At 36.1% G+C, this 144,179-nt stretch overlaps 1 long non-coding RNA gene across 1 annotated transcript; it reads left to right on the top strand.

The window, feature by feature from the left end:
- The first annotated feature begins 32,549 nt into the window (after positions 1 to 32,549).
- Positions 32,550 to 91,471, top strand: LOC110365473 (uncharacterized). The gene is made up of 6 exons (XR_010473177.1): positions 32,550 to 33,055; positions 46,410 to 46,515; positions 86,705 to 86,760; positions 87,492 to 87,576; positions 88,535 to 88,692; positions 89,590 to 91,471. It is a non-coding gene; the product is annotated as an uncharacterized LOC110365473 (long non-coding RNA).
- The last annotated feature ends 52,708 nt before the right edge of the window (positions 91,472 to 144,179 follow it).

Below are 144,179 nucleotides of genomic sequence, written 5' to 3'. Positions count from 1 at the left end.
ATCCGTTAAGCCAGTTTTGTAGATAAAGAGAGCTTTAACTCTCCAGAACTTCAGAGTAATAGTTATCACAAATATACCTAACTAGGAACAGCATCGGGAAAATAAACATGAAAAAAAAAAAATAGAATTATGTGTTGAAATTATGTTTCTGGAGTTTCTGAGCAGAAAATACCCTTTAATGAAACAAGAAAACTGAACACCTGATTGGAAGTAACTTGAAAACACTGTGGAATGTGGTAGATTAACTTGTTTGAAAATTCTGCACTCGGGTGTGAAGGATTTAGAAATAGTGCTGCAGGGGCAATAGAGCACTTTCAGTGCCTAAAATAGGAGTTCAACCTTTGTGAGTTAACTGTTAGAAATTAAAATCTTTAGGAATAGTGAGGTATGAAAGTATTAAAAATGCCAAAATGTCATCCTTTAATAAAGTAAAAGTTGCACTTGTATTTCAGTCTCCTTTGTAGAAAAAGAGTTTATATTACACTGTAAATGCGAATGATTAAAATTAAGTATTTAAAGATGACCACAATCATATGGAAGTAAGCTGAACGTCAATGAGAATTGCTTCTGATTTTTTCCTTGTTTCTTAGGAACAGGCCTGTATTGTCTTCTTCATGTCTAGTTTGATTAGGTATGGTTCCATCCAAATTGATATTTGTTTGACCTGTGTCTATGTAATCTAAGTAATAATAACTAGCAGAAAATATGTGATGCTTTTTAATATCAGTCTTCTATTAAAAATTAAATTTCCATAATAAGAAAGTTGGTGATAAAAGGGCATAAGAGATGTTTGAGCTAAAAGATTATTTAAGATTAAAAACCTCAAAATGCCTGCATCTACAAGCCTTTGATATGGGCAAATACAGAAATTTATTGAAGGATTTTTGTTTCAAGAAGCCAAACAAAATTTACAGGGGAAAAAAGTTAGAAGTAAGACTGTGTGCATGTAGAAGTTGCCTGATGAATAAATATGCTTGCTAAATCAAAGTGTGTATTTAAAATATTCATTAAAATTAAAAGCTTCTGGAGAGGAATCCTGAATCACAAAAGCAAAAGAAGGGAAGAAGGAAAACAACTCCACAAAACCAAAAGACAATGGGGAGTTTCAAGGAAAATGTATAAAACTAAAACATTGCCTTGCCGGTATTGACTTTTTTCCTCTTGAAGTGTTTCAGCTTAATCTTTTTCCTCAGAGTAAATGATGCAACAGTAGAGTGTTTTTTAGGTGTGTATGATGAAACTTCTCTGATCATTGACATCATAATCTGGACAAACAAATGGATGCTTTCTTCTAGCATGTCAGGAAACTTTTAATGGAAAAGAGCTATAATTACATTTTCTATTTCTGGGCTTCATTACTATTTATGAAGCAAAGCAAAGTACACTTACTGGGGTAGAAGGATAAAAAGTAAGTCTTAAACAGTTACAATTAAGCAATAACTATGGAAATAAAACAAAACATTTTCAGTATGTACAATGGCTTTATATTAACTTTGATTTTAACTTACGTGCTAGTTCAAAACATGTACGTTTCCTTGTACATATATTTTTGGTAGTGTTCACAAAGTATGTTTTCACACTTTTGAAATATATGTGTTATCTGATATTTATTGTGAAAACAGTTCTAATTCTCAGGAACAACGTCACACAGCTATCTGGCCAGGAATTTCAGTTTTCTAGGTCAGCTGTTAAACTCATCGGAATCCTAGGGAGTCTTTAAACTCAGGGTTCTCCCAAGACTAATGATAGTGATAGCTCTATGCTCAAAAACTTATAACAGAGCCTTTTTGGTAAGGCAGTCTATGAAAGCAATGCCTGCATTCTAGCAGAATGACTGTACCAGCAGGATTTTGTTAGAATATGTGAAGGTAAGCTTTTAACAATTCTTTTTTTGAAAGTATTTTACATGTTTTAACTTTTTAATAAATTGATTGAATTTAATGGAACAACTCATGTCCATGTTTTTAGTACTGAATTAAGTATAATAAATTTGTGTCACTTTGAAAATTATCCTTCAGTTGTGTACCAAATCATGTGCAAGAAAGTATAGTGCTGAGTTTATATGAAGCCAAGTCAGTAGTGTAAGAAAAAAAATATAACACCAACATGAAGTATTTTTGGCAAGAAAATGTCTTGCTTAAGAGCTCAAAACCCAAATAAACCTAAAGAGATGCAAGATAGGGCATGGATGTATGTGCACATCTCTTTTTTTCTCCGTATATTGAAGGATATAGTTAAGGCTTGATCTGGTACACAAACAAATCCAAGCACTGAACCTCAAATATAAACTACATTTCAGGGAAGCTTTAGAGGGTGATCTTTTAATGAAAGTTTTTGCAATGTACAAGTAGGTAAACACAGTTTAGAAGTCCTTCAAACTAATTCGAATAACTTAGTTTCTTTAGGAAAAGCAGATTTTCTTGCAGAGAAAATAATACTTTTGATTGCAAAAAAGTCTTCAAGAGGTTGCATATTTCACCAAAAAATTTAACAGAATTTTGGCTTTGTTAAAAGTCTCTCTCTGGTCTGTTACTTCAACTTCAGTTTTCATTTGCACCTCTAACCTTTGCAAGCCAAGAATATTTTCCAGTTCTTTGCTGCCCAGCTTTGAACACAGCCTATATAATTGTATGATGTTTTAAGATGTTTTAAAAATACAGGGTTGACAATAAGAATGATATTCCTTTGGATTAAGTAAGTTCTGATCTTCCAACCACAATTATTCTATGATTCTATACAAAGAGAATTTTCTAACTGCACTGTTACATACATATGATGGAGTAATGCTTCTTTTATGATTTCTTCTGCTTTGTAAGAGAAAACTCTTGTATGGGACTAATTTCTCAAAAATGTTATCATTCTTCATAAAGGTGTGCTGTTGGTATTACACTAATTAAAACAATAAAATTATAGTTCAATATCTTAATTCCTTTATCTTGTGCTATTGCTGAGCCTGTCAACAAGGGCACTAGCTAGCGTCACTTCTTTTGGTTTATTATATGGTTACAGTCCTTCTGGTACATGGTGCGATGCCACACGAATAACAAAAAAATTATACAGGAAAATAATAACGACACACTTTGAAGGTTTTTTAAGCCTCTCTGGGGATATTCACCTTGTAAATTAGAAACTTTTTCTTCATGCACCCTACAGCTCTTGAGAATATCGAAACGATTTCCTATACTGAAATACTGGTCTCTTGAAATTAAAATGATTATTTAAGTCATATATTACCATGTATTTGAATATTTTTAGCAGCTAGAATTCTTCTCCAGATAATTTTTACTCTACTTGGAACAATTATTCTGCTGCATACTGGCTTTTATTTTTTTTTTCCTTCTAGTGGTCCAATAGTTTTCATTAGAATTTTTATTTTTGTCCAAATATAATTGCCAAAGGGAAAATTACCTGAGAGTAAAGTTTCTGACATCATCAAATGTAGCTGAATCTTAAACTTAGATGAACAATGATTTTATAAGTCCACACCTTAAATTTTTCAACACCTTTTGGACCTGAAATGGAAAATAATATTCAGTGGTAGCTTAGTAGTTGCTGAGTAAAATTGGTTGATTATACTACGATTCATTTATGACAAGAATGTCACCTACAGGAAAGCAATATAGTTGATCTTGTTGGCTAGTTGTCTCTCCTTTGTCAGAAAGATTTTCTTAGAGATATAGTGTTAATCCAAGCTGGGAGATCATTAGACTATAAAATTCCTGTGAAAGATAGGGCACCTCAACACCTTTCCAGTTCTGTTCCTGAGGTGCAATTCAGCACACCAGTTTGCTGGAACACTGGTTTTGATTATTTGGGCAGTTTTGTGTTTGGGTTTTTATTGTTGTTGGGTTTTGTTTGTGTCTTTAATAACAATATTTATTCTATTCAAACAGTAAGCTGAATTTTGGTTGGAGGCATGTTGTCCAGAAATGCCTTACTTTGAAGGTTTTAAGAGAAAAATAAAATCTACATTTGTTGAATATCTTAAATATTTTCTTAATCAAATTGCCTTTGTTCTTCATCTGTGTTTTTTTCTTCTATTGGTAGTCCCTTTCATATATAACAAAATTGGTGTGTCTAAGTACCTTTTAACATGAAGCAGTAATCTTTCTGCTTTATCACCTTTTGCAAAAGCATCTTAGGATGTGATCTGTAGATCATTTTGTTTGTGTTTGCATATGCTTTAAGGCATCTCTCTGTTGCAGACTGACTGCAATTGGTTTTTACTCTCCTTGGAAAAGATGAGACTGTCTCTACAAGCAAAAGGAGATCATTTTCTGTTTCAACCCATCTTTGCTGTTTCTTTTTGTGTTGCAAGAAGTATGAAGGCTTTCTAGTAGAATGTATGTGTGTTATCTAGAGCTGCACCTGAGTGTATAAATACCATAATTTCAGAGATGACAAAGTAATTCCAGCAGTGTTCTCTCTGTGCAGAGGTTATTCCTTCACATCTATTGCTTCCTCAAATAAAAGCAGGCTGTAAAACACAATCGATGCGGAAAGTGCTCATACAGTCCTACCTCAGGCAGTCATCATCTTGGTCATCTTGTAGATCCCTGAAATGCATGGAGATGGATAACATCTCACATAAACGGAAGCAGCCATGTTATGTCTTCTTGGGCTTTGTATTTCTTGCATTAAAAACGTGATCTTCAGCAGTAATACCGTATTAAGTTCCACAGAAATTAAGCTGTTTTCTGTACTATAAAGAACCATGTTGAAATTATCTGAAATGGAGGGGTTGGACCCAAAGCGTATGGAGAAAAAGACAGAACAGCCACAAAGCTGGTACAGGTTGCCTAATCTATTGCATTGGGCAGTGCAGGGAAAGAATATAGAGAAACTCTGCATGTCCCCCAGTAAATCTGTTGCTACCTTTAGACTGATATGGATTCCAGAGGTAATTAAATATCTGGAGGCAGGGTTGATCTTGTTCTTCTACTTTTTTTTAACATCTCCCACAATAAAAGCCTGACAATTGCTTTTAAGCACCTATGTGTTTAGATGATACTAATGTACTGTGACAGAATTTCAATGCCCAACATTAATTTACTTCCGTGGTTATAAACAAAGCCCCAAATAAAGATTTCTTTTACAAATACTGTAATTGCTTTTTTTTTAATGAGTGTTTTAAATACTTAGTAGATATGACTTTTGTTTTGTTTTATTTTTTTGCTCTTCAAACTAGCTAGAAACAATAGAAAAGAGAAAGAGCAAGGCAAAGACAGAAAAGTGTAGGAAACACCTGAGATGAAAAGAGAATGTTGCTTTGAAACAGACATTTATATGTTGTGAGGAACTACTGATCTATCTGTCTAGTTTCCATTGACTGAACGATGAGGGAATAATGTTTGTTTGTTTGTTTGTTTTTAATTAAAGACAGAAAATAATAATAATAAAAAAGTTTTTATGAATTAGATGCAAAAGTTCTATGTTAATTCTTGTAGACTTAAATCTCCCTGAGTTTGTCTCCAGGTATTTTACTCCCAAAAAACAAGAATCAGATTCTTACCTTTTCCTAGCTTTTAGTGTTTTGTTTTTGTTCTTTTGTTTGTTTCATTGTTTTGCTTATATGTTTATATATGAGTTAAACAATGGCTTTTTTGAGGGTTGCTGGAGTTTGAGTAGGTTTTTTTGAAAGAACACCGCCTTCCACATAAACTTCTGTTCAGGTACTCAGAAAACATCAGTTCATGTCATGGCCTTGAGTTTTCCTGTGTCACCTTGAACATATCACATATGCTACTGTATGCCATAGTGTCTTTTGAAATATTTTAAGTACTAACCTGTCTTGCGAGAAGTATTTCATGTTAGATGTATGAAGGCTGTGTGATTTGCATAATATGCTGAGAAAGTTCACAAAGAGCAAGATGAAAGGTGGGTAGAGAAGGACTAGAATAATGCTTCCAACAAGAAAGAATGACTCAGGATTTGACCAGAACACCACTGTAACTTTAGGAGTGAACCAAGATCTTTGCTGGCTGCTAAACACAAAAAATTTAGTCCTTGCAGATCATATTTTAGAAAAACAGAAACTCCTATTCCAATCACTTTAGAAGTTTGGATGCTGCAGTATGTGCTCTGTTAGACTACTGTACTTTTCTGCTTCATCTGAGAGCTCTGCTTCCTCTCCAAGTACTGTAAGGCAACTGGTGTCATGTGGGGGCTTAGAAAACTTGAGCTGTGTCAAGCTTTTTGCTAGTCTGCCTTCATAGCTCTGGACTAATAATGTAACCCTCCTGAGATTTTCTTTTTCCTGCAAGGGTGATGGTGATTAACTAGGGAAGTCAGGGTCCAAAAGGTAAGGCTTTTAAACTTCTGTCTCTGCACAAACATTGCATGTGATCCTGGACAGATAACTTGTTCTTGATTTACAGTAACGTTGACAATTTCCCACTATTTATCTTCATAAGCTGTTGCAATTATATAGCAAAGTTTGGACCTTTCTTGCTGTATGTTTTATTGTTGTTTCAGAGCTTTTTTTCAATATGAATGTTTCTGTGTGCACTGTATTTCCAGAGCTGTCACTCAATAGAAATAGACTATACATAAAAAGAAGGCAAATTAAATATAGAAGAATTTGAGTTCCAGAACAACGGAACCTCAAGGTATAATGTGAAAAAAATATATATGTTAGGACATGAAAAAAACTTAATAGTTCAAAAAATGCTTGAACACAAACATAAAATGGACTTTATCTACAGTATTTAGATCACACACATTGTCAGAGTAAATGACGAGTATACTTTTCAAAAGTTGTCATAGCGTATTTAAAATCAATATTGTTATTAACACAGTAAGTGTTTGATTTTTTTTTTCAGTATTTTTTCCTGGAGGTCTCTTTGAACATTCAGACAAACATTACTTTTTTAATTTTAACGTATTGTTGACTACAGAGCTACACTGGGCTTCTAGAATAAAAGTGACATAAGTTATAGTCTATTTGGAATATATATGAAGTATTCATTATGATGAAAGTTTCATTAAAATAATCTTTATCATGTCTCAGAAAATATATTTTTGACAGCCTTCACTGTACTTTCTCGGAAAATGCTAGTAAAGCAAAGAATCATTAAAGCTAATGAAAAATAAACTTTAAATCATTATATTTGATTGTTGATTTATTTACACAAGCACCAATAGGAGCTACTTTTCATATTCTTCTTGTATACTAAAAGGGAAAATATTTGATTATTTAAAAAGTCAGATGACCGTTTTTTTTTTTTTTAATATAAAAATGATAAAGAATATTATATTTTCTATTTAGAATAATATTTTGCCTTCTTTGTAAGAAGGCAAAAGTTTTCCTGTCCCTGGAATTATTCTGGAAATTTTTGCTCTCCACCGCACTTAAACCTACTGATTGCTGTTATTTTTTTTTAAAAAGGTTTTATAATATTTCAGAAATATTCTGTTCAAATCTGATAACTGGATTAAATTTTGAGTTTAAATTCTAAATCAAACCTAACTTTTTAATTTTCAAACCTGTAATTATGATGGTAAACTTTTTACCAAATAGCTTAACATTTTCATTTTTATGGAAAAAATGTGAAAAGAAAGACATTCTTCTGAAGTGACAAATTTGTGAAAAACTCCCTTTGAGAGTTGAGAGAAGGTGCCATGTTTGTTTTAAAGGAAATCAGTGTCAGCAGAATAGTTTAATCTTCATTCCTATATTAGGCATGTATAGTCTTAACGAAATATTCCTTTTACTGCAACATCTGTGACTTGTATGCCTAGCCACTCCACTGGCTAGCATATCTATCAACTAACATTTTAGTCTCATACCCAAAGTATTACAGTTGCAACTTCAAGGAGTGTTTGAAATGACAAATTTAATTAATGGCTAATCCCAAATAAAGAGTATATTTCTACACATTAATGATACTGCCTCTTCTTTGAAATTTTGAGCAAGGAAACAAAGACCCCTAAAAAATGTGGTACAGTCATTGGATCACAAAATGGTTTTGAAATTGTTTAGGTGGGTGCTGCGAGGACACACTGTTGACCACAGCAGTCATTATGAGCCCCCTAAGCCTAATTCTTCTACAGGACACAGTAAAAAGCTGAGGCCGGGGCAATTGGGTAGCAGGAGTTATTTTTTTTAGGCTGAAACAGCTGATCCCCACTTGATCCAACATTAAAAAAGTAGGCACCCACCTACACTGTGAACTGATGAGAAGAAGTGTTTATTCTACTTCACTTAAAGAATTAGAGTAGGAAAACAGTAATCAGGAACATAATGTGTATTTTAGCATCTTGTGAATGTTAAAAAAGGTGTTTCACTCTTAGAGGAGTATTTCTGTCTAGAGTATAGTGGAACAAAGTTCTTGATGATGAACTAATGTCTTATAAATGTTGTACTTCATATAAGCTTCCAGAAATATTAACCTATTCTGTTAATTAATGCTCTATTCTGGTCCTATTTTTCTGTCTTAATATGAGTCATACTGTTTGTCAACTTCATTCTTTTTACGTGTAAACTTATTTTAAAATTGGATAGACAGGGATAGCCTGTGAAAAATACTGTGAAAAGGTTTCACCATTTGAACTGTCACTTTGATGGTTTGCATTTTTAACTGTTGTAAAAGGTAGCAAAACAATACACATTTTAGGATACCATTGTCTGGCAAATGTAGAGCATACTGTTAAAGCTATTAGCATAGCTGATACCTAACAAAAAACAAACAAAGAACAACAAAACACACACACACACAAACCCAAACCAACCAAAACACACACACATACACGCAAAAAAAAGCTCAAAAAAAAAAGAAAAAAAGTCCGAAGTAAATACAAAGTCAGATGTCATGAAAGGCATTGCTGTGGTTTAACCTGAGCTAGCAATACAGCCACAGTAGCTGCTTGACTCACTCACTCCTCTCCCAACTCCAAGTAGGGAAGATAATCAAAAAGTAAGGGAGAAACTGGGATTGAGATAAACACAGATTAATAAAATAGCAAAATACTAATATACTACTAGTAAATATGCATATATATATATACATATATATATATATATATAATAGAAAGAGAATATGAAATTAAAGATACTCAATGCAGTTCCTCATAAACTCCATCCACACCAAGCAGCCATTCCCAGGAAGCAGCACCCTGGTCCCAATAGCTGATTTGGAAGAGAGAAAAAAGTCAGAAAGGCTCAGAGACCTCTGCAAAATGGCAGGATGGCAAAAGGCTGAACTAACAAAAGTCCCAAACAGAACTTCCCTGGACAGGTCTCCGAGGGTGAAAAGAAGAGCCAGGGAGAGAGGAAGCAGAAGATCCCAACTCTCCTTAAATATGAAGCATGATGATAGTGGCATGGAATACTCTTACTGATCAATCTTGATGTCAGTGAAGCTCTGCTCCATCTATGTCTCCCTTCCTTGATGCTTCACACTTGTGGGCAGAGTACTCTGGATGTCCTTGGCTCCCATACTACAGTAATTAAAACCATGAACTCTGTCCCATGGTGTTATCTTCTTATTCTCAAACTAAGTCCAAATAATGACCATGCTAACTATGAAAAAGAAAGATTTCGAACTGCATTAAGAAAATTATCTCATTTTCAGTTAAACCACCACAGGTGTGTTAGTATATAAACTATATGGATAACATTTGGAGTGGTGCCTTTTATCTTAATTATATAGTTTCACATACACTTTAATGCTGTTATTGCTAGAGCTTTATTTGCCTCATAATTTAGGTTTAATAATTTGACTCATATACCTATTCCATAAGTAGAAGAGCTTTATTTTCACAAAAGACAGATTACAAGCAAAAAGCACTTTGAGCTGTCCTTTGTTGATACTTCTCTGCTTAGGATATTTTAAAGAGAGCCCCATTTGAGCCAGCTGGCAATAGCAGTGCTGGATGAAGAATTACATCAGTAATACTGTTCAAAGAGAACTTAGACACCATTAGAAATTTAATACTGTCAGAGTCTCAGTAATAATATGTGAGGAACACCATGAAATATCTGCAGTAAATGGGAAAATGGAACAGTTAAATGCCTCACAAATTGAGAAAGTATATGCTATATTTCATTAGGCCTGGAAAGGACTAACTACTTTAGCTAAAATATTTTTGGGATACTGGTGTATTGAGAAATATTTTTCCTAAAAACTTTTGGGTTTGAAATTACTTTCAATTTTTTGAAAATTACCTGAAAAGCTATGAGAACCTTGGGAACAGCTGAACATCAGCTGAAACTAATCAAACAAGTTGCACTTTATAAAAAAGACAAACCCCTAAGCCTAAATCGAGCTTCTTAATAAAATTTTTCCATCAAAATTATTTTTATTTGAACAAGGATCATAGAAAATGTGATTTTTTATAAGACAAGGTAAGATTTTACCACTTTTTGATTTTTCCACTTACAAAACCAAAACTAAGTATTTGATCTGTGTTGAGTTCTATATACCATTTGTAGGTAGTAGACTGACAAAATATTGTGTTCTGAGCCACTTTAACATGACTGATTCTGAAGATAGTCTGCAGATTCTTTTATCTGTTATGTCCCACATACTACATTAAATTCAGTCTTTGACTAGACCGCCTTCTCTAGCATGGTCTCATCTTAGATTCAACTGTTGAATGTATTTTAACAACAACATGAGAATGGGAAATAGTTGATGTTGAAATTTTCTGAAATTTGGAATTTATTTTTTTCCTTTCCTCTAAAGCGTTACATCTAATATCCTTCTTGACAACAAAATTTAGGGTACACACCTTATTAATTGTAAATTAGTCAAAATTTACTGCTGCTGTCTATAAAGGAAGTAATGTCTGCCTTCTGATTTTTTTTTCAAGACATTCTTTGCAAGTATTCATTGTACATTCGAAAGTACTATAGCTGAATTTAACAATGAGTAGTGACTTGCACATCTCAAGATTTTTGGAGCATATGATCAAAAATGCTGTTTTTCTAGTTGTGAAGTACTGAATATGTTTCACTGCCAAGATAATCTCCTAATGTGATCAGGATAGAAGGATCCATACATCTGACTGAAACTTCCTTTAAATTTTGGTGGCTGACCTAAAGTTATGCTTTATAATCAATATTTTCTACTGAGTGGGTAGTTTTGAAAACCCCAGAGCAGACAGGCAAAAATTATTCTTTCATCACTGCCATCTGACAGCTGTGTTTCGCACCTGATGTGAACAAATCAATTAGCACCAACCTTGTTTCCTTGTTTTCAAAAAGACTGCTGGAACACCAGGATCTTGTCATTCTCTTTGGAGAAGATGCTATCGAGGCTTCTAGGACTTCATTTCTCTACACAAATGATTTTTTTTCTTTTTTCTTTCTTTCTTTCTTTTTTTTTTTTTTTTTTTTTTCCCCTCAGGACTCAAATATAGCTTATTTTCAAAACCTCAGTATACTGGAAAACAGTGCAACTCTCTTTCCTCCCAATCCTCAACCTTTTGATAGACACCTAAACCCTTTATGAGCTTTAGAAAACACAAATAAGTGGGTCATTTGTTTTTCCTCTCTTCCTGAAACGTTGCTTTTTAGACAGATCCTATTAAATCATTCCATAACTTTTAATATCAACTGGATTTAATTTTTTTTTCTTTCATGTATGCCTACTTTTCTCTCTAGAGCCTTCAAACCCTTTTTGTAGTAACGTGAGAAAGGAAGCTGTAGTGTTTCCAAATTATGCTTCTACCACATGCTTGAGAATCTCATTATGTGAGTGAAATTCAAGTTCCTGATCTCTTTATGCTTGCTCTTAATAGTTTCTAAATAAAATGAGATTAAAATTAAAAATTTTGTATTCTTAATATGGAACAGTATTAGTAGTTTAAAAGTTCATGGTCCATATAATTTAACATAGGAAAACATTTTGTTCCATGCATATAACATATCAATTTATTCTTTCTGTTTCTGGAAAGTAAACACTTCTTAAACGACTCCCTCACACACTCTCATTATCTCATCTGAATAGACAAGAAATAAATCTCCATTGTAAATGCTATAAAGATACTGTAATTGGGGAAATAGAATGACATATAGAAAGAAACATTCTGATAGTCTTCATAAAGCACACACTAGCAGTAGTAGTATTTCAGGAGGCAGAATAAATTCAAGGAAATGTGTATTTTCAGCATCATTTCAAATGAACAGTGATGCTGAGTGTTGAAGAAGTGAACAATCCCCTTATTTTAGGATTAGGAAAGACTATATTTTTATACTTCTACTTCTACCCACATTTAAAAAAAATATTTATGGGAAGAAATCTTTATTAGTCTTTAGTTTTCTATTTAACACAAGAGATTTCCCTGTAGAATATTCCCTGTAGAATACTCCCTGGAGAAATACCTGGATGCTCTGTAAGTATTTGATGAAGGGAGTCATTTGGCATAGAGGTCATATGTAGAAATAAAGAAAAAAAATGCCATATCTTTCCCAGATATGTGCAGAAATAATATCTTCCTATTATTAGGAAAAAAAGACAGGTACTATTACCAGTTCTGACTAACACAATTTATTTTTTAAGGTTATCCACTCCATTAGATGTTGGTGACTATCCCTCTAATTAAATATATGGATTGTTTTATAGTACCTAGGAAATACAGCCAAACTATATCAATAAGATATTTCCAATTCAAGTCCCCAGTCCATTATACACCTGTACAGACATCATTTTGTATTCATATCTGACATTTCAGAGACTACATATTTGTAAAGATAAGCATAGGAGGAAAAGTTTGTTGAATCAAGGCCTAATTTCAGATAAGAAATTTGCCACATATGTGGTTTATATTTGTATCACAAAAATTGGCAGGTAGTTCATTTTAGTAATAGCAACAAATCATCAAGTGGTAGATAAAAGTCTGGTAAACTGTAGGAAAAAAATATGTTTCCCAGCAATCTATTATAAGTGGTGGTTTTAGACAGTTAATTGGGCTTGACTTCTTTGTAATGTAAGTGTCCCTTAGTATTAGCTTCCATTAAAGGCAATACTAAATAAATATTCATTGCAGCGTCTACTCATTGAGGTAGGGTCACTTGGACAGAGTTTTGTATTAAAAATACATTTAATTTACTTGTAGTTGCTCACCCAGTAGGTGTGATAATTGATACTTTGACCAGTAACCTTTGTCAAGATTTATGGGGAGAGGTCCTGAAAAATCTGTCGGTCAAAATGTCAATTAGCTTGCCTAATGGATTATACCTGTGAGTGCTGCAGCCCTATCTTTAAGTAAATGGATGGCCTATCTCAACAAGAGGCCACTTCCATGAATAGTTTATTGAATGTACTAATTGAAGTAAATTACCAAATTATACTGTATATATAAAGCAATGTATTTGAGGTTCCCAGAAAGCAGTCAATGGGGTATAATAGTGGATTATATATAGTAAAATGTATTTGTTCATGTTCTTAACCAAAGGAAAGAAAAAAAAAAGCTATTATAAAAACAGATGCCGAGATGATTATATGCTTCCCAGAAACTGAGACTAGGGATTTGCCTATAGTGTTGATGCTGTAACAAGGTGAAGAGCCCCAAGTCAATGATTAACAAGCTAACTCAGGTACTAGAAGATGTTTTGATATAAAATGGCCATGAAATGGATTTGGTGTTTCCTATCTTAGATGGCGGTCCAAACATATGCTTAAAGCGATGGGGAAAAAGTCACCCAGCCCTTGGGCTTTAAAACACAAAGAGAACAACTATTCCAGAGAGCATATCCTGGCAAGCTGATGTTTAAAAGGTAATTTTTCAGTTTCAAATGTGTCGCTAATTTGCTCTTGCAGCTGTAGCAAAAGGGTCACATCATAATTATTCTATTCACAGAAGCACAGTATGCTATTGTTTTCTTTGGAGGTTATTTTCATCTTTAAATCTCTCAGTGGAGCTTAGACAAACTAAGAATGGACAGGAGTAAAACAGAAAGGCTGGCATACAGTTCTGCTGAGCAAGATAATAATTATCAGTTAGCTTATTTCTCCTTCCTTTTCTTAGTAGAGAAGGGGGTAAAGATACAGTAATGAAAACTACTGGACCTAGTGGTACTGTGGTATTGCAGGGGTATTCCTGACATGTCTGAAACAGAGGTAAATAGTTCTTCCTGTAATTTTCTAATTAGTAAGGATTGTTCTAGAAATATAAAACCTCACTCCAAATCTTACCAGTTTGTATAAAAGAGCTGTACTGAAAGGTACATTATAGCCCCATTGTAAATGACAGCAAGATCATCACATAGCAGGAGGTAAGAGGGGCAAGAACACATGCCAGATTCAAAGAGGAAGGGTAAGACCGCAGAAGATCAGTTTAAGGGGTTATTCTGCTGCAGCTTAAGCTGATCAACAGGAGGGATGCAAGACACCAGCGTGCTGAACCAGCTGGCAAGCTCAGTCTCAGATCAGTTATGAAATTGGTAAGATTGAATGAATTTGTCACCGAAGCATTTTGTCAAAGGTTCTCACTTGAAGGATTGGGCAAGGTAATCTGAGACAGAAGACAAATTTCTGCTTTGTTAAGCTTGGTAAGGACATTGGAAAACAGGATTTCTGGAAAGATAGAATAATCTCTAGCCAAAATAGGCCAACTTAGGTTTTAAGCTCCTTAAATCCTAAAAACTTAGGTTTTCTCTGCCAAGATGTGAGAGAAAAGCATTTTTCTTCTTTGTGAGAAAAGTATTTGAAGGAACCTAGCATGCTTATAAATTATTTTGAAGTTGTTTTTAACTGAAAATAATATTTCCTGATTATTACATCAAAATCACTACATGTTATGTTTATTGTATTTTAAACAGCATTGACATGAGACAATTCTTCCTGAAAGGAGGAGCAATGTAGCTAAAGCTTAATCAGATAAAGAAATTTGTTGTGGTGAGTTGACCATGGCTGGACACCAGGTGCCCATCAAAGCCACTCTGTCACTCCCCTTCTTAGCAGGACAGGGGAGACAAAGTATAATGAAAGGCTCACATGTCAAGATAAGGGCAGAGAGAGATCATTCACCAATTACTCTCATGGGCAAATCAGACTTGACTTGGGGAAAATTAATCTAATTCATTACCAATCGAATCAGAGTAGGATAGTCAGAAACAAAAACTAAATCTTCAAACACCTTCCCCACATTCCTCTTTTCTTCCTGGGCTCAACTGTACTTCCAAATTCTCTCCCTCCTCACGCACAGCAGTGCATGAGGGTGGGGAGTGGGGGTTTCTGTCAGTTCATCACACGTGGTCTCTGCTGCTCCTTCCTCATGACAGAGTGGACTTCTCACACTCTCCCCCTGCTGCAGTGAGGGGTCCTTGCCACAGGAGACAGTCATCCTTGAAATTATCCAACATGAGTCCTTCCCACGGGCTGCAGTTCTTCACAACCTGTTCTGGCGTGTGTCTCTTCTACAGGGTGCAGTTCTTCAGGAACAGACTGCTCCAGAGTGGGGCCCTGCAACATCACAAGATCTGCCATCAAACCTTTTCCAGCATGGCCTCCTCTTTCCATGGCTTCACAGGTCCTGCCAGGAGCCTGCTCCAGTGCTGGCTTCCCATGGAGTCACAATCTCCCTTGGGCACACCCACCTGCTTCAGTGTGGTGTCCTCCAAGGGCTTGCAGGTGGATATCTGCTCCACTCTGGACCTCCATGGGCTGCAAGGACACAGCCAGCCTCATCAACATCTTCACCATGGGTTGCAGGGGGAATCTCTGCTCTGGCTTATGGGCTCAGTCTTGGCCAGTGATGGGTCCACCTTGGAGCCAGTTGGCATTATCCCTGACAGACACAGGGAAAGCTTCTAGCACCTTCTCACAGAAAGCCGCCCCTGTAGTGGGTAAAACCTTGCCGTGCAAACCAAGTAAATTTGTTCATGGAGACTGGCCTGGAGAATGATATCCAAGTCCTTGTGTAAGTTTGAAGAATACTTCCAGCACCTGTAGTTTTGCATTCAGGGAGATAAAAAAGAATACAGAATTATAACCAGTCTTGGAACCATGGCGAAGAGTGAAAACAGGGAGATCAGTTCATTAATATGTCTGTACTCATCTTTCTGAGTGACTTTATTTAAAATACTTCTTCAAACTTTGACTTTGAGCAGTATAATGTGGTTTTGAAAACAGGAGCTGCAAGACAAAAAAATGACTGTTCCAATTAGTAGATATTGGTAGCTGTGCTGGATGATTTACAGCTGTTAATAGTTCTGTTGGCTACCGACCACTATAATAGACATTACAATTTATAGTAATTTCACATGTCAGGACTTGTGACTGCTCTATAAGTAATTTGTATTTCTGAGAAAATCAATGGTCATTTAATTTGTCATCATATAATAAATTGTTTTTCAGCCATATTTACCAAGAACACTCCTCAGATGATATTTCAAAAGCTAAAACACATGCCGTAATGAGTACTTGCTTATAATAATTTAGTTTCTTTCCTGTTTCTGGTGTCAGATTAACTTTCTTATCTTTGCAAATGGAAAAGAATGTTTTGGAAAAAATTCTGCATATACAGATGGACGAAGGGTGTTCAAAATCTTGTATTGACTTCTGGAAAATAAAAATTATGAATTGATGCAATTTCTGTGATTCTTATAGTAGTTACTTTAAAAAATGCAAAGCTGAACGTATCTGATGCATAGTCTACACATAAGATTTATTACTTCATTCATATTGAATTTAAGTTCAATGTACTATAACCAAAACACCTAATTAAAGCATCAGATATGTAGGCTTTTTCTTTTCTCATTTTGCTTCTTTTTATATTTTTAAAGAAAAAAGTGCATGTGGTCACACTGTGTCTTCCCCACTCTCCTACTTCTCCTCCTAGTAGGTTTTTGATCAGTTTCTTTCAGACACATCTGAGAGCTAGGAATCTCAGAGACAACTTAATTAGTCTATGTTTTATGATAACAGGTAGCCAGGCAGAGAAAGGAAAGCCTTTAGGTGTTCTTTCTGAAACTTTGACAAGTGGAAGTCTCTCATTACAGTCAGAGAACACGGATGAGTAAGTGCATTTATAAATGCAGCAATAAGGAGAAAAGCATCAATCAGAGCTTGAGTTAGAATCAAGAATCACAAATCTATACAAAGCTGATTTCCATCACATGTGGATGAAACATGGGCTTGCCATGTAAAAGGCAGGAAAATGAATTAAAACTAACAGCATGAATTTAGAGTGAGCAAAGGGATAATTGCTGTGAATACAAGTGTCAAAGTATATACAAAACATTCTCAAATATTTTACCCGGAGTCAAAATATGAAAAAACAGACAAAGTCACAGCAAATAAGTACTGTCATTCTATAATGTTACTACTTCAAGCAGTTCAAAACAACTGAAGTGTCTGTACTACCCAGTGTGCTAAGAAAAACTGGAGAGCCAGAGTTGTAAACAGTCCGTGTCTAAGCCCAAAGAGATAAAATCACTGACGTTGCATTCCTTTTCTTTCAAGCATCTTTCACAGTTGCCCAGAAGAACTGGCATAATATCAACAGATATTATAACTATTTGATACAGAAAGGTGCCTCTTTCTGCCTGAGGAGAAATATGTGCTTCAACATCTGTATAGCATTTGATTTATTGTTTTAAATACATTTAGAAACATGAGTTCTATATTAATATTTTCATCTGTTTGGCCTTTACTACCTCTCTAGTATTACATTTTACACAATGTCTTGTAAAGTGAAATAATTTATAGAATTTAGAGGTATGTATAACAAAGGTATCAGCAAAATGTTTTTAATGATAAAAATATGCCAGTCACCACTTTTCCACTGAAATCATAGTTTCATTAATCTAATTCTTATTAAAAACAGCCTTTCAGGATGGGTGGTAGTAATTCTGCAAGACTATATGGTAACAAGTCATCCCCTTAATATAAATCAGAGACATATGCGCATCTATTTATATTTTTATTCCTATATAGATAATTCTTATATACATTGTCTTTATAAATGGAAGTGTTTGGGGAGTAAAAGTAGAAATCTTAGCTGAGTGCTTACTTACATTTATTATTTATAAACACAAGGAACAGATCCAAAGAAAAAAATCAATGAATATCAACTTTGAAACAGAAAGTAAACCTGATTAAGAATTAGGAGTTGCCTAAGAACATAATCAAAGAGTATGTGAAACAAGTGGAAGTAAGAGCATGAATTGTTATAGATAAAAACAGTAACTCAAAAGATTATTTTCACTATTATCAAAGCAAAGAATGAATAAAAGGAAGAAATTAGAACTCTGGAGGATGAGATGGGAGATGGCATGGTAGAGGATGGTGAAATTACTGAAGTATTAAATTAATATTTACTTAATGTAGTGACAAAGGCTAAGACGAATGGATCAATAGCTGGCAATAGCTTCATGCTTAGTTCTATGCATTCAGTGCATGGCTTCTTTTCTCTTCCCATCTCAGTATAGTGTGCTAGTTTTGCTGGGATTGAGTTAATAATCTTCATAGTAGTTGGAATATTTTAGTTTTAATAGCTAGCATAGCATTTTGGTTTGGATTTAGCATCAGCATAATGTGATAACACACTGAACTTCCAATGCGAAAGAGTTAATCTTCCTTGGGACAGCGTTCATTTTTTCTTTCCAGTAGCTAGGCTGTGTTTTGGAGTGGGTATGAAAAGGAAGTGAGAACTTACTGATGTGTTTGTTGCCAAGGAGACCAAGGACTTTTTCAACTTTCCAGATGCAGGTAGAAGCTGGGAGGGATTAACAGGACAGCACCTAGAGTGACATCTAGGCTGGCCAATGAGATATTCCCTGCTATTAGCATCATGATCCATTTACAGCTAGAGCCAGATTTTCTGACTTCACCTTTTCCTTTGCTTCTTCCTTTTTTTAATTCTGGGATCAGTTGATTGAGACTATGTACTCTCTCTTTCAGGACCAGCTGTTCAGTATGATCATGTTCAAGTACAAACTGCTGTTCAGGTCTCTGCTCTTACAGGATTGGCTGTAGAAGACCAGCATTCATGATTGCTGCTCTGGGACAGGCTGAGTATTGGTCACTGGGTGGAGAGCAATTGCATTTTGCATCACTTATTCTATATTTTTAAATTATTGTTGTATTATAATTAATTTATTTTCCTTTGTTGTCCTATTAAACTGTTCTTATCTCAGCTATGAGTTTCTCCCTTCCCTTCTAATTGTCTCCCCGATTCCTCTTGGGGGGTGGAGAATGAATGAGTGGCTGTGTGGTCCTAGTTGCTGGCTGGGGTTAAACCATGACATAGACTTGTAAGTAAGTTAAAATAGAATCTTCTTAATTATTTTTTGAACTTCAGACACACAGAATAGATATAGGCACTTTCTATGACTGTGATGTTTATTAAATTTGTATCATGTCTATTTAATGCACATAGTTCTTTAACATCCATGAGAAAAATACTTTAAACATCAGTGCTGTTATTAACTTTAGCACACCATAAAGGAAAGTAGATACAAAGCATTGCAGTGACAAATATCTCCTTGCTCTCATTTACTTTTTTATATTGTGTAAACAAACAATTTTCTCGATATATAAAAATGTTGAAGCCAGAGGGTAGACTCTCCACTTTTTTCAGCTGCCTTTGATAGGACTACTGCAAATATAAGCCAGAGAAAGTAATTCAAATAACTGAAATGACTTCTTAAAAAATATATTATTCTCAGTAGCGATTCAATAAATGAAGTGTATAATAAGTTGATATTTAAAAACATGATGTTTATTTGGAATACTTTAATTATACATTCAGTTACTTAGATGGGAAATAGCTATTGAAATCACATTTCAGAGAATTAATACTCATATCTAATATGGAAATCATCATATCTCATGTCTCTTATAAAGATTGCATTGCTTGTATTTTACATGAACAGTGGAAAGGGCAGATACCATCCTATACTGTCAGAAATAACAAAGCACATCTAAGTATGCTACGATTTAATCTTTCACAGAGTAAAATTTTAATCAGTCTAATATTATTATGTGTAACTAAAGAACAGTTTCGCTGGGTATTTTTTCTTAGCTAATTTTAGAAATATATCCTTTTTCATCAGTCAGATCAGATATTTAGTCCTTAAACAATCCAATCAAATTATAATTAGCCTTTCAAACTAAGCATGAGTCTAATAGAATCTAATTCTCAAGTCTGGCAATACAGTGTGGGACCTGAAATTATCTGATCCCTTGCAAGGAATGCTGAGGGGCTTCAGCCATGCATTTACTACCATGATCCCTCTTTTCTCTTGGTAGAGGTCTTCATCCTGAGTAGCTGTGTGTAGAGTTCAATGTGAATTTGGTTCTTCTTCTGCTCCAGCAGACTTTGACCTTGGCAGCAGGCTCACCTGAGGTTTCAGCAGTGTTCCCATGCCCCTTTCCATAAGCAGCTAGAGATTGAGTCAGTAACAAGATCAACCCTTGCATGGAGGTACACAGACTTTAATAATAGTTACAGGCTCACTAAAAGAGGAAAAAAAGTGCATTCTGTAGGATGTTTTCCAGTTTTGATAGTTCGGGTTATTTTTATTTGTTGGGGGGTTTTGTCTTTTTGTTTTAGTTGTTCTTTACATTCTTTGTATACTTTACATTTTAAATTGCTTATTATATGAACATATTCCTTTTTTATTTTTTATTGAAAAAATTATTGTTTTATGTATCAGTATTAAAGTACTTCTAATATTTGCAGATACTATAATTTCTTCTACTTCTCAGCTAAAATATTAATTCAGAAACTTCCCTCATAAACAGTGATCATTCCACTTTGCAGCAATTTTAATGGCTCTTTCCTGAGATGACCAACACGACGTATGCTCCACTTATGATACATTTACTCTCATGCCTCTCATTTAACAACTTCTTTGCATTCCTGCACAGCAATGCATATCTAACCATACTAACTGTCCTCCAAAAAAACCACTACCACCAAGCAAAAGAAAACATCCAGCCTTTCCTCATATGCCTATAGAGATCTGATACTCTTCTCTAATCATTAAAGAGACCGTGTGTGTATCACTTGAAACTTTTAATTGAATGTATCAAATTCATGTGTCATTCACCTCTAGGTTTCAGAAGTCGTCCCTTCTGCTGTGCTTTTACTTTATATGATTTAGCAGAGGAATTAGCTGTGGTTTGCTCACTGCCAAAATCATTGGTTAGCCACTGTGCTTTAAGTGAAATATAGCCAGTTTAATTTAATACCCTGTTAATAAATATTTACCAGTATTTTGTCTAGTCCTCGAACAATAAAGGGCCTCAAACAATCTACCAAGTTAAAAGTAAAAAAAAAAAAAATAATAATAAAAAAAATAATCTTTGGTTTACCTATATATATATATATATATATGAGTGAACAAAACCTGAATAGTTGGGTCTGTGTGTTCATCCACAGGTTTTATGTAGTATGCATATGTAGCACCCCCAAAGGGTTCATGCTTGCAATATAGCCACAAAACATGGTCACGGAGAAATGTCTACTTTGTTTCTTAAAGTAATGGCCGAAAGTTACAACATATGTATATTGTACTGTAAGTATGGTTATATTTGCCATTTCTGGGGGCAGGAATTGGATTGTGTCAGGTCCCAGGAATGACTGGGCTGCCCTTGGCCTGAGTGGGGCTGAGCTAGGTTTACCAGGTGCCCCATGGCCAAGTGCTCATTGCCCAGCTTGTCAAAGCTCTAGTTCTGTGAGTGCCACCAGGGAAGGGGCTAACAGACCCAGGCTATGCCTGTGAGACAAATGGCTCCAGAGGTTCAGGGGTGTTTTAAGGCAGCTTTCACCCCTTCCCTGGGAGCAGGTAGGGCTTAGGAGATGCAGACAACCCTGCCCTGCCCTCACACTCCCCCTGTCCAGGGCCTAGAGCCAGAGACATACTAGTATCCTGTGCCCAGCCCTGATCCTGGAGGGTCACAGACCAACACCAACACCTTGCCTCCATCCCTGCCTACTGACAGGAGCGCCAAGATGAGCCCTGGCCCTGGACCCACTCCCTGACCACCATGCACTGGGGTGGAAGGATGAGGGCAGCACTTGGCATGTAGTGGGGTCACCTCAGCTCCTGGCTGCCCCTTTGGGAGCTGTATCCTGCTGTGCTCCCTGACAGTACTAAGGAGGAGGAAGCAGACACAAGATTCAGAGAATAACATCCTCCATCTAGTTTGGTGGCTTAGAGTCAACCATACTGCTGCCCTGGCAATGGCTGGCAGGAGGAAGGTTGAAGGGTCTGACCAAGCATGCCACATGCAGCTGGGGCTGTCACTGTGCTCAGCCACACTCACTCAAACCTTCTACGTGACAGTCAAGTGCTTTAGAGGTCACCTAAGCATGGATATGCACCTTGCTGCTGTTAGGCTTAGAGCAAGTTTGGGGTTAAGCATAGGTCTGTGTTCAAGTTCAAAATACATTTTCTGTACATTGTGTGAGGATAGATGCAGAATTTTGCCTGTATTTCCTGGTTTCTAATTTCTTCTCTGAAAAGGAAGAAGCAGAGCAATCATAACAGGAAAAGGAATGGTATTTACGAAGCTTATGTGATTGTACAAGGAAGATGAGGACACAGAGGAGGCTGGCATGGAAGTGAAGGTTGCAGGGATGAGGCTGAGGATAGTTTCATCTCTATCAGAGCATAGGGTAGCCTTTTCCCTGCCCTGAGCTGAGAACACATTTCACTTAGAGAAAAACAAAACAAAAACAATAAATGACCCAAATGAACCCAACCAAAGAAACAAAACCACAAGAAAAAGTCATATGCACATAGTCAGAGATGACATCAAAATGTCAACAAATGGAAACTGAAATCAAGTTGCAAAACTAATTCTAATCTTGATTTTTCATCATTTTGAAATGCTTGACTTCACAATCTAGATGTTATTTTCATGTAAATTTTTTATATACAAGTTCAGAATAATCCAGGATGGTGTTTGGAATTTTTTATCTTGAAAGTTGCAAGATAAAAAAGTGAAGGAAGAAATATATACCCTCAGATTATAATGTAGAAAAATTTATCTGCATGTCAATCACTCTCAGAAATGTGAAACTCATAGATGAATTACTGTGGTGTACTTGATAAGAAAGAGTCTTCAAGAGGATGGGAGTTAACAGCCAATACAGACCCATCTGGCTTAGTAATGAGTTGTTAAATGGTGAATATTTAAAGAACAGTTAAGGATATCTGCACAGCCAGACTGAATTAGGAGAAAAGATCTGAGCCTTTTTGGCTTAGTCATCATATGGTGTAAATACACATAGTACCACAAAAGTTTGAGTAGCCATGTCAGACTTATATAAGTGAATCAGGTACTTATGTCCTATGTACTCACATCTAGATGCTTGCATAACCTTGAACATTAACAGGACTTAGAAACGTCTGAGTTTATTGAAATAGCATATAGTATCTAGAGGTACCTCTGTGTTTCACCATCAGCCTTTTAGAAATACAGCTAAACTAACATTAGGTCAATAGGTATTGTGATGCACAGTGTAAGGTAGTAAAGATACTGCTATTAGACCCAAGCTAGTGTAAATTTCAGTTGAAGGACTGTGATCAGTTCCTCGTATGCAGTATTATATTGTCATGGCTGTGTTTGCCCAACACCAGGACTATCTCTGCATTGCATTCCAAGATTTTTGCGTTATTGACAGGGCCAGATGATAGCATTATTTTTCCAGATTAACTACAGTGATATTGAATGTATCTCACACAAAATAATAAATTTAGTTTTTTGTTCAGTGATCAATATTTTATACTTGGATTGCTGCCACCAAAATTATATCAGAAAACTGCTCAATTAGTGACAAATTTAGTGTGAAAAGGTGAAGAAACAAATTTCTTCGAGCAACTTGCATGAGAGGACTGGAGGTACTACAAAGAGTTTTCTCTTTGAATTTTCTCTTTTAGAATTTTCGAGTACTGGATTACCAAAACTTGCTTCTGATTTATCTGAGATGTTGTGATTATTATAGTCCTAAATCATTAGCCAAGGTTATAGAAGGCTTATAGAGTCAAGAACGTGATCTATATATGAATAGTCCTTACTTAGGTAAATAGAGTATCAGAACTATTAAGGAACTAAGCATCACTGACTGATGTGTGGAACATAGTAAATAAAGTTAATGACTCCTGAAAGAAGTCGAGCTCATTAGAAATGAGAATGCAGAAGCATTCAACAGCATGCAAGATTTAATCTCCAAAAAGATGTCTCTGCTCTAGTGCTCTGTTATGTAAAAAAACTGATTCCAGAACTTTGTTACTAGTATGAGTAAGGAAATAAAGGACCACGGACTTAGCTGCTCTCAGGTAGTGTATGCAGATCAGGTCTATTTTAATTAATAAATCTCTTTACAGTAAATGAGAATTTCAGAAACTTCCTGTATTGATAATTTTTTTACTAAAATGACTATTTCAAAACTCTACGTATACTGAGCTAACCTTGTCCTTGATATTTCATATATATCACAACTTTCATCAAAATGGCAAGAATGTTACTAGAATTAAGCTTTTCCTATACTCTCTGTCCTCACCTTTATCACAAAACCCCTTATCATTTTATACTCCTAGATGTAGGTGATCATTAGTTTGGGAGCTGCAGGCTTGGATTACATTTACTAATTTAAATCCATGGGCTGGATGAGTCTTTAAAAGTCTCTGTCAGCTCTTTAGCCATCTGATACTGTCACAAATCAGGTATTAGACTTGTTACCTGCTCTAGTAAACATGACAGACAAATTACTTTTTGAAACTTGTAAAAAAATGAGAGTGAACGTGTGATATCTTCATTTAAGGGCAGACCACATATAGGTGAGTGCTAAAAAATACCCTGAATCTTTTCAGAAAAGTGTCTTGAAGGAGTGTCCTGGTTTTGTTAAAAATAAACCAAGTTTCTCTTTTAGTGAATTTTCCTTTCAGCTAAAGTCTTCTTACTAGCTGCACTTTTCTAAAGTAGGATACATGTTTTGATAGACATAGCAGTGGAATGCAAGGTCGCTCATAAGGATGCACATCCCGTAAGTGAAAGGGTAAGGAGAAGTGAACTGAACAGGTGACTAAAACTGACCAACTAAGTATTCCATCCCATTCACATGATACTTCATATAAAAGTGGGAAATCCAGAGAGCCTTGTCCCTTTTTCTCTTGGACTATGGCCAACATTAGGAGAGGACCTTGCAAGTTGTCCCTGTGAACTGAGACCTAGTGACAGACTGAATCCAGTTCCAGTTTGCTTCAGAGTCCAGCCCAGGACTTTCAGGTGTCTCCTGCTGTTGCCAGAGCAGTTCTTTGCCAGGATTTTCAAGATTGGTTTTGTATATTTTGTATTATTTTCTCTATTTTATTAGTAGCAATAATAATTTATTTTTTTTTTTTTCCAATTCTCTCTCTCTGTCCTTCTTTGCCTTCCAGTCACCTGCACTTACTGGGGAGGGGCGAGCTAAGTAGGGCTGGAGGGGAGAGTGGGTTAACAAAGCATCTGCCACGGTTTATTGTTGCCCTGCAATCAAACCTTGACATAGATAAATATCTCTTTTAATCTTTTACAAGATTGACTATGGAGTAAAGGTGAAAATGTGGAACTCAGTATCAAAAGAAGCAACAGGAGTTCTTGATCCTTTTCCATAAGAAATTCATTTAGAAAGAGTTAGATGACATGAAAAATGAAAGAAAAAATGTTATGGTCCAATTAAGTACAAATGAAATGAGGTTTGTTGTTTACTACTTAGAATTTTAAAATCTTCCTTTTCAAGTAGATGAAGATTTAGTAACCAGGCATTTTCTTGAAAAAGTGATCAGATAGGAACTGCCTTTGAAATTCGCAACATATTTGAATAGTCAAGAGTAATTAGACTCCATTATAACCTGTAGTGCCTACTGTGTGAGCCATTAGCATTCTCATAGTTCAAGTACATGCACTGATAAATATATGATGAGCTAGCAAAAACACCAGCTCAATATTAATCCAGCCTTTAGACAAATATTGTAATAAGATTTGCACATTTCAGAGGCAAATAATTTTCTCAATGTGTGTTCTGTATATCTAGGGTATAATTACTGATGTGCATTGAAAGAAAAATACATCCATAATCACAATTTAATTTAAGATTCAAATCCATATAGGACATGAAATTATAAAAATACTCATCATTTTTTCCATAGTTCTCAGAATATGAAATGAAGATCCATTTTTTCTTATGCATTCTTTCAGAGGACTGAATAATATCCAAGAAAGTTTTGTGGGTTTTTGTTTGGTTTTGTTCTTGCCTCCCTCTATCTGCAGGGATAACTTCTGCTCCTTTAATGTCAGTGCTGATTTAAATTAATTACAGATCTTAATCTTTATGTAGTCGACATGCAGTTGTAATGTACTACTGGTACACAAAGCTGCTGAAAATAATTCTGTACTCAGTAGTCACTGTGACTGAGCTAGGTATCCTAAAAAAAATTGTAACCTTATTTGGCCAATAGCTAGCTCTTCTACATTATTAAGTCTTTCTCTGTGGACTTTATAATTTCCCCCAAAGCTGGCTGCCATTGTAAGAGGGAAGGCTAGTGAGTTTGACCATATTCATTCTGAAATATTAATATTAATTATTAATAATAATTTTCTTACAGAAAGGCATAATTGGTTGAACAGCAGAAAGGGCAAGCTGCACTCTATTTTTATTTGATGTCACAGAGGTTATTCAGCCTGCAATGTCAATACAGTCAGCCTGGCACCCAGTCCATCAGGTAGAGAATGGAGCCAATTCAGGACTGCCTGAGCATGTGGCCTCTGTTTCTTAATCCCTGCTAGTGACTTTGCTATTGATCCCTCTAACAGTAAAGGTATTTAGTATTTGTCTTGCACATCCTAAGAGAAGGATAGACATACATTCTCTTAGAATCAAAGAAAAGAGAAGCTCAGGTGCCTTCCTTTCTCCAGATTTTTACTGAGAAATCTCTGTATCTTAAACCATGTTCTTGCCATTACATCTGCACCCCTGCCTCAGTAACATGATAGCTGGCATAGTTTGTGCCCCATTGTGAAGTTGTTTGCACAAAAAGAGTGAACAGATTTTCATATACAGACATATACTTAAATTTATAATGGAGTTTTTTCTGAGATGGAGAATTTTTGTAAATATGCTTCTATTTATGTTTGGAAGTTAAAAGCATGGTTTGATATGTAAGAAAAATGTCCTCCTATGAAAACTGAGCCTTTGAGTTTTCTATCTCTGAATGAGGTGTCAATATTCTTACAGATGTTGTAAAAATGAAAATGTTATTATCCTTAGCTATTCTATGCTTGTGGAAGGATTTTGAAAGAAACAAATATTTTCAGTAACTTTGCTTCAAGCCTAAACCTAGATAAGCTAAAGAGCACAAGTAACTGGAGTTTCTTTCTTCCTAGAAAGCTTCAAAGTTTTCAAAAAGCTTCAAAGTTTTAGGGAATATGGAATTTTTACCCAGTTCTATCAGATCCTGCTGATTTGGTTGTCAGGCAGGTTATCAGATTTTTCTTGTGTAAAAGCAGAATTCATTGACTGCTGAATATCTAGTAATTACTATTTGGCTACTATGAATGTACATACAGAGCCAAGCTTGAGACTCTCAGAACTACTGGCTTAACTATAGTTACACAAATCTGAGAGGAAGCTGTGAACGAAACGCAGGGGGTGCAGGAGGATGAGGTGGAAAAGGTGTAAGAAAGACAGTCTGCAATGTGATTACTATCTTAAGAAGCAGCTCCTTTTCAGTTATCTATATTTATAATACAGAAAAAATCCAAAAATACATTTTACTGTATGTTTCATATAGAAAAAAATTACTCTGCATCTTTTCACTAATGAAAATAGTTGATGAAAAAATGGTAATAAGCACATACTTTGAGATTTTAAACAGTAGAAGAAAAATCCATAATCCGTTTCATGGCATATCAGACACCTGTGCACAGGGCTGTCAGGGGCTGCAGGGGCCTCTGTGAGGAGTGGCCAGGGCTGCCTCATGCTAAATACAGCCAGTTCCAGCAGCTCCAACCCACCCACCACAGGGCATGGCTGAACCCCACAGTCATCATGGCGGGACCTCAGGGACAGTCTGTGTAAGGAAGGGAAAAATGTTGCCCAATGATGAGGAGTCACAGAATGGTCGAAGTTGGAAGGCACCAGTGGAGGTCTTCCGGTCCAAGCCCCCTGCTCAAACAGGGCCACCTAGAGCCAGTTGCCCAGAGCTATGTCCAAATGGCTTTTCTTTGTATCCAGGGATGGAGACTCCACAGCGTCTCTGGGCAAACAGTGCCAGTGCTCGGTCACCCACACAGTAAAAAAAAGTGTCCCTATGTTCAGGTGTAAAATCCCATGCTCCAGTTTGTGGCCATTGCTTTTTATCTCGTCACTGGGCACCACTGAAAATTGCCTGCTTGCATCCTTTTTGCACCCATCCTTCAGGTATTTATATGTGTTGATAAGATCCACACACACCTCACCACTCCTGAGACTTCTCTACTCAAGGTCAAACAGTCCCAGCTCTCTCAGTCTTTCCCCACAGGAATAACAGAATCATAGAATAGTTTGGGTTGGAAAGGACCTTCAAAGGTCATATAGTCCAATGAGCCTGCGATGAGTAGGGACATCTTCAACTAGATCAGGTTGCTCAGAGTCTCATCCAGTCTGGTCTTGGATGTTTCCAGAGATGCGGCATCTACCACCTCTCTGGGGAACCTGTTTCAGTACTTTACCACCCTCATTGTAAAAAATTACTTCTTCATGTCTAACCTGAATCCCCTCTTCAAGTTTAAAATAATTACCCTTTGTCCTGTCATAAACACTCTTCTAAAAAGTCTGTCCCCATCTTTCTTATAGGCTCCTTCTAAGTACGGAAAGGCTGCAATAAGCTACTGCGGAGCCTCTTCTCCAACCCCAGCTTTCTCAGCCTGTCCTCACAGGAGAGATGATCCATTCCTCTGCTCATCTTGGTGGCCTTCCCTGGACCCTCTCCAACAGGTCCATGTCTTTCCTGTAGTGAGGGGTCCAGAGCTGGATGCACTACTGGATGCACTACTACAGGTGGGGTCTCACTAGAGCAAAGTAGAGGGGCAGACTCACTTCCCTCGACCTGCTGGCCCCACTTCTTCTGATGCTGTCCAAGATAAGATTGGCCTTCTCAGCTGCAAGTGCACATGCTGGCTCATGTCCATTCTTTCATTCACCAGTATCCCCAAGATGTTCTTGTTAGGGCTGTTCAGATTCCTTAGGTGGTCACAAGCCAGATCTTCACTTACAGTGAGAGGGACTTTGCTCCCCCAGTCCCTGTCTTGCAGTTCATTTTCAACTCGAGAGGTGTAGGAAGAGAGCTTGCCAGTGAAGGCTGAGACAAAGAAGTTGTTGAGTATCTCAGCCTTCTCCTCATCCATTGTTATCAGTTTACCAGTCTTGCTCATCAGGGTGCGCATGCTTCCTCTGACCATCCATTTCTGGTTCACATACCTGTATAAGCCCTTCTTGTTACTCTGTGTACCTTGCTGAATTCAGCTCCAGCTATGCCTTGGCCTTCTTGACCCCATCTTTGCACAACTGGGCAGTGTATCTATGCTCTTCCCAGCATACCTGTCTCTGCTTCCACCACCTGTGCATTTCCTACTTGCCCTTTAGTTTCAGATGTGCTCTGTTCTCTTAATCATCTCACTGGTCCTTTGTTGGACTGTCATCAGTATGCCCATGTTCTCTCTTGTATCGGGGAGCCCAGAAGTGGACACAGCACCCCAAGTGTGGTCTCCCCAGCACTGAGTAGTGGGAAAGGATCACTTTCCTCCACCTGCTGGCAACACTCATCCTAAAGTAACCCAGGATACCATTAGCCTTCTTTGCAACAAGTGCACATTTCTGACTCATGCTCAACCTGGTGTCCACCAGGACACCACAGTCCCTTTCTGTCAAGCTGCTTTCTAGCTGGGTGGCTGCCAGGCAGTCCTAGTTGGTGCATGGAGTTGTTTCTCCCAAGGGGCAGATCTTTGACCTTCCCCTTGTTGAACAAATCTGTGTGAAAGCTCAGCATTCAGTGTCCCCTCTGCCTCCTCATTGGGAGACAAGATGCCAAAATACTGCCATTGGTTTAAACTTTCTACTTCCTCCTGACTTCTTCTGTTTGGAGGCAGCCACAGTATGGATCCAGAGATAACAAGGTTTAAAAGTAGCATATGTTCCTGTTCACGCAGGGTAACAGGAAGGGTAACAGGAAGATCACCACTGAAATGGAGTTATTTTTTCTCCTCTGTACCAAAGTCTCTAACCATCTGCCTTCTGAACTTCAGTAAATTAATTTTGATAGTATCCTGGGGAGAAATTTTCTTACTTGTCATGTTGTCTTACTGTGACCCCCTGCCTGGCTTGCTAATTTGCAGAAACAGAGGGAGTCTGTCTCCTACTATTCATGGAAAAATCGTTAAGTAGCATGGTGAGACATCAGCCAAAAGCACTACGCTTTTTCTTCCTAAGGAAACAAGACAGGACAAAACACATTCATGGGTTCTACTTAGCAGCAGCTAACCTGCAAGATGGCACATGCACAGGTCCCTACCCTCTCCAGGACCAACCTTTTCTCGTGCTGGTGGGGCCCTGGTGCTCCTTCTGCTTTAGCAGATGCCCTATGCCGTCTTCGTGTCTATGGGTTCTGCCAGACCTGTGAAATGCATTCGCTTATCTTGTTACCTGGTCAGGCAACTGATTTCAGTGAGATTACCCATAAAATGGTCCTTCTAGACAAGCAGTACACCATATCTGGAGTATATAGCAAAAATACATGAATGTCATACTGGAGAGTATTTTTTAATGACAACTGACTATGCTGCTTTCCACAAACATGCCAAAATCAAGTATAATATTTAAAGGAATGATTTATCTCAATATCTTAACAAAGAAGTAACTCTGCATTATTATTGCTCACTAATATGAACAATTTTTGATGTAATATAAAAGAGTTGATAAAGCTGTGTAGAATGAAAATTGAATTGTTGAAAATTCGTCTTTGATTTGTTCTTATTGTCCCATTAGCATTTCAGATTTCTTCAGCGGGATTAATATTACTTTAAAATAAAGAGGTTTACAAACTTGCTGCAAGTTTGAGTTAATTAGTCGCTAAAATAAACTACTTTGAAAGTATTTTTTGTTGTTGTGGTGTGTGGTTTTGTATTTGCTTTTGTTTTTTACATAAAACAATATTATCTTTGCCCTTATGCTGGAATAAAAAACCATTCTTGTAAATTTTGCAGATAGAAATGTTATGTTAGTTTTTATTTCATACCTCTATGGAGCATTTCTAGCTGCTGAGAGAACAAAGAAGATAGTAGTAATCTTAAACGCACTGCAGCAATATTAAAAATCAACCTTTCTACAACTCTAATTTAGTATCTAAACATACTAGATGTTATTTTGAAATAAGCTAAGAGATGCTTTGAACATCAAATTAACCATTAGGATGTAAGTACTTGTTTCATTTTTATGATATTCCTGAATATTATCGATATGTTAATAATTTTGTTAAATAAATAGTTTTTATTTTCAAATGCCCATTTAAATAAATTTTACATAAGAAGCTTTCATTAGGTACTTTCATAATATTTTCTGGTATGTTTAGGTATGGAGTTAAAGATCTAAAAATGTCCGTTCTAAAATCTCCTCACTATTTAAGCATGCAGTAGTTGCCAATAAAAAAATATGAGAAGTTCTAAGTGAGAGTCCCATCGGGTGATATTAGACCAGAGGAAGAAATGGTAAATGTAAGAGCTTGTTTGGGAGAGAGCAAAAATACAGACTTAAATCTTTGTGATGTAGACTCCCTGTGCCTCAAGCTATGTATTTTAAAGACAACAGGAAAATCAAAGGGACAGAATAAGTTTTGTTTGAACTTAATCTAAATGCAATAATAATGATATTCTTTGGAACAGGGATTTTGTAGTTGTTGTTGACTAGAATGAAAAAAACAAAAATATTTAAGAAGCACTTAAGCAATTTGGTGAGTATATAGTTGTAAATTCATTGTGATTAGGTAAGTAAAGATTAAGTAGTGAAAAAATAAATAGAGGAGCATCATACAAATCAAAAGTCTGTTTTGATATTCAAATAGATTTCTGATAGACCATTTTTGAGGTAAAATACAAGTTGTTTGCAGAGATGTCAGTAACTCTTAGATGAGCGTTTAGACTTATCAGTAGAGACACAATGTGTAATTTTTATGTTTTCATTGTCAAATCTGAAGAAACAAAATGCATGATTCTTACATCATACTGGTAAACTGCTACAGAAATCCCATGTGAGTCTACACTGGTTGTTAAAAAATTTCTGGGGATTTAGAAAAAAATAGAATCGTAGGATCCTACAATGTTTCCAATCTGTAAACAGCATGAAAAGCAGCTATTTACAGGTTCAAGCATTATCTACTTTATACTGGACTTTGAATCTAAATACTCAGACAATTTATAAAGCCTTCCTACTATCTTCAGCATTTCTTAGAGGTAAACACTGACTTCTTTTTCACCAGCAACCCAAGTTAGCACAACTATCCCACGATTTACTTCATTGAATGTCAGTATTTTCTGAAGGAAGTAGAAGTAGTTAAGTAGGAGAACATACTAATTAATTAAAGGTTGTTGGGACATGGCTAATAGAGAAGGGGCATGGCTCTATTGATCCATTGTATCAGGAGAATTCTGTTCTAAGTTAGCATGAGTAGGCCTCAGTTAGCATGAGTTTGGTGTAGCATAGTGGAAAAGTACTGAGCGGTTGCTCTCTGGTTCAGCTGAGCGTTTAGATAAACAAGCTGGGGAATTATCTCTAGCAGGGTGAGGAGGTTGCATTCCAGAGAAACCACAAGAAGGTTGAGCTCATTATGTATACTATCCAATCAATAGAAGACGAGTAGGCATAATTATTGTATACTATCCAATTAATAGAAGACGAGTAGGCATAATTACTGTATACTATCCAATTAATAGGTGACGAGTATGCATAATTATTGTAAGTCTTATATAAACCAGCTTAGTGTCTCAATAAAGGAGAGGTATGCTTATCACTCATATTGGGTCGACCGCATTCCTTCCTCCGTCCGCTCGGGTCTGGAACTCTGATGGAATTTTTCTCTCGGCAAAAGGTAAAAACTTGTGTATGATTATCTTCAAACCTAATTGTCTTATCTTCCATTACATCATCTCCTTTGAACTCCCAGATTGCTGATGAACTCCTCTTTTGCTTACTACAAGATTTTACAAGAGCTATTGCTCTTTGATACTTTGGCCAGATTTGGAGACTTATGTTTCTTTCCATTGTATTCACTGTGTTGAAACGCCTTTTATAAGGTCTGCAAATTCAAATAAACCCCTCAATTCTGGAAACTTGAGAGGTGACTTTGTGGATTAGAACTTCATTTCCTCTGACAAAATAGACTTGTGCTGCAACTTGCTGTGTAACTACGATATACAAGGAAAAGACAGAAAAAACCTATGAAATAGTATAAGTCATTCTCTATAACTAGTAGAGGAATCAAGTATCTTTCTCATATTCTCCTTACGGTTTTTTAGGGCTTCACCTTAAATGAGTGACAGGCTTTATAAAAGACACATAACATTAATAGAATGAGTGATAATTCCAAATTCTGAGTATTTAGGAAACTTTTCATTAATAGTACAGTTTTCTTTCTTGTGTTTGGTTTCTAAAGAAATAGTCATTTAATTCACATGAAATGGAAAGTTATGTAAATAATAGATAAGAGTAGAACAAAGCTAGTAAGAAAAAATGAAGTATTCTGGAATATGACCTAGATAAAAGCAAAAAGTTTTACTGATAGTACAATATTTTAAATAACCAGTACAGACCAACTATTATGCTAACTACAGTATTTAAAAATGCATGATTGCAGGGACACTGTAAATTTTATAATTAACCCAGTATAAATCTGATAAAATAATTAGAAAAATATCAGCTGTTATGCAATTCCAATAAATGTGTCTATGGTCTAACATGATTTGCATCCTGCTGGAGTTCAGTCTTTCTTTCTAAATAGGATCACAGACAAAATCAGCCTGGATTTTCTGCATGCTAAAACATCTTTTTATCCATCACTGTTATCTTTCTGCTTTTGAATAAAGCATTGTCTGTGTTTTGTTGTAAATGCCAGGCTTCAAGAATTCAAGAATTGATTGTTCTTTTGTTGCTTTTTGTGCCTTGATACTGCAGGGTTTTTTATCTCTGAATCTATTTTAAGTTCTAAAGTAATATTGAAGCTTTGCTTATTCTTTGAAAAGACTTTACAAAAATAAGATTGATCTGAGGGCATAGCAGTTGAACACATCTGAGTATTTCTACAAAGATTTTGCCCAACTGAGAGATTAAGGGTACTATATTCTTAGGGAACTTTTTATTTTCTCCTCTCAGCACTGCGGCCCTCCCCACCCCTTGGTCCTCCTCCAAAACTAAAACTGAAAGTATAAAAAAGTGGGTATATATAAATTCTTTAAAATATTCATGTAAATATTTGCAGAGGTCCTCCAGATAAATACTTATTTCTGTCACTTCAAAGAAGTAAGTTTTAAAAGTGCTGAATTTACAGTAAAGAATTAAGACTTTTGTGTTTTAAATGACATTTATTTATTATTGGACAAATATAAATAAATATACAATAATTTATATGCTAAAATTATTTTGAATAAATCAAAACATTTTAATTAAGTTATGGCAAAAAACACAAAACAAGGAAAAGATTTCTTATTGATTTTTTTATTTCATAAATGAATATTTATGCTTTTAATTTCAGAATAATATTTGATCTTTGAAATTCAAATACAAAAATGAAAATTAAATCTATTAGAAACAAGACCTAGAAAAAATATTGGGTTTTGTGTCAAAATATTCCATTTTCACCAATTGAAACTTTTGTATCTCTTTTCTGAATCAGTGACTGAATCCAAAATTAGGTGTTCATATAGTTCCATTGCTCATAAGCATTTGATAATATGATCATCTACTTAGGTGTTTTTGACTGGCAGGGTTTCTGTCTTAAAGATTATATGAAAGTGTTTATCACTGTGAACTGTGTAAATGCAAAGACTCAATTTTCAGTTTTAAATAATGAAGAAATACTGTAAGTCTCAATGTGGTATAGTAAGAAATTAAAAGACATTTTAAGCCATGTACAATTCTCTCATTCCAGTTAGACAGTTTGCTTTCAGTTGTAACTTCACCCATGTGTTTTCATGATACTTTTGAAAGAAAAAAGTGTATAGCCAGGTCTCATAACTTAGGCTGAATGGTGGTAATTTTCAAAAACAGTGATTTAAATGCCTTTGATTTTGCGTACAAGGCTCATGGCTTCAGAAAGAGCTGTCCTATTTTCCCTTAAGTGTTCATTGGTTTAACCTGGGCAAATACTTACAGCCAATAAAGGGGCTTTGGCCCAAGGCGTTTCTTTCTCCATGGTGTTGTTAAACCATGGGGACTACTGGGTGCCTTAAGGTTGTAGTTGCAACATCTTTCACAGTAAAAGGACTTAAGCTGTTTTAAAAGTGAGCTGGAAATGTTACCTTCTTTTTAGAGTTGAAGTGATTGCAGGAAAGATCCTCTGGGGCCAGGACCCCCACTCCTGCAATCTTCTACTTGAACTGGCATGTATTTTTTCAAGGGAAATAGATTCTTAGAGCATCTAAAAACCTTCTGGGTAAAGTGCATACCAACAGATTCTCTACAGTAAGTGTGCTGTGCTATATTAAGAAAAAAAAAAACTTTACAGTTTTTCATTATACCAAACTAAAGTTGGTAGAAATGCAAAAGAGGGTAACTAGATTGCTCTGTTAGCAGTTAGGTAGTTTTAAGTGAGACAATCCCAATGTGATTTGTTAAAGCTGTACTAGGGAAAAGCACAAGAATTTTGTTGGGTCAAAATAGACAAGAAATTGAAAATGGAGCCAAAATAATACTGCTCAGCCTATGTTCACCCTGGCTCCCATGGGGAGGGGAAAGGAATGAGTGAGGGTGCTGGGGTCTTTGTCTTCAGCCCTGGGCTCAGTGACAAGGCAGGGAGGCAGAAATGCCCTCAGGGAATCTGCTCTTCCATCAAACCAGCTCTACTTACCATCCCTGCGTGCAGGATGAGTTGTACGTTTAAGGTTAAGATCTTAAGTGGGATGGAAACTGTGTAAATTGTGTCCAGTAGAGATATCATGAGCAGTGTCCTTCTCTAAATGCTTACACTTTCTTCTTTGTTGGTACTTCAAAATCATGGAATCACAGAATGTTAGGGATTGGAAGGGACCTCAAAAGATCATCTGGTCCAATCCCCCATAGAAACACAAGTTTAGTAGAAAGTGGGAGTCTGTCAGTATGTGTTAGTTACACAATGTGTGCAACTATTATATCCAGGGATTTCTGTGGGGACTGGTGGACAAATCCATGCATCTTTAGATCTCTCCTCACGCAAATGGAATACATGTAGTTTTTGTGAGGTGTTTTAGATTTTTTTTTCAGGTATCAATCAAGATGCGTATCTATTAAGTTTTATAAGATAGTTTCCTGAATCTTGCTGAAATATTGCCCACTCTATCTAATGTTGGCAACTCATATTCAATTCGATTCATTAGCTAAAAGGCATGTTTTAAGATCTGAGAAAATATTCACAGATCTCATAGGGAAACGAGCTTGGCAGCCGTTTTGAATGTTGTCTCATTTTCCTTCTTTGAGGGCACTCTGAAACTAAGAAGGAACTATGAAATATCCTGTGACTAAGTTTTCAGATTTCCAGTACATATATATCTATATAAATGTGGTAAATATTAAACTATTTAAGAAAGCAATTATTTTTGTTTAATATCACACTCTGCATATGCACTATTGAGCACTCATTGAGGTTTAGTAAGCAAATGATTAATATAATTGCTCAGTCCTTAGCTCAAGTTTAAATAAGTAATAAATTCTGATTTAAATTCGTATTAGCACATTAATGATTTTAAGAAATGGTTCAGGTACTTAATTAGAATATATTAAGCAAGCAATAATGATTATTAAGTAGTTGTCAGTACACACTCCTAAAGTGTGCAGTTGTTTATCTTGAAATCTTACTAATAAACAGCATATTTCCTTTTCTTTATAATAACTGTATTACTAAAATTATTATATTCTCAAATACATTCAGTAAAATTTTAAAAAATTATGCATTAGTAACAATGCTATTACATATTTACAGCATCTTAGGTTAGCTATATAAGTGAAAGTTTTTGTTAAGTATATATCCAAATAATGATTTGTCATTTTGTAATGAAAAAGTTCTCTGTGGCTGATACTTTTCCTTTTTCGTTTTCCTTAATTATTTTTTTTTTTTTTTTTACATTAAAAGGCTGTGTGTTTGAATCATTCAAGGAATTACATTTACAATGCAGATATTTTAGATTTGCTTTTGTTACCACATGAATGTTGAGCATTTCTTTTGGTGTTAGACATTTTCTATAAGTTTTCTTGAGAGAAGGGATATATTCACATAATGAACAAATTCCGAGTCATTACAATTTGAAGCTGTAACAATAAGAAAAAGTGCTAGACAATACCGCTGCTGAATCATGGAAATGTTGGTTGAATGGGATTTCTGGAGACCATCCAGCCAAGCTTCCTTTCATCCTACAAATTATATCCTCTTCCAGGATGACAGTATCTCCTCCATGAAACATATTTTCCTAATTTCCAGTCTAAACCTCTCCAGCCACAACTTGTGGCTATTTCGCCTTGTTGTATCATTTGTCCATGCTGAGAAGAGTTTGTCTCCCTCTTCTTTGTGCTACCAGTAACAGTAGGCTCCTACTAGATTTCCCCTAAACCCAGCTTTCTCTGTAGGACATGTGCTGAATCCCTCTGGCAATCCCAATAATCCTTTGAAGAACACCCACTAGTTTCTCAACATTCATTTTGGTCTGGTATTGGCCCAAAGCAGTATTCTAGATGGAGATTCACCAGTGTTTGGTAGAAGGTGATAATATTTTCTCCTAGATCTGCTGGTGGTGTAATGTTGTCCAGGATTCAGCCTCCTCTACTTGTGACAGGAGAACACAGCTGGCTCACGTTTTCCCTGGGACTCTCCTGTAGTCTCCAGGTTCTTTTTACCAGGGTTGCTACTCAGCCAGTCAGTTCTCAGGCAGTGGGTTATTCTGCCCCAGGTGTAGCCTTTTGCATTTCTCACTGCTGAGCTTCATCACATTAGTTTGCTCCTCAAATTTATCAAGGTTCCTGTGAACTGAAGCTCTGCTTTTTATTTTCATTCATTCCACATAACCTCGTGTTGTCTGTGGGTACCTTGCCATCATCCAGGTCATTGATCAAGATATTGAACAAGGTGGGCCCCATGCTGTTCTCTGGGGTACTTTGCTCATTGTTATCTGCCAGCTGAACATTAAGGTTTTGGTTATGACCAACAAACCCAGGGGTCCAGCCAGTTTTTGGTGCAACTAGTAGTCTGTACTTCTTCATCTTTCAAAGTAAAATGATACAGGACATGAAGCCTTACTAAATTCAAGGTATGTTGTATGCACTGTATGTTCTTCATTCACAGCTAGTCAGTAGCCACTGCTCACCCAGTGTCTACAGAGGCAGACACAAGTATTTCTGGCCACTCCTGCTTGCAAGGTCACATAGCAACTATATCACTGAACTACTCCAGGGTAAAACTCTGCAGAAAATAGATGTATTTTAGGCTAGGTCAGTCCACTACTCTCCTTCCCATACAGTGCTTCACATGTGTCACCAAAACTGAAATTCTGGTGGAAGGGCAAGGCTATGGCTCAGTATTTTGTGACTAGAAGAATGAAAAATAAAACTATACCACAAATTACTGGTTTCTCAGAAAAATTGTAGATGGAATGATCTACTTGCTCACTCGGCTACTTTTTTGACCTATCTTTTTATGTTGCTTCCTTGCTCATCGGACGTGGAGAGGAACAATCTACATATATCCTTTATATTAATGAAGAACAGAGACTGTCTCCTGAGGTACAGTCATTAAAATTAGTGATTACACTATAAATTATTTTCGAATATTAAAGTTTTATAACTGTAATTTATCATCATGAAAATGCTTATTGGCCAGATCTCACTGAACTGGGATCCCTGTTGAAATGGTAGTAGAGTCACATTCCTTTTCCAAAAGGAGCCTATTATTAAAAAGAAAGATCAAAGAAAGAGAAGCCACAAAAATGGAAGTGTATTATTTGAAAGGTAATAGGAAGAAGTCTTATACCACAGTCTTATGTCTGAGAGAAATGGCATATCCTTTGTCTTGGAATACGTGTAGTTTCACATATGGCATTTTGGCTTCTATTGACACACACGCATGCACATGCAGGAAGGAAAAAAAAGGTATGGAGGGGAAAGGTTTAATTCACTTGAGCAGGTTTTACTGAAAAACTTTGAACTAGTTAAGTGTATTTCTGAGCGTTTTGACTTCCTGCCAAGACTGTAAAAGAAGGTTGTGATATTTTCTTTCTCTCCCTAAAAAAAATGAGGTATTGCATGCTTGACCTTGCTTGTTTGCATTTCGCTAGCAATTTCTTGATTTTGAAAAAAGAGCTATGACAAAACAAACACACACCACACGTCAGTCTTTTCAAGCAGCATACTTGTAAATTTTCTTTTTATTATTTACAAATTTTCTTAGTCAAATGTATAACTGTTACTGTTTTGGAGTGTTGAACATTAAAGCGATTACAATGAAAATGGAGGGAATTAAAAAAACAGTGAAATTTAAATTCTTCAGTGACTTCTGCAAAACCAAGATGTTAAAAGAAACAGTGTTTCACTATCTTCTCCATCTACACATCTTCCTTTCTAGAGATTTTTAATTGAGTGGTCAGGCAGTCAGTTTGACCCATTTCACATGTGATTTACAATATATCTTCAATTGCTTTTAAATGAATAATTGATTTTTTTTTTTTTGAGATCTGTTTTACCTCATGCTAATTGCTTTCTGTTTTACCATAATATATAGCCAATGGCTTTATGATATGTACGTAAATGTTTATTAATTGTTTGATAGCTTTGTTTGTCTGGCCTTGTATCATTTGCATAAGGTCCCTGTAGTGCTTCTCAAGATCCTTACAATAGGAATTGGAGAGCCTTGAGTCAGCCTTCAGAACTGAGATAAATTCTTCCAGGTGCTGAGTTGCAAGTGGGAAAAAGACTTATGAAAATCTATTGTCCTTCGCCTGTATTCAAATGACAGGTCTCTTTATTGACCATACATCTTTCAAAGACAGAAGTGCACTCCGATTTTTCAAAACTCCTATGAACCTTAACCTCAGCTCAGACATCTAAGTGCTTTGAGAGCTTTTGAAAATTTGAACTTAAGGTCCTCTGTTCCATCCACGTACAAGTACTGATAATAGACTTATGGATTTCTGTACTCTTACAGCCTTCACCTGAAAGCTAAGTGTTCTGAATGTTCTAAATTATTTTTCAAATGCATACTTATACTTTAAAACAAATAAGCCATAGAGAATTTTTTAAACTACATAGTAGGTTGAGAAAATGTTTTGTACACGGAAAAGCGTAAGACTGTTCAGTGAGTGAGTTATATGCTCTGTATGCATGTGTGAGGCTCATCAAAGCTGTATCTTGAAATCAAGTTTACTCTATTAAAGATGAAATTTAAATCATTGTGTGATAGAGCCACTCAATCAGATAACAAGTTAATATTACGTTATATAAACCAAACAGAACAGTTTATACAGAATAGAAGCTGTATAAAGAATAAAAGAGAATATGAAGTATAGAATAGAAGAGAAGCTTACTCCCAAATGTTCATCCTATAGCTTACTAGAATATGGGAAACATGACTTTTGAAAAGATTTTTTAAAAACTAATTTTTGAAATTCTTTCTGTAAGTAGAGATGAGTGTCACAACTGTCTAGAAAGAAGAAAGATTTTGATTTTTTTTCCTCTTTTAAAATTTGATTTATCATATGAAAAATGTTTCTTATCAAAACTACTCTTTTGGTCAGGAAAAGTTTTAAGTTTTGTGAATCAGAAATTACAGGAATTTTACCGTAATGTCTCATCAAAATGTTGTGGTTTCGAGCAGCCAATATATGTTTAAAAGCTTTTTTCCTTATTTATTTGTAACTATAACAAATCTTTTAAACCATCAGGCAACTTTAAACTCTATACTATTCATGAACTAAAAATTGATTTGTCAATGTAGATTTATTAGCTAGAGTAAATATGAACTGGTTTGTATCATCATTTTTTTCAGTTTATCTGTTGTTAAATGCAGCATGTTTTGTTACTTCTCATGCATTAACAAACCTATTTTGTGTTCTAATCTTAACCTGTCATGAATAATTTAAATAAAAATGTTATATTTATTTATTTGATAAATCTTTTGGTGTTAGGTTTTTGTTTTGGTTTGTTTTGTAGTTTTGTTTTTGTTGTTGTTTGTTTGTTTGTTGTTTCATTTGGCGTGGTTTTTGTTTGTTTGCTTGTTTGTTTGTTTTCAGATCCAGCTGAGCTGTGTATTTATATAATCCACATACTGTTAAAAATAATTTCCTTTGCTATAAACAGAACTTAATCAATTACCAAGTTACATATGCCTGTGGCTCAGGGTAAGGGGGGATGGATTGACATATTCCCTAAACTGGAGTTTTTGATTTAATGGGATATTTGTGCCTAAAACTACAGAATGAGATCTGTGGAATGGAACAGAAGCTGAAGACCCGTTTAAGACTTGTGATAAGACCATAGTTTCATAGTTTTAGCTGTCTTGTAGTGGAAAAAATGTCAACATTATGAAACAATTTAGTCTTGACATTGATTATTTGGTCTTTTTCCCCCTTTTTAATCACTTAGTTTCTAAATTGTCTACCTTAGATATATTTATGCTCAGTCCGCCCAATCAGCATCATTACAGAATTATTATATATATCAAAAGTAACTGTAGAATCATTAACTTAGCTTATTCTTCTCAATATTGTTTATAATTTTCTTACCCACCCCTGCGAGGCGTGGTGTTATTAATGAAGCTGGAACACCACATACTTACAGACTGAGCTAAATGATTTAGTATAAAATATTCCACAGAATGTAACACAGATTCAAGTTTCAAGAAGAAAATAACTGACACACTGGAACATCTGAGTATGTGAAAAAGTGCTATTTTTTAAAATAATGTAAACTTAAATCCCACTTATATGAACACATGTTCTGGCTGTTGTTTCCAGTTTGATGCATTTAGGGAGGCTTGTATCTCTGAACTGAGAGTAGCTCTATCACTCTGACATTTAATTTTGTTTGTCTTTTATAAAAAAAGATAATAATTTAGCATCTGTTATGTTATCTACCAACATCTGTCTCTGTTAACCACTGTTAAATATATAGACAATATATTAAGTTCCAGTTGAATTATTTTTCTCTTGAACCACAAGTTGACTTAATTATTGATACAAAGTTCTTACCATAACAATTCTTCATTGAAGATTTAATGGGTTCCCACATTTAGACTGGTTTGCCAAAGGTTCTGTCTCTTTCTTCCATATGAGGAAACGTCTAATAGCTTGTTTGCTTTGCTTGTGCTTATTTAAAACCTTTCTTTTTTGTTTCCCATTGTTTCTATATAGCCATTCCGGTAAATAAAAAAATACATTAGGATACACCAATGCATTATTCAGAAAAAAAGGTAAAATATTAGGGGAGATGGAGTTGCTAACTGAGAAAAGTGAGTATACATGTTGTTCTAGTGCAACATAAAAGAATATAAAGCTGTACTTGTACATTCTGCCTAAGTAACTTCAGGGTTAAATAGTTACACACATACCTTGGCATGTTGAATTCATGAGTTTAATAGTTGCATTGTAAATAATCATAGCTGGAGTCAATTAAGTTCTTGGGAATAAGATCCCAGTCCTTATGCTTAGTTGATTTAACATAATTTTTTTTTTTTTTTGGTCCAGTTGTTGGGAAAATTTTGGATAGAAATATACCATTACTGATGATGAAAAAACATCTAAATAAGTGTTCAGATCCACAGCTATGTGAACCATCAAAATTCTTGTCATAAAGACTTACAGAAAAAAAAAAAAAAAAAAAAAAACAGAGGGAAAAAATTAATCCAATCAATCCTAGTTTTTCTTTAGTCCAATGTTTTGCAAATTAATATATGTTTATTATAAATATTATGTAATAAGGTCAGTTTGTTGCCAAAAATTATCTCTTCCTAAATGGAACAAAAAGAAACCTCATTGTTGGAGATTATTAATTTATTAGTCCATGGAAATCCATGTTAAAAGTTTCTGGTAAGTGCATAATCAAGTGATATTTTCAATTTTTTTCATATAATCTTGAATTTTTTGTTTAATTTTCTTTCTATGAATAGTTATTATGTTTGCTTTGTTACATATTTAACATATTAACTGTTCTGTATGTCATCATTCAACCAACAGATGTTGTCGCTTAAGAAAGTTAATGATTTTCACAGTAATTTTTTAAAAAGAAACACTCAAACTATACATTCAACATTTCATTGCAGATAAATCTGTTATTTTTAATGAAATGTTTATTACGGACATGTTCAATAGTTTAAGCAAGTGTTTTGTGCTGACTTGGTATTTGATGTGTCTGTTTTTTAAAATGCATTTGCTAAATTCTACAGCTATGTGCGTATTTCAGCACTCCTGACATTCAAGTTTCTCTTTGATGTGTCTGAATATATAATTAACGTATAGTTAAAAGTATACTTTTGACAACCTGGCTTAGGAATTGTGTTTTAAAAATCTGCATTTCTAATCTGCTATGTACATTATCAATTGTTTACTTCAGGCATTGAATATGTGTTGTTTTGAAAAAACTCTGTCTTTGAAAACACCTTAAAAGAAAAAGGTTTGGAAATATAAATTTTTGCTGCCTTACATTTGCAATGTATTTTGATCCTTTTGTCAGATGTCCTTGATCTATTCAAAGTTATTTTCTTTTGGTGTGCTTATATGGTCTCTTCAAAGCTTACCTTAAAAGTTCCTTTGTCTCTTTCCCATCTTTTGTCTTCTTGCTTCTCTATATCACCTTATTGCCCTCTAGTTACTTTCTGCTATAAATAATGTTTCCATGTAGCTGTATTACTCCAGGAATAGATCTAGTTAAAGACAAAAGATATGCTCATCTGAGTGCTGTGCTTCTGAGGTTGCTGAGGGTCATTGGCTATTCCCATGTTTATTGTTGCTCTGTCATATAATGGATGGCCATTACAGACTCAGAAGGAAAACCATACATATTACAGTCTTGGAAAATGTGCACTACCCATTTGTCAATCCAAGAATTGCTACAGATGAGCCTAAACTTAGCAGAAGAGTCCTACCTAGATTATATTACTATCAATTCTGGATCACATGCAATATGCTGTTTATTTATGTGTTCAAATTAAATTAAAAAAAAAAAATGGTGGAATTTAGCTCGGTGTACCAGAATGCATGGTTTTCTAAATTAGCTGTTCATCAAAAACAGTGTATATACCCTAGCAAAAGTAACAGTTATCTGTAGGTTTGTTTTGTCCCTAGTAATTTCCAGGCACCTAAAACACAGAAATATATTTTTTCACTAACATGAAATTAATTGCAATGCTTGTTTAGGCACATTTTCTTGGGCTGACACAAAGAAAAGGCAACTGACAGTGTAGTAGAAATAACAAGCTAACTGAAGTGGTACCTTCAATTCCTCCCATGATTTGGAGTCATTTTTTGTTCTTGTAGAGGATTATATCAGGTGCTTACTTTAAAAGTAAACGAATGCACTGAAATAGGAAATATATCAGTGTTTCATTATAAATTCTCAAAAGAAAGTTAAGATCTCACTACTTCTGGATCAGCTTGCTCTTTGGAGCCTCTTACAGCATTTCACATCAATGTGATAGGAGCACAGTCAGAGACAGAGACTGGCTTTTCCCCTTCGGTTCTCTCAGGTGTTCACTTGCAGAAGATGTCTGGATGGATGTGTTGGTGAGCACAGTGACAAGTGATCTCTCATAGGATCCCTGGTACTACTTCCCTGGAAACACAACAAAAATAACCAGAAAAGCTCTATATGTTATGGAAGAAGACAAGACTACTCTTCTGAGAAGGATATTTAATGTTTTTGTGAGATTTTATTATTTGGGAGTGGTAGTGATACTTTTCTTCATAGAAGATTGAGGTGACCAGTGTGTATGGACCAGGCTAACATTCATACATCTCTTGCTTTGTCAACACAGATATTGAGTGGAAATACTAAGCAGTAAATAGTCTCTTTCTTATAAAATGCATAAGCATTTGTGAAAAATGTCAGCCTTTCTTTGTTTTTCATTAAGATGTGCTCTGTTCTCCTGAGAGAATATTTGACAAATATCAGTTAGACTTCTATTCAACTAACTAGCTGTCCACAGAAAGTTCTAACTACTGCAATAAGGTATATGTCCATATTAAACTAGCTGAGTTTACCCAAACTAGTTTGGTAAAATTCAGTTGGATGTAGCTGAGGATGACTTATTTAATTGCTGATATTTTGACTCAGGAATCAGTAACTTCAGAATATGTGGGGTTTTTTAGTTGGTTGGTTGTGAGTTTTGTTTGGATTTGGTTTGTTGTTGTTTTCTGTTTGTGTTTTGTTTTGTTTTGTTTTTCCAGTTATTATATCCATTTTACAATGCAACCACTCATTCAGTGCTTCTCATAAAAAATAGGCAACATGTAAACAGATTTATGATTCTTTGTACATTTAATCTTATTGTGACTGTTGTTGATTGCTTTTAAGGGTTCTTTTAGCTTAACACAGCATGATATTATCTGTTACAATATTGATCTAATTCATTTATTTCTCTGTTGTTCTGAATTGAACTTATAAGTTAGCTAGCTAGTTTCAATCTTATCTGGGGAAGGAAAATTGCTTAAAAATGCTCAAATATAAAAGCAAACAACTGTTCATTTGAGAAGAACTCACCCAACAAGCTTGCTGTCTAGCAAAAAGGAATGAATGTAAATGAGGGGAAGAGGTGAACTGTTCATAAAAAGTGCATAGATGAAGAAAATGGAGACCAAATTAGATTTACAGAGAAATAGCATTGTATTATGGAAAATAAAAATTTCGTAATTTATTATAAGCAACTGTCTGTTTCTATGCTGAAAAGATGTCACTTCATAGAGTACAGATAATGAAATAACTACATAACAAAATTTCCTAAAAAAGTGGACTTCTAACTTTGAAAACAGAGGGAGAAGATATGGGCAGTAGAGGATGGATCTTCTAAGATTTAAAATTATTATTATCTCTAGAGAGAGGTACTGTGTACTCATGGTTATCACAACACTTGATATAATAACCAGCTGTGGTTTTCGGTGGTTTCGTCTGTAAGTTTTAAATGTTGTGGAGTTTGTTTTAGTCTCCTTACTTGTAAACCACATGCATGTTTGGCCTGGATAAATCCTTCTTGGATTTGCAAATGTTCTTTCTTTCCTTTTAAGGTTTATGTCCTTGATTCAGTGCTTGCAGACAAAAGAAAAAAAACAACAAAAAAAACCAAACAGGATTCCTGGAATAAGACTCAGAACAGCCTGTAATTTTGACAAGGTAATACAACGCTATATTTCCTTCACGTTTTGCATTTTGTAAAAATCAAAGGTTTGTTGAGAATTCAGACCTTTGTGTTTGGTAATTTTGCACCTGAGTCATTCCCTGATAGTGCTTGTAGTATATACTCATTCTATGCTAGACTACTGATACTCCTAATGGAAAATTAGGCCAGAGTTTGTGAAAGTTGAGTTGCTATGACAACTAGTCTTTTTCAAATAACCTTGAAGAACATGAAAAGCAGTAAAATGCATGTAATATAGTTCTTAATAAAAAAAAAATCAAAATAATAATTTATACAACATATTTGTCTCTACAATTTTCTATTTATTAGTAAGTAGGTATCTTATATTTAAGGTGCCTTTTAAAGTCACCAACTTCATTTTGATTTTTCCTCTTACGCACAGAATCTGACATGATTATTTGCAAATGTGAGGAAAAGATGCTAAAGGAGTCACACAAATAAAATTTGGCAAGATCTGAAACTTTACTCCAAAATCTTCTCTCTAAGAAACAGTTCTTTCCATCTTTAAAACATGTGACAGGCAGTTCAATAACAACATAGAAACAAAAATATTATCTCCAATATTTGCCACTATGCATGTTTTGAGTTTTCACAGAGTGAGGAAAACAATTTCCAACAGGGAATTAAGGGAGAACTGTGCTCCAAAGTCACTTATGTTTGAGATTATTTGGTGTTCAACACTAAATAGGGCCAAGTGCTAATTTTAATATATGAACAACGTTCGTGTAGACCATTCTTGAAGACAATAATTTCTGCAAGTAAGCTTAAAAAACAGTCATATTTGCTTAATATTGAAAGATTATACTGAGAAGGAAGAATGTATGTGTGTATATATATATATGTATATATATATATATATATAAGCTGCTATGTATTTGGCATGTTCCACACAGGACTGAATTAAATCTGGGATAAAACACTATCCATCTTATTGCAATGAATTCTTAGGCAACCTGGGGCAATCAAATCTAAGGAATGTATATATCTTTCTGAAAATATATTCCGTGAAAAAATCTTCCTTTTGTTTTTCTTTAGTTTTCTTTGGAACCATGAATATGAACTACGTATTATTTTCATTTACAAAACAACAATTTAATTTGCAAAACAACACCCATCAAATCAAACTTAGAAAAGTCTATATTTGCATACTTTTTCTTAAAAATCAAACTCTTTAATGAGAAAAAGACCTTTCTCTTTGTATATTTTTATTTCAGTTTTCACAGTTGTGTAAAAACCTGTCAACTCTTCTTCCTGCAAAATTTACTGGAATACCTGAATTATAGAGCTATTAAAGGAAACATCACAGATTGTGTATCACAGAATCACATAATTCATTTTACATCATTTGTAGATATATGTAATCTAGCAAGAACTAGACACTGAGGACCAAAGTTCAGTGATTCAAAGGTCAACAATCTAAGAGTCTGAAAGTTGTTCAAAGAAAGTATTGGCCCATAAATTTCAATGTTTAAATCATTTACAGACAAATACAGGGAAAATCAATTCTCTTTGTGACTCACTAGGAAAAAAATAAAGGCTGCTTGACTTGAGAAACTCGGTCAGCAAGGTTGTCTTATTTCAGATTTGAAAAAGAACTGCTTCACTTAAGCTGGATGGAATTGAGAATACTCTACATTTTTCCTCTAATTTGGAAAAAAAAACCAAAAAAACAAAAAAAAAAACTTTGTTCAGATGCTGTTAGAGTAGTGGTTGAATATGTAATGTTGAGGGAACTGATGAAGTACAGAAATACATGCCTCAGGTAATAGACACGATGTTCAAGATGAAGAACTAGGAAAGATCTGATAAGATAACCAATTTTTTTTTTTTTTTCTTCTCACATTTTTCTGCAACATCATAGCCAGGAGAGGTTTAGATTGGATATTAGGAAAAAATTCTTCATGGAAAAGGTCGTCAGGCATTGGAACAAGCTGCCCAGGGAAGTGATGGAGTCACCATCCCTGGTGTTTAGACAAGGTTCTTAAGGACACTGTTTAGTGCTAGTTAGGTTAGGTTATGATTCGATTAGTTGAACCTGAGGGTCTCTTCCAACTTAAATGATTCTATGATTCTATGATTCTATAATCATCTTGTAATTTTAAATATTAATACTCTTACGCATATTTCTGTTAATAAATTTAAATCATCCCTCACTTTTATATATGATAACTTAAGCTTCAAAAATGAGTACATTCAAATTCATAAATAACATTCACTTCATGAATTTTAAGTGTAGTAAGTCATTAATAATTGTCTTCTCCATGAATAAGAATAGCAAATTTTTATACTAGCATAACTTCAACCTCTAGTTGTCTGACATTTGTAAATAATTTGCAAAGGAATTTCAAACTAATATAAAATGTTTGCCTGACTTATTAATACAAATTAGTATTTCATCTCTTTGAAATAATTCTATCCTTAATCAATCTTGGTGGCAAAGTAATGTAGAAAGAGCTAGTATTTGCTTGTAATATGTAGTTTTAGTAGAACTTCTTATTGTTTAAAGTTATCTGAATTGTGTTTTTCAGGAAATTATCACCTTGTTTATATTAGTGTCTCATATTTATCAGAAGCAAATCTCTTACCTAAAATCACTTCTTCTGTGTTCCATGAAAATAAAAATCGGCTAACCTAAGTGCAGTGCATTAAAAAAATACTCTCTTCTTTCTCTCCAGGGAAAAAGACATTGAAGTTGCCAAAATAATTTGTTCATTCTTAGACTCAGTGGGCTTTTACTGAAAAGTAGCATAAATTACTTGAGCAGTATATCTTGTGCAGTTCTCAAAGGAAGGGCTGCCTTGAAGAAGCTACTCCAGTTGTTGTAGGAGAACTGAGGAAAACTCAGCTTGGGCTTCTCTTCACAATTTTCATTTTAACCAAGATTTCTTTAGCCAAGATTTCTTTATGCAACTTTTTTTTCTTTTTTTTTTTTCCCCTTTCTCTTCCCTCTGTTGTCCTGGGACAAGAAAATTTGAAAATTTCATTTCCTTCTACCTCATTGACCAAACAGAACCACATCCTTATGATCATCTCATACATCTTAAAATGTAGTATCTCTTGATCTAATCCACTGCTTGCTATGGCAAAATCCTTCACTGCCTTTGATCACCATTCTTGTAGCTAAGGAATGGATATTCGCAAGTCAATGTTGAAATGTCTCAAATCTTTTTTTTTTGTTGTGAAATGTGTTATTCTGAATATAAGTTAAATTTTCCTTAATGAAACAGTAGAAGGGTTATTACAGGAAGCCTTCATTACATGTTTATAATGACGGTCACAAACTGAAGCTCATGAAACTTAAAAAATGTCAGGTTTTGCACTGACTGAGAAACTCTGACCTTGTGTGTGTCTGTGATTATCTTTACAACCTAATGTTGAATTATGTGGAAAACTTAGTGACTATAGTGTTTGATTCCTCATTCTAGGGGAAGAAATGTAAAAGGCAAGCTAAATTAGGTAAGAACTGTGAATCGGTAGTTTTTAATTTTCTCTTGCATGGTTTTACAGAATAATGGTATTTTTATATACTTAGTCTGCAGATTAATTTCTTTAAGGAAGGATTAATTCAGATTAATTCCATGAGTACCTAAACATTGAGTTTATCCAAAAAGCAGTATCACTTAAACTTTAATGCACATTTTATAGGAGCAAGATAAGTGTTTGGGGTATTTCTTTACAAAATTAATTAGAAGGAAATAGAAGAAAAACAGAATAATTAGTGTCAAACAGTAAGTAGACAAAATATATTTGAAATGAAATTTTAAAGGAACACAAAATATCTACTATCTTTTCTTTTTTTTAAAAAAAGGTAGTTAGTGAAATTCTTTCAGAATAATGAAAAATAGGGAGCTTCAAAGTATGTCATTAGTTTATCTTCAAATGGTAATGTCATGTATATTACTATTTATTAATTTTTATGGGTTTAATGATAGTGTATTAGGTTTTTCAAGAAAATTTTACAGACTAATTTTTTTTTTTTTTTTTTTTTTCATCAAAGTGATTCTTGTGGGGCTATGTATGCATTTGCAAGGTAACCAGAAGTCATGTCCTCTTTACTTAAAGCAAATTCCCGCTATGTGGACAAGACCATAATTTTTCTCTATTTACAATCTACTTTCCACGCTGAAATAGTTGGTCTTTCCTCTTCCAATTTCTGAACGATAATAATAATTTCAGTTTTCAAATCATTACAGTCTTCAACAAAGGGTCCAGCAGCAGTGTCTTCAGGCATAAAGAATTGAAAGTTATATATTTTATTGATAAATAAAAGGTACTTATACTGATGGTTCTTACAAGGTTTTCATTTAATTTCTCCATTTGATAACTATAATTATTATAACAAAAATGAAACCAGGTTTAACTCTTTTTACTCAATTGGAAGAATCTATGTTACATGACAACTAAATTAGGTCAAACTGTCTAGTTAAGAGACCTGTTGTTAATGGAAACATTTTGATTTTGCTGGAGATAATTTTGCTGGGGTTATTTTTTCTGTTCATGACTTTATTTTTTTCCGGTGAAAACTGCTGACCACATGTGCTGGTAACATTAAAGCCAATGTAATTTCAAATATTATTGTCATTCAAACTCAAACTTTGTTTAAACATTTTTGAGTTCATTTGTAAAAGCTAGTGCAACATCAACAATTTTTGACAGCTGAAAATAAGGAGTACCACTCTATTCAAAAGTCATACTTCAAAGCACATAGTCTTGAAGTGGAGATAAAACTATTTTTTTTCTACAATCATTACACAATGAAATATGATGTTATTATAGCATATATACAAATTTCCTGACAATAGTTGGGAAATGAAACTTTGATTTGGTTTCACTGTATAGAGAGTAATTTCCAAAGACAGTTTATCTCAGTGATGCCATTCAGAGACTGATCGCAACAACACCAAGACACCATATGCTCTGAAGGGAATTCCATAATTTATTCTGACAGTCTCAGTTTTACAGAAAGAGGAATTTTAAATAAACTGACTGTCTAAAAATTTGGTATATGTATACATACTAGCACACATAATGCTTTATATCTTATGCTATTCCTACGTGATTGCTTTGCTCCTTTTCTCTCAACAAACTTGCCTTTTAGGTTATCCGAAAGAATTTTCTTCAGCTACATTTAGAAGTGCTTCTTAATATTTACTCTGTATTTGTTCTTTTCATGCTTTACATGTCTAACATCTGTTCTGTATGAGACTTCTTACTGATTTTAAAGTAGTGGTGTTTAATTCTGTCTCAGTCAATTTACAGTTTAAGTGGTATGAAGATTAGACCCTTAAGTTTATTACTGATCCATCAGTTAGATTAAAAGTTACCTTGCATATTCAGAATTTCTTATTCTTTCCTTTTTAATGTTTTTTCTTCTTATCTACTGCCCATGAGTAGATTAAACAGCAGAACCAAACAGTTTGCAGTCAGGATTTTAGCTATTGGCTTCCTTGTGATCAGAAGGCAACTTTAAATGGGAGAGAGAATCACCAAGAACATCCTGTCCCTTCAGGAAAAAATGCTGCTTGAGATTTTCTAGAAATAATAAAATCTTTAGTACAGGCCTAGTAATCATCATTTGTGCCAAGATGGTTTATAGAATCTATGTTGGGGTACTCTTTTTTAAATTTCTCAGCAGAGCTTCTGGTTGGGTAATTTTAGACTGAGATACTCATGATAGCTGAAATGGACAATGACAAAAAGGAGCCTTTCCCATATGATTTCCTTTTATAGAGGTAGAAGTTATACTGGAATTGTGTAGTTTAAGATCATATGTGAGTTGTATTAGTTTTTGAAAAATAAAATATTAAGAAACACCTCTCCAAAAGTGTGCAATAACCATATACAGTGTTGAATCACCACATCTGACACTTCCGCTGCCTGGCAATATGTTAGAGGTCCACATATCTTCAGTCTTCTACAATTCAGAATATTTTCCTCTCTATCTCCTCTTTTTATGTTCTCATCTTAGTTGTATATTTTGGAACTACCTGATCTGTGCTGCACTCTCCCATTCACCTAATCTCATAAAAACGAAAGATGAATGTGTGTTCCAAACATCTTCTCATCCAAACTCTATTACACGGCCAACTATTAACTATTTAAATGTCAACACATGCAAATATCTTGTTTTCGAAATTTTGGAGAATGAATTTTATTTCTGAAAGCCAGGTACTCTAGTTTCGCTTGTATTTCCCCTCCTTTCTTAACTACTAAGAAAAGCAGAATCCTGACCTATTCTTGCAGGTCTTGTGCTCATCCTTTAATTGTATGCTTTTTTCCCAAGTCTGCTCTTCTTCAATAACTGAATTAGTTTGAAACTCTGAACAGAAAACCTGATACAAAGCTGTTCTTCATAGAACTCCTTAGTAATGTGAACACTGAGCCCCAAAGATTCTAAATTTGAAAATCCACTGTGTCTGAGGCAGTCTTGGAGATGTGACAGATCCAACAGTGTGACTTTATTTGGTATTTCCTAACCAAATTTCAACTGTCTATAAATAATCTAATGAGATTTATGTCAGATTTATAGAAAATGCACTACGATTACAATGATCAAAATGCTCTTCTCTGATTTTGTTTGTCTTTTATGGTATGCAGTTATAATCTTTGTACTCCAGTCTAAAAGCAACGTGATTTCCTATGGAGACTTGAAACATTCCATCAGCTGATGAAAAACTAATCTTTCTGCAACTGCTGTAGGTATTTACAGTTTTAGAAAAACCTGAGCATCAGAAGACAGTATAAACTACCACCAGTCATGGATTAAGTAGTTTCTGATGGACTGGAATATGAATTATTTAATACAATCATTTTCATAATTAACTAAGCATCGAATAGCTGAAATCCACACAGCCTTCAATCTAGGTAAATAATATTCATATGGTGTTGGCCATGTTTGCTGCCATCACGGTTACCCTCTCCCTGGATTTGTAGGGAAAAGTGTAAATGCTTTTGTGTTGCAATATTTTAACATTGTGGAAATTAGGGAATGTTTTACTATGTAATAAAATCACATGGCATAAATATTTTTAAGTTATAAAACAGATGGACATTCTATAATCTGGCAGTCAATAGTTGGTGTTACTGGCAGTTGCATATGTGCTTTTGAAGATCTTTTATAAGGAAGGAACTTTATATAGCTTCTGCGAGTGAATTTTGTGGTCAGCTATGACTCTGAAAATTGTCATTATGTGCCTCCCTAGGAAGTAGTATCACAGATAGAAATGGCTAGTGATTTTCCATGCAGTCAGATTGATTTTTCTTTTTGTTCACATAAGGATCACCTTGTGAAGGTAAAGCATTAAGAACAAGTAGATTTTGACATTTTAGTTGCTAATATAGCATCAGTCATTTTATACTAGATGGATCAGGGATGAAGCCGTGTTAATCACAGTGATATGTGAATTTTAAAGGAAAAACTATCTGCTGCAGCTGAAAGCCTCCAGCATCAGTATATTTCATTCTTAGTTTATGTCTGTCTTGGAACAGCCATGGAAATGCCATTTGTGATGCTGACTTTTGTTATAGATACTTGTAACACAGGTACTGGGCACTGAGATTTTCTATCAGCTCCATATTACTCATTAAATAGACTTCAGATTATAATGACTTGCAATTTCTACCTACCATTACCAGACTTTAACGGATTGTTCAGATATTGATCCAGTAAGGCAATAAATACCATAGGCTCTGTGTCCTTTCTGCTGAATCAGTTCTATTCTGATTAGGTCATTGATCAGTACTATTCAGAACATAGGTCATTTGAATCAGTGTTTCATTTTTAAAATCCTCAATTAATTTAAAAAGCTTTATGGGACAATGTGGAAGTCATGAGTGTATGTAGTCTTTGGGTACAATGGACCTGACTTCCATGTCTTAATCATGTGAAGATAAGTTTGCCTGAATGGGACAGAATTAGATAATTAATATTATCTGAACAGCATGTGACGATTACAAGTTTTACATATTAATTAAAATGAGAAGGTATAGGGAGTGAGGTAGATACCTATTCTAAATAAAGGGGAGCATCCTCCCCGACTGGCCTTGTTTCAATCGAATATCTGAAATGCAGACACTACAGTGCTAAAAATGGTAAGTACCAGAGATCAAGTAATTTTTAATGCACACTTAACATGAAGTTGGCACTTCAAAGTGAAGTTTAAAGAAATATATGTCTGACAGATGTTAAATGTATATTTTGTGGCACTGATATCACAAACAATATATAAACTGGAAATACTTAACCAGTTATTTGATCTGAGAAAACAGAAAAATATAGTAAAAAGTTTACAGTTATGACATTGTTTTCAGTTTCACTACAAAAAGGTGCTATAAGTAATGCCTCAGCAACCTTCTTCTGTTTATGTTTTTCTTTGGAGAATAAACAAAAATATTTGATCACTTAATTGAATGATTTGTACAAAACATTGTAATTATTCTTTGCAATCATCTTCCTACCACATGAAGAGTCAAAAAGATGGCAGAGGTCGATCTCCTTCATACTTACTTCTATTAAGAGAGTGACAGCCGAGGGAAAAATAAACTGACAATGACCACTGTTGCATCAATAACTGAATAACTCAATTTGGCAATTATAACTGAGCTTTGGCTATGCTATCATTTTATTGTCATGCCTCTATATGCTGTCATAGTTTTTTTTCCCTGACAGCCCGCTGTTTTACATGATGTCTGTTTCAAGGCAACAATTTCTTGCTTGTCTGATAATTTTTAATGTAGTGACCTAGTTTTTTTCAGTTAATATTATATAATTAACACTTACGGCTCATAGTTGACTATTATTAGGATTATATACGCATTTTTTAATTTTTGGACCTGTAAAATAGTATATAATCACGTTTGCATAGTTACATAGCATGCATTTAATTTTAAAAAGTAAACTACTGATTTGCATAGCTTGAGATTTTTTCTTGAGGTTTCATTTATCTGCTTTATTTACTAGTATTTTCTACAGCTTCTAGTTCAGAGCAGCTTCAAGAGCATCTTGTGCTTCTGTGGCAGTGAATACCTCTGGTACTAAATGTGTCTGCTTCTGAATATAAGTGTGACTAAACAGTTAAAGCAGGACAGCAGCAAAAATTTGTTCTGCATTTCATTTTAAAATCATAGAATAATAGAATCATTTTGGTTGGACGAGACCCTCAGGATCTTCAAGTTCAACCATAACCTACTGAGCCCTGGGAAACACCACTCATGACCACCCACCAACAGGATTTGGCTCTGTTCTCTACAACTCTTTGGGCCTGGCCATCCAGCCAGTTCTTTATCCATTGCAGAATACACCCATCCAGGCCATGAGCTGCAGCTTCTCCATGAGAATGTTGTGGGATACAATGTCAAAGGATTTACTGAAGTCTAAGTACACAACATTGACAGCCTTTCCCTTACCTAATAGGTGTGTCACCTTGTCATAGAAGGGGATAAGGTCAAACAGGATGTGCCTTTCATAAACCCCTTGTTGACTAGGCATGATGGCTTGTTTTTCTTGTATGTGCCATATGATGTTCACTCAGGATGATCTGTTTCACGGCCTTCCCTGGCACCAAGCTTAGATTGACAGATTTGTAGTTCCCCAGATCCTCCTTCCAGCACTTCTTGTAGATGGGCATCACATTTGCCAACTTCCAATCAACTGGGACATCCCCTAGCAGCCAAGATTGCTGATATATAATGCAAAGTGGTTTAGTGATCACCTCCGTCAGCTCCCTCAGTACTCTTGGATGTATCCCATCTGGTTCCATAGACTTGTGGGTGTCCAAGTGTTGTAGCAAGTTTTGTAGTCCAAGTTTTGTCTTTGATTATTTGGGCTTCATTCTACTCCCCTTCCCTGTCTTCTGGCTCAGGGGCTGGGTACCTGAAGCACAACTGTTCTGACTAGAAAAGACTGAGGTGAAGAAGGCATTCAGTACCTCAGTCTTTTCCTCATTTTCTGTCACCCTGTTTCCCCCTGCATTCATCTGTAGAGAGAGAGGCTGTAAAGAGAGATGGTTTCTCTCATCAGACTCCAACTAGTATGATTAGAAACAGCACAGACCTTCTCAGATCTGTTTATTTTTTCAGTTGTATCACCCAGTCTAAAAATGCAACTACCTCTCCCAATAAACCTTGCATTGGGTGCAGTGTTAGACCATCATGGCCAAAATAACGCTCTCCCAGTTTACTGCAATATAATCTGTAACATTACTAGTATTTGTAGCCAAGCCTTTCATATATCTCTTTCATTTCTTTTTCTGTTTACCACAGTTCATACTTCACAGCTAAACAATGTTTTGTTCTTGTTTCTGTCAGCAGATATTAGATGGAGGAATCTCTTTCATTCACTCATCTAATCTTTTAATGTTAGTAGGAAAAGGTTAAGATGGTAAGGACTGTATTATCAATTATTTGGTGCATGTTGTGATCTCCTTTTTATATTTAGGATGTACTGCTTCAGGCATGTCCAGTTTCCTTTTATACATTGTTGTATAGATTGAGATAGATTGAGACAAAAGAACTGACTTTCTGTTAGCTATCAGTGATCCCACGTATGTTTTAGTGTGATTTCCCTGACTTCTGCCTTTTGTGCCAAGATTCTGTAACATGCATTACATGATACCAACATACCCCAGAACTCAGCAGTTCACCTTCTGTAAATATGGCATTATTATTGTGAAATAGTCTTCTTATCTTCTGAATTTTAATTCTTATACTAAATCTTTGAGATGTTAACGTATACCTGCTACATTTAGCAGCATCAAATAACTTTTTTTAAAAAAGATACTGGGGATAAAAGAGTAATCAGGTTATTAATCCTTCGTTCTTTTAGCACTAGAAAGAATTAAAAAATGTAGTCAATGTATTTTCAGGATTATCATTCTTTCATTCGTTTGGAATAAAACCAATGAGAAATACTACTTTTATTTAAAAGGAAGAAATAGGCATTTATTACTAATCTCCTTCCTGATTAAAATTTTACATGCGAGTTTTCATTCTATTTCTTATTGGAAGGAAAAAAAACGGATACTAAATATGATACTGGAATTATTTAATTCTCTGTAACCTGTGAAAAATATTTCCAGGAAGAAGGATTTTTCTTCCCAATTAATGTTAGGTGTCATGTCATAGTGGAAAACAGAACATTCGTGTACTTTTTAAAAAACTTGTTCTTGTTCAGGAGAGCCTCTCAAACTCCTTATCAAGTGTTAGAAGAGGAACACCAAAGTTAGGTATCACTATCTTTATCACATACTTGGATATGCAAGTCAAGAGGCTGAGCAGAGACTGAAACAGATGAAACAATAAAAATAACTTGATAAAATATTGACCTACAGTCAGTAGTATCCTTTTCTTTGGAGATTGAAACCTTAAAGTGTTATGGTATTTGTGACCAAACTCCCAGCAGTTAGTCCGATGATAGTTTTTCAACACTCTGTTTTCTGTTCTTCCATAAAGACTTACAAATATAATGTGGTTTCTACAAAACAAAGATTTTTCATTCCCACATACTCCTGGCAGTGTATGTGAATATACTGTGCTACAGGTGAGGCTTTGATGTATGGCTTGGTAACAATGAACATACATATATGAAGAAAATAGAATATTTCAGTTGGAAGGCACCTACAATGACCGTTTAGTCCAACTGCCTGACCACTTCTGGTTCAGCCAAAAGTTAAAGCAAATTATTAAGGGCATTGTTCAAAGGCCTCTTAAACACTGATAGGCTTGGGACATCAACTACCTCTCTAGGGAGCCTGTTCCTGGTTTTCCTACCCTCTTGGTAAATAAATGTTTCCTAATGCCCAGTTTAAACTTCCTATGGTGACACTTTGAACCATTCCCACGTGTCCTATCACTGGATGCCAGGGAGAAGAGCTTGGCATATCCCTTCTCACTTGCAGTTCTCAGGAAGCTGTAAAGGGCATTTAGGTTGCCACTCAGCCTCTTCTTCTCCAAACTAAACAAACCTAAAGCCTTTAGCCGCTCCTCATAGCAAATTCCTTTCAACTGTTTCACCAGCTTTGTTGCCCTCCTCTGGATGCATTCAAGGACATTCACATCCTTCTTAAATTGTGGGGCCCAGAACTGTACACAATACTCAAGGTGAGGCTGCAACAACACTACATACATTCTGTGATTCTGTGATACAGCAAGATAACAACCCTTTTGACCAGCTGGTTATACTGTGTTTGATGCACCCCAGAATGAGGTTTGTCCTCTTGGCTGTCAGGGCTCACACTACCGACTCATACTGAGCCTGGTGTTGGCTAGCACCCCCAGATCTCTTTCTGAAAGACTACTCTCCAGCCAGTCGTCTGTCAGTTTGTACTTGTCCCTGGCATTACTCCATCTCAGGTGTAGAGTCTGGTTGAACTTGTTAAATTTCATGCCAATTGTCCAATCTACCTCTGCAAGGCCTCCTGTCCCTCAGGAGAATCAACAGCACCTCACAGTTTGGTATCGTCAGCATACTTACTAATGGTGCATTCCACTCCTGCATCCAGATTGTTGATAAATATACTCAGCAGAACTGGCCTAGAATTGAATGCTGAGGAATACCGCTTGTGACTGGTCACCAGTCAGATGTAGCCTAGTACCTACACTGCTACCCTTTAAGCTCTGCCATTCAGTCAGTTCTTCATCTAGCAAGCACTATGTCACAATATAAACTGGTCTTCCAGCCCTGTCATGATATTCACTTTAGTAGAACTTAATGCTTCATTTATCTTTGTCCTTCCAAAGGAGTAACGGTAAACGCTATTTCTTCCCCATTTATACTAGGAAAGTGAAGGCACTTTATCAGTTCTCCTGTCTTGTACACATGAATGAACTCTCTCAAAAGGTGTTTTCTTAAAAGATTGTGAGTTGCAACAGCAGTTAGCTGGCTGCAGACATAACATGAATGAAACATTTCTGCACCTGAAGCATGGAACACCTGGAAGAGCATCACTAGGCACAAAGGTGTTAATTCTTTGTGTTGAGCGTCTTGATTCAGGTGGTAGTATTGTGATGCATGTGGCAGTAGGTAAACAAATCCCCAGCTCAGTGAGGATCTCTACTCTGTAGCAGGAGTGGTATGGATATTTTAGCTATCAGTGACCTGGAAGTGACCTGGCAACTAGTTAATTACTAGTCTTAAGCACATGTTTTTGCTATTTCTGGTGTCTGGCTGCATTATTTCTAATTCCTTGCCCAAGTGTTTGTGTTTCAGCATGATATTAAGACTTGATTACTTGATTTTTTTTTTTTATTTCATCTATCACACTGGAATAACAGAAATTTCCAGAAAACTGAGAGTCTAATGCACAATATTTTTTGTGTTTTCAAACTTTCTTTTGGGACAGAACAACAAAATCTTAAATCTTTGACAACTGAAACTATACAGTATTTCGTACACTTCCAAATTGAAACATACTCTCTAGGACTACTTACTGGCTTCTGCTGAGACTCATTTAGTTTTGGCTTTCCATTGCTGCCTAGCACTGAAAAGACTCATGAACAGTCACGGTTAGCTCATTAGCTGAAGTGAAATGAGGGCAACCCTGAAGCAGTTCAACCATACACCTGCGGTAACTGTTGAACTGGACCTTATTTATTTATCTACATATTGGTCAAGAGCCTGTATATGACTGTTTGCCTAGAGCTGACTTCAGTATGTGATTGACTCAAGTCAGGGACTTGTGAAATCTCAAGGCTTCTAATTCAGCAGCAATCATATAGGCAGAAGTGTCAGGGACTGGAGCTGGGAGGTAAGCAGGAGAGTTTTGGGCAGAAATCTAACAGGCAGTGTTATCTCAAAACTCTGTTTGTTTGATCAGGAGATAACTTAAACCAGTACATTAATAGTGAAAGACACATTTCAAGAATAGAAGCATACTACAGGGAAAGAAATATTTCATTAGAGAAATCCCAGCCAACGGTGCTGATAATTTATTAAATTCAGGCTAAATTTGAACCAAACAACGTTTTATTTTACTGTTTTATACAGTGAGACTCTCATTTGAAGAGAGTATTATGATACTCTGGTGAACACCATTATTATGCTTCTGCATAAGCTCTTCTGGGAGCCCACACAAGCCTGTTGGTTGTGAAGGACTTAAAGCCTTTGGAATGCCTTTCTGTTCAACACTATCCTGTTTTTCTTCATCTCCTCAGCCTCTATTTGTAAATTCCTACTATTTCAGCCCATATGGAAACTTATACATGCTATTTTTCAATGCCGGATGAGTTGGACTCTTTTTCACAGCTAAACTCTGTTGGGCACAGAAATTATAAATCAAATTAACCTCACATGGGTGTTGACAGCAAGATCCCTGTTTATTTCAGTATGAGATAATGAAAATATATTTTCCACTGACTAACTGTAAGCTGCCTAAGGCTTTAAAGAGTAATCTTATGTGATCCCTTCTTGAAGTCCTATTGCAAGGTTACAGTTTATAGTCCTCAGACTCAATTCAGTACAGGGAAGATATGGATCAAAGGTCAGATATAAATGAAAGATTTTATTATTTATCTCTAACAATTAAATAATCATTTATTTAGAAGATAATTATTGACAATTGCTAATTTCATTTTCAGACTATATTAGGAGTTGTACTTTATACCATCCATTAAGTTGGCTTATTTAAAGTAGGCCATATGTGTTGTTGCTTAAGTCTTATTACTACATTGACTGAAGTTGTTACTGAATCACATAGAATCAAGAGTTCTTGAAATGATAAGTCAGTGTGAGGTGACTGTAGTGGCAATTTAAGTTAAGCTACAAAGCTGTGATCTTAAAGACCGGAAATACTTCATAGGTTGAAGGACTGGAAGTGTAGGTATCTTGTAAGGCTTGGTGGCTTGTTTACTTGGTACAGCTAATTACTTGAGTCCTTCAAGACTATGCCTTGGTAGATTCGACATGCATTAGTAGATGAACTGGCAGCACCAAAAAACATTTCCGTTTCTGGAATAGTGTCTCTGGACAATCTCTTTTAGTGAATTTACATTCCCACCTGTTGCAAATTGTTTTTTTCTTTGCTAGTATAGTATGTCACTTGTAAGTTTCCTCGTTGCTTCAATGATGACTTCTTTTCCTTCTTCCAGTTTTAAAACTCTCATTACACCATTTGTACTACTATTTACAGGCATTTTCTATATGCTTTTCAATACATCTATAATACTTTTTCTGACCTATGCAGAAAGCTGTGAAGTGTGGTGATCATTTGATAAAACACCAAAAAACAAATTTTCAGTTGTTTCTTTGTTTATTTGGTTGGTCGATTTTTCTGTAAGCATACCATTAGCAATCACCCAATGCTATAATACCTTCAAAGGATACAAAATTTTGTTTTCTGCATACTATTTCCCCACACATATAGCATATGTTGTTAGTATCTTTTTGGCTTTGCATCACCGTAAAAATCCATTAGTCATATGAAAAAATGTATATTATACTCATAGGATCTGGATCACTAGTGTGTTACTCTACATTTTCTCCCTATTAAAATTTTTGCAGGTGTGGCACATACAATTTAAATATGAAATTAAACCACCTTTCTTTGATGCAGTTATAGGCTGAGAACATTATCAAATATGAACTATCTGTAATAGCTTAATTAATTAGAATCACAGAATCACAGAATGTTAGGGATTGGAAGGGACCTCAAAAGATCATCTGGTCCAATCCCCCTGCTGGAGCAGGAACACTTAGATGAAGTTACACAGGAATGTGTCCGGGCGGGTTTTGAGTGTCTCCAGAGTAGGAGACTCCACAAACCCCCTGGGCAACCTGTTCCAGTGTTCTGTTACCCTCACCGAGAAGAAATTTCTTCTCAAATTCAAGTGGAACCTCTTGCATTCCAGTTTGAACCCATTACTCCTTGTCCTACCACTGGTTGTCACTGAGAAGAGCCTGACTCCATCCTTGTGACATTCACCCTTTATATATTTGTAAACATTAATAAGGACACCCCTCCGTCTCCTCTTCTCCAAGCTAAAGAGACCCAGCTCCCTCAGCCTTTCCTCTTATGGGACTGGACACAATATTCCAGGTGTGGTTTAACCAGGGCAGAGTAGAGGGGAAGGAGAACCTCTCTCAACCTACTAAACACCCCACTTCTAATATAACCCCAAGATGCCATTGGCCTTCCTGGCCACAAGGGCACAGTGCTGGCTCGTGGTCATCCTGCTGTCCACCAGGACCCCCAGGTCCCTTTCTCCTACACTGCTCTCTAATAGGTCAGTTCCCAATTTACACTGGAACTTGGGGTTCTTCCTACCCGGATGCTATACTCTACACTTGCCCTTGATATATTTCATTACATTTTTCCCCACCCAACTCTCCAGCCTGTCCAGGTCTCGCTGGATGGCAGCACAGCCTTCTGGTGTGTCAGCCACACCTCCCAGCTTGGTTTCATCAGCAAACTTTCTGACAGTATACTCTATTCCCTAGTCCAAGTCATTGATGAATATTTTGAATAATATAGGCCCCAGTACTGACCCCTGAAGCACTCCACTAGAGACAGGCCTCCAACTAGACTCTGCCCCATTAACTACGACTCTCTGGCTTCTTCCCTTCAGCCAGTTCGCAGTCCACCTCACTACCTGATCATCTAGACCACACTCTGTCAGTTTAGCTGTAAGGGTGCTGTGGGAGACTGTGTCAAATGCCTTACTCAAGTCAAGGTAGACCACATCCACTGTCCTGCCATCATCCATCCATCTTGTTATGTCCTCATAAAAGTCAATGAGGTTGGTCAAGCATGACTTCCCTTTGGTGAAGCCGTGTTGACTGCCCCTAATGACCCTCTTATCCTGGATATGCCTTGAGATGGCACTAAGGATAAGTTGTTCCATCAGTTTCCCAATGATGGAGGTGAGGCTGACCGGTCTATAGTTACCCGGGTCCTCCTTCTTGCCCTTTTTGAAGACTGGAGTGACATTTGCTTTCCTCCAGTCCTCAGGTACCTCTCAGTTTCCCAAGACTTGACAAAGATGATGGAGGGTGGTCCAGCAATGACCTCAGCCAGTTCCCTCAGCACCCGTGGTGATGGTGCCTTGAGTTGGCACCAAGGATAAGTTCTTCCATCACTTAACCCATTTGCAAAATGTGGAAATTCTAGTGAATTCCATTATTCTTCTGTGAGATATTTGTCTTCTTAAATAAACTTTAATAAATAAATGTTACAATATCACAAAAAAGAGACTGTATTTTCAGGAGCGTATTTCTCTTGGAACTTGTTGTATAAATACATCAATATAAATCCAAATAAACATTAGGCATATGCACAAATATTTGTTGGTTCGAGGGGGCTCAGTTTACTTAAATCACTTCATATATTTAAGACCAGCTGGAGGACAGTAGGTGTACATACTATCCTTTTATTTATGTGGTCTTTTAGCTTTAATCAACTCATTTGTTGGTATTAGAAAAGTGCACTAAAATAAATACTGAATATTCAGAGAAAGATCTTCTCTGATTTTCATAATCCTATTTTCTTGACTAGTTCAGAAAGATCAATGACTTGATTATTTAGTGCTTTCTTGTTATTGCAGCAAACACATTCACTTCCAGTTTAAAAACTTTTGTGACAGTATTTGTTCCTATAGACACTGTTGTCACTTTAACTGCAGCCTATACATTATCATGATAATTTTGCTCCTATTTTTTACCCTCTTTTGGTTTGTTGTGAAAGGGTTAAATTGACTGCAGGAGATGCAAGTGGATAGAGCATGATGATAAGCTCTATGCTTGATGTAGTACATTTTCATACTTAGTATCACTGAGTTTAGAGCATAGGTACATAATTAGCTTCTATTGCATTTTCAGAGAATTAAACAGTGTGCCTGACCATTTATTTATATACAGAGCATTTGACTGCAGAAAGACTCTGTCCAGAAGAGCTTGCAGTAGAAGTAGTAATTGCAGCAAATTAAAATTTTCCAAATTAACCATGAATTCATCTAATATAATGTTTGGCTTACATTAAGGTATTTTGGAAGGAAGTGCTTAATTTGAGAAACATGAGGTAAAATACTTTCACTTTCTCAATGCTTTCCTAAGGTCATTTCTGTTTTGCAGATTTGCTTATTTCTTTTCTTTGGGTAAAACTTAGTCATTCGTGTGTTTCCATAATTCATGAAATTATCTGTAATTGTGTAATTAGTGTAAATACATGCAATCACATTTATAAGATATAATTACAAAGTGCAAGGCTATAATTGTGATGGGTAATGTCATAAAGGAATACCTACGAAACTTCTTAAACATATAGTCTGTGGATAATCAGAAGCTAGTATTTAAAGATGAATATCGAACTTGTTTAAATGTCAGCATTTGCCAAGACTCTTGAGCATCTGAAATCTAAACCTGAGTGTAAGTTAGGACCATATTACTAAGGCTAGCCTGCAATCTGGGTACTTTGGGACGAAAATTTGGATTTCTACCTGGACATCTGTGAACTTGTATGATGGCCCCAGACTCTTCAGGTTTCTAAAACAGAGATTACAGGTTATCTAAAGCCAGCCTTGGTAGTTAATTTTACCTCAGAATTAGCCCTGCACTGCAGATGGGACTTCTTTTCCCTCAAAGGTATTTTTCAACTTTTTGTATTCCCAGAATTGTTCTCCAGTCCTCAGGAATTGGAAGAAGGCATTGATTTCCCCATCACTGCTACTGTTGTCTTTTTTGTTCCCGATAGTTTCAAATCTTCAGGCTATGGCCAGGTTAGATAATACTTCTCCTGTCAGAACTGAAGAATTTCATGCATCAATATATTCTAGGGATCACTCAGTTGGAGACCAGCTTTAGAGAAAAGAATGTGGGGGTCCTGATGGACACCAGATTGAGCATGAACCAAAAATGTGCCCTTGCTGCAAAGAAGGCAAATGGTATCCTGGGCTACATTAGGAGGAGAGGTGCCAGCAAGTGGAGGGATGTGATCGTTCCCCTCTACTCAGCACTGGTGAAACCACACCTGGTAAGCTGTGTCCGGTTCTGGGTTCCCTGGTACAGGAGAGACGTGTATCCTGGCAACAGTCCAATCAGGGGGCCATAGAGATGATTAAGGGACTGGATCACATCTCTTGCAAGGAAAAGCTGAGAGCACCGGAACTGGCTGTTTAGCCTGGAGAAGAGAAACCTTGGTGGGATCTTATCAATGTATATATATATATACCTGAAGGGTGGGTGCAGAAAGGACACAGCCAAGCTTTCTTCAGTGGTGCTCAGTGGCAAGAAGCAGTGGACACAAACTGAAGCATTGGAGTTTCCATCTGAACATCAGGAAACAATTTTTCACAGTGAGACAGACTAAGCACTGGCACAGGTTGCCCAGGGAGGCTGTGGAGTCCCTCTTCTTAAGGGTATTGAGAAACCATCTAGACACCATCCTGGGCAACTGACTGTAGGTAGTTGGTACCAGAAGACCTTCAGAGCTCTCTTCCATAACCACAAAATCTGTGGTTCTGTGAAAAAAACAATAACCACAGGTGACAAACCATTTAACCAGTGAAACCAGGTTTCCTCTTCAAAAATATTTTAAATAAGTGTATTCTGAATGAATTTTCATAGGTGAAATCTTACCTCAAAGAAAATCAGTGGAAATGTGATTTGTGTTTTATTGATGCTAGGACTTTGATGACTGTACCAACCTGCAAACAGATTATGGCAAGTTTTTGACATAAAGTGGCTATGCTAGCTTTGTATGCCCCTTTACAAACTTCATATAAAAAGCTGAAGAAAGGTATCTGCAAATGGCATATTTCCATGCAATTAGATTCTCTTCTATTTGCTTAACAGCACTGTGATATTAATGCAGCTTCTGTACTTGTTCAATACATAAATTACTTTTATTATTCTTGGTTTTTTTAAAAGCTATTTATAGTCTGATTTACATTTTCCACATTAGACATTAACTTTGTATTTCATACTGTGTTAGATGACAGAGCTGAAACAAATTACATATATTTGACTTCTGCTTTGCTTGACAGTAATAAGCAGTGTTCAGTTAGATGAAGCTTAGGCATCAGGGGCATATTACTCTAATAGTATTACTCTGTCAGAAGGAAAGAATGATTTGCTCAGAACCAAAAATGTATTTAACATTAGTATGTCCCCCTAGTCTTAAAATAAGAACTAGGACCATCTGACAGTTATTATTGAGGATATAATTTGGTAGGCACTCTCATTTTTCAAAGTATATGCATTGTAAAGAAATGTGTGTGATCAAAAATGTATATTTCTTCAAGAATTTCTTAGATTCCTGGGTGTATTTTCTTGCTTTAAAAAAAAAAAAATAATAAGATACTATTTCTAAGCAGGACAAATTAATAAGATTATCCTAATGGTGCTTTAGAGAAAGAATGTCATTGCACTAAGGTGTTCTTTTCGGCTATGGAAACTGTAGGTGAATGTTATTCCATGTGATAATCACGTTCTCTCCAACACCAGTAAAATACACTTCAATATAAAAATAACAAAGGACAACTTAGCTACAGAAGTTATTTACTGCATTTCCCTGCACCATGTTCTATTTGACTGTGATCCTACAACAAATGAGAAATATTTTATTTATCTATGTTTGTTAATCATGCTTGTTTGCATTGTACCTCCTTTACACTAATTCTGTTCTTCAGAAATCTTCCTTGATACATAACTTCAAGAGGAAAGAGGGTGAGAGACCACTCGTCTTCTTCTGAAGCACTGAAAATTTGGAACAGCTATAGGATGTAACTTTCTTAGGTGCCCAGCTGGTGAGAACATGGTAATTTTCATGGAGCATGTTAAGAATCACCAGGTAGACTGTGAAGAAGAAATGTTCTCTCAGTTCAGACTTAGTTGTACTGTCTCATCTTTTGGCTTACCTTCACTACCTGCACCACCTCTCTGTAGTTTCTTAGTCTTCTCTGTTAATTTAAGTTAACAAACCATGCTTCACTGATGTCTCTTCACTATGTCTCTTACACTAGGTCTGCAGGATATTCACATAGTCCAAGAAAAATTCTACAATGTGTGTTAAATGGGTTTCTTTAGTTGTTCTAGGTGTCATTCAGGCAAAGAATAGAGTATAAATTCCCCAGTATTGAGTTAATAACTACTGACAATTTTTACTTCTGTATCCACTTTCTGTTAGCAAAGCATATTGCTTCATTAAAAAATTCTTGGGGGGAATAAAAAATATTGAGACCTTGATTAAAAAAAAAAAACATACAATCAGTTTTTGCATTCCAGAAACAAATAAAAAACAAACAAACAAGCAAACAAACAAACAAACAAACTCTGCAAATTCCTTCTGTTGTGAAGCTGAAATTATTCCATGTAGCATATGATGACACATCAAGCTTTTCAGCCCAAGTAAGTCACTGAAACCTCCTTACTTTCCTTGAAACATATATCTGTACATTAAAAATGTATAGAAATACATATAATATTTTTATTTTCTTGTCTTGGAACAACAGTTTGGCTTTTCAAAATAATTTTAATCCTTAAATCATTCAGATTAACATATTGATTGTGTAAGGATTTCTTTATTCATCACTCTTTCTACATATAGCAGAAATTACAGATTCCTTCGGTAGCACCTTGGCTTTTTTAACCAGAAAGTTTCAGTACATTATGAAGCCAAATATTAATAACACATGATGTAGAGTAGGACTAAAATTCTATAATTTTAACTTCTGAGTTGCTTGTTTTACTAAAGAATTAGCTCTAGGATTCATTACTGTACACACATTAGCTCTGACTGGAGCTTCAAAAGATGTATCTAACTGTAAATAGAGCTTAAGGGGAAGACTCATGGTATAAGGTCTGAGAAAGAATTAGGAGATCATTCTCAGAGATATTTTGGTAGGGGAAGAAACCCAATAATTAATTATTTACATTCCTTGAGGTAGTTCATGATTATTATTTGAGGATATGTTTTTTAGATCTAGCTCTGGCTGATCCGAGTTAATGGGCTGGAACTTCTATAGCAGACCTCAAGAAAACAAGCCAACACAGACAATAGTTTTATTCAAACGGAAAAATGAAAACTCAAATTTGTATGGTTTGAAAACACATATTTTTTATTCAGGAAAGTCATTGTGATATCATTATAGATGTATAGTAAATGATAGTTTAAATTTGTCATTATTTTATTTTTTTGCTTGTAGACAAGGTGCGGTCTTTGAACAGAATGTTTTTTAAGACAATGTAGTGTGACCCTGTGAGTGACGAGAGCTGGCATATAATGGACATTTTGTTCAACATCTTCAATAATTTCTCTGTTATAATAATATAATGTGGCTTAAATATTCTTATTATATATTCAAAGTAAGTAATTAGAAGGACATAGGTAATAGAAAAATTATAGATGTATTTTTTTTCTTTACTAATTCTAAACTAACAGCTTTATTATATGTGAAACCATATTTTTCTGAAAGGCTCACAAACTAAAATAAAAAGAAAATGTATGTATTTGGAGAAAATGTACTTAATAATAATTATATTTTGTAAGCTACTGAGCATTACGTTCTAACATCCTTATTGCGAATAAGGATGTGATTCCATATGGGGAAGACTATTACTATATTTAATGTCTTTAAGAAATACTACCAACTATAGAGGAAATAATTGCAGCCCAGAACAGGCTTCCTAGAGAGGTGGTTGATGCCTCATGCTTTCAGTGATTAACAGACATTTGGCCAATGCCATTAGAAACAAAGAATCATAGAATTGTCTAGTTTGGAAAATGCCTTTGAGATCATTGTGTCCAGACATAAACATAACACTGTCAAGTCCACCACTAAACCATGTCCCTAAGCGTCACAACTACACATCTTTCAAATACCTCCAAGGATGGTGACTCCACCGCTTCCTTGGGCAGCCTGTTCCAATGCCTGACAACCCTTTCCGTGAAGAAAGACTTCTTAATACCCCATTTAAACATCCCTCAGCACAACATGAGGCTGTTTCCTCTTGTCCTATTATTTGCTACTTGGGAGAAGAGACCAACACCCACTGTGCTACAATTTGCTTTCAGGTAGTTGTTGACAGTGATAAGGTTTCCCCTCAGCCTCCTTTTCTCCAGACTAAACAGTCCCAGTTCCCTCAGCCACTCTCCATGAGGCTTGCGCTCCAGACCCTTCACCAGCTTTGTTACACTTCTCTGAACTTGCTCCAGCACTCCAACGTCTTTCTTGTAGTGAGGGGCCCAAAAGTGAACACAGTATTTGAGATGCAGCCTCACTAATGCTGAATCCACAATTTCTGATACAAGCCAGGATACTTGGGCACACTGCCTTAATAACATGCTTTAAGTTTTGGTCATTCATGAAGTGGTCAACCAGACTATTCTATTCTATTCTATTCTATTCTATTCTATTCTATTCTATTCTATTCTATTCTATTCTATTCTATTCTATTCTATTCTATTCTATTCTATTCTATTCTATTCTATTCTATTCTATTCTATTCTATTCTATTCTATCCATTACATTACATTACACTCCATTCCAGTGTTGATATTTGTGGCTACTTTTCCTACTTGTTATGATTGAGTCTGTATAAGCTATGCATAATTTCATTTCTAAATAATTACTGTTCCTAATAAAAAAAGACATATTTAATCTTTTTCCAAGTTGCATAGATGGCTAAGATACAGATTAATAAATATATCGAGTAAATGGGATAACCAAAGAGAGAGAACACTGGTATACTATACTATTCAGTATTGGCTTAAATTACATGACACTGAACCACTGCTTTTGAGCTTGAAAATATACATATAGTAAGGTGTTATTGATGATTGGTAGTTATTTCCATTTGGGAGGAGTTTCACGTCTGTTTACAACATAGATATAAACATGAAAGCAACCTTTGACTTTAAGAATATTATCACTAAACTTGCATAAAATCATAGAATGGTATGGGTTAGAAGGGACCTTATAAAGATCATCCAGTTCCAACCCCACTGCCACAAGCAGGGACACCATCTATCCTGGCCTTGAACATTTCCAGGGATGGGACATCCACATCTTCTCTGGGCAGCCTGTTCGAGTGCCTCACCACCCTCATGGTGAAGAATTTCTTCCTTATATCTAATCTAAATCTACCCTTTTTCAGTTTAAAGCCATTACCCCTTGTCCTATCAGTACATGCCCTTGTAACAAGTCCCTCTCCAGCTTTCCGGTAGGCCTCCTTTAGGTACTGGAAGTCCTTCCCAGAGCCTTCTTTTCTCCAGGCTGAGCAATGTCAACCCTCTCAGCATGTTTTAAGTCCATTAACTGTATTTCCACAGAACTTCAGATGCTCAAAACAGATTGCTATTAATTGCTACTGAAGTTTTCCCCATCTGTTGAAAGTATTTGTCTTTTTAACTATAAAGGCAAAAATAACTTTTTCTCTTCATCTGTAAAAAGGAAAAGGAGGAAAAATGTACATTAGTTTTATAAGCTTCTAGAGCACTACAAGAAAATTGGTAGTTCTTACCTCTACTACTATCTTTTCAGAAATTCAGATCACATGGGATTTTGTCTAAAATAATTACACTACAAGTGGATAAAGAGGTTCTGGACAGATGTCTTGGGTGTTACTCATCCTAATTCTGCCTCTTCCAACAACATACATTTAGGTACCTCTCTGAGGGTGTATATGAATTTCATCCATTATATACATGTAGGTGTTTCTGTACATGCATGTATTGCTATTACTTAGATAATCTAAACTTTCTTAATAGGAAAACACCATTGCTTCTAGGAAAACAGAAGAGTTTAATGTTTTTCATCAGACAGTTCATTCTTACAAACAGTTCTTAACTTTGCTTGTCTTTCAGTTCCAAAGATTTTTCACTTATGTGGCCAATAATAACATTAAAGAGTTACATTTTTGTAACAATGCTTTTATAGCTCAGTAGATGCAAGCACTTGTAATCTTTAGAGTATGGTTATTACCAGAAAATTGGCTGTACTCATAGCATATTCTTACACTGTATGTCTTTTTTTTTTCTATAGTCTGAGACATATTTACTTGCATTACTTATTATTTGTCAACATAAGGGCAGGTGAAATTCAGTACTCATCAAGTACAAGGTAATACACTCTACAAGACAATTTTCAACAACCTATACAATGTATTAAATTGTAAATTAACAGTAATTGTGTCATAATAGGCTGTTCAATTAAAACAGAATTGTTGAAGTTACTAGTGTCTGTTCAGAGAAAAAGAATTAAATTCTCTCTTATGTTACAGGAAAAACAAAACCAACCAACCAAACAAAAACACCACCAAAAAAAACCCATGCCACAACCCAGAAAATCTTATATTACATAATGTTATCTGAATTCTCAATTACTCTTTTCAAAACAAATAGAATTGTAACTAATGCAGACAATTAACATTAGGAAATGGGGGCAGAAGGATGGAAAACGTACTGACATTTATCTGGTTGGTTGTTTTGTTTGTTTGTTTGGTGTTTGGTGTAGTGGTTGTTTTAAATTATTGCCATGAAAGGATAAGATGGCAAATGACTGGTGCTCAGAAGAGTACAGTGAATTTCATGTGCTTACTCTTAGTAGCTTTTTCTAATCTGTAGAATGAGAAAATTCAATAAGAATCTTAGTAAAAATCAAGACATTCAGAATTGCTAACAAAGAATCATTAAAGTGGGCATCATTAATCTGTTAAGTTCTTGATTACAACTTATTATTAAAGTTACAAATTTCTAGAATTAAAAAAAATATATATTGTTACTAAAGAAGTGATCTATTATTATTCTGGATAAGGGAAATGTATTTAGCATCTGTGTGAAACATAAGTCAAGTAAAAACATGGAACTGGATGAAACAAACTCATACTAATGTCTGCTTGGTTTGCTATGGAATAAGTAATTTCCTTTAAATTACGTGTTATTTCTTCAGACACGATAAAGCAAATTAGAATCCTATTTTATTGGTGGTTCAAGCCTTTCAGTCTATCTCGTTTGTTTAATACACTGTTTCTATCATTTTCCTACTTCTTTGATAGAGAAATTGTTCATGTTAAATCACCTACACAGGTTTATTTTTCATTTCTCTATTGCATTGTTTTTAGCTTTTCTTTCTTATTGGGGCATAATGCTATTCATATGACACCCCATGCATTGAAAAAATAGTACATTTCTGTTAGATCTACCTTTCCTTTCTTTTTCCCTTCTTCTCCTTTTCCTCTCATCAGGGTCTTATGGTTTTAGACCTATTCCATTTTTCTTATTTGTTATTTATTATAGGCTGTATGTTGTAAGGTTATATGTTTATATTTAAATCTCCAATAAATTATGTATACTTTAACATAAGTAACTTCATGAAATGTTGCAAAAAGTTCCAGTAGTGTAAAAACAAAGTGCATTTCAAACTTGTTTCTATAGTGTTTTTCCATGGGGAAGCAGCACAATTCTTGTGGCCACCTCTGCTCCTCTCATATTTCAGGAAATTTTCTGTCAGGCAGAATTAGAAAAATTTCCTTTACCATCTATCTTCATGAACTGTTTTAGATTTTATTACAGAATCACAGTATCAAAGAATGGCTGAGGTTGGAAGGGACCTCTGGAGATCACCTAGTCCAACCCACCTCCTAAAGAAGGTTCATCTAGAGCACATCACATAGAAATTCATCCAAGTGGGTTTTGAATGTCTCCAGAGAAGGAGACTCTAAAATTTTCCAGGCAGCCTGTTCCAGTGCTCTGGCACCCTCAACGTAAAGAAGTTTCTCCTAATATTCAGATGGAACCTCCTATGCTTCAGTCTGTGCCTGTTAACCCTCATCCTATAATTGGGCACCACTGAAAGGAGTCTGGTCCCATCTTCTTGACACACACCCTTCAGATATTTATAAGCATTGATGAGATCCCCTCTCAGCCTTCTTTCCTCCAGTCTGAACAGTCCTGCTCTCTCAGTCTCTCCTCATAAAAAAGATGCTCAAGATCAGTAATCATGTTCATAGCCTGCTACTGGACTGTCTCTAGTGGTTTTGTGTCCTTCTCAAACTTCGGACCCCAGAACTGGATGCAGTACTCCAGATGCAGCTTCACTAGGGCAGAGTAGAGGGGGAGGATAACCTCCGTTGACCTGCTGGTCACACTCTTCCTAATGCACCCCTGTTGTCCACCAGGGCTCCTTGGTCCTTGTCTGAAATGCTGCTTTCCAGCAGGTCCACCCTTAACCTGTACTGGTTATTCCTCACCAGGTACAGGACCCTACACATTCCTTTGTTTAATTTCATCATGTTCTTCTCTGCCCCATCCTCCAGCCTGTCTAGGTCTCACTGAATGGCAGCACAACCTTCTGGTGTATCAATACTTCCTCCAGCCAGCTCTCAATCCAACTCACTGTGCAGTCATTCAACTCACACTTCCTGAGCTTGCCTATGAGGAGGTTATAGGAGGCAGTGTCAAAAGCCTTGCCAAAGCCAAGCTAGACCACATCCACTGCTCTTCCTTTGTCTAACCAGCCAGTCATAACATCACAGAAGCCCATCAGGCTGGTCGAACCTGAATGGGAGTGGGCTGCATGGAGTAGAAATAAAACACAACTAACACCTTGGGGAAAAATAGGAGTAGAAAACAGGTAATGAAATTGTGAAAAACAAATAGGGAGAAAAGCACAAATAGGAAATATGTCTCTAGTTTTCAAGGAGTGTTTGATCCTCATCTATTCTAGTCTTTTGAGGGATGATTTCGGAAACACAGATTTCTAAAACTATTGCAGAATAACTTCCAATGCTTAATCTTTTTATTTTCTCAACAAATCCTCCATTACTATCAAACACAACATATACATAAACTAGCAGACACTAGCCTTAAAATTCTACATGCAAATTGTCTGGTTTTGTTGTGTAAATAGTGAATTCCCCAAGAAGATGTACTATAAGCACTCCACCTGTGACCATATCCCAAGTACAAAGATAAGTAAGAATATCCTTATCTTCATTTATAAGGAGTTAATCAGAGTGCTTTCAGAAACGTGGCCTTATTGCTTAGCACTTTCTGTGATCAACCCTCAATTTAAAAGGTTATATATTAGGTATATATATTGTAAGGCACCCAAAACAGCAACTTCAGAAAAAAAAAAAAAAAAAAAAAAGGCAAGTGTGTGTAAATAGGTATTTGGATTCTGGTTTGATTTTGAAACCTGATCCTGAGTTGTCACTGAAATTTAAACTTCAATGCCAACTGAAACAAGTTTAGCTCAGGACCTCCTTTAAGCTGAAACTATATGGAACATAGAGATACTAAGGGAAAGTATGGCATATAATCAGTCTTGCCTTTATAGATGTTTAATGAAAGGATACAGTGTGAGTTTATGGCCACTCTTATATTCATGTATTTAGTTGCCTTTGATCAAACTTACGGCATTAAGTTCAGTCTATATAAAAAGAAAGCCATAAAAATGGGAAAGTGATCTGCTTTAACAGATGTAACACCGTCATAAGCTACATCAATGAAAACACAAATAATAGATAGTCATCTATCTCTCTATCCGCATGTATAAAAACATATCTTTACATTGCATAAAGCCTTGCTTACTTGCGTGGAATTATGGACTTGAGGAAAATAATCAGAAATTGAAGTAACGTACTTTGAAACCTTTTTTTTTTTACTTCTAAGCCTTACAGCAAAAACTGAATACTTCATGTGCACCACTTTCCACCCTCAAACCTCAAAACACAGAATACCCAGCCAAGTAAACAAAGAAGAACCTGTGGAAGACACAAACACTGACACACAACTACTTAACATCTATCTATACAACTACCCAGCTAGGCAGGTGAGAATGATGAACCCTTTAATCCTATTACGAGAGCGTAAGATAGTAGATTTAGTAGAGCATAAACATAGATAGATTTAGCCTTTGAAATCTAAACACTGAATTTATTAAAGTCTTAATAATGTAGAATTCTTAAGGGAAAAAATCCTAAGCAATTCTTAAAAATTACACACTTCATATTTTATATATGGAAAAAAAAATCACTCTTTCATCTCCTTCTCTGCCTTATGTAAGCAGGTTGGTCTGAGACATTAGCTCCACTAAAGCACCCTTCCAAGGCCATAGTTATAAAATTATGACGGTGGAATATATGCCCTCTTTCACATTTATGCTAGATTATTTTTTTCCACATCCTCATTCCACTTCCAGAATAGATAGTCTCATTTCTTTGACATGGTATGGTATTACCAGGGATGTAGAGACACAGAATATGGAATACGGAGAAGATCTTTTCCTTCATTTTTGCTTCTGGACTCCACATTGTTTAAATTTAGTTTTAAACTTCACAGAATAGGTCTACATAAAAAGACATAGTAGATACCAGCCCTAAGTAGATGCAAAATAATGTGCAGAGGAGGAGTTATGGCTTGTAAATTTACAAGTAACAGGAAAGTGAAGAATATCTAGACTTTCTCACATTCATGTCATATTTTAAGAAGACAGACAACATAGATTATTCTGAGAAAGTGAAGTCCCACAGAACACAGTTTGATCAGAATTCTCGATTTTAAACTGAAATGAAATTCCCAAATAATATTCATAAATTCTTCCCTCACTGCACCAATTTCTTCACTTGTGGAAGAAGACGTAGAGGAATTGGTTTAAGAGTGCTTTCTTTAAGTTATGTTTGTGGTCACTTTGAGATCACTATAAGGTCTAAAATGACTCACACTCTGGAAAGCCTCTCTGCTGCAGTTGTAGTTCCAGGACATTTTGATTCTCCTCTTGACATAACACAATAGTATTTTCCCAACTATATCAGCTGTACTGGGGGTTGGGTGGGGAGTGAAAGCGCAGGGTTCTTTCTCGATCTCAATGAGAAAGGTCTGAAAATAAATGGCTTAATAAAATAGCTGGTTTAATAAGACAGAATAAGTGGAAGTGCGGAATACAGATAGTAAATCTTTTGTCTTCAGAAGCCACTGACCTCTCATTTCTGCAGCATCAGATGGAGCCCAGATTGATTTTTGCTGTGGTACAAGGCACAGATCATATCCATCGTTCAATCTATTAGGTACAATTTCTTAAAAAATCACCACTCTAAAAGGATGCCATCTCCTCTGGTACAGTGAGATGTCTGAGTTTATCCTGCAGCCAAGGAGTCTGGACGTGCAGCAAAACACAGCCTGAAGGCCACGCTGTACATGGAGCCTGCTGCAGCACACAGTACAATGATGTACAGTGGTCTCCTGATGAGGATCACTACATTCCACCCCTCCAGCCACATACAACTTACCTTTCCTTAAGATGTGTTAAACCGTAGATCATATTGATAACATAGGGCTTCTCAGTCCCTGAGTACAAGGCGCAAATGAGCAGACACGGCCTGTTTGAGCTCACTAACTCCTCATATACAATGTGTTCTGTAAGGCTCACAATGGACCATAGTACTACCTTGTACAATTCATGTAGGTAGCAATAATTCTAAGATGTATAGATGTGTATAATACACATATACATAAATTCTCCTAATATACAAGAGAAAATGTAGCTAAGAAAAAGATCAAATCATTAAATCTATTCAGTTTTCTTTAGTTTCTGATCATACCTTCCTAAATTCAGCAGAAGATGCATTTGTTTTTAACTGTCTGTTAGTTGTGAGCATATTGTGAAGGATCTCTAGTAAGATAACTTTCTATGTATTCCTATATTTCTCACTAATATGGCTTAAGAGCTTAAGAGTGTTTTTAATTGAAAATGTTATCCTCTGACAGATTTCTGATACTGGTATTGTCAGAATAAATCAATAATAACAAAAATGATGAAAGGATCTCAAGGTCAGACTGTGCAGAGGACAGAGTGAGGAGAGCTGAGGTTGAATCTCTTCTTAGCAGTTGTTTACCCACCAATATCTGAGAGGCATAAGAACAGTTTTACACTAGCAGCTAAAACAGTATCTATACATTAAACCTTCCCTGATAGAAAGAGAGGTCTTGTGGATCATTTACACTGGTGCTCCTGAGTATAAGGTGTATAATAAAAGCAAGCCGTTTTTGTCAGGGTACGGAGCTCCATGTGAGAGCTGGTCTGTAACTAAAGACAGAAGCTTGTATATACCCATATTGAAATAAATGTCTGAGGCAAGCAGAAAATGTATAATTCTAACTGATTTTCCTCATTTATAAGACTGTTGCTTTTTTTTCCCTCCATAGACGCAGTTAGTGTGTATGCTGAAATTTTTAATGGTGTAACTTCAAACAACTAAAGTGAAACTGATACCAAAAAATCCTTGAAAATATAAAAGAAAAAAAAGCAAAAATAATAGAAGATGACAATATGCTTTGATAAAAATGCTGGGGAAAGGGAAAATTCTATCAATAAAGTTATTAAAGAAGAGTGACACAGTCATTGACAGCAAGGCTCATATGCAGTGTAATTTGTCTGTAAGAGTGGAGTTGTTTTGAAACTTTGTTGCAGAAAATATATTTTTTACATTCAATATAGGAAATATCTGAATATAAGAAATATTGCAGTTTGTTTCAAAAAATCTGCTGTAGCAGCTCATTGAAGTTACAGTCCACCTTTCTCATTGTTTTGTTCTCTTGTATTATGGTCCAACAAAACTACACTTTCCACTTGACTACAGAACAGGGATGCTAATGTCTGTGAAATTTGTGAAAGTTGTAAAGGAAAATACACTAATAACTTTGCATAGTCTGAATGTTTTTGTCAAGAAATGAGATGAGCTTCCTGTATGACAGGAAGAGATGAAGTTTTAAGCAGTGCAATGAGGGAGGATGAGAGCTGGCTATATGGGCACTGGAGGTGGGTTTGCTGGCTTTCTTTGAGGAAACATAAGAATTTATATTTGATTAAGGTTAAACTGAAGTCCAGAAAATCTAAAAGGCAATATCAGAGAACAAGGATAAGAAGGGTAGAAGAAGACAAGGCAGTACTAGAACACTAATTCTTAAAAAAGAAAAATATTTTTTATCCTCCGAGAAAAACAAAACAAAACAAAACAACAGTTAAGCTTTTCCTCATTTAAGGTATTAGTTATTAAAACTGAGAAGAATCCTTCCACCCAAAACTGCTTAGGTTTTGAACTTGCACTTATCTGCTTGCAATCTGGGCCTTTTTTTCTTTTGACATATTTACGCATTTTTCATGACAAGTAAATAATATTAATAATATTTATATTTATTTAGCACGGAGCACTTACATAATATGGGCTGATAAACACTAAAATAATATTTATCAAAACAAGAATGAAAGTTACTAGCTTTGTTTTTGTGTCAGTACAAATTATTTATTCTGTTTACAATAAATATTTTTTGTCCCAGTTATCTGGGAAATAAGACCCTGCCAATAGGCTGAATAGCATTTCTAAGGAGCAAAAAAATCTCTATCTCTCTCTCTCTTATTCACCAAGAAGAAAACAGACCACTTTGGACAATATTAAAATCTTCCTTTGGAAATTTTAAATATGTGTAGATACTACTTGGTTTTTTAGAAAAAAAAAAAATAACTGTTTGATGATTCTAGTTTACATCTTGAGGAAGGTACATCTTGCTTCTCTTACAAATTAGACTAAACATCAGACACACCAATGGATTTAGCACTTACTTATTTTTCTAAAGTGTAGATCAGCAGATATCAGTTATAATTTCTGAATGGCCTTGGAAAAACTGTCGTAACTGTCATAACTTTTCTTTTAATTAGGTCTTCAGGTTTTCATATAAATGGATATGAAGATATAGCTAATTTTTAGCAGAGTAACTGTGGCAGTTGCACTTCCCCCCCCGCCCCGAGAACTGATGTGGTAGTTACATGCACGTCCCCCTCTCCTTCAACACATCCCCCTCTCCTTCAATGGGGCAGTTAATGGCTCTTTTGTGGACCCTGAGTCCATTAGCCAGGGTCGTTAGGAGAGGAAGGGGGCGCAGAGAAGCTGAGAAACTTCTGGAATGCCCACAGCCAGATCTAATCAGACTATAAAACGGGGTGCCCGCCGAGGATCGCCTTTGTATGGTCTTCTCGGACCCGCTGGTCTGCTGAAGCCAAGAGCCCTCCCATTAGACGAGAACACCATCTAAGGTAACTTCCCGGGAATGGGCGTGCCTCACCTCCTCCTATGGGTGAGTGATATCCTTGAATAATTCCTTGCCAGACAGGCAAGTGTAAGTCCTTGCCGAACTCAGATAAGTATAGTCCTTGCTAGACAAGCAAGTGTAAGTCCTTGCCTAATTTCGGCAAGTGTAGTATCCTGGAGTCAGATGACTGTGGCTTTGTTTCTTGTAAGTGCGTGCATGCACACTGTGGATCCCTATTATTCTTATTTGCTGTACCCCAATAGTAATCAACTGTCATTTAGGTATTTTAGAAACAATGACAAAGCACAAGGTGCAAGAAAATCAGTCATGAATCCTTAATAAAAAAGCCACATTTCATTCAGACATAAGGAACTGTTTGAAGATTTTTACTTGCTATAAAGATTTGATTGGCCAAATAAGTGCAATAACTGCAGATAATAAGTGCAGATAACTCTTTTTATTTTATAGCTTTCTTTTAGAGGAAAAAAAATACTACTGAATAAAAACAACTCTTGATGTGTTTTTCATATATCAGAGAGGAAAGACTTAAACTTTGCTACATGGGAGGACAAAAGAAGCTGATCTTTAGTGTGCTTTCCAGTTTTCACCAATTTGCTGTTTCAGAAGTGTGGTAGCATTTAGATATATTTTTCCTTTTAGCTGAAATGCATGCATGCGCTCACAAGAAGCAAAGCCAGAGCTCTCTGACTTCAGGTTACTACACTTGCCTGGTCTGGCAAGGACTTACACTTGCTTGAGTTTGGCAAGGACTTACACTTGCGTGAGCAGCAAGGACTTTCACTTGCCCGGCTAAGCAAGTACTTATTCAAGGATATATCATTCACCCAAACAAGGAGGTCAGGCACTCCCAATCCCAAGACATTTACTTAGACGGCGTTCCCACCTAAGGGGAGGACTCCAGCTCAGCAGATCCGCAGCTCCAAGAAGATCATACAAAAGGAATCTTTGGCAGGCACCCCATTTTATAGTCTGATCAGATCTGGCTGTGGGCATTCCAGAAGTTTCTCAGCTTCTCTACACCCCCCTACTCTGGCTGTGGGCATTCCAGATGCTTTTTGGCTTTTCTGACCCCTGCCCCTCTCCTAATGACCCTGGCTAACCGACTGAGGGCCTCACAAAAGAGGCATTAACTGCCTCATTGAAGAAGAGGGGGATGTACAACTGCCACAGCAGTTCTCAGAGTGGGGGAAATGCAACTGCCATAGCAGTCCTCAGAGTCGGGGAGGGAGTGCAACTGCCACACTTCTATTTTCCAGTTTTCCTGAGATATCTTGTAATCATCAACTCAAAACTAGCAATAGTCTGCCCAAAGCAAGAACACTACTGATGACAATAGTAAAACACTCATCTATGGAGCTACAAGTATCATTGTAATGATGGGAAATGTTATGAAAAGTTGAATATGAACAAAATTAAATCTCTTCTAGGATTTGCTAGTATCTATATATTTGCTATTCTAGTATTCTCCTGATTGTTCTATGGCTTTTCAGCCCTACTTGATAACCCAGTATGTGTCCTAAATGCTTTATACGTTTTTTTCTTACATTTATTTATCTTACGTATGTTATTCTCAGTTAATGATCCATTGATATTTTTCTTTGGATTATTATTTTTTATCTTCTGAACTATGTACTTCCATTATTTGACTGATTGACTCATTATACTGCAATTGAAGAAAATCATGGTCTAGTTACAGAACTAGTATCGAGTTTTTAAAAACACTCCGCCCTGGTGAGACCACATCTGGAATATTGTGTCCAGTTCTGGGCCCCTCAGTTCAAGAAGGACAGGGAACTGCTGGAGAGGGTCCAGCGTAGGGCAACCAAGATGATTAAGGGAGTGGAGCACCTCCCTTATGAAGAAAGGCTGAGGGAGCTGGGGCTCTTTAGTTTGGAGAAGAGGAGACTAAGGGGGGACCTCATTAATGTTTATAAATATATAAAGGGTGAGTGCCATGAGGATGGAGCCAGGCTCTTCTCGGTGGCCAACAATGATAGGACAAGGGGTAATGGGATCAAGCTGGAACACAAGAGGTTCCGCTTAAATTTGAGAAAAAACTTCTTCTCAGTGAGGGTGCCAGAGCACTGGAACAGGCTGCCCAGGGAGGTTGTGGAGTCTCCTTCTCTGGAGACATTCAAAACCCGCCTGGACATGTTCCTGTGCGACCTCACCTAGGCGTTCCTGCTCCAGCAGGCGGATTGGACTAGATGATCTTTTGAGGTCCCTTCCAATCCCAAACATACTGTGATACTATGATACTGTGATACTGTATGTAAAGAAAAGCTACACTCTTAACTTCCAAGTCTGAGTGTTCCAACCTCGTTGAAGTCGAAACAAAACTTCATCTTTTCAGTGTGACTACCTTATTGAAGTAATCTGTGTTGATCACTGTATGTAACTGGAGCTGAACATTGTGATTCTACACCATGATGGTACTTTACCCTTCAGATATTCTATTGAAAGGTCTTTCTGAAGTTCTTCATCTCAATTGTCAGATAAATCAATTTTGCTTAACTGTAACCATGTTTGCAAATTGAGCAAATTGAACCCAAGATTTTTTGTTTGTTTGGTTTGGTTTGGTTTGATTTTCACATTAGGATGCATAAAATGGGCTACTTAAATCAATATAGTTGTAAAAAGTAAAATAAAATCTGTTTTGTTCTGATGTCCTTCTTGCAAATCTAGATCAACAATGTAGAATACATTATTTGTCCCTCACATGTGTCTGAAATTTTAATTCATTAAGTTTTTGAATGTATTTTTAATTTGCTTTTTGTGGAAGAAAAAAGTACTGTAAATAGTTTTAAGAAAATTCTTTTAACTTAATTTTACAAATCGTAAACTCCTAACCTAGGACAGATTTTTACCGTCTTGTCTAGTCAATAGAGAAAAAGTGGCACTTCTTACTTTGTTCTATGAAATGTGTATGCCTCTCTTGTTTCAATTGCTTATTTTTTTCTTAGTTCACTGTTATGCTGTCAATTACTTTTGCATAATATTGTTTCTTATTTTTCAGTGCAATTAAAACATCCATTACACACAATGTCTATAGTTCAAAAATATATTAACTTATGTTTTTGCAGCTACTATTCATCCAGACAAAGCATTGAGGAAAAGTGTTTTCTGAGGTTACTGATATTACTGTCTAATTATAGTCACTGTTCAATGATCAAGACAAACTTATCTCTCTGTTTATGTCATCAAAGCTTATCTTGTTGGTGTCTCAAGTGGCTTCTTCCCATGAAGGCTTCTAAGACTGTAATCAATTCTAATGTTCTCTATTTTTGATAAAATCACTGCTTTTTCATCACTCGTATCCTGTACTATCTGCAATTTTATTATTCTGTCTTTCTCTAGCTCTCTTTTTTATCTTTATATCAATTATTTACTGTCTCCTTTCATTCTGCAAGTCCTCTCTGAACTAGCCCACTTGCTTCTTTGGCTTTAAACTCCACTTCTAACCAAATTAATCTGAAGTTTATCAACCTTTCATATTCCTCATGTCCAATCTCATATTTTATTGGTCTTCAGTATCCCTCACAAAGTCCCAGAAAGCCAACATGGTGAAAACAGACCTAATTTTCTTCCTGAAACCTTCTTGCTACTGTTTTTCTGTGCTGTGATGTTTCTTCATTCTTCTTGTCTTTAGAACACTAAACAGCCAGGGTATTGTCTCATCTCTTCCTTTCCTCACTGTATAGATGGGCGGTATGCAAAGACTATTGCATATTTCTAAAATGTGCTACTTTTTTTTTTTTTTTTCCTCTGCTAATATACTGTGGATCTATGCATTTTAGTTTTGATCTTACTTATGTCTGTAATATTCTTGTCAATTATAGGCAATGGTGTTAATGTCACTTTTTTTGCCTTTCATTTTGATTTTTTTTTTAGTCCTAGAACTGTTTTTCATAGTTTTTTGTGGCTCACTTTAAATATTCTTGCAAAGTCTTTAATGCAAACATAACACAGAATATGATAGCTTTCTCAGTCACATTCTGTTTTCCTTTTATATGTTTTCCCTTCTCTTCATATATCGATAATATCAGTCACACTTGCATCTGTAAAGAGAGGCCAAAAGAAGTAATGTAATGTGCATTACAAAAAATTATATTGGTCTGTGAAGTTCAAAAGCTGTTTCACATATTCCTGAACCCTCTCTTCTGCCTGCCTTTCAGATGTCCCTGTCTTCCGTAGCTTTTCTTTTGTATTCAAATCTTGCTGAATAAAGTAATTTTGATCTCACTTTGAGACAAAAACTAATATCAGCACAAGCACATACACATTAAGATTTGTCAGCAAGATCAGATGAGCTGATATTTACAATGTGGTCTTTTTTAATGTATGACTGATTATATTATTGCCACTTTCTTCTGTAGTTGTCACTTGTGACATTCCACTATATTAAAATTAAACTGAAATTAAATTAGAATGTTCTCTGTGAACAGGCTGTGTTCTTGCTAAATTTATGAGCATCTTGTAGAGATCAAAATCAATCAGTATTTTTTTTTCATAATTATTCTTCCTTCTGTAAGTCAAATTAGCACTCCTTTGAAGGCAAATATTTTTGGATGACACGCTTTATTACTACCTGGTGTGCCTATCTGTGATGTCAGTGGATAACATTGGCTTGCCAGCCTGCTTTGGAAAAGAACACAGTGATAAGGAGATTAATCCAGAGTAGCTGTGAGATGAAGCATGATGGAAACCTTATCCTCTTAATCTTATGCATGAAAGCACTGGATGGGTTGGTCCTCCTGCCTGAAGAAAGAAATCTTCAAATGTCCCCAATTGTTGCATATACATAATCATTGGCCATCAATATGCATTATAACCACCTGCTTAGATGGCACTACTGCTTCTCACAAGATTATATGACAGTTAACTGGGCTACAAATGCCAGTTCAGTTACTTGGCATTCTTCAACAACACAAGAGCCTTTTTCTTTGTTGGAAAGAGTATCATTTTAACATCCAAACTTTATCACATCAGTGACACCTGTTCATACCAGTATGCCAAAAATACAACATGAAAGGACTACTAGTAAATGCTTTTGTAGTGAAAAGGGGGAATACACAGATTGTCAAAATATGTAATATGTTACATTAAATAAATCCTTACGGGACCCTTAGAAAAAAAACTTTCTTGGTAAAAAAGGATGCCAGAAAGTCATGTTAAACAAAATGGAAACAGGCTCATAAACTATAAAATGGGATCTGATTTATGCTTACCTTCTGATATAGGAGCAAGAACAGAAAATAAAGAATCCTGACTGTTCACATTTGCCTTCATAGAATAAAAAAATCACAGTGTTAAAAATATCTTTATCCCAAAGAGACCTGTTCTGAGGCCATGCCTTTATTATTTTTTGAGGTTATTCTAATATATTCTCAAAAAACCTTTTAGATTATTTTCTGAAGTATAACATGGAAAGCCAGTTTTAAAGGCCTTTAAATCTATGTAGAGTGGAAAAGAATACCTAGATCACCACTTCTTGCTTTAGCAGTTAAGTGTGTCAAATTTTTGAAAGTGCTTACTTTCTGATTTAGAGGTGCCAGATCATCTGAAGAAACAAACACTCAACTGGATATTTCAGCAAGTAGATATATTTTTTATATATACTGAAGCCCTAAGTGATGATGTTAAGTTGTAAGTCTAAGAAGTCTTTTTAACATGAGGTCTGCGCAAAAGAAAGTGTTTTCTAGAAATAGAATCCGTTTATCACAATGGAAAGTGTAGTCAAAAATTAAATTGGGTTGAACTAATTTAAAAAGTGTTGGGGAATTTTTGAAAGAAAAAGTATATAAGAAAAAAATTACTTAAAGTATTTTTTTTTTTAAATGAGAATTAATATATCTGTGTAAAACATAAATAAATATTTCCTGTTTGTCAGAAGGATCAGGCTCTGAATTTTATCAGGTTGATTTTCTTGATTCTTAGAGACAATTTCTCTAAATTGTATGTATTGCTGGAACTTGTGTACTGTAGCTGATACAAAATGGTCTCGTCTCTATCATCTTTAAAAAGATCTTCCAGTACAAAGAGTTGATGTCGTGGAGCAAATCTACTAGCATAAGTTACATCAGAAGCCTTTTTGTATTTCTTCATTTATTATTTGATTTCTTCACCTTTATTATTTGATATATATCTCTAGATTAATAGAGTAGCCCATTGGAAATAACAAAAAGTGTGTATCCTGTATTATTTTTTAAATGCATGGTTATTACCAAGAAAATGTCAACCTTTTACTTTGATTGAATGTTCAGACACCCAGCATCTGATGAACTCACCTCCTTGGGCTTCAGGGTTATTATTCTTATAGAATTCATGAATAGTTGATGATAGATAGTTCTTTGAAACAGAGGAAAAGACTGCATTGTTTGCACAAGTTTGGGGTTTTTTTTGTGTGTGTGTGTTTTTTTTTTTTACTCATAGATGGTTTTGCACATTTGACATGAAAATGGTTCTTCCTATGCTAGTGCAAGAACATGCATTTTTGGGATAGAAGCTCTAGAAGCCTGGAGAAACATGGAATTTGATTGCAGCCTTGCAGTAGAGAATAGGTTGTTATAAACTATGAATGACCACCTGTGTTAAAGGAGCCGCGGTTCCCCAGCTGAAGTCACCTCTACCTACAATGTGATGGCTCTCTCATTTTATACTAAACTCTTTAGTAACAATCCTTTTTGCTGTCACAGAGCACTGTGGCATAGTTCCTCAAGGGTCTCAACCTGAGTGTGTGGCTCCCATGTTCCCCATGTGGTCATTGTTTTCTTAGTGAGATGATGTTGGTACAGATGCTAAGGGAGTAGTTATCCGTATTTTCCCTTTAAAATGATGTTTGTAGGAAACATTAATCTTAGAAAAGGTCAGAAACAAACGGTGAAAACTGGCAGCTAAAAAAAAGACTTTACTTTTATACTATCCATTTCAACGTTGCACGTAATTGCTTTAAATAGATAGTCTCACCAATCTTTATTATTCATTATAAATAATAAGCTAAATGTTAAATTTCTCACTCTGTTTTAACTTGTCTCCAGTTTGTTGAGTTAGGAGTAAAATGTTGATGCTTACCTGTCTATGAAAGCTATCTGTACGTTGCTTATTAAATCAGTAGTATGTTAAACTATATCTTCAGATATTACCAAGCTCTACCTGGCAAAAGTAAGGAGATACAGTTAAGGGGAAAAACATGTGAGTAATCCCTTTTTACTTTTGTTTTGTTTTGTTTGTTTGTTTGTTTTTGTTTGGTTGTTGTTGTTGTTGTTGTTGTTTTGTTTTGGTTTTTTTACAGTGTTCCACTTCCTAAAATAACAGAAAACTTGGAGTTAGACTAGCTTAACATGTAGACATTACTTGCTCTTTGCCAAGGCTGTTGATAGCAAGTGAATTCAGACATTAAGTTAATGACTTTGCTTTTGTTTGCATGGGAATGCAAAAATATTTGCTGATGTTTGTTGCCAGAATGCGCTATGCAAGTTGCAGACCAAGAGTTCACTTTCTAATATTTAATAATTTCTATGTAGCTGTTTTTTTTCCTGTTTTTAAATAATAAGCCTGGTATCTAATTACAATATAGCCTGTTGTAGTCTTTATCTTGAAAACAAAAGAACTATTAAGCACCACTGATATATGTTCACTGGGTTTATTATGAAAAAAGGAAAATCACAGAAAACTAACGCATTGACCCTGCATCAAGCTTACTGGATCTCAACACAAAACACCCATTTGAGCCAGAACTCCATTTTTTTTTTTTTTTTTTAATCCTTTTAAAAATAGAAGAATATCCTTATGAGAAATCTGTGTAAGAAGGAAAAACTTCTCTCTCCTGTGAAAGATTTGAAGGTTTTACATATCAAAGTGGAATCATGTTGTAGGAGATGAAGGTGTTCATTAGGTTATAATAACATTTCAACAATTTTCAGAAGTCTGTGCGAGTGCCTTTACCCTCCTCCCTGCCCCATATCTCTGAGGACTGTGAAGCAGAAATTAAAATCATTGATGTCACAGGTAAGCAGAAGCAAGCAAACTGTGTTGTTGATTGTGGCAGCTGTGACTATATTCTCTAAATGTGCTTTAAATTTATGCTGTAAAACTGGGTTCAGTGGGTTCGCTGAATGGAAGAATGGTCCCATTTACATTCAGAAAAAATGAAAGTAACTGAGTGTCCTTTGGAACCAGAAGTTCTGCCTGAAGTTTTTGCAGATAATTCAATATCTAGAGAGTCTGGGTGTTTTCTTCATAATGTTTACATCTCTTATACATATAAAGCATTGATTCATGTGAAGGAGAAGGAAAGCAAACTGAGACACTTACTGTAGATTTTTTTTTTTTTTTTTTAGCTGCTAATACCAAATGGAATTCTAGAAATTATTGTCTTTCATGAAAAACAATGACCTACATCCATCCAACAGAACTGACCTTAGGGACCTATCACTACCACAATGTTATTTTTCAGTGGTGAACAAAACCTTTATTATAGAACATATTAGTTTTTTTTTTTTTAAAAGAAAATAAATCTTCTGTTATAAGAAGAAAAATGAATTATAAACCACATATAAATGGAAAAGCTTCCTTTAATAAATGTCTTAAATTATCCTAGGTAACCTAGTGTCTCAGAAATTATGTAGATGTTTTCACATATATTTTCTTACAGGCTGTCATAGAATATTTATAAACTGCCCCCTGTGGCAAGACAGTTGAGGTCAAAGCAAACTGAAGCATTATATAAGACGCAACATATTTTTTAAAAATCGTTAGTCAGTGGCCAAAAACGAAATTCAGTTATGTTCTGTTAAAATCCTAAATAAAACACCCGTTGCCAAGTTCTATAAATATATGCTGAAATATTCTCCTTTGTGAGGGTGCTACAGAAACTCTTTAGTGGTTTTTGCTTGATTGAAACTGCAATAACAAGATTCATGTAATAGTCTTCCTGCTCATACAGTGCCTTTAAAATGCATTTCAGGAGTCTATGCATATAGTCATTGCTGACCTCACCATGATGCTAAGAAACAGCGGTTTTGCATAAATTAAGCTGAAACCCATCATGAGACCCATCTTCAAGATATATGCTACGCACAGTTGCAACTGAAGCAAGTTGGCATCAGAAGATAAAGCCATACAGTGAGTCAATTGTCAGTTTGTGATTTCCATCAAGCAAAATGCTCTAGGGAAATTAGCTATGAAGTACCTATTATATGGTACCAAAATAGATATACAGAATTTCTAAGCATCCAGAGCTATTAATCTAATCTTTTATATAAATTTGCCCATCATATGGAGAACAAATCTACGTATATATCATTTTCTACTCAACTGTAAATGAAACAAAAAACTGTTATGTGAGTGAAAGTAATAATTCAAAATGAAAACCAAAAAGCAAATACTTATTTTTCAAAATTGCATATTTCTACTTATATCTTCAGAAGAGTGCAAGTTAATAACTAGTTACTATTGTGCATGTATTTAAGTAACAAAATTATTTTTCTGTTGCTTTTTTATTCATTAAGCTATCTGTTATACATTCAGATAATTTTTCCCATAACTGAATTATAACTGAAATTTTTGTTTTTGTTAATAAGTGAAAAAATCTCAGTCAAAGAAAATCCCAGGGAAGAATGTATTCTTCATAACACTTGTGATAATTTCTAGAAATAGTGGCATCAGTTCATATTTTCCTTTGTTTAAAGAAAAAAAAAAAGTGAAATGTCTTAACTTCGAACTTCAGTCTACTATTCAGACTTCAGTTAAGCATATTCTGCAGGTGACCTCACAGGACACAGTCCTTTGTTCTGTAACAACTCCTTTCTTGAACTCCTCTATCAGCATGGAGACTGGTACAGTCCTGAAATAAGCACCATGTAGTGTGCAAAAACACGCCTTTCAGATCTCTAGTGCAGAATGAATTTGGGTAGTCATTAGGTTTATTTATGTGATTTAGAATAATTATTTCAGTGTGATAACAATATATATGTGTTAAGTATATTAATTGCCAAATTACTCTGTTACTGTTCCTCCTAGGTACACTGTCCTACAAACAGAGAAGTACAAATGAGCATGGGCAGAACTACTCATCTAAGTGATCAATTTCCCTAATTTTTACAGTGTCTTTTCACTGGTCGAGCACCTCAGGAAGTCTACAGCAGCTGCAAAATTGAGCCAAAAATTCAACTAGAGACAGTCCTGACTGAAGCTGCTTCAGGTTTATTAACTTCTTTTGTAGCTTGCTAGAGGTACAGTGGAGAGGGCGAGCTGTTATTATTAGAGAAATAAACAAACTCCTTTTATTTTTTTTTTTCTTTTTCCGTGTTTTCATTTTCCAAATCTGAGGAAACTGAGAAGAAAAAAAAACACAGCCAAAACCTAAGTTCCCCTTAACACTCCTTCTTACCCAAAAGAAAGATACTTCTACTGGAAATACATTCAGCAGAAATGAAAATTCCTTTGAGCATAGTGAAAACAAAGATGCAAATAAACTATTCCAGAATAATTCAAAAAAGAAACTCAAGAGAAAATATTCCTTATGGCAAGGTTATCTACCTTTTGGAGTTGCCTGTAATTTGAAACATCGTTAAAGCAGTATGCATCAAGAGTGAACTGGTAGAGATGAATGGACTGGAAGATCTCATACATATTTTTGAGTCTCCATGGAAAAATATTAACATTGTGATTGTAGGTACATGTATAAACAGGTTTTTGTTGTGGTGGTCTTTTTTTCTTTGATTTTTCGGGTTTTGTTTTAAATATACACTCTAGAATGAGGGGAAATACAGAAAATAATAGAGATTTATAGAGTTCCTCACTATATTTTTAAACCAGAAATTCTGGCTTAGCACCTATGGCTGCTTATTGTGAGGCATACATAATCAAGTCTTTCAAACTCTCTTTCTGGACCTCACAATAGCTGAATGAAAAGTTAAACTAACTGGAAAGTCAGAGGCGGGTTTAATAAGCAGAACAGATTTTTTTATTATCATTGTGTTTAGGAATTTCCCATAGTCTGAATTATTTTCATCTGCTGGTTTGTAAAAATGATACATTTGCTAATTGATCTATTGTCTCAATGCTTGCCTATCAAAGCCTATTCAGTCACAGGGAGATTGAGGATAGATACACGCTTGAAACCACTTAGAGATGTGAATTGGTGAGAGCTGAATGGGTTTTATTTTTTTTTTTATTTCTTAATTTTCTATTCCAGCTCTTTGATACTGAATTGATACTGAATCTCTTGCAACAGTGCTTTGTTTGTAGTACTTTGATTTTAGTGTATCCTCCAGATATACAGGTCATGTTTCATTATAAAGGGAACCAAGCCAAGAGCTATATAGAAAGTTGACTTTCAACAAGATTGTAAATCAGGTACAGGTGCCTATCTGACTTTTAAATATAAACACAGAAAGACTCATAATGCATAAATCTTTCAAAATTGTAACCCCCACCTTAAAGAACCTCATGACACTACTCTGTGTATAGCATTGAGATCACAAAGATCATGACTGCAGCACTTAATGTCTAAAGTAATTAAAATCCTCACATAATTCACGTCAAACACCACATACAGGTTTTACTATGGGTCTATACACTATCTAAAATTAGAAAATCTACTTCATTTTACCCTGGCATGCTGTGTAATCAGGAACTTTCAGTAAAAAAAAATAAAAAATAATAATGCGTGCATAGAACCCAAGTTCTTGTAATGAGAATGATGAGTATGAGCACTGGAGGTGTTATGACTGTAAAAGCTTTTCATTTATTTTGCTTTTAAAGGGTAAGTGATGTGATTGGTGAACCTACTGTCTGCCTCTCCATGCCTAGGTGGTTTTTGTTTGTTTTGTTTTGTGGTGGTTTTTTGTTTATTTTTAATATTTATATTGCAATAAAGTTTTATTTTATAATTACTTTTCTTCTTTGATCAGGGTTGTATTTCCTTGACATTTCAACCTAAAGGATTATTTCTTAAAATCAGAGCAAGTTAAAAGCTTCTACAGTGTACTGTAGTCATGTCAGATATCATGTTAAGATTTCATAAACAAGTACATTTCTATGTGCAGAATGAATAATCCAGAGCTACAGCTGAGGTATAAGAAGGTAGTCCATGAATTCAAGGTGATCCTGCATTATTTCTTTGGCAATGAATCGCAAATGGTTCTATCTATTACTAATGGATGCAACACTTTTAATGTTCTCTGTTAAGACTAAAAGGTTAATGTAGTGGCACGCTAAAGAAAGGCACAGCGTAAAGCGAGTATGAAATATATTTCTTCAATGTGAACTGACTCCTTCCATAAAGTCATACATCAGAAAGCAGACATCGGTTTCTCTACCAGATTAGCATGGATCCATATTCTACATGAACTAATTGATATATTTCAGTTTAATTGGCATCCAGACAACAGAGATAGTGTCTTTCTAGAAACTGTTGGTAGTCTCATATCCAAATGACCTTCAGTCTCAGATAGAGGTTCTGTAAATATGATGTGAATTTATTACAGTCTTTAGCATTTATTCAAAGAGACACAGTGAACAACAAAGTCAAAAGAAATAAGGTTATTCATCATCCCCACAGAGGCAAAGAAAAACTCCCCAACTTAATTCTGTAACTTGTACTTCATTACTGATGAAACATCTTTCAAGATAATCACATGATTTTGAAATAATAAACAGGATCCATAGCAATCGTAGAACAGTGTCAGTTTTTAAAGTCTTATTAGAATTAGGAAGCTACTCTCTGGAAAAAAGACCATCTCTCCAGAAGAAAGATCATTCTTCAAAACCCCCATATCTATGCCTCACTTATGAAACTAATTCCTGAATGTATATTTACATTTTTTTTTCAACAATCTTGCATATGATTTTGTTCCTGGATCCTGCAAATACTTGTACTCAGCTTCACACAAGCCAGACCATGGAGCTAAGGTAAAATTCCTGGGTGACTGTCTGCCGTTCAAGAAAACAGCATGAAAGCCAGGGAAATAAATAAAGTTTGTTTCTTCCTAACCATGAAAATTAATTCATGTTTACCATTTGCTGTTCTCATTATAAGCTTTGTCATGAAAACAAGTCATGGGATTGCAATGTAGGTTTTACTGTTGTAGCTTTCATTACGGAACCATAAAACTTGACATTATTTTATCTTCCGTAGAGCTCATTCTCTCCTTTTACCTCAGCTGGGTCTGCATATCTCAAAACTGTTGAGCTTTGTCCAGCTATTGTCCATATTTCTTTTTGTTTTCAGTGGTTTCTTTTCACCAAATAAGTATCTGCTGGCTCACTTGCTGATTACTACCTAATAAGCAGACTTTATGAGGAGTGAAAAAAAGAAAAGAAAAAAAAAAAGTTCTGAAAGAACTCTAATTGCCTGTGTATGTGTTCTCATTTAAACTGGGTTGTAGAAGGAAGCCTAAGAAAATTTGCAGAGTGACATAATTTCTTATCTGCAATTTGTGACAGCAACTTATCAGTGCTTACCAGTCAACTCTCTTCACAGAAGTCCAGTTCCAAAACCAATGTGAGTTAGCTTGGGAGTCTTATGCTAAAATTTGAAAGACTCATTTTTTTTTATGCAGCTTCAATCATTATTTCTTCCATTTGCATCATTTTAAGAGCATGGTTAGATCCTTTCAGTGATGAATGTCTATGCAACAATGTATGGATTATTATGTAGTGACAGATTATTTTATCATGCATTTTAAGTATTTCTCATGTGTGATCTCCTTAGCAGCCATGGGGCCACATGTTTGCATAATTGCCTCAAAGCATTAGGGATATTTGAGGTTTTGCTTCTAAAGGATTTAGATAAAGCAAATTCTGAGCAAAGCTCCATAGATGATAAAGAATTAAAAGATAAATGTAAATATATAATTACTAAGGAGCTAAACATGGATCTGTTCTATTAATGTGAAAGAACTGTAAGAAATGGATATTGCATATGTTAATAAAATGTTAGCTTAGAGTCTTTATGTATAAGAAGTCAGATATCTACCACAATATTCCCACTAAGTTGAACAGGACATTACAAAGACTTTTGTTTGTTTGTTTGTTTTGTTTTGTTTTTGTTTTTTGTTTTAAAACAGAATATTTACTTCAGGATTGTTTCTATATTTTTCTTTCACTTCAATAATCTAATTTTAAAAATATGGCAAGTAGAGCTTGAAGGTATCACAGGAAATAATCTCATCTTTCTCTAACTCCAGAGCAGGACCAGCTGTCCTCAGACCTTCCATATTCACACATTTCTTTTAATGATTCTCATTAATATTTTCATATAATATATTAGATAGCTTGATTGGTTGTGTTTGAGAAGAAGACATAGATCACTGAACACTGACTGACTGACTCTTCCTAGGCAGGTGAATTTGGGCTCAGATTGAAGTAGTCATGCAGAATCTAGGGGAACTGACCTTGTCCTTGTGTGCTGCAATGAAGAACTGTAGAAGAGGTCACATTTATTTCCCACAGGTCATGTTCTACTAATTTTCTGATGTTCTGCACTGTCCTTCCTTGAAGTCCATTGTTGTTTTTGTTTGTTTGTTTGTTTGTTTGTTTTTTGTTATGTTTTTCTCCCCTTATTAAAACTTGTGGATTTTGTTCTTTAATATTCATTCTCACTCATTGCATTCTACATTCTCTTTCTCACTAGAGGGACTTCAGCCTTGAAGTACTTCTCTTACAGTTTCTTTCATCACTTTTTACAGTAAAATTGTTATCAATAAAATATAAGAAATATCTAGGCTGTCCTGTATTCCTCTTCTTCTTGATATCTAGTCAGTTAAAATCATCCATATTTGCCAAATTCTGTGCTTTAAATGATTTTGACAATTCCTCACAATGACCAAATCTTCTTGATTTGATTTCTATCACAGATCACAGCATTGTAGCAATCAGCTTTTAGCCAGCCTCCCTACTTATTTCGAACAACAAAATAAATATGCGTCTTTGATTTTTAGTGAAACATTTTCCTCCTCTTTCTGTTCTTCACAAAATAGTGCTGCCCTTTAAAATTAATAATATAGTCATGTCTTTATCCTGATAAATCTGTTGGGCAAATTAAGTAACAGTTTTGATGAAATATTTACTCTTTTATCTCCATTTATTTCCCAATTTGTTTTGCATTGGTATATGGTCCTGATTTGTCTTGCATTCATATGCAGATCTATACACTTTAAGTAAATTAATTCAACATTCTGCTTTGTATTCTTATTGCAAGTAATCTTGTCTCATAATTTTTAAATGCTTATATAGATTGTTTTGTTTTTTTTTTTTGTTCATCCTTGTGGGTTTTTCTCACCTTTCTGGTCATGATTACACCAAATGTATGTTTGAAGAAGCTATTCTACCTCCCTGAAACCTCTTTACTTGCTCTGCCTGTTTCCAGCTGACAGAACTTTCCAGAATGAAAAAATCAAAACTCAGTGAAATCTGAAAGCTGGCTGAGAAATTTCAGGCCTAAATTTACAAAAATGTTGCGTTGAATTTAGGAGTCCCACTATAGTTTAAAGCTCAGTAGGACTGAGGGACTGAACTCTGCACTGTGTCACAAAAATCACAATTGTAGTATCATGTCTAGGAAACACTTTAATGTTATCCAGCAGTCAAATATTTTTGTAGTGATTTTATATGACTGAAAGTATTTGCTGTAATGATTGATGGAGTTCATGAAAGTGCTCTTTTTCCTTTCCTTATGTAGTTATAGAAGAAGGCTCTGATAGTCATCAACCAGAACATTTACCTAGGGTAAAGTCAAAGCATTGAGTCTGCATTGTTGTGTGTCCAGATGATAAACAACAAGCTTCTGAAATCTTGCCTCTGAAACCACTATAGCATGATTTTCAAGAGAAAGAAAGTCATGTTTTTTCTAAATAGCTCTATTGAGTCAGGGGCTTCCAGTTCAAACTGTCTCCAGGAGACCCACCACAGGACACAAATGACCCATCAACCACTGGTAGCATGCCTCTGGGAAATCGTATGTAAGAAAGCACAAAAAGCCCCACACTAGATAGAGGAGGGGAGAATAAAAAAAAGAGTGAGCAAGAGCAGAGGGAACATCAAGGTGGGAGAAGATGGATAAAGAGAAAAATAAGTATTCCATAGAGTGTAGAACATGGAGAGGACCATGCTGGACCAGGGGAAAAGTGTGAAGAGGAAGGAGTGACAGAGAAAAAAAATTATGTAGTGACTACAAGCCATCCCATTCCTCCTGCATTGATCATAAGTGGGACAGAGGTGTCAGGAGTGAAGGAGTGAAGCTGGCCATGGGAAAGAGAGGAGGAAACTTGTTGTTTAAATGTTTATCTTCTTGTTTCTCACTACCCAAATATGCTTTAACTGGCAATATATATTGCCAAAAATTTAATGATGCTTCTGTTAGCAACTGTTAGACCCACAATGATAGCTGGTAAGCAGTCTCCTGTCTTTATCTCATTCCATGAGCATCTCATCCTATTCTCTGCCCCTGTCTCACTGAAGGGGAAGAGTGCACAAGTGGCTGGATGGTCATCTGGCTGTTCGCCGAGGTTAACTCACCACCATGTCATCTGTATTTTTAATACAAGATTCTCCTTCATTAATAACTTGCTGGTTTGTAAAGCTTTTCTGGGCTATTACTTAGATGCTTTACTAAAGTGCACATTAATGATGGATTAAATGATGTCTTGTAATATATAGAAGCTATTCCATGGACAAGCAAGTTATACTTTTAGTCCACTTTTGTCTCTGTAAGTACTTCTTAGTCCTTCTTTGGACTGAAAGGAGGTAGTTTAGCCTTCTATCTTTTAATGACTTCCAGAGATGCTGCCATGTTTTCCTTAGAGATGAAGGTAAAAGTTCCCTTTGTTATGGTCACTGGGAAATGCTAATGGCCAAAAGTTGAAAATAATGTAATTCATAGTTCTAAAATACAGACTCCAGAGCAAATGGTTATCAGGGAGAGAAGAATCCTGACAGTTTGCACTGTGACGGATGCAAGCCTTGTCCCTGGAGTTCCAAGACACAGCCCCTGGAGAGAACGGTTATTGGAGGATGAAAACACCTGACAGTTTGCTTCATGAACAGATACAGGCACCTGGAGAGAAGTTAAGCAGCATTTGGCTTGGCATATTTCCCCTATGCAGTAAATAATGGAGTAAATCCACCACTGAACTCCTTTAAGTCGTGCTTCTCTTTAAAGAAATCTAAACATTGTTCTGTAGTAAACAGAACCCTAAATTACTCCCCCACGACAGGTCCCTTTCATTATCTTACTCAAGAACAGAGATACGTGGAATACCGACAACACAGTTAATAGCAATTGTCCAGTTTATAGAAAAGTATATGGTTTATTTCTGATTCTGCCTCTGATCTATCAGTTATACAAAGCAAGAAGTTTTGTATAGACTAATTTCATCTATCTCTACAATAGATGTTCAGACAGCCTAAATATTTCAGCTTGTAGCTTGTGCATGTGCTGATAATGGAATGGAATGGAATGGAATGGAATGGAATGGAATGGAATGGAAATCAGAGCTTAGGGTTGGATATCCAAGTGATCTTCGAACTGAGGGTGCAAAAATTGCTTCACAGATCCACACCTCAACCATTTCTTTCAAAACACAGGAGGAGGAGTACCAAGGTCTACCTTCTTAGAGAAGAATGAACAATTAAGTCCCAAGAAAAAAAATCTGCTCTATACCTCGCCTGACTCTTTCTGTCACTTCCAATCTCTTCTACCATCTGTTGTTGGGGCTTTGCTTGAAGAACTCTTTTAGCTGGGTGTTCTCTGTACAGACACTTGAGACTGGGTTTGGCAATTTCATAGTTTCTGTAAGAGTAATGGGGAAAAATTGCAATTGGAGTTTTCTGCTGCCAAGCTCCACTGCCTACTTACATTTCATGTCGTATTATACCTTACATGAACTGTTGCTGATATCTGATTTCATTCCTTCCAGAGAAATGTAGCAAGTGGTATGGCTACGAACAACATATTGCTCTGTGAAATGTGGGATCGTGTGGTTTGAGAAAATGCTCTTCCACAGTGTAGGTTTTGTTACCCAGCAAGAGAAATTCAACTTTCACAGGTAAAATAGAAAAGGTGATGTTGTAAATGGAAGAGACACCTACAAGGAAGATAAATCTATTTAAGGGATCAAGATGGCTAACTGGATAAGTGATACATAGGAGACTGACTATATTTTGCATCAGGCAGTCATTGGAAAAAATGTAAAAGCAGGGATAAAAGAAGGGACCAAAACCTAAGTTAAATGTAGTTAACTAATGCAAAACTGCATGGAGAAACTTTGTGATTGTTTGTTTGTTTATTCGTTTGTTTTGGGGGGTGTATTTTATACTAGCTTGCTTACTTATTTTTACTGTGGTTTCTCATTATGTGGTTTCATATATACTGTTTAGCTGAAACCAGGGCAAATTTGAGTAGGGGGACAACTTAGAATAATGCAACTTTTTTTTCAGCTTTCTTACTTAATTAACCATGTGTCTGCAAGTTAACGGAGACAGCTCTTCCTGCATAATTCCATGGGAAGTCCAAGGAGTGATGTTGATTTACAACAGCAAAGGACGTAATTCATCAGTTTTGATACAGTAGCTAGAAATAAAAAGAAGAATATTCAGTCTTATTGTAAAAAGATTTGTCACAATATATATCTTTTAAAGTAGGGAATTTAAAAAACAGTAGAATAAGAAAAATATGTTTACTGTTATTGTTAACCACATTATGTCTGGATTCTCATTTCATTTTAAAAATCCAGTTTAATAAAAGCCACATTCAAAAATTGAATGCAACTGAAAATGTGAAACACGGTCAGTGAGACAAGAATGTAGGACTTTGTATCTCATGTATCATGAGCATATAGCAAACCGATGTTTTACAGCATGCACTTTTGCATAGAACTGTTAAACTAGAACATTCTGAGAGGTTTTCTTATGCCATTTAGAGTTCTGACTTTAGCAGTACAGTACATTAAAAAAACCACTAGCTGCTATAATGCTTCTGAGCAACTGGTCACCTTTATGGTCACTGAGCACTTACAAAAGATTGCATCTAGTCACATTCTCAAAAGAAGAGGAAGCATTTATACGTGTGAAATTGTGACAACCTAATCTGGATTTCTGTTCCTGTATTTTTCTGTTTTTTCTTAAAGTAATTTAATTTTAAAGCAATGATCTTAGAGATTTTTCTCATTTGTGTGTATTTAAATAAATTATAATTTACATGAGACAAAGAAATATTTAATTTGATTTTGACATATTGCATCATAGTGTTTTGGGTGATGTAATTCATCACTGATGCAGAACATAGACTAATGTCTTACAATGTGTCAGAAATAATAGTAACAGATATCATTAATGTCTGAAACATCCAAATACAGGTTTGTCAACCACCTAGTATTATCTATTTCTCTAACACATTTTTTCTTTGCTCCAGCTCTTGTAGAATCTAAAAGTAGAGAGAGTTCATACTTAGAATTTGCATTGCTCCAAGTCATACTTATAAAATGGTTTCTTTGTGTACTTTCTGTAAACATGGCATGCTGGAGTCTAATATCTCAAAAGAAATCACTTCCAGGTGTGAGATAATGAAATAACATAATAATTCAGTAAAAAAGAAACTTTATCAAAGACAAGAGTAATAGTCTGGAAACTAGTATATTCTACTAAATCATTACTGAATCATATTTAAGCTGTCTTGTTTGTCTTCATCTCATCCACAAGTTTCCTCACTTCTGCCCTTGTGATTATCTCTCCCATGTCACTGCTGGGGGGGAGGAAGTGAGCTGGGGTGAGCAAGTGGCTGTGTGGAGCTCAGCTGCCAGGTGAGGTTAATCCATGACACGGTGTCTGTATTCACTTCCCCTTCCATCTCTGGAAATGTGCTGTTCTTCAGAGAGGCTACCAATTCACAGGACGTTTCTGCTGTCTTTTACCATTCTTACCTGCAAGTCATCACTGCACCTTTCCATTAGGTCACAAAGTGACCTCTATTCTTTGAAAATAAGAGACTGAATTAACTAAATTTGTGACTAATTCTCCCTTCCAGGATTATAAGCATATGACATTGTTGAAAAGGATAGACATGACAGATAGAGGGGTGAGGTGCTAGCAGGATCCTCAGCCAGTGTCCCTGAGAAGTGTTGGCCACACTAGAGCACACTTGAAGTCTTATGGAGATGAGCCAGTGGCTTCTGTGGTAATAGAAGCCAACAGAAAAACACCAGTGAAATACTTCAAAGGAATTAAGGGATGTTCCTTTAAGAAAGTGACATGGACAACAGCCCAGCTGAAGTGCCTCTGCACCAGTGCACACAGCATAGGCAACAAACAGGAGGAGCTGGAAGCCACTGTGCTGCTAGAAAACTACGACCTAGTGGCTATTACTGAAACTTGGTAGGATGGATCCCATGACTGGAGTACATCAATGAATGGCTACAGGCTATTCAGAGGGACAGGCAAGGAAGGAAGGGCAGAGGAGTTGTCCTCTACATCAAGAAATGAATAGAGTTTGAAGAGCTGTCTCTGAAGAACAGCCACGAGTAGGTTGAAAGATTATTGGTAAGAATCAGAGACTGAGGCAACACAAGTAACTTTGTGGTTGGTGTCTACTACGAGCCACCCAATCAGGGGAGAAATATTGATAAAGCCTTCTTACTCTGGCTACAGGCTCTTGTCCTGCTGGGGGACTTCAACCACACCAACATCTGCTGGAAAAGTGCATGGTGAGCTGTAGGCAATCCAGGAGACTTGTGGAGAGCATTGAGGTTAACCTCCTCAGACAGATAATAGAGATGCCTACCAGGGGAGCTGCAATACGGGACCTGACAGTCACCAATGCGAGTAAGCTAATTGGTGACATCAAGATTGGTGGCAGCCTGGGCTGCAGTGATCAGGCACTCATGGAAATCTTGAGGGATATGAGCCAGGCAAGGGGTAGAGTCAGGACCCTGAACTTTAGGAAAGCAAACTCCCAGCTCTTCAGGGCCTGGGAAACTGCCCTCAGGGACAAGGGAGCAGAACAGAGCTGGCAGATCTTTGAGGATGTTTTCCGTAGAGCACAACAGCTCTCAATCCCCAGGTGTAAGAAATCAGGAAAGGAAGGCAAGAGATGGGCTTGGCTGAGTCAAGACCTACTGGTCAAACTAAAGGGCAAGAAGGAAAAGCACAGGCAGTAGAAGCAGGGACGGGAATCCTGGGAAGAATATAGGAATACTGCCCAGTTGTGCAGAGATGAGGTCAGGAAGGCCAAGGTGCAGCTGGAACTGAACTCAGTAAGAGATGCAAAGATTAACAAGAAGGGCTTCTACAGGTATGTCAAGCAGAAAAGAAAGGTCAAAGGAAGTGTACCCTCCCTGATGAGCAAGACTGGCAAACTGGTAAAAATATATGAGAAAGGCTGAGGTACTCAACAACTTATTTGCCTCAGTCTTCACTGGCAAACTCTCTTCCCATACCTCTTGAGTTGTTGAACTACAAGATGGGGACCAAGGGAGCAAAGTCACTCTCACTGTAAGAGATCAGGTTCATGACCACTTGAGGAAGCTGAACATACTATAAGTTTAAGGAACCTGATGAGATGCATCCCAGAGTCCTAAAGAAATTGGCTGATGTCATTGCCAAGCCACTCACTCTCCATGATATTTGAGAAGTCATGGCAGTCAGGTGAAGACCCTGGTGACTGGAAAAAGGGAAACATCACAACCATTTTTAAAAACAGCAGAAAGGAGAACCCCAGGAACTACTGACCTTTCAGCCTCACCTCTTTGCCTAGGAAGATCATGGAACAGGTCCTCCTAGGAGCTATGCTAAGGCACATGGGGGACAGGAAGATCATTTGAGACAGTCAGCACAGCTCCACCAAGGAAAACTCCTGCCTGAACAACCTAGTGGCCTTCTATGATAGAGTAACTACATTCATGGGCAAAGGAAGGGCTACAGATGTCACCTGTCTGAACTGCTGTAAAGCCATTGACAGGATCCCTCATAAAATCCTTCTTTCTGAACTGGGCAGGTATGGATTTGATGGGTGGACTGTTCGGTGGACGAGGAACTGGCTGGATGATCACACCCAGAGAGCAGCAGTCAATGGCACAATATCTGGATGGACATCAGTGACAAGTGGTGTCCCTCAGGGGTACATACTGAGATGATTACTCTTTAATATCTTCATCAGTTACATAGACAGTGGGATTGAGTGCACCCACAGCACATTTGTGGATGACACCAAGCTGAGTGGTGCAGTTGACATGCCTGAGGGATGAGATGCCATCCACAGGGACCTGGACAAGCTCAAGAAGTGGACTCACGCAAATCTCCTGAGGTTCAACAAGGCCAAGTGCAAGGTCCTGCACCTAGGTCAGGACAACTCCCAGTATCAATGGGGCATGAAGGGATTGAGAGTAGCCCTGCTAAGAAGAACGTAGTGGTACTGGTGGATGAAAGACTGGATATGAGCCAGCATGTGCGGTTGCAACCCAGAAGGCCAAGTATATCTCGGGCTGCATTAAAAGGAACATTGCCAGAAATTGAGGGAGGTGATTCTGCCCTTCTGCTCTGCTCTGCTGAGACCCCACCTGGAGTCCTGCATCCAGCTCTGAAGTCCTCAGTACAGGAAAGACATGGACCTGTTGGAGAATCTAGAGGAAGCCACCAAGATGATCAAAGGGCTGGAACACCTCTGCTATGAGGACAGGCTGAAAGAGTTGGCATTGTTCAGCCTGCAGAAGGCTCTAGGGAGAACTTATTGCAGACATTCAGTACTTAAAGGGGGCCTATGAGAAAGATGAGGACAGACTTTTCACCAGGGTCCATTATGATAGGACAAGTGGTAATGGTTTTAAACTATAGGAGGGAAAATTCAGGTTAGACATGAGGATGAAGTGGTAATGGTTTTAAACTATAGGAGGGAAAATTCAGGTTAGACATGAGGAAGAACTTTTTTTACAATGAGGGTGGTAAAACACTGGAACAGGTTACCCAGAGATGTGGTAGATGCCCCATCCCTGAAGAAATTCAAGGCCAGGGTGGATGGGGCTCTGAGCAACGTGATCTAGTTGAAGATGTTCCTGCCTGTTGCAGGGTAGATGGACTAGATGACATTTAAAGGTCCCTTCCAACCCAAACTGCTCCATGATTCTATGATTCTATATATTTTTTCTGATACTACCTGGTTATAAACTAGGAGCCATGGGCTTTGTTTTCATGGATGTATCTTTTGACTTTTATCAATTAATTCTTTTGAAATAATAGACATTAAAGTGCTTATTCAAACAGAGCATAGTGGTCTGAGGTGAGGAGAATGTGACAGGTGGCATTGACCGAGGTGTGTATGTGAGGACAGCCACAGTGGGGCACAAGAAGTGCCAAAGAGCCATCAACTGTTGTATTGAAAGCTCTGGAGCCCATTAGGGTGTGTGCAACTGCCACACAGCTATATGGTAAACAGCTCATCTCAGTCATTCTGTCTTCTTGAGTTTCCAGATGTTTCTCTGAGTTAAGACTGTATCTTTTCCTTGGAGATTTTCAACTGTGGTTTTTAAGTCTGCGACAGTCTTTCTGAATTTCACTATGCTGTGATAGTTCTGTCACATTCAGAATATTATTGTTTTGTTGTCTTGCTCATTGTGACTTGTAGCTTTGCTGGTCTACATTTTCATTTTGATTATTTGTTCTACTGATTAGGAAATTACTTATCTTTAGGTGAGGGAATGATGCTATGCAGATATTGATCATGGGTCATTTAGATTTTCTGCTTTATTGCTTTGAAGGGACTAGTTGCTGTTTTGAGCAAGATGACAGAGAAAGTTAAATAGCCTGTTCCGTATATTGAGTACTGAGGATATTTGGCTGATTTTTTTTTTTTTTTTTTTTCCCAGCAAACACTGTTAATGTCCTTTAGTGCAAAATTATGGTGCTGTTTGCCAGCCTTGTATGTGCATCAGAATTCTCATGGCTCAATAAGACTGTGTAGCTTCTGTTTCACTCTTCTTCTTTCACTCCTTCTGAAGAACTGATCACTGAAGCTTTCTGACTCAGGCTTTCTTATCTATATGAATTGAGAATTAAGAATGTAATAGTGATGTAGACAACAAAATCTTAGAAAAAGTCTTGAAAAATGCATTTGTGACAGTTTCAGAAATTCAAAATGGATTCTCTACTTTATATAGAAACATATGCTATGTTCTATTTTTTGTGCTTTTTGTTTTTTAAACAACCAGCTATACTTGAAAAAAATCCTGTATTTTTAACAGTAGTTATTCTCACTAAAAAGGGCTATAATTGAAACTTGTTTCCTCTCCAATGGTAGTACATATAAGTATGGCTGTGATGGAGTTAATTTCCTTCATAGCAACCCCTATGGTGCTGTGTTTTGGATTTTTGAGCAGAACAGTGTTGATTACACATAGATGTGCTGGCTCTTGCTGAACACTGCTTGTACAACATCAAGGCATTCTCTGTTACTCACTCTTCCCTCCACCCAGGGAGTAGACTGAGGATGGACAAAAGATTGGGAGGGAACATAACTTGGACAGCTGATTTGAAGTGGCAAAATAGATATTCCATGCCATACAGCATCATGGTCAGCAATAAAAAATGTGGAGGGAGAGGCTGGTCTGGAAGATAGCCTTTGCTCAGAGACTGGCTGGTCATCAGTCTGCTTGTGGGAGATGAGAGATTTCCTTTGCATCACTTGTTCTTTTTTTTTTTCCAGTCCTCTTTCCTTCCCTCATTAAACGGTCTTGGTCTAAACCAACCAGCTTTCTCACTTGTGCTCTTCCTAGTCTCTCTCTCCCATCTCACTGGAGGGGGAAGTGAGTGAGCAGCTCTATGGTGCTTAGCTGATGGCTGAGGTTAACACATCACACTACCCAAGGCTATTCTTTTACCAGTGATCCACCCTAACTGAATGAGTTTTGGAACCAATAGCAAGGGTTTAAGAAGTATGCCGTCCTCAAGGACTTCTTCAGAGCAGTGCTGAATTATCCACTGTCTTGACTTTTCAAAGGTGATATAGTCAGTTGGTCATTGCATGTTTTTAATGAGCCAAATGGTCCAAGATCTGTTAGCTTTTACAGGTAAGACAATATTGTCTTAGCGGTATCTCTTGGTTCAGAAGTGACATTTATAGATGAAGCAACATTTCAGTGTCCTAGAACACAACAGTGAAAGTAAGAATTGTGGAACTAGTAATTTTAAAAAATCTGACTCACTTTTTGCTGACCAACAGCTATATACTTTTCATCATGATTTTTTTTCCCTTATATGTCCAGGATAATAATGTTTGTGTTTGAATTTTAACATATTTTAATGCATAGTAGCAATATTAACATAACAGAGGTAGAAGGCATTAAGTAAAATCATTTTAGTTGCATCAAGGCATGTATATAAGCCAGGGGTGTCAAACTAATTTTCACTGGGGGTCACATGAGCCTTGCGGTTGCCTTCAAAGGGCTGAAGGTAATTTAAAGACTGTATAAACACAGGAGTAGTTACACTTCTACAGTCCTAAAATTACATTTGTCCCTTTGAAATCAACAGCGAGGCTGATGTGGTCCCCAGTGAAAATGAGTTTGACACCGTCGATGTAAGCAGCACACGACTAATACTGATGTCAGAAAAGGAGTGTTTATTTCTGGTAACAAAAGGTTCCAAAACAGATATTCTACATACTTACAGTAAGAGGATAATACAGAATATATTATTTAATGTGTTAATTTTAATTACAGAAATGAATACCTCATAAAATGAGATATAAAAAAATAGATTTTTAAATATAAAAGACAAAAAAAAGGGAAAACAGAAGAGTTTGAATGGTCTAAGGTTCTCAGACCAGATGGTGACTGAAATCTAGAATATGAGAATACACCAAATGTCTTCTAGCAAAACCCAGAATTAACCCCATGCAAAGCGACTGAAAAGAGTTAAGCAAAGTAATTCAACCTTGTTGTCCTCTGTTCTGCAACTTGGAATGTGAATGGGTTCTAGGAACAGGAGGAAGAATCCAGTGATAAGGATATGCAGCACAAAAGCATAGATGCTGCAAGCCAAGAATGCAAAAATTAACATGTAGCAACAGTTAACCAGTGACAAACAATAAAGCAGGATATCCAGTCAAGGCTCAGTGTGTGCAATGGCTGTGTGTGAACCCACTTATTACTTGAGATGTCTGCACAAATGCACATGCTGTTCAATGCCAGAAGCATTTTGTGTGGTGTAAACAGTCTTCTTTCCCAGACATGATGATGATCTTTAACAATTAATATTAGCAGAGTTAAAACATGCATAATGATCTTGTTAATTGAATCAAATATTCAGTGATATTCAGAGGTGCCTTTTGCAGTTGCATACATTGTTGCTGTTGTTGGATTCATCAGCATCAGCAATGAAAAGAAAGTAGGTTCTGCCTTTTTCTTCTGACTGCCTGAGACAAAACAATAGAAATTATATTGATTTATGAAACAATCTTCCATCTAAGATCTTTTCTTCAGCTGTAACTATTTAATTTTGTTTTTCTTAATTTGTTGTAAATTAAGCTATATAAATTCAGTAGTTTAAAAATGAAATAATTAAAAGAAAACCCTTTTGTCCTATACCTTCTGTGGGAAACACCACCTACTTCCCACCTTTATGAAATATTTTTCATTCCCCAGATCAGTATTTTTGATGCCTCCAACAAACTCCAATGGTTTCCTTATTCTTACTATTAATCTGGTACTTTTAAAATATTTCCAGTTATGTTTGTTTTTTCTTTGTTTCATCCCAAATTCTTCTCTATCTACCTTATTTTCTTTACCATCTTCTTTATCTCTTTTAGCTTTTTAACATTTACACTCCAAGGGTCAACTTTCTGTAGACCCAATTTATTGACAAAATGTTGCAGAGATTAGCGAGTGATTTCTTCCAATCAAGAAGGTTTCAGGCAGAAAACTGCAACAGGCTGAGATAGCTAAGTCTAGGCTGATGCTGAGAGCTGGTAGATTCCTTCAGAATAATGAATGCTGACATCTCTGCTGAAACCTGAAATACATACAATCAATTACTGCAGTTTTACTAACTGCTGATGATGCAGATTCATGTTCCCCAAGGCAGGTGAGAAATCTGGGAATGATTTTTGTACCAACTTACTGTTTATAAAAAAAAAATCAATTAGTTGTTGCTTGGTAGGATGTGTGTTCCTTAGCCCTTACACATCCTGCTTAGCACTCCTCACAATCTGTATGATAAAGAACAGAAGTCTAGGAATATACTTTTGAGTATTTAGATTCTTATTTGATCTTTTTCCCCAGGTGACAATAAATAACAAATCTAGAGACTGACAAGGCACTATACATACTACAGAACAGCAATATCATTTTCTATGTTTTTTTTTCCCATAACTTTCATCTGCAGAAGCAGAACATTTTTCTTCTACGACAGAATGAGCAGAAATTTTGTGCCATCTATTGTATAAACCACCATTTCTTCCTAAAACTTATTTTGTTTTTCAAATGTCTGTCGTACCTTTTAACTACTTGGTGTAATTTCCTAGAGGCTGGGGTTTGTTTGTTTGTTTGTTTGTTTTTACTTATCCTTGCATATTACTTTATTAGCTTAACTTTTTGTGTGTATGAAGAAGTGTGTGTATACAGAAGGCAGTTTGTGATTCATATAAGTTTTTGTGTATATATATATACACATGCATACAAGCATACACAGACAAACATAGACTGTAAAGCATCACTAGGCCAATAGCAAAACATGGAAAAGAGATATGTAGAGATATATACATTTTTGGATGTGTATAAATATGTGTGTATACATATTTATAAATACATAAAAATATTCTGGATATGCAAGGGAAAATGGACCTTCCATGCTATAACCTGAAGTAAAATATTAGAGGATGCCCTGGTTGTACTACTGATGCATTCAGTCAACAGGAAGATGGAGGGAGCAAATGGACAATATTATCTGCACTATTTAGACAACAAACTGCAGTTCTGTGACCACAACAGCATGCAAAAGTAAATAAAATAAGATAGATGAAATGTGAACATGAGTGCAGCAGTTCCAATTTTGTTAATTAGTCTGTTTCATGCTTCAGTGATACTGCAATTATGCTACCTCATCCTTGCGTGGGCCTATTGTGCAAATGCTGTCATTATGCTCCTAGCAGAACATCAAATAGTGCATGATATGAGCCACCTACAGAGATATCATTACAACTGTGCCAATTCAACAGTATGCTTCTTAAAATTTATAATTATTTGTCTTCACTGAGAAGCGATTTGTGAACCTATTTACTAGTCTTTTTGAAGTTAACTTGATAATTTCTTTTGTGTAATCTTAAACACCTACCACTAAAATCTAGAAAATCGTGTAATGTTATAATGTTTTAAAATGAGAGTCAAAGTCTGTACCTACTTTTATTAATTGTATAGGTTTCAGATTTTTTTCTATTTTCTAATAAATTATACTACATATTTAGAAATACTATCAAAACAAGGAATTATTACTTAATCTATGACATTAATTTTGACAAATGAGGGGATTCTTCACTGCAATATGTTTTTACTGCAGCAAGTATTATGTGTTTCAGCAGCAAAAGACCACATCTTAAAATGCTGGGGGAGAAAAACACCAAAACTGCTTCTTCCCAAGAAATGTTGTATATTTAAAGACTGAATTTAAAATACAGGAGTATTTAACTCTTGAATTAAACATTCAGATGAGATGATTTCTCATAGGGGCTGAATACAGAATCTCTAGATGAAAATAAATTTCTTCATCTTGAATTACAGAGGTAGATCTGCCAGTTAATGAACAGGGACCATTTTAGAAATTCTTTATTCACCTGTATGTGCTCTTTCATTAGCATGTTGTTTCTACAAAATAGAAATTAACAGTATTATCACCATAGTGACAGTCTACATCTCTCAGTTTATCAAGGAATATGCTGTATTTCAAATAAATTTAAAATGTCAGTACTCTTCTTGGCAGAAATAGTCAGTATTTCTTTCAGGGAAAAAAAAAAAAAGGCAGCATACCAAGTTTTTGTGAGAATGGATGTGAAGTGTAAAGGGATGGGAATTTGTGATAGACAATACAAAGCAATTGACAAAGGGTTAGTTTATATTATAGTGTGTCTCACATTTCAGAAGCATCTTTCTGCAGATATTTTCTGTCCAGTTTTGAATCTCCACCACAAGTAAGGTGTAGCAAGCTTTGAAATTAACCCTTTCTTCAACCTTTGCTCTGTAAAATGTAGGTAGAATTTCAGATTTATAACATATCTGGGTAATTAGTGATCTGAGCAATGCAATATCTGAATATTTATTCAGGTATTCAGAAGCATTTTAATGACCCCTGTACACACCAATTTTGGTCTATTTGCATCTAATTTAGGCCAGGTTAGTTCAAAGAGTGATTCAGTTTTTATTCCTTCTTTCAAATTATTCCATTCTAAACATGTTTTGCATGGGATCATTTTTTTCTTCTAACAGATACATGACTGTACCTAGGTGTTTTGTTTAATAATTTTAATCTAGTAAATTAAAAAGCCCAGGATTGTCCATTAGAGCCTTAGAGAGAGGAGTCAACCCACCGCAATAACATTAGTGTTTCCCAAGTTGTAATCTATAAAGCAGCTGTATAATTTCTTACCATCACCTATATTCAATATTTTATATACAGTTTTAAAACAGTACTTGTATCAAACAAGTTATTACCTGCTTTTGGATTTCAAGATATGCCTAAAAAAAAGCTGTATGGTGCCCAGAATATTCTTTCTTCTGTCTCAAAGAGGAGGGAGGGCAGGGCAAGGAAGGGCAGGGCAAGGAAGGGCAGGGCAGGGCAGGGCAGGGCAGGGCAGGGCAGGGCAGGGCAGGGCAGGGCAGGGAAGGGAAGGGAAGGGAAGGGAAGGGAAGGGAAGGGAAGGGAAGGGAAGGGAAGGGAAGGGAAGGGAAGGGAAGGGAAGGGAAGGGAAGGGAAGGGAAGGGAAGGGAAGGGAAGGGAAGGGAAGGGAAGGGAAGGGAAGGGAAGGGAAGGGAAGGGAAGGGAAGGGAATATTAGCAGTGTTCAAGGATAAACTAACCTGGAAGGAAAATGGGGAATTTTTTTTTTTTTTTTCAGTGGAATTTTCAAAGTGTGTCCTGAAGTTCATATAGAACTATAGCTCTGCCGAAAATTGTTGTTTTGGTGTACCATCACCTGGTGCTTTCTTGTCCTGGCATTTTTACTAGTGGTTAAAAAAAGACAAATATTTAATACCTTTACACTTAAGTGAAGAATACAAGAATGGAGGAGAGAAAAATCTATGAAATACGACTTAAAACATTACAAGGAAACTTTCCTTTTTAAAATTTGAGAAATATCTGAATCAGATTACATTTTATTTTTGCTAAAGATACCAACAAAGGTGAATGTGCAGACCACTATGTACAGATACCTAAATACATTACACTCTAAATATAGTTTCTTATAGGAAACCCTTTGTACCATTTGATTTCATTTAGCTAAATAACAATGAGGGTAATTAATTCTCTATACTGGAATTTTATTAATTGAAAATAAAAGTGTTTCCTTATGTCCTCCTTATGCTTTTCACAAGCACCAGAAGAAGGGAATATATTGTTTAAACTGAATGTCTAGTATTTTAGTAATCAGGGATCAACTATTTTTTGTAATAATGCCACAAAAATTATGAAAACTTAGGTAGAAAAACACTGTCAAATGTATATTTGAAGCATTTTTTGTTGATGATCCTTAAAAAGACACCTGGCATCACGTGTAGAAAAACTACTAGAAATCTGCTCCCCAGACTGTAGAGTTTTGTCTTCACCCTTATCACTTTTCAACTCTTTACAAGGCCAAGAAGAGAATAGTCATTAATGGAAATGGCAGTCTCATCTAATTTAGCTGGATATGATTAGAAAATACTAGTTCTTAGGTCTTTACTAATGTCCTTCCCTAATGTTTTTGTTTACTGCTCTAGAGATCTACTTTTCCTTTGTTGAGATTTGTAAGGGGAAAAAAAAAAAAAAGAGGGAGTGGGGCAGGTAAACTATTCTTGCTTGTGTCTGAAGTGTCTGAAACAGTTTTGTCTAGAAGAACAGAAGCAGAGTAACATAAGGCTTCAACACATTTTATTTCTAGAACAAAAGCAACTCTCTTGTGCCATTAAAGGCAACCAGGAATAGAATAGGCATGTATGCATATTTGACTAAGTATAAGAGTGGACCTGTATATTTATGTGTAGTTTAAACTATGCTGCTAGGTCTTAATGTGTCTATCCAGCAAGATGTCTTTGGCCTGGTCTACTCTTGTGCAAGTTCTCTTATCTGCTCCCTCAGATTGTCTGAAGAAGATCTATTGTCAGTTATTCTTTACATTTGGGATCTGATTTCTTTCAGTACTATGTGTATCCACAGAGTTAAAAAGCACAGCACACAAATGATTATTTACTACTGATTTTTTTAAAGGTTTTTATTTTCTCATTCCCTGAATAATGAAGTATATTCTAAAACATGTTTTTTACTTGAATGCTGCCTTTTTTATTTCTTGAAGAAAGAAAGTAATGTGTCACTTGGGGAAAAAATATCTAGAGATGCAGTCTGCCGGAAGATGTCTTTAAATCAACTATAAATCTCTTTGGAAAGATGAAATCCTAGCACCTCCACATACGTGTGCTTGATATGCAAATTAGATTATAAAAATGTTTCCTTATAAGTTAAAAATATATATTTTTTTACAAATACAGGTATATAGTTCTACTGAGTCATGCCACAGTATAATGCTTAGAATTTCAGAGGTAAAAATTGAAAACTAATGATGAAGAGCAAATATTACATATGCCATAATTTTAGTGCTATCCTAAAAAGTACCCACCACAAATTTCAGTGCTGATTTCAAAAAAGAGGTTACAGATAAAAACTGATTCTATAATGACTGGAAAAAAATGTGTATTACTACTGCCTAGCCAAAACCAGCTTTACAAGTATGCTAAGGCTGGTTAAAGAACCTCTGCTACAGTAAAAAAAGTACAGGACACATAAGTTTTGCTTTCCTAAATAGTTTTTTAATCCAAGACTGTGCAAAAAAAAAAAAAAAAAAAAAAATCAGGAAAAAAGAAGTTATCTTCACAGATTGCTAAATTCCTTTTCAATACTGCTCAATTTGTTATGGTGTTATGGATCAATATTGACTTACATTTAAGTTCTCAACTTGATCACAGTGTGCAGCAATAGTTCCTTCTGACTTTGCTGATCTAAATATAACTGTCTCTACTACTGGCAAGTACCTTCGTTCAAGAGGTTATGACTAGACAGATGATCAGGAACAGTCCCAATCAGCTAAATGGACATAACTTGCCACAGCATAAAACACTGGCTCCTTGCTTTTCAACCTGTCAATTACACTTTACACCACCAACAGAAATCCATTGAGAGTTTGGACTGGCCTTCCTAATTCTAACTGTAAGAAAAATGCCAGGTCAGAATACAGTAGTGAGTAGGAAGATGAAGAAGTGAACAGTTCCTCGGATGGTCATGAGTTGAGTCACAGTTTATGAAGATGGAAGAACAGGCCCTAGGGTTGGAGATCCTTGAAGAAAATTGATGCAGCTAGGGCAAATAAAAAGCTACAATGAGGAACCTGATCCACCAGGCAGCTGGAGGTAGAGTAGCTAAGGTGGGAGGCATGTCTTTTCCTGAACATCTGTGTTCCCTGACACACAACCGGGACTGTGATCATGCTATTGTAATACTCTTGTTACTACCAGTAATAAGCATGCTCACTTAGGAATTCCAGTGCAGTTCCAAAGGTGAAAGTTTACAACAGATATAAAGGAATTAGCCAAAGAGCAGAAAGCAATTTCAACTTGATTCTCTTTCTTGAAGACATTAGAAATATCTATCAGGAAATGTAAATGATTTTGTCAAATAACAATAATGCTTTGTATTTTCAAAACCCAAGGGAATTTTTTATGCCTTTAAGGAACTGTACAGACAAATAACTGACAATCATAACTATTAAATAGTATAATCAAGAATGAAAATGGTATTTCTAACAAAATAACCTATAGGCAGTTGAAGGATATTGTGGTGATGCAAGTATTGATTGTTTGTTAAAAGATATTTTATTAATGTTAATCCTAACCAAACGGATATGCAAAGCCCTAGAAAGACAGAGCAAGAGACAATCAATATTGACAGCACAAAGGAAAACTAATTGAATTTCTGCTATTACAGATTTCCTACCTTGAGACACCCTTGTGTAAAGAGATAAAAAAATGTAGCTATTTTATTGAAAATGGATTCTGAAGGAAAAAAAAAAAGTTTACACTCTAGTTCTCTTTGACATAAAGAGTTGAAAATTAGAAGAAGAAACTATTAAAATATTCAGCTTAAGGTTACATGCAAGCCACCCTTTCTTCAACAAGGCATCTTCTTAAAATGTGTCTTTACTATATCATAACCATAAAAAATCACCTTTCATTTTGTTGGGTCAGGGAAAAAGGATCTCACCATTCAAAGATATGTTTTAGAAAGATTTGATAAGGCTGTTTTTACAATCTTTTTGAATAAAAGATTTAGGGAAACATGAAAGACATCAATTATTGAGATAATATCTAGAGTATGTGTTTATATACAGTAGTCTGTACACAATTTGGTTTTGCGGCAACCAAGAATGTGATTTAGTTGCAACAGAACTTATCTAAAGTTAGCTTTGAGTGTTAAATTCTCTCACTATACACGTTTTGGACATGTATTTGAAACCTGCTCTTAGATACATTCAAACAGACAAGGTTGGAAGCTTTCTTTGTTTCTTTATTACTCTAGCATCATCTAGAAAAAAAAGAATCCTGTTTTTGCATTAGTTTACCAGATATTTGCTACCTTCTTCCAGTTTGTTCCTTGGTATATTATTTCTATGCAGCTGATAAAACCTCAGATTTATCTTCAGCAAAAAGATATTAAGAATAAACACAGAACAGATTTTAATATATCATTCAAATATTTGTCTTACAAAACTCAAAACATTTAAATATTTATCATCACTTATCAACTTCAGCTTGAATTATCTTTTGACTATAAAAACATAATTGAATTAATTGAAAAATGGTAGGAAGGAAGATATTTCACAGAGTTTAATTTGAGTTCCTGTAAGTTAATTAAGGGCATTAATTAAATCTCAGGCTTGAGCAAAATTCATATCAATAGGCTTGAATACACTCACATGAAAGTAGATTCCTTGCAAGTAAGAGATGTAGAACTGAGCACTGTTATTGTAAGGCCTGACGGTTTCGCATTAATCAACTTTCTGAAAGGGTGTATCTCTATGAAAAATAAAAAATATTATTTATAAATCCCATTAGAAGGATTTAGAATTCTGGGGAAGGGAGTAAAACAAGAAATTATTCATACTGCCCTAATAGCTCTAGGTGGTTCACAAGATGTGGTAAGATCTCGCTAAAGTCTAATGAAGGAAGCTTTGGCTTAATTCTTCATATAATCATAATGTTACTTTGTCATGTACTAGTACCATGTACTGTCAGTGCAGTGTTATATAGATATTATCTAATTACATACTTTTTTTCAGCTGTGATTACAATTGGGTTAAATTTATTATTCTGTATTTGTTAAATAAAACATTCCATCTGAAGTAAATGCATTTGAAGATATTTCTGTTCCTGCTTTAAACTCTTATCATGGTCTTGTAAGAAATAGTCTATCATTTCTTTTTCAAATGCTCAAGTATATTTCTCTACCTTCCACTCACCTATAAATGTTTTTCTTCTTTTGGATATTTTCTGTAATTCTGAAAAAAACAGAAATTATTTGTCTTAGATTGCGGCACAGTTTGGTCAACACTAACTTGATATATGACACTAATTCAACTTAACATCATTAGTCTGTATTGCAATTCTTTTTCCAAATTTCATCATGGTCCACTACATAAATCAGTTCCACTGAAAGCAATTTGTTTTCCTGAAAAACAACTTCCTATTGGGATATATTTTCGCACATTAACTGTGCATTCATCTAATGCGTGTCAAAGCTGCTCCCCATGTGTTTTGCAAATGACCTGCAAGAGTTAAAATGTAAAATTTTAACCCTGAGTAAGTATTCCTTGAATAACAAGAGAGATGTCTCCATGGGCATTTTTTTTAACTGCCAATACTAGTAATGGAAATTTATGCCAATTCTTTAATAAACAGAGATTATCCTGCAAAGGAACCTTTAAAATACAGAAAATAACTTGTAAAACTAGATACAGAAGGGATATTAACTATACAATATGCACAACATCAAAAATTCATCCACCATTTAGTGTAAGCTGCCACATAATTATATATTTATAAAATTCAGGAGAAATAAAACATCTTGGAAGGAGGTGTAATTTGATGTGTTTCCCTAAATGCTACTTCTTTCTTCCTCAGTGACTTTTTTTTTTTTTTCTTTTTGCTATTTATAGTATTTTTCCAAACTGATATAGGCAGAAAAATCCAAACTTTCTTCACATCTTAGGAGGGAACACGTATATATAGTATAACAGATACAGAATGCAATTCAGAACATACAAGAATCACATGGAAGAATAATTTATAACTATATATATACACACATGCACACAGGATAATATATGCTTCTTTAAGGGTTACTTCAAATATGTAACACAAAACTGTACATCAGGCAATATCACAGCTGTAAGGGCATCAGCACTTCTATATTGCATTCAGTGGCCCCATCCAGGACCTCCTTCATGTGTCCCCCTCAGGAACACTGGAGCCCTAGTTCAGCTTCGGCCCCACAGGCAGACCTGGCTCACCCATTGGACTGTCCACTTGGACCTGCTTTGTCACTTTGCATTTGTGTAGATGTCACCACATGGCTGGGAGGGGACACCTTGCTTTCTGTCACTATCCCTTGTTCAGGTGCTCGTGGTGAGTGTGGCCCATGCCAGTACTGTAGCCACCCTCATCTCCTGGCTTGCTGCAATCCACTCTTGCTGTTGATCTTCAATTAATGCATTCACCTTATTGCATTGGGTATATAGTGATATTTGTCCTCCATGGTATATGAATGCATGGGATATAGCTGGGTATATTTCCAACCATAGTGAGCAGGATCTAGGTGTGGATTTTAATGTCTCTGTTTTCATATTTATTTTTCCAGTCTCGCGTAAGATTTTGAACTGAATTTCTGGGTAAAGAAATTGAAAAGGCAAAATAAGGAAATGATCCTCAACAGAAAATAAGTCTTCTCAACTTAGGTCAAGACTGGTCTGAACCAGAAGTTCAGATTTTGACTACTTGAAGAACTTGAGTTTCAGAAGGACCTTCACTTAGCCCATCAGGTCACTTTTGGGACTTTACATTTTTTAAAGTCTGTTTCTCTGCATATCTGTAGATACAATGATGAACTTGTTTCCAATTTGGTTCTTTTTCATGTCTGTTATTGGTCATCTCTGGTGATGTGGTGTATAAGTCTGAAAAAAAGAGAACAGGTGCTTAAAAAGTGTGATAGATGTACAAACACCAATGAAGCAAAAAAAGAGAGCACAAAGACTGAAAGATGTTATAGCTGCTTCAAAGTGTTTTGGTATGATCTTGTTTTCCTAAAGTAATTTTTCAATGATATAGGACAAAGAACATGTCAGGTATTAAAAGTGAAAAAAACTCCTCAATTATGGTTGTATCATTTTATTAAATATCTATTGATAAAAGGTATTTATTTAAAGATGGCAAGCTTGAATTTACATGAGATGATGTCTTGTACTTTTCCTAAAGTAAGAGCTAAACCATGAATTTAAGAATGAAATAACCATTTCAGATCTTCAGTATGTTTTTCTGAAATAAGATTCTGTGAGTGTTGGAATAAGATTTTGTGAGCATTCTGTGGATGTTTATATCTCCAAATATGTTTTAATATTCTCAGTCACTTTCTGCCAAGTAAGGCAGAAGAGCATAGATCTGATGTATGTCAAATTTATTCAGATGTGACGAAAATGAATACTGAGAGGTAGTTGAGAGAGATTTTGGGTAGTGTCTCTAGTATAAGAAAAAGGTACATATGAACTCATACCTCTGGAACTAGCAAAAAACCCTGAAGTGTTCTGGTTCAGGAGACAAATCTGTACCTTCAGATGCATATGGAGAACTTTTTAAAGCTAATTTGTGAAAACAAAACTTGATTTCCTACATGCAGCAAACTATTTCAGACTCCTGTAGACCAGTAAATATGTTTTTGCCATTGCACTAGGCAGGCTGTGTCAGGTCTCAGGGGGTGGATGGGCTGCCTTTGGCCTGAGCAGGGCTGATCAAGTTTTTCAAGGTGCCTTGTTTCTATTCTGTCTGAGGTTCCACTCTGTAAGTGCTGCTGGGGGAAGGGGCTGACAGTCCCAGACTGCCTCTCCAGACAAGTGATCCTGTGGGATACTGGGAGGCTGTGAGGCTGTTTTCATTTCTTCCCTGGGACCATTACACTTATGGACTTCTCCAAAGGACTCCACAATATGTTGCACAAGTTAGAATGACTTAAAATTAATAACTTTTTAAACTATAATTATGATGTAGTCATTACAAGTATTCCTTAACACATGCATGAATTTTAGCTTCACAGTAATGACTAAATGAAAAAATAAACATAGAGAGTTCAATTGATAGATTGTTTTCCTTATTGCCCAGTTAGACTCAGTGGTGAATAAATAATTTTAGTGTTTATTAACATTCTTTCTTCCTTTAAGCAGAAAAAAAAAAAAAAAAGAAAAAGTCTATGTTTTGAAGGTTGTCTGCCAATAATATTTTTTCTACATAAACATTCAGCATATTTTTCTTTAAGAATATCTTCTGCTTACTATTTTTCAGATAATTGCTGTCTGTATCTTTGAGTGTTGTTCAATGAGAGAATGCATTTGTGAAGCTATCATTGTTTATTTCTTTTGACAATGAATCTGATTTGTGTTATGGTGGTTGGTTTGTATGAAAGACACACTTATTATGGTAATACTTACTTATCTAGTACTTTCCATCTGAAGATCTCAAGTAGTTTACAAAGGAGATTAATATAATTTTCCCTATTTTACTTAGGGACATAATTCTGCAAGAACTATTTTGGTCTAGAAAATTACATAAAGGATGGTTTTAGATTGCTTATTACAGGGATGACAAAGAGGAAGAAGAGCAGAAGAATTAATAATAAATGTATTACACCACTGGACCAAAATGGAATTTGTTTTAATAAAATTTGGAAAGCTTTTCTGGACTAATAGACAGCTGAGGAGTTAGAAGTTAAAAGAAGGTTTTTAATTTACACATTGGGACAGCAACTCAGAATACTTCAAAAGGAAACAAAAAAAGCAACTGAAAACAGCCAAATATATGGAGATGGGAAAATTTACCTAACTGGACTTGTTAGCAAAACAAATCCATTAGGAAAAGTTTTGAAGTTGACCTTCATTAATTTAACCCAGAATAAATCTATTGCAAATATATATGACCATACCATGCAAATAAACCACAAAGAATAATGCATTCTCTCAATTTCTCCCTCTCTCTCAGACAAGCATTTGCTGAGTGGAATGAAACCCACTGGGAGTATTTGTCTTAGATTGTAAAATAGACCAATGATTAAAAATAATGGATCTTGTCGTTTAACTCTCATTAAATGCTAGCAAGATTCTAATTGTCTTAAAGCATAGGTCTATAAGAAAATAAGAATAGTCTGACAAAGTGCTCAATTTTTACGTTAGCCAGCACTCCTGCAGCCTCTCATGAGCGTATCTGATTTACTTGTAAGAACTAGAACAGGAAATGTTTTTTTCTGCTACGTCTTTTGAGACTTCTGCAATGATAGAGGGAATTTCCTAGGAGGAGAAGAAAGCCTGATTTAAGTTTTGGGAGGCAGTTCCTCAGGTTTTGACTGCTTGGACAGTCAAAAAGTCCTTTATTACCATCCAAGTGAACTGTATCAGTAGGACAAACCTGAAGTGCAGCAAACCTCCAAAAGCAGCAGTCCTGATTTAAGGCACACAAGTACTGAAAACAAAGGTTTTGCTTCTACAAGTAGAATCTCTGATTGATGTCAGGAAAAGGTAAGTCACAGTGTTCCCCTGAAACGAATTTCCTCTTTTACTCCTCCCTGCACAGTACTCCCCAGAATTAGTTGTTAAAACTATTCCCTCAAAAGCTCTCACAAAAAAGCAGTGATTTACAACTGTAATATAGGATTTAAATGTGTGTGATTAGCCTCCAAGCTGACAGGATGTGCTATAACTAGTGAATGGGAATCACACTATAGAAGTTAATTAGTTGTTACTAATCTTCTGCAGTTATATTTGTACCTTTCTGTATTGGCTTCTCAGCACTCTGGAAACTCAGTTCTTTGTGTGACAGAACTAATACCCTGCACATTTGGAAGCTAAGTTGTAACTAAATTAATGGGTCTGCTTCCTATGAAGAATTAAAGTTTCTTGTTGTGCTATTACATTTTGGGTTGTCCTAAGCAGGGACAGGATTTGGACTCGATGATTTGCATGGGTCCTTTCCAATTCAAGACATTCTGTGATTCTACAGAGATATTTCTGTTTAAAAATATTTTTAGGTAAATGATACATGTTCTTTATCTCTCCTTGAAAGCTTTTGAGTGTTCAAAAGGGAGGAGAAAATTAATTCTGAACAAAGTAAGAAATGGACTTTTCTGCTGTATAACTAAGCTTCTTTACTTATCAACTTGCTTTTCTATGGTTCTCTGTACTTCATGTTCAAGAAAAAAACGAAATCTTCTTCCATGTATGCCAAATATTAGCCGAATGGTTTTGACTCCATTAAATTTCTTACCACAAATAAATTAATAATAAATTCTATGAGATGAAAAATACTTTTTCCTTAGAGCAGAAATTTTTGCCCTGGTTAGGTCTTTTGAGTTTTGTCTGGAGTGGGGGTCTCACTCCAGGGCTGATTCACAAATTGCACGTATGCATTTGAAAGAAAAATCATAAAATCACACTTTGATAAAAGCCACAACTTTCTCATGTTGAATAACTGACATATACCACAGAAATACATAAAAAACCACAAGTGAATTAAACAACACCAAGTAATATTTTCTGAAATTATGCTTAGGAACTCCTTAAGATCATGACAAGAACTTTAAGGACTGATCTCTAAAGCCACATAACACTTAGATGTGGGGAAAAAAAAAAATAGTGGTCAAGATATTTACTAGTTTAAATTAGTCAAATATTGTACATAAGACATAATTTTATGGCATTATGTAGTTTTCCTCAATGACTCTTTTGAGTTTCTTTTTAAATTTTGAGGGTTGTTTTTACAAACAATTAATTACAAATCAGGTTCTGAAAGCTCACAAACATCCTGTTAAGATATCAAAAAACATGCCTTCATAAACTGTTTAAACTCTAGGACAGAAAGTTTATAGCAGAAAGACGTTAGTGTGGAACTTTTCATTTTCTCTTTTTTTTAGCTAGAAATGAATTTGTAGCAGGCTGACTGTCAACTTTCATTTCCAAAGAAAGTGTGTAAGATTCTTATGAGCAGAAAGACAAAATTCTGAAAAGGAAAAAGAAGTGTAAAAACATAGTCACAAAAGACTACGTGGGTCATAAACTGGTTCAGAAAACTATGTTCTGTCACAGTGGGAAAATATTGGACCATCCTAAAGCCAAATATTTACTTTCCTATTTGTAATAAGCTGGAGAATATATATAATTTTCCAGAAAATGTTTATTTTCTTCCCCAGCATTTAAAAAGAATTAGCATGGTGAAAATATCCTTCATTCTGTGCCCTTCTGATTCATGCAATACAATGCTGTATTCCAGTAATGCCAAATAAATTTTGAGGATTTTGTAGAACAAATTCACTGCAGATTGTATTCTGGTTTTAGTAACTTTTTGTTCTTGTTAACTATTAATGATATCAATTAAGAAAAAAAGGACAGTGAAAAATAACAATTGACAAAGGCTGCAAGTTCTTCAGGAATGAGGTTATCTTAAATCATATTTCATTGAAGTCAGGTTAAGATAAAGTGTGAATCCATTCATCATATCCGAAACAGTCAACAGTTACAAACTTGAGTTATATGGATGAAGAAATAAAAGAAATCATGTCAACTTATAGAAGAAGATTACATCAAGAAAGTGTCTTTTGCTCATACAGGTGTGTTGTTATTTCTCTCTAGATGATCATATAGGTTTCAGACATTTATGTTTTCTCTGCTCTTCCAGGATTATGTTAGCCTCCTCTTGCAGGATGGAGAGAAGAGAATATGCCAGTATGTCCTTACACTCAGAACTCTGTTCTGTGCCTGTGTTGGGGACTGTCATGTTAGGCTCTTCATTAACATCAAAGTTGTCCTGTATATGTGCAAACTTCTGTTTGTTATACTAGAAGCCATCTGTTGCATATAACTGGATTGTAAACAATTATTTGCTTAATATAATGTAAAACTCTCCTCCCTTCCTTCATTTGCTATCTGGCATTCTGAGGAATGCACTTCTTGCTGCCCTTGCACTGTGTCTGTCTGTCTATTAAAAACATATGAAATAAATATCTAAACAGATTTATTATGTGTGTCTCATTAAGGGCTCTTAAATGAGACTAGACATGAAAATAATTAATCACTTTGGGTTGAAAGTGATTTATCTCACTCAGGTTTCTTTCAGATTGCCCTCCAAACTAATCAGTGTTCAGTAGATATTTTTCTCCAATTAAATTTCTGGATAAAAAGAACTTGTGAAATTAGAAAGCTATGCTGAACACAAAAAATGGTTAATCTGGAAAAAAAAAAAAAAAAAAAAAAGAAGAAGAATTGGTTTGTGAAATGTGCAAAAAGGGCAGAAGAGCACAGAATGCACTTAATGGCAAGCCAGAACTTTATCTTGGTAAGCATAGGAAACAATAATGTTAATAATTAGACATAGTGTGTGTTCAGTGTATTGTCGTGACCTGTGCCAATACCTGTGCCGGTAGGTAGCCACACCATAGTGGATAACAGATTTGCTCAATCCATTTATGAGCTGCCTCACAGGAAAAGAGTTAGAATTCTCTGGAGCCGAGTAACCCCTCTCTGTGAAGCTTAATTTTCCCTGTCTTACTGTTTCTTTCTTTTTCCTCTGAGGAATACCCATGCACTGCATTTATTTGAACTGCCTAACTTCAGCTTGATCCACCCACAGTGGAGACCCTGACTGACCCTGGACGACTTCAGGGAAGACTCTTTTAACTTCCTTTCCAGGAAATGAGCTGTGCAATGCTATGACTGTCCTTTTCTTCTGTGTCCCGAATGCCAACTCCTTCACCCTTCTTCGAAGCCTGCAACTATCCTAGAAAATTAAACAGGACCAGAACCTAGGCTTGTATGCTGGCACACAGTTAAGTACACTGTTTGACACTAACATGTTACCAGATTTTGACTTGATGCCATTCAGTAGTCTCCCAAAGAGTAAAAAAGTTTATAAGCCCTCTTTTCTGACCACTTAGTGGTATTAGTTGTGCTCCTGAGTTTACAAGGTCAGTGGTAGTGCTGACCATGTTAAGCATGGTTATAACTTTTGTGTTCTGTTTTAGCACCAGTGGGGTTTTCCATCAGGTCAAGAGACTTAAATACATCAGCTGTTGCTGTCTTCCTCAATACAGAGTTTGTAAAACTGAACTGTGAAATAGAAGTCTAATAGAGATTTAAAAGGTGAAATCCTTGCAGATTCCCCCCTTTATATATTTCTATTTCTCAAATAGTCTTTTTTGTGTGTCTCAAATCCTGTCTTGCTAGAGGCAATGGAAAGTAAAATTGAGAAACTGGAGCTTTTCGAATTGCCAAAATGTTGTCTATATTTTACATAAAACTTCATTTTAGACATATTTCAACTCGTCATATACTGATCCCTGAATTGCTGTAATTGTGTAAAGTAACTTATGATTTATTTAATCTCGTACTGACAGAAACTGTCTTACCATGTATATTCAAGCTTATGCATTCTGTATTGTAAATGTGCATTTTGTAAAATAAAATGATAAATTTAGATTATTGAGGCTCATGACTCTAATTGCCTAGTGAAACTGAATGTCATACTAGGAGTTTTATAATGAAGCTATCATATTTTTCTAGGTTTTCACCCTAGATGGAACAACTGCTATATTTTCAGGTGTATTTGAAATGCACGTTTGTGGGATAAAAAGAAAATTATTCTAATGTATGCAGGCTACATGAGCATTAATAAAAGAACAAAAAATGGTCACAAGAGACTTGAAACAAATATGAATTTTACCTTAGTGAAATCATGCTGAGGAAAACATAGAATGTTTCTTCTTGGTTTTAATATTAATCTTAAATAATTTTTAAATTGTACAAGTTTAAATATTTATTTCATCTGGAAAGGTGAATCTTTTGTTCCAGGGCTGACTCTAAAGCATGCCATCTGGTACAATACATCTACTAGTGTTTATGTGGAGAATTGTAGAACTGCACTGCAGTTTTGCTAGACACATCCTATTTCTTCTAATCATGATCCAGATGTGTTCCCTTTACAAAGGCTGAGAAAATAAACATACAGAAGTAGATTGTGCTGACTGTGTAACTTTTTGAAGTATTTAAATGCCAAGAGAAAGCAAGGTAGCCAGTCAAGCCGTTTTTCAGTGTATGTGATATTTCTGAGTCAGATATTTATCTTCAGCCTGTTTTCAAACACATCTCTCACTCAGTTTATGCTAGGGAAGAACTCTGGTTTATTCATCAGCAAAATCACAGTATCACAGTATGTTTGGGATTGGAAGGGACCTCAAAAGATCATCTAGTCCAAACCCCCTGCTGGAGCAGGAATGCCTAGGTGAGGTCGCACAGGAACCAGGTGGGTTTTGAATGTCTCCAGAGAAGGAGACTCCACAACCTCCCTGGGCAGCCTGTTCCAGTGCTGTCACCCTTACTGAGAAGAAGTTTTTTCTCAAATTCAAGTGGAACCTCTTGTGTTCCAGCTTGATCCCATTACCCCTTGTCCTATCATTGTTTGCCACCGAGAAGAGCCTGGCTCCATCCTCGTGGCACTCACCCTTTATATATTTATAAACATTAATAAGGTCACCCCTCAGTCTCCTCTTCTCCAAACTAAAGAGACCCAGCTCCCTCAGCCTTTCTTCATAAGGGAGGTGCTCCACTCCCTTAATCTTCTTTGTTGCCTTGTGCTGGACCCTCTCCAGTGGTTCCCTGTCCTTCTGGAACTAAGGGGCCCAGAACTGGACACAATATTCCAGATGGGGTCTCACCAGGGTGGAGCAGAGGGGAAGGAGGACCTCTCTCAATCTACTAACCACTCCCCTTGTAATACACCCCAGGATGCCATTGACCTTCCTGGCCACAAGGGCACAGTGCTGGCTCATGGTCATCCTGTTGTCCACCAGGACCCCCAGGTCCCTTTCCCCTACACTGCTCTCTAATATGTAATTTCCCAACCTATACTGGAACCTGGGGTTGTTCCTGCCCAGGTGCAGGACTCTGCACTTTCCCTTGTTAAATTTCATTAGGTTATTCCCTGCCCAACTCTCCAGCCTGTCCAGGTCCCGCTGGATGGCAGCACAGCCTTCTGGCATGCCAGCCACTCCTCTCAGCTTGGTGTCATCAGCAAACTTGTTGATACTACACTCTATTCCCTCGTCTAAATCGTTAATGAATATATTGAATAATATTGGCCCCAGTACTGACCCCTGAGGCACTCCACTAGATACTGGCCTCCAACTAGACTCTGCACCATTGACTACCACTCTCTGGCTTCTCTCCTTAAGCCAGTTTGCAACCCACCTCACTACTCTGTTGTCTAAATCAATTTATCTTGGATTACAATCTTAAGAGGAAAGCCAGAAATCAAAATTCCTAAGTGTTGATAAGTAAAACTAAAGTATTAACATGTTGAATATCCTTTGTGAAAAGGCTCCCTGAGATGATGTTTCTGAAAACTAGATCTTTTTTTCTCCCCAAGATGCGATTAAGCTATTATGAATTCTTGTACATGTCCTCTGGTTGCCTTGTGTTCATTTGCAGCAGATGCAGACTCATACAATGCATTCTGCTGTCACTGCATTTTTAATAAAGTGCTAGACTGGTGAGATGGTCAGTTCTACTGTACACTCATATGTACATACAGAATCACGGAATCACAGAATGTTAGGGATTGGAAGGGACCTCAAAAGATCATCTAGTCCAATCCCCCTGCTGGAGCATATATGTGTATGTATATGTATTTTCTTTTTTTGCTATTCCTTGTAGCCATTTGCAGAGAGACAAAATATCCAGTATTAGTGCCTTTGGAATCTGCCTGAAATCCTTGGATGCATTAATAGGCTTTAGAAGAAGAGAAATTTTCTAACATGTGAAAGAAAATTTAAACTCTGGATGAAAATAACTTTTGTTGAAATATAATGCACCAGATAGCCTCCGAAGCTCTCAGAGACTGGACCATTTTTAGGGCCCTGTGTATGGCACTTCTTTGGTATAAATGCAAACTTCCAAACAATCTCTACTGCTTGGAGTTCAGTGTTTTATATGCATGTCTGAAATATGCCAATTTGAAAACTGCATGATAACAATAAGGAATTTATATTAAATCCCATTATTTCTGAATACAGTCTAGAGTAAGCCCTGCTGTTAACATCAGAGAAAATGATATTTTATGCAATTTTCACATCCAGATCCCATGACTAATTTGTTTAGAGATTCTATACTCTTAACATCAAAAGACTTGTATAAGGGGATAACACTGAATTTGTATGTAGGTCTATAGCAATGAAAAACAATGAACTTTATTTTAATCAAAATCTCCTTAATATATCCATCCTGAAAAAATAATGTGTAACTGCAGAATTAATTTACATGTACTGTATTCTATTGAATTCGGTTTTAGGCTTACTCAGCTAATATTGATTTAGTTTATAGTTGTAATTTTTGTCCCCTAACAAGATAGCCAAATGTGTCTCTGTTCTTCTGATCACTGTTCAGCATAATACAGTGTCAGGATTTCCTAAATATATAACAAAAATTCCATTGACAATTGCTTGGATTTATCTTCTTTTGTTTAAGAGAATATAGTTGGCTGTACTCTGTTGAGTGTACAATTTCAAACAAGTATACATTTTATAGTCAATGTTATAATGGTGTATATTCTTTGTAATTTACGTTTTAATATTGCTGTAATTGAACAGAATTATACATTAACATTTTTGCAGTTTTGGGATGTCTCATATATAGACCTCTGTGTAAACTGTATTTTTTCTGTCCCTTCTTTGCCCCTACCTTCCTTTTGAATACATGGGGAAAAAATCTTTACTCTTTGAGATCTACAACAGGTAGCAGTTGTAGCTGCAACATTGATACACAACAACATATAAAATATCTGGATTGAGTCAAGTGGTTTATCACCAACCTGGAGCATACAAAAATCATAAGGTAGCTGCTGTGGGTTAATATTGGCCATCTGCCAGATGCCCACTTTTCATCCCTTACTGCAGTCCAGACAATTAAACTCCAGCTTTTTTTTAACTTAAAAAGAAAATGTCTGTGGTGGCAGATGTCATTCTAGATAGTAGTATAAGTAGATTTATGTAACTGGTCTGCTTTTAAGTATTGAAAGTATGAAAGCACATTATGGAAACACTGTCCAGTTTATAGTTAACCAAATGCAAATTGAACATAGACCTCTGTGTTTTTCTGGGCTGAGGTCAAGGAACAGGGTTATGCAGAATTCTTGATTTAGTGCCTTTGATTTAGTGAGATGATGTCAAGGCTAAGTATTCATGGAGTTTGTTAGACTACAGCATGCAAGTGGACTCTAATAACTTGTATAGAGAAGAAAAAGAGGATTTAGAGGCCTATGTTTTAAATTTATAAATTCTCATAAACAAATGCCATCATTAGCTTGTTAGAAGTTTTAATCTGGACATGAGAATTGTGGCCACATGCCATGGGAATTATACTGTACCTACTTCATTTTTCTGACCTCCTCAGGAAGAACTTTAGCAGTGCACCTTAAAGATGCTCATAGAATACTGATTGCAGAGATGTGGTCTCACCAGAATTCCATCTTCATGGAGAGAAAAAAAAAAAAAAAAAGATGTAGTGACATATCTTACACTATGTATTTTGCAGATTCCTTTGTCCAATATAATACTTTTGAGTTGAAAGATTTTTTCTTCTCAGTTTCCCTTTTGTTTCCCTATTGTTTTTACTTTGATTTTTCGTGTTAGTGGATTGGCCTCCATCTAATACAAACATCTGCATTTATTATCAAAGTCAACAAATGTAGGTGTAGTAGGAATCAGAATACAAATGAGATAAAAAGGAGAAAAGAAAATATTGCGTAGAATCCAGTAGTCCACATTTTGAAATGTATTTGGTTTGTGTGGCAAGGTGTTGGTAGCTGGGGGGCTTGCAGGGGTGGTTTCCGTGAGAAGCTGCTAGAAGCTTCCTCTGAGTCTGGTAGAGCCAGTGCCAGTCAGCTCCAAGACAGACCTGCCACTGGCCAAGGCTGAGCCCATCACCAATGGTGGTAGTGTCTCTCTGATAACATATTTAAGATGGAGAATAAAACTGCTGTGCAAGAGCAGTCAGAGGAGAGGAGGGAAAATGTGTGAGAGAGAGAACTCTGCAGACACCAAAGTCAGTGAAGAAGGAGAGCAAGGAGGTGCTAAAGATGCTGGAGCAGAGACGCCCCTGCAATCCATGCTGTAGACCATGGCGGGGCAGGCTGTCACCCTGCAACCCGTGGATGTTCATGGTAGAGCAGATGTCTGCCTGTGGCCTGTGGAGGACCCTATAGTGAACCAAGTGGGTGGACCTAAATGAGTCTGTGACCCCATGTGAAGCCTGCACTGGAGCAGGCTCCTGATAGGACCTGTGGCTACGTGGAGTAACTGCTGAGTGATCTGGCTGTCCTTATTTAAATCCATGAACCTTTTGATGTATTTTCCTCTCCCCTGTCTAGCTAAGGAGGAAGAGTGATGGAGTGGCTTGACAGACATCTGGCATTCAGCCCAGGTCAACCCACCACAGTACTTTGGCACCCAACACAGAGTGTGAGGAATTCAAGATAAGAATAGTAATTAGGAGAGGTAATGGGCAAAATATAGGCTTAACATTTCTAGAGAGTAGACAGCAGAATAATTGTAGGGAATTTTTGTTGTAGTTGTGGTAAAGGGATGAGAGGTGGATTGTGTGTGTAAATTTTCCACTTTTGTCAGTGTTGTGATCATGTTATTTTTATTTTGGTGTGGGCAATTATTTTTTCTTGATTTAAGTGAAGTTTGTGAAGATTGTAGATTGTGTGATGAATATGTATTTTAATTATAAATCTTAGATTCTCAGAGGCAAGGACATGGAGGAGTAAATGGAATGAAGGAAGAAGTGTTAATTTCAGTGCCATCAGAGTATTGCCAACTTTTTCAATCACATAAAATATGGAAAGAAGAAGTAGAATCACCTGAATCTGAAGACTTCAGTGAATATGTTTTAATAATAATAATAGTAGTACTAATAATTTTCAATTTAAACACATTTAAATTAAGCAGTTGGACTTCTAAGTATAAATTTTGCAATTAATTTGTTGTTAGTTTCTTACAATTTCCCCTGGTTCATCACGATGCAACTAACAGAGTAATCATAGATTTTTTCCTACAGTGAATGCTGTGTTATCCATTGCAAAATATTGTGCTATTGCAGTATGTAATGTGACTAGAAAATTACTTTTTCTGCAAAATTAAGCTTACATCTTAAAATTTCAGCAGGGAGCAACTGTTTTGTAAATAAGATGTAGCTGGCTTTTAATATTTAGTTCTCACTGCAATAATGGCATGAACCTAAGAGACAACGTTGACTCCCTGCTGTCACTATATGCTCTTAATTCAGCTTCCTTGGCAGAAGTAGCATAGGGGATTGACATTTCATTAGTGATAAAGAGTTGGATGTTCATGAACTACTACTGATTTGAACAGTTTCAAATTTACTACCCTTCATCCTAAAACTCTTAGGAAGATGCAAGCAAAAATGTACCTGAAATAAGACCAATCCAGTTTAATTTCTGATTATAATATTCGCTCAAGATGCAAATGTGCACAGTGGATCACTTGAACATCTTTATGAAAAAATGAACATGACAATTAACTAACTAAATATGGAATGAAATAATGGATAAGGTGAAACTTGTGTTTTTCTGCTGTTTATGAATATTTTACCAATATGCTGCATAGTAACAAGTCTCAAATAAAGCCCCTAAAGTTAATATGGACCCAGTACTAAATATGACCTAGTCCTTCAGTATTTCATAACTAATTCAGACTTGGCCTTTCAAAGATAATGGAGTGAACATGACATTGCCAACTTGTGATAGTTTCTATGTGAAAAGGTGGATGCAGATAAACCCTCTCGAATTTCATGAAGGAATAGTGCAGCTTGTGTTTGTAGTCATTGTAGTGGCTCATGTTCTTGTAGTCGATTTACCTTAAAAGCTGAATGATGCTCTTGGCAGACCAACATTGCTCAAGTGTGCTTCCCTGAACAATGAATATGCAGAACTTCACTGAAGAAGGCTTTCTGCAGCTATATCAGTGATCCATTCTGGTCACAGTAGCTTCCACGTTGCTTAACATGTCTCTGCAGACCAGTGGCGCACACTGGCCGCAGTGAGCGAAAAGTTGACAGGAAAACAACTGTTTTCATGTTTGCCATGGGATGCGCTCTATGCGTCATGGAGGACTGGTAATTTGATCTTCAAATTCTTTTTTTATATGATTTCCAAATTACTAATGAACATGTTTCCCCAGCTGAACCTGAGCTGTAAAGACTTTCTTCAGCCAAAAGAAACAAAACTTTCCTTGTTGTAATGTAGTTGTTAATTTTTACTCTGATGGTGCTGACTGAGTAACAATTCTTACAGGTCTATTTTTTACACTGCACAGAACTGTTCTGGCATGGGGTGCTGAAGTTTCTGAATTACATAACATGCACAGAAATACTTTAAATCTCAAATGAAATGACAGAAGATGATGAAGCCTACCTGAAGGCTACCCAGCTCAGAACTGAGCATGGCTATTCAGTCTTTGTGTCTTGGGGACCATCTACCCCATGTTTGTTTGACCTGTGTTGCAAAATAGGAATTAAAACAGCTGCCTGTGCAAAACCTCCTTTATGAGCCAAAGACTAACTGCAATAGCAGTAAGTAAAAATTACAGAATCACAGAATCACAGAGTGTTAGGGATTGGAAGGGACCTCAAAAGATCATCTAGTCCAATCCCCCTGTCGGAGCAGGAACACCTAGATGAGGTTACACAGGAAGGCATCCAGGTGGGTTTTGAATGTCTCCAGAGTAGGAGACTCCACAACCTCCCTGGGCAGCCTGTTCCAGTGCTCTGTCACCCTCACTGAGAAGTTTCTTCTCAAATTCAAGTGGAACCTCTTGTGTTCCAGTTTGTACCCGTTACCCCTTGTCCTACCATTGTTTGTCACTGAGAAGAGCCTGGCTCCATTCTCATGACACTCACCCTTTATATATTTGTAAACACTAATGAGGTCACCCCTCAGTCTCCTCTCCTCCAAGCTAAAGAGACCCAGGTCCCTCAGCCTTTCCTCATAAGGGAGATGCTCCACTCCCTTAATCTTCTTTGTTGCCCTGCGCTGGGGAAGGAGAACCTCTCTCGACCTACTAACCACCCCCATTCTAATCCACCCCAGGATGTCATTGGCCTTCCTGGCCACAAGGGCACAGTGCTGGCTCACGGTCATCCTGTTGTCCACCAGGAACCCCAGGTCCCTTTCCCCTACACTGCTCTCTAACAGGTCATTCCCCAGCTTATACGGGAACCTGGGGTTCTTCCGACCCAGATGCGATACTCGACACTTGCCCTTGTTATATTTCATTAAATTTTTCCCCGCCCAACTCTCCAGCCTGTCCAGATCTCACTGGATGGCAGCACAGCCTTCTGGTGTCAGCCACACCTCCCAGCTTGGTGTCATCAGCAAACTTCTTGATAGTACACTGTATTCCCTCATCCAAATCATTGATGAATATATTGCATAATATAGGCCCCAGTACTGACCCCTGGGGCACTCCACTAGATACAGGCCTCCAAATAGACTCTGCCCCATTGACCACGAGTCTCTGGCTTCTTCCCTTCAGTCAGTTCACAGTCCACCTCACTAACTGATCATCCAAACCACACTTCCTCAGTTTAGCTGTGAGGATGCTGTGGGAGACTGTGTCAAATGCCTTACTCAAGTCAAGGTGGACCACATCCACCACTCTGCCATCATCCATCCATCTTGTTATGTCAATGAGGTTGGTCAAGCACGACTTCCCCTTGGTGAAGCCATGTTGACTGCCCCTAATGACCCTCTTATCCTCGATATGCCTTGAGATGGCACCAAGGATAAATTGTTCCATCAGTTTCCCAGGGATGGGGGTGAGGCTGACCAGTGTATAGTTAGCCAGGTCCTCCTTCTTGCCCTCTTTGAAGACTGGAGTGACATTTGCTTTCCTCCAATCCTCGGGCACCTCTCCCGTTTCCCAAGACTTGACAAAGATGATGGAGAGTGGTCCAGCAATGACCTCAGCCAGCTCCCTCAGCACCCACGGGTGCATCCTATCCGGACCCATGGATTTATGGATGCCCAGATTGCCTGACTGCTCCCTAACACAGTCCTCATCAACCGAGGCAAACTCCTCCATTGTCCTGCCTTCCTCTGGGGCCTCAGCAGTTTGGGGCTCCTCAGAATAGCCTCCAGCAGAGTAGACAGAGACAAAGAAGGCATTCAGTAACTCTGCCTTCTCTGTCATCAGGGCACCCACCTCATTCATCAGTGGGCCTACATTGCCTCTGATGTTAGTTTCATCTGCCATGTATTGGAAAAAACTATTTCTGTTGTCCTTGACTCCTCTCGCCAGGTTTAATTCTAATGAGGCCTTAGCTTTCCTAGTTGCCTCCCTACGCCCTCTGAAAACAGCCTTATATTCTTCCCATGTGGCAGCCCCTCCTTCCATGATCAATAAACTCTCCTCTTCTACTTGAGCATAACAAGCAGCTCCCTGTTTAACCACGCAGGTCTCCTGCCTCCCTTTCCTTGACTTCCTATGTGTTGGGATGCTCTGATCTTGTGCTTGGTAGAAACAGTCCCTGGACACTAACCAACTATCTTGGGCCCTTTTACCTTCAAGCAGCCTTGCCCAGGGGATTTCCCCTATAAATTGCCTGAAAATACCAAAGTTTGACCTGCTGAAGTCCAGGGTTGCAATTCTGCTTGCTCTCCTGTTCCTGCCACATGAGATCCTGAACTCAATTACCTTTATAAGACTGAAATCTGGAAATCGTGGATGGGTTATCTGTTTTATTGCAAACAAGGCAGGTTTCTCTAACAAAACTGTGACCTCATACCATTTACTATTTATGTGATTTGTACCATTGATGTCTTATTTTGATATAAATGGCACTCGATACAGCAGTACAATCAGAAACCAGTTTATGAGGCAGAAAATCCTCTTTAAATGATAACTATAAGGCAAGTTGTAGTTCATCAGGGTTTGTAGTATTTCCTAGAAGCTGGGTACTGATAGAAATTAGGTAGATAAAAAATATCGTTGCAAACTATAGCATCATTGCATAACAGCAGGAATAAAGTATCTTAATGAGTATGTTCACAAAAATGAAGACAGACAAACCCCCCTGGTATCATATTTCTAGAGGCACTTTAAATGAACAGTGAAACTGGCTAAATCACTTATTCAGAAGTTGGAGAATTAAATTTGCAAAACCTTTCCTAGATGTGCTTAGCATAGTGAATTTCCTCCTTACATGCAATGCTTTGAATGGATGACCAAAGGATCTTTGTTACACAAAACAGGATGCAGCAACTAGGAAAATCTGAACTGTACATTTAAATTTATGGATTGCTTCATAAATCTGAGGCTTTCAACAGCTTCTGTAGCTGTCTCAGAGAATGTACAAAAAACAAGTGTTGCAAGTAAAGCATTCCATTGGTGTATTCAGACCAATGTACAAGTACTGGTATCCTCAATTCAAGTTTGAAAGAATTTTTCTTAGTATTCTTCTTTATGCTAATAATATTTTCAGTGGGGTGTTAACAGAAGGTGAAGTAGAAAAATTACTGTCTCTAGTAAATAAGAGATAAGGTAAATATCCCTTTTACCACCTTCAAATTGAAGAGTCAGCTAGTGGTCAATTGTAAAAAAAAAAATAAAATATATATATATATATGCTATAGAATCATATTCTTTCCTAATCCCTGATTTTTGTATCTACAGCATGAATTTATTCTGGTTTCTGAACTTGTTTTTCTAGACGTGCTATAGATTTCTCTTGAAGATCAGGATGCAGAAAATGATGATGGAAAAATAAATTGTGAAAATTAATTCTCCAGCCAGGACTGTATGTCCTACATTCATTAAAAGATTCATTTGGGACTGGCAGTAGTGTTTGATCTCACCTATTACAAGAGACCTTTAGGTGCAGGGCTACTGCATGACATTCAGGGGCTGTTGGACCCATAAGATTTCATTGTTCCTGTTATCACAGTTCCCCTGACAGGAAAATTAAAGGTGTAGTCCCTGTGGTTCATACCAGTAAATTCTTAGGTTCCTCTGAGAGGAAGGAAGGACTGTTAGAGGGTAATGACTTTGTCAATCTCCTTGTGGTTTTTACTTGTCTGACCTCAGTAACTGGAAAGACCTTGAGATCTGCTGGTAAGTGGTGAAATTAAATGTCATTGACCAGAATGAGAAGTAAATATAACTACATTTTGGAAGGTGTTATTGGACTATATGTTATTATTCCATTCAAAAAAGTGTGTGACTTTTAATTAAGTATTAAAAGCAACTCTATTTATTTTTCCCCTCTGCAGTTTCCTCATAAGGTCTTTAATCTATTCTTCACGTTTACGAATTTGGGTAGTCTTCTGGCAAATGTTTTTTTTTCATTTATTTATAAGAACATGTACATATTAGTTTCTTTCTCTATAAGATAAATGTATGAATTTCAGCCAAAATGTTTTATCTATATGTCTTATCACTAAAGTTTTTTAATGAGACTCCAGCATTATAATGTAGTAATCGTATGGCACTGGAAAATATCGTACTGAGTTTAGGAGCAACAGCCAGAGAAGGTTTTTAATGTGCCATTAAGTAGTAAACTCACAGCTGCATGATAGTGTCTAAGTAACTGTTGAGCAGAATAATTTAAAAACATGTGCAGAATAAAAGAAACTATGTATAAAAGGAAGGAAAGGTCAGTGGTTTACATTCTAATTATATTTTATTCAGATTAGAAGTGTTCTTTAGATAATGCAGTTAAAGTACCGTTTATTCAAAGAGAAAAATTGTTCTGAAGTGTTTAAAGGAGGGGAGAATGATTGTGTGGGTACAACAATTTCTAGTGTTGACTGAAGTGTTATGGTAGCACTAATCAGTAAGCAGCATCAAAAACACATTACATATCAAAGAGAAAGAGGTAAAGAGCAGAGCATTCTGCAAACAATGCAATAACACTAATGCTCGATTTCCATTTGTAATCATGTTTGAATCTTCTAGGATAATAAACCACAGTGAAATATTAAGTGATGTTTTATATTTCTAGAAAAAAAAATGGGAGATGAAGAGTTTAGGAACTTCATTGCATAAATCTAAAAAAAATCTCAACTCAGAATTGCTAGCATTTTTTTCCATCATGTATAAGGGGTAACTTTTCTGGGTTTAGATAACCATTCAAAGACTGTCGGCAGGCCATACACTAAAAAAATGTTAGCGTTGTCCAAAAATATTGTGAACAGAGATCTTGTATCTGTAAACTGCTTGAAGAGACATCCCAGCTTTTTCCAGTCTTGACATTCAGTTCCAGATGTATGGAGAAAGAGATAATCCTGATGAGATAGAAATGGATGAGAGGCATAACATTACAAGCTTTTCACATTTATAGTCTCTCTTTGTGGAGGCAGTGCTTAATGAACAGACACTTTTACAATAGGAGCACACTTTTATAGGTTGTGCATAAATTTAGTATGAGACATTAGAAATGGAGAAGGAACAGAGAAAATGCTTTGACCTATTTTGCAACACACGCATTTTTAGTTGTTTACAATACAGAGTTATGTTATAAAAAGATGACGGTAGAACCAGTCAGCAAAATATTTCAAAAATTGTGAGTAATAGGAACAGAGGGAGAACAATGAAAACTAAACCATGAACTATTCCCATGTGGTTAAAGATTACCACATACATAAATACCTCACTGTTTGATAGAGAAAGCTACAAAAAATTGGTGAGAAAACTGTTGAACAATGGAATGGGGAGTTTCAGCCTCAAAAATTTATATTTGAGGAGAATATCTAATACAGCTTCTCTTTTTAATGATACTGTAGTCTGAGATATTAACCTGAATGATCTATTTGTTTATTGAGATTCTATTGCTGCCTGTTTTTAAACTTTCATACATTGGTCCTATAATAAGTGATATGGTATTATTAGCTGCTACAAGAAGCATTTTTGTTCCTATAAAAGGTATGTGCTCATTTTTTGATGATTTTTTTCCTCCATATTTCTATTCTTGTGCATCTTTTATGTAACCACGTATTTTTATTTTCTTCATCTGAAGAAATTAATGCTTTGCAAAACTTTGTTTAGCTCTATTGATGATGTATTTTATTACTCCTTTAGTTCATTTCAAGGTGACAAATAATTCATTTCAAGGAGAATTTTTTTAAAATATATTCTATTTAAAAGTAACTGTCACTGATTTTAATATTTTATAAATTATTTCCCACTGCATGTTCTGTTTATGCACAGCTATAACTCTGATAGATCAGATTTTTCCTCCCAACCCCAAGAAAGCTGTTCTTTTCATAATGACTTTTGGGGTGTGTATCCACAGAAACTAATTTTTTTTTTCTGTATTTGGATTTGATATCTTCCAGTATATGCTTTGCAAACAAATAATTAGCATCTATAGCACAGCTTGGAGTACAAATCTTATGAAGAGTGGCTGAGGGAACTGGGGTTGTTTAGCCTTGAAAAAAGAAGGCTGAGGGGAGACCTTACTGGTCTCTACAACTATTTGAAATGAGGTTGTAGCATGGAGGGTGTTGGTCTCTTCTCCCCAGTAGCAAGTGACAGGACAAGAGAAAATGGCCTCAAGTTGCTCCAGGGGAGATTTAGATTGGATATTAGGAAAAAATTCTTCACAGAAAGGGTTATCAGGCATCGGAACAGGCTGCCCAGAGAAGTGTTGGAGTCACCATCCCTGGAGGTGTTTAAAAGGTGTTTAGACAAGGTTCTTGGGGACTTGATTTAGTGCTAAGGATAGGTTATGGTTGGACTCGATGATCCTGAGGGTCTCTTCCAACTGAAATGATTCTATGATTCTGTAAAAAAAAGAAAGTCTTGCCCTTAGCATTTTTGTTACCTTTCTCTGTGAGGCAATACGATAAGCTGTATTTGTCCTGTGTAAATTTTGAGACCCTCAGTTTCCTGGTCACTCTGGACATAATACCTTCCTATAGGCAGAACAAAGGACTATGAGTCCATCATTGCTGAAACAATGTTTGTGAAAGGAAAGTGTTTTATTGTAGGTAGAAGAAGGTGTGTAGAGGATGGGAGAATATCAGGATGGAGTTATATTTAGCTATACATTTTCACAAGCCATTTTCAGCCCAGTATGTACAGCCAGCATGTACACTTAGTTTAGATCTTATACTATAATATCAACAGTGTAGGGCTGTCGAAGACAGACTTCATCTTACCAGCCTTTATAATATATTGTTTGTTTCTTCATATTCTGGCTAGTAAAATATTTTGTTCTGCCTGGGCAGTTTGTACAGGCATAGGCTGTAAGAAATGCTTGTAGTCATCCCAAAGGAAGTCAGCAGAACACACACTGCAATATCAGATCTTTTTTCCTACCTCATTTCTGGCAGGCTACACTAATAGAGGTAACTTTTAACACCGTTATTTGGTTGCCATTTACAATACTTTCTGGTGATAAGTGGAGTTGTTATGACTGATAAAAGTGAGGGGGACGTAGGACTCTTCTAAAATGTACTGGAATATTCTGTCCCAGTATGGGCATTTCTGTATGATGGTGGGGAGTGTTCTACTTTATAAAGAAACTCTCCTTGTGTCGATTTCTGGATATTCAACCTGTGTATATATAAAATTGTGCCTTTGAGTTTACAGAGATGCAAATGCAGTAAAGTTCTTTATGTCAAATTATAAATGTCTAAAATGTAGACTTTGTGAAGTTCGATGGTGTTGTGGTTTGAATGAAAGCAAGTTAATTTTCTTCATGCAGTTAGAAAAAAATTCTTTTTTGTAGCTAGCATGGTCGTTGTTTGAATTTAGTTTGAGAAAGAGAAGATAACACCATGGGACACTTTCCAGTGTCTTTAAGTTGGAACAAAGAGAATGTAAGAGCTTACTGTTATCTTATTTGTTCTCTGGGAGTCGAGGACTTTCTGACTGCAAGTGTGAGGCAGCAAGGAAATGGGTGTGTGGATGGGGTAGACCTCGACTGACATCCAGACTGATCAATGAGAATATTCCATGTCATTAGCGTCATGGTTTATGTTTAAGGAGGGACAGGTTTTCTGGACCTGAAGACTCATTCCAGTTTCTGCTCTGTTTCAGTGGAGTTCTGTTGAGGAGTTCTTTTAGTTCGGCCTTTTGCAACCTGACATTTTGTAGAGGCCTCTGGACCTTTCTTCCTTTTCCATCTTCCCCTGGGATTGGCTATTTGGGACCACAGTGCTCTCACTTCTCTCTTCCGGGACTGGCTGCTTGGCATGGATGAAGTTCATGAGAAATTGCATTGACTATCTTTTATTTTATCTTATATTTACATTTTATAGATAGTAGTAGTAGTAGTGGTATATTAGTATGATTTTGTTATTTTGTTAAACTCTGTTTATCTCGATCCACGAGTTTTCTCCCTTCATTTTCGATTCTCTTCCTTATTTGAGGTTGAGGGAGTGAGCAAGCAGCTACCATGGTTGTGATTGCTAGCTCTTTTTAATCATGACAGTTGATTTTCCCAATAATATCTATTGCAACCAGACATTTTCAGTATTTAAACCTTCAACTGCCTGTCTTTGTCTGACATCAATAACAGCTGCCAGTATAAATGGGATGGGGATGCCCTGACAACCAGAGATTTGAGGTGAGTTTCCTTAGATCTCTCCTATAGAAAGATCCTCAAAAAAAGGCCAAAAGGCTTTTAAAATCAATCAGAATAACTAAGCTGTTTAAAACTCAGAGTTACAAGGTCTGACATGAATAAAAAGGACGTGGGTTTGTATATGGAACTCCTCAAATTCTGTCTGCCCTTGGAGCCAAGTCTTGGCTTCTTGGTTTGGTTTCAATGAAACAAATAGGTTCCCACATCACAGAGAAATCTTTGCAGTCCCGTTCTCTTAAGGAAGCTCTTTCTAGGACCACTTGAATAGGTGTATCAGTTTCAATCAGCAGTATATTTCTGAAGAAAATCTTGATTTGTCCCCATTTATTGTGCTCTCATTTGTTTTGTGAAGCTGGGTTGAGGGGTGAGCTTGCTTTGAAAACCTGAAGTTTACTCTCTCTCACATTTTTTTTGTGTCAATAGACTGCGAGGATGAAAAAAAAAAAATTCAGACAAAAGAGGTTATCATTACAGCAGTTTGAAGAGTAACTACCATTTATATAGCAACATTGTACAGCTCTTCAATTTTTCTAATTATGTTTTTTCCATGACATCACTAGATTTTACATGTTATGCGAAGCATTAAAACAATGCAATGAGGATAAATATGAAAGTCTGGGAATCTGAAACACATGCTGACCTTGACTTTGACCACTTGTCATCAGTAGAGATAAGTCAATTAATTTTCATATCAATTCTTCAATTAATTTCCTTGAGATATTCTTGCACTTCTATTAAACTGCTTTTTAGAAACATTTATGTATCTGAATTTATAAAACACAGGAGTTCATGGGGGTCAAATTGTAAGTTCATTCTCTCAAATCCAACATGAAGGAAAGCATATTCTTTAAAAGTACTTTTCATAACAATTTGCAATGTCTATCTGTTAAAAAGAATTATAGTCTTGTGGTCACGCCAATGATGCATTTATTTTACATAACATCATTGAATATTTCAAACTTCTAAAGAAAAAATGTCAGTTTTTCAACTTTTCCTATCACATATTTTTTTCTTTCTGTTTTTTCAAGAATTAGGTATAGTATGACACTTCCTCACCAAATACTTTTGCACTGCCAAAATCAGTCTAAAACAAAGTTGCCCTTTGATATAAAAATCTAAAATTGTATTTTCTTTCTTTTCCATGAGAAAATTTCTCTCTGCTGCAAGTTTGTGGAAGCTTAATGTTGTTTCTTAAGATGATTCGATATTGTAAAAAATGTGATTGTTATAAGATCATTCCTTTCTGTGTTTTTAAGATGTGAAATGTATGTTTTTATTTTCCAAATAGAAATATGTTTATTTCTCAGGGTGTCAGGAATATTTCTATGTATGCAAATTTTAAATTTTGATACACTTGCTTTGATTTTAATGGAAAAATATTAAAAATATGTAAAAGAAAGAGCTTTTTCAAACTTAGGAAATGCCTGATTTAAGATAGCAAGTTCAGTGTCAACCCACTTGTGTTTTCACATAATAATGCAGTCTGTGAAGTATGGCAAGTGTTTGCATGATGAAGGAAAAAACATTACATCAACAGGTAAGATTTTTCTTCGAAGAGTTTTGTAATTTCATCCCTTTCTGAAATAAAAATGTCACTTGCCTCATTCTACCTCCCCCAAAAGATTAAGTGTAGGCATACAAGAAGATGAGTGTGAAAGAATTCAGACAAAATATTGCCTTAAGTTAGATGAGACCATTCTGTTGTTTATGAATGAATGATCAGCATGAGAAAAAAAGGCACTTTTCCCCCAATTTTATTTGCCATAGGTTTCCTGAATATATTTTATATATCTTGCAATACCTGGTCCCCATAACTGCTGAACAACTTGTTAAGATTACAATAATCTATGTGGAATTAGACTTCTTCACCACTGGAAGGCACTTTTAGATGTCAACTAGTCCAGTCCCCCTGCCATGAGGGACATCCTCAATTAGATGAGGTTGCTCAGAACCCCGTCCAGCCTGGCCTTCAGTGTTTCCAGGGATGGAGCATCTACCACCTCTCTGGGCAATCTTCCAGTGTCTCATCACCCTCATTGTAAAAAATTTCTTCCTCATGTCTAGCCTGAATCTCTGCTCCTTTAGTTTAAAACCATTACCTATTGTCTTATCGTGACAGACCCTACTAAAAAATCTGCCCAATCTTTCTTATAGGCTCCTTTTCAGTACTGAAAGGCCACAATAAGGTCTCCCCAGGTCCTCCTCTTCACGCTGAAAAACACCAACTGTCTCAGGTGTTCCTCATAGGAGAGGTGTTCCATCCCATTGATCATTTTTATGGCCCTCCTCTGGATCCACTCCAACAGGTTCATGACTTCTCTCTGCTGAAGAGTTGCAAAAGATTTTTTGTAACACCAGAACTTCTGGAAAAACAGATAAACTGAGATAAACAGCAACAGAAATAAGAAAATAGAACAGGAAAAATCTGAGGTCTGAATGAGGTTTTATTATGACTATAACATAATTTCTTGAATTTTTTTTAATCTATCTTCTGAACATTAATTTGCTAACTGCACTAGGCTGTATATTCCACTTCAGAGTAGAAGAATAACATCTCTTGTTTAATTTGTCTCTCTGTCAGAACAAATTTGTTATAAAATGGAGGCACAAATGAGTTAAATAGAAAAACAAAAACCCAAATGACCACCAATATAATGTGGTTCCAGAAAGAAAAATGAAACAGTAAATATGATGTATTTTATCACAGGAAAGTGTACAGAAGGAAATAACTGGACAGCTGAAGTTCAGAGCCCCTGAATAGACCCTTTATAAAGTAACATCAGCTGCAGCCTTGAAATCTATATGGCAGTCTGTGAAGAAGTAGGCAGGATGATGACAGATGGCACTGACTGGTTTTAGGGAAGAAACAGGAATTAATTCAAAATTAGTGGAGCTCTATCTTCAGAATTAGATGAGGGCATACATTGCCTCACATTAGCATATATCAAAAGAGTGACTATTGTTGACAGAGAAAGAAAGTAAAAGAAAACAAAAGACATGAAGGTGGAAAGGCATCTGCTTATAGCTGTGTGTGTATTGAGTGGTTGTGTTTTTTGTTTAAATGTCACTCAGATAGCTTAGACAATGAGAGAAGAAGAGCAAGTGGCAAAATGAAGACATTATTAGTCTGAGTCAATAATTTTGTTAGCAGGATTTCAATCAAGTGTGATTATACAGGAAAAAAAAACAAATAGAAAAGATAGGGTTCAAATTATTATTTGCATTATGTGTAATGCAGTAGGGATTACAACCCCATTGTGCAGATCCTGAATGTGAACAAACATGTCATCTGTCATGAAGAGATTATAATATAAGCAGAAAAGACAGGCTGAATGTGGAAGAAAAGTAAAGAGATAGACAGATAAACAAGTGACAAAGTGATTTGAACAAGGCTGTAGAAGTCCTGTGTAATTTAATACCACATTTTGAATCCCAGACCAAACCGTTACTCTGAAAACTTAAGCACTTCTCTAAATGACATCTAAGAACAAGAGTTAACGGGGAATTGTATAGTAGGAATGCACGTTTACTTATTTCCTCATGTATTTATTTATTATTATTTATTTAACTCTGGAATGGTAAGTATTCAATAAGCAATTTTTAGTCTGTTTCACATGCCAGATTTTATGTGCTGTGACTGCATTTGACACTTGCATGCCCCTAGTATATTCAAAGGTGTTTCTGTAACTTATATTTCTCCCTTCCATAATGTTTTGATAAAATATTTCTGTTATAAATCTAGTTAAGTTAGAAGCACTGACATTTCTAAATACTTTCAGATGAGACGTGGAAATTCATGTTTTTGACTGAAAATGTAGTTAGCTTATCTAAACTTTTGCAGCTGCCTGTTAGCAACAACCATATTCCTATCTGTGGAGGGGTTTTGATAGATAAAGATTTGTTGCTGAATTAGTCAGGCTCAAAGGAATCTCAAGGCCACTCTCAGAAGCTGAGAACAGAATCTGCTGTGAGAAAGAGGGGCGTTTCTCAATCAGCGGGCTCCTGGTGTGGCATGAATCATCGGACGTATCATCAGTGAGACTCCAGTGCATGGACAGCCCATGATACTCATTTAGCGAATCCATGCTTGGAGCGTGGACGCATTATTAGAATATAGTTGCATATATAAGGAGGCTTGTTTCTGTAATAAATGGCTTTGCGTGATTCACATTGAATCAGAATGCTGAGCCCATTATCGTTCCAACACCTATCTATTTGACAAGTTCTTGTTTCTAAAAGCTGAGGTTACAGAACAGGTTAGTAATATCTTTCCTGATATCCACACCAGATTTTCTCCCTCTGTTTCTTCAAATTATTTTTCAGAAAAGTTTTCCAGTCATTACTCCTTCATTATATCTGCCACAAATGTCCTTTTCCCTCCATTTCACCACACTTGTCTTCCTGTACAAACAGGTGCTTGCAGATATCCATTCACCTTGCTGGTGTCCTGAGTTAACCATAAATAGCACTAACAGTGTTGAACAATATTTAAACATCTGTTTCCTCTGTACCATTTCATTGCCTAGGTGCAGAACTGAGCAGTGTAGTTTCCAGATCAGAAATAACTTGCATTTGGCAAACTTAACTTATAGCTATAGAAAAAAAACATGTCCAATTATACTTGCATATCAAGACACCTTTGTCATTTGATGTGCTTCAGGTGTAACTGAAGCTTTTTGGGTGAAAAAAGAACGTTTTGCTTGGCCAATCCTCTGTACCAAACTGGGTCACTGAATTCCTCGTTTAAATGTGACTCTTCTAAACATTATTTAAAAAAAAAAAAAAAGTTTTGTCTTTGATACATCTGCATTCATAATATGAGCATATTCACCAAATCCTGACTATGTATATTTTTGGTAGAGAGTATCACCTTGGAGATACTGAAGAACTTGGACAGGCAGCAGGTTTTGAAAGCTTAGTATAAAAAAAATAAATAAAAATGGTTTATTGTAATTTGCCAATTTCCAGAGGTGAGACACAATTTTGATAAATTCACTTGTTCTTAAAAGGGATTTGTAGATTGAACTCATTCTGTAGACTGAAGGCTTCATTTTATTATTTTCTCCCCCTGAAAACATATGAAGGTAAAAGAAAGCAGTGGCAGGGGGAGTAATTTGAGGAGGTCTACCATTCCAGTTACAGGAACAAGCTAAAGAGAAACTTGGGGCTAGATCAAATATCGTGACCTTTGGGCAAGACATTTGGGCTTTCCTTGCATTTGTGCAGGAGGATGTTGGATGCAATCAAATGAGAACTAAAACTTGCAGCATGCTAATCCAGAATCAGGAGCCTGCCCTTCAGCAGAGTGCAGGTAACTCAGTGCTAGCTGGATGGACACCCTGGGTGCTCAGGGCTTGGGGTAGTCATTCTGTCTATTGGGTTTACAAGGTAGAGATGGTAGGGATCTCTCCTACTAATAAATATCTCCAAACAAGCTCCTGGGGAAGATGCGTAAGTAATTTCGTTGGGAAGGAACCAAGATCCCTTATATATGGCATGGAAAAGATGTAACTTTCTGACCTTTTACATAGTAGTAAGGAAGAAAGAGACACTTTCTTTGGTTGCTTCACATTGAGACCTCCCAAAGCAATATGGAGTAATAGACTAAAGACATTTTTCTATATACCCCTCTCAAAACGATACAGCTGAGACACACAGAGTACACCTGTCACTAAGCCAGGAGTCATCATCCAGATTCAATATGATTTTTGATTCCTGGTGGTTTTGTCACCTGGGAGAGAGGAGATTTGGCTCACAGTCTTAATCTATCAGAAAACTGTATTACATTTGGCAATGTTTCTTTAAACAGAGATGTCTGAATGAAACATTTCTGTCTTGATTAGATAATTACTATTCTCCCCTTCAGTATGAGATATAGCCTTTATTTTGTTTCTGCGGGCTAGTCATGGCCTGGAATATCAACAAGGTTGAGTCCTTTGGAGGCTGGCCTTATGGACACCAATCATAATATACATGTGTTGAGATGCTCAAGTTTTTTTAAGCCTCTGATATTCTGTTTGTTGAGAGAGAGGCATCTGAGGAGTGATGCTTCATTTTCTCAGTTCTCTGCAAGTGCTGTCATCATTTACATTCTTCTGTGCCATCTTCCCATAGGAGTTCAAGAATAAATACTGAATCTGGTCTAAGCTATAGCTACTCAAAATATTTTAGTAAAGTGTTTGGGAACTGTCAGGTTTTCTATTTACTCAGAAAGAAAACAGTAGTTAAGTGAAATACCTAAACTAGCAAATGGAAACTGATGACTTCATTAAATACCTTGTTCTAATTATTCTTAATTTTCACAAGTTTTGTGAACTTTCTCTTCTGGTTCCTCTAAATCAACCAACCTTCTTTCCTTTCTAAATAAATAAAACCATAAAACATTGATTAAGAATATGAAATTTGTTCAAATTTTCACTGAAATATTA

The sequence above is a fragment of the Columba livia genome, chromosome 1, assembly GCF_036013475.1.
Source record: "Columba livia isolate bColLiv1 breed racing homer chromosome 1, bColLiv1.pat.W.v2, whole genome shotgun sequence".
In the NCBI taxonomy this organism is placed as follows: Eukaryota; Metazoa; Chordata; class Aves; order Columbiformes; family Columbidae; genus Columba; species Columba livia.
This window is presented reverse-complemented; position numbering and strand designations above follow the sequence as displayed.